Consider the following 144,179-nt stretch of genomic DNA (forward strand, 5'->3'; position numbering starts at 1 on the left):
CCCACAACACCCACGAGCTTGGGTGCAGCAGGCCCACTGCCATTGCGAGCGACATTTACATGAAGGCTACGCGGCCAGCCAGCTGGGGGCTAGCAAGTGGGCGGGTGTGTGGGTGGCCAAGCCTGGCCCTAAGGCGCCGTTGTGTTTCCACAGTGAAGGAAGAGGGTGACCGTGAGATCTCCAGCTCTCGGGACAGCCCTCCTGTGCGCCTGAAAAAACCGCGCAAGGCGCGCACGGCCTTCACCGACCACCAACTGGCGCAGCTGGAGCGCAGCTTCGAGCGGCAGAAGTACCTGAGCGTGCAGGACCGCATGGAGCTCGCCGCCTCGCTAAACCTTACAGACACGCAGGTTAAGACCTGGTACCAGAACCGCAGGTGAGGACCCGCTGCCGGGCACAAAGGGTCTCTTTTCTCCTTACTGCCTTGCCAGGAGTTCACGGCCTGGAGGCTCCTTGGGCCTTCTCCATTGTGTAAAAGTGGGGAGAAGGCCATACCCAAAGTCCTATGCTGATGGCCAGACATGGGACTAAACTAGTGTCCAGAACCCAGTTTTCCGTGTTCAGGACAGGCCACAAGACAGATCCCTCGATGACCAGCACCCCTACAGTCTCTACCCCTCCCCCCTCTTCCTGCCTCTCTCCAGAGCGAACCTTAACCCCAACCTGTGGCCGCTGACCCCTGTCAGTGGAAGTCCCAGGCCAGGAGAGCGTCTTAAGGGGAGAGGACAGGTCGGCAAACTGCCCTGTGGCACTGTGGTGTAGGTCCCATTCCCAGCTACTTCAGCCTGCACTTGGGGAGTTTGCACTCCTTGGGTTCCTGCTGAGTCGAAGTTCAGAAACCCTGTGGGGACACTCGGCCAGGCCCCAGGTCCTTGGGGACTGGGTGACCGTGACCGGAAATCGGTATTCAAAAGGGGAGGAGGAACCGTCATTGGTCTCGAACCTAGAATTTCTTTATCTCCCTTCCGACACATTTACAAGAGCAGATAGAGCTTAGATCCCCACACTGGCACACGTATCCACCCACTTAATTCCCACACTTAAGTCACACACACAGAACCCACAGACACTCACATGCACATGAAGCGTAAGCCCGAATGGTGCTTTCCATAAACAAGCCTCAGAACACATCACCCCATTAATAATAAATACGATTACTGCTCCAGGCATCAATAATTAAGGCCTGTTACAGTAATTACACAATTATGATGATGATGAATAATTCAGGGAATGAAAAGGGGCTATTGTGGCTGAGCTCGTTGGGGTGGGACCCCGGCCCACTGGATAAACCGTCGGGGCGGGTGGGGGGGGGGGCGGGCAAGACACAGTGTCAAGCGACTAAGGGAGTCTTGACTTCCCTTAGTCAGGTTAGTGGCAGCCGGCTGGTAGGCGCACTGAAAGGATCTCTCCGGTTGCCTTCTCTAGCCCGTGCCTTCTTCGGTAGAGACACAGCCACGGGTTATATATACCACATCGTGCTACCCTCAGCTCGGTCACGCAGGGAGAATTATCCTCTCCTCTTTCCAGGACTAGTATAGTGTCCCAGTTCCCTGGTCCTGGCGCTCTTTCCAGTGCGAACCAGTCTTCCTAAGGCCTCTCCAGGAATGCACACGTAGCGGAGCCCCATCACGGGTTGTAGAATCAGAAAGCCTGGCTTAGAACCCAAGTTCTACTGATTTCGAGACCACCTCGGAAACTGGTTCAGGCTTCAGTTTTCTTATCTGTAAAGTGGGAATAATAGCTATGGAAGATTAAATGAGACCATGCATACAACCCATGGGAACCTTCGTTGGACATTCGACTATTAACAAAATAGTATGATCCCTTCTGAACTCTTTTCTCTGGGACAGGCAGCGTCTCCTGGCGCTTTAGCTCTGACCCCGACATGCATGTTTATTTCTGACCCCAGGACTAAATGGAAGAGACAGACAGCCGTCGGTTTGGAGCTACTGGCAGAGGCGGGCAATTACTCTGCGCTCCAGCGGATGTTCCCGTCGCCTTATTTCTACCCACAGAGTCTAGTTTCCAACCTGGACCCCGGCGCCGCGCTCTACTTGTACCGCGGCCCCAGCGCGCCGCCGCCCACCCTCCAGAGACCTCTGGTGCCCCGCATTCTCATCCATGGACTCCAGGGCTCCAGCGAACCGCCCCCGCCGCTGCCCCCGCTGGCTGGCGTCCTACCCCGCGCCGCACAGCCTCGGTGAGGCGTCTGCCTGAGGTGTGGCCCGACTAGCCCCGGCACTCCAGGTCCCCTTCCCGGGTTCTCCGCGCCGGCGCCTTGGCCCGCTCCTAGGATGGCGCGGGGTTTCAACTATTTTCCTGGGAAGGTGGGAGACCTCCTGTCCGGCGCTCTGCAGTGTTCTAGCCCAGTGTCTCCCGAAGGGCCAAATGCCAAGTCCACTGAGACCCAGATCCCGGACTTAGTTTCCCCTCCTCAGCATCGTGGCCATTCCATTGAGGAGTCACTTTCACCCGCCGAATGTACATATGCGTCTCTGCCACCCTTCCGGGCAGGTTCCCCAGGCGCCTCCTTTCTACCTGGGCAGGTGGGGATACTCCCCACTCCTAGATTTGCCCCACTCTCCTTCTGCGCCCCAGCTATACACCAACCCCCTCACCACAACCCTGCCAGAGGGAGAAGGGAAGCGCAGAACCATCCCCTTCCTCCCGGTCTGACGGCTGAGCTGTATGTACATACCGTGTGCAAAGTGTATATGAAGTTATTTATTCGTGACCCATGAGCCCGTGACCGTGTCTGTGAATCAGTGAGTCTGTGGCCTGTACCCTCCCCTCCCAGGTGGGGCGGGAAGGTTTGCGGGGGACCCTGACCACCCACCCCAACCCCACCTCCAGCCCTGGCCACCCAGGCCCCTCGGGTTCTTTCTCTTTTTTTAAGTGTCGAAATAAACTTCTTACAAATGACCAGGCGCCTGTTGGCACTCGCGTCTGTTGGTCTGCGCTCAGCCCTCGCTTTCTCCACCCTCTTTAAGCCATCTTCCTCTCCCGGGACTTTCTCTTTCGAGCTTCAATAATGAAATATTTTTGTCCCTTCTCTCGCTTGGTGCTGTGGTCGTGTGGAGGGGCCCCGATTGGACACGCTGGACCTTGGGCAGGGTATTCCCTTCCCGGCCTCAGTCTTCCGGTCTCTACAATGAGCCGAGCCCGATGTTCGGCTTCCATGCTTCCTCTTCATCTGGACCTCTTCCCGCTCACAGTCGGTTCGGGAGCCGGCGGCTGGGGAGGGGTGGGAGTCCATGCTCAGGCCTCACTCTGCTGAGGTCCATACTATGGTGCCCATGAGGACCCGATTCATCTGGCTGCGACAAGGGCGCCGGCAGCTGGTGACCGGTCCTCCGGGCGCGGGGCCGACAGATGGGCTCCGAGGCTGCTTGCTCCCCCCGCCCCAGTCGGGCTTGGGCTCCGGACGCTCCCGGGAACCGAGGCGCCTTCGCTGCGATACGGCCGCCACCACTTCGGGTAACCCCCAACTCCTGTTCCCTAGGAATAAGTTGGGAATGACACCCAGCGAGCAGCCAAATCCCAAGGTCTCTCTTTCCCCACCTTTTCCCTCCCTGTAGCTTTAGGGTCTCTGGGGAGGGGATTTTAGTCTCGAGCCAGATTCTAGGCCTCCAGTTCACATTCAAAGGGCCAAGGTCGCCTCCTGGGGCCGTTCCCTCTTTGAGAAGGGCGCAGGTGCTCCCCTCCTACACACCACCTGCAGCCCACTGACCCCCCCAAGACGGGAGAACGCCTAGGGCTGCAAATTTGGGGCCACAGTCGAGCTCCCTTGGTTTGTAGTAGAGCTGTTCTAGGAAGGGGCAGTTTTTTGGAAGTTGGGTGGGACACTTTCAGACTAACCCCCTTGGTGAAAACCAGCTCATTGCCAGCTATGCTACTGTTTCTTCCCTGCCCCCCAACACATTCACACATTGCTTTCCTGGGATGGTGAGGGTATTATTCTAATTTTGCAAAATGCACAGCAGCTAATGAAGTCAAGGAGCCCCTCGGCTTTTGAGTTCTTTTGCATGTGAATGGGCGTTGGTAAATCCCCAACTCGGGCTGCGGTGGGGGGTGAAGGGGGATTGTCCCCAACTCAGGGTTAATGAAGTGGGAAAGGAGTCTCTCATAGTCTCCTGCAAACAAAACCCCCTAGGCAACAAACCCTGCCCAAATCCTACATGGATTGACTTAAACCCAGGGGATAAGTGCTTTAAATTAATCTCATTGAATAAGAATGAGACCAAACAAAACTCTTTAAAATCATATTAAAAATCTATCAAAGGACAACTTGCACTGGTGTGCTTTTCATTTTGTGAAAGTGAAGGAGGTAGACGCGAGCAACCATCCTTACATTTACACAGCAGCAGTGTAAATCACAGGCACATTCTCAACTATGTAATTGTCCTTGTACCTCAGAGGCGATTTCATATCTTACATTAATGAAGAACAAGGCTCGCCTACAAGTTTATAATTACAATATTTTAAATTGTCCTGCAGTTCCCCATCTGTAATAATAACTTTACAACCTTTGCAGTAAGGTGGGCTTTTACTTTTATCCAGTTAGGAGGCTAAATTGGTTTCTTTCTTTTCCAACCGTGGGGCTGGTTGACACTCATCTTAAAAAAAAAAAAAAAGTGATCCCCCAAACAAGTAGGAGAGGTGTGTGGAGTTGGACTTGCTCTCTCCCTTACAAATTTCAACTCACCAGGGTGTGGACAACAAAGTTTAAAAGAAGTTTAGCTTCCCTCCCTTCTCAGCAGTTGCAAGGGAATTTCTGAGAAGTTGTACTGACTTTCAGGGTGCCTCACTTTCTCCATATTGGCAGACCTTGTTCTGTTTTTTTGTTTTTTTTTCTGGTGGTGTAGCCAGATTGAAAGATAAGGGGTTAGTTAGTGCTCATAGAGACAATTTAACAAGACCAGTTAGTTTAGTATCCTTTTCAAGCAGGCAACTTCTATGAAATGGTGTATAGTTCTGGCTAGGATGCAAATGTTGGATTTTAATGGTGGCTACTGATTTTAAGTGGCTAAAGCATAGTGGTTACGAATCGGGCTGTGAACCGCAAGGTCAGCAGTTTGAAACTACCAGCGGTTCTGCGGGAGAAAGATGAGGCATTCTGCTCCCGTAAAGATTTACAGCCTTGGAAACCCTGTGCTGGGTGGCTGAGTTGGAACCGACTCCACGGCATTTAACAACAAAGTGCTAAACAGTGAGTCCATTAGCAGTCTGGAATACACCTGCCTTAAGAGGCTCTTGTTTACTCCCTTTTGTCCCTCACCTCCTTTCACTGTGGGGCAGGGGACAGGATCAAAGAAATCCACTGAGCTTTGTCAAAAATAGGTCCTTTGCTGAGCTTTGGTGGCTCTGCTGCTTCTATAGGAGCTGGAGATACCCTGTGCATTGCATCAGCCCTGACTTAATTGGATCACACACAGGCTCTTTGGCCTTTCACACATGAGAATGAGGAGCCCCTTTAGACCAAGTACAACCATTGAGGGTTGCAAACATGGAAGATGTTTTGGACTTTAAAAAAAAAGGCATTAAAACCCATCTTGGGGTGGAGGGTGCAAATGTCTATTAAACGCCCAAATTCTATGATTTTAGGTATGAGGATCAAGTGTATGGCACAGAGAAATGGCTAAGTTTGAGAAATTAGAGAAAGAGGCACACAAAATTAGAATATGTACAGTGGAATTAGGCTAAAGCTTTGCCTAATTGATCCCTGAAATGTACAATCTGTCAAGAGCTAAGGCTAAGGCAGATTTATTTTAAGGTTACTTAAATATAGATAATATTAACCCTAAATCTGGTAAAATCCATGTTTCTTTATTAGCTGGGTTAATATATTGATTCTACTTAGAAACAGGCCCACATAGCATCTACGGTAAGAAACCTTCACCTGAGCATTATTACCAAATTAAAGGTAAATTCTGATCTTGGAATTATAGTCACTTATACTTTGCCAGATTCCAGCATTTCTACCTCCAGAAATGCAGAATTTTGTCTTTAATGGAATGAGCACTCTGGGGGAAAAAAATGGAGGTTTTTCTTTGATCATTCCAAATCACTGGCATTAATCCTGTTTCCCACACAGCTGGGTTTTGTCTATAAGTTTGATCCGTCCTTTCAGTACACATCAAAATAAAGTAAGGTGGCAGATTTGCCCAATGTCAGTTTGACATATGCTGTAGGGCTGTTTTATTTTCATTGTTATAAATTTCACCAACTGTCCCTATTAATTCATATGTGACATCCAACTCTAAGGAGGTCATATTTTCCTCATGCAGAAAATTCTTACTGGGTGTATACAGCTGCCCTTATCCCTCAAATGTGCATTTTAGTGGACAATTGCCTCAAGTCGTCCAGGCTGTGTCTGTGACCAGGGAGGGAATGGAGGCAAGGATACACATTCCTCTTGTCTCATCACAGGAAGGCCTGCCAAGTCAATCGCCCCTTCTTCTCCTGGTCATCTGGTTCAGCTGGAGCTGAAGTTTCTACTGAAGTGCTGCCTCACCATGCTGTCACAGGAATGCAAGGGTGACAGAGGAAGAGGAAGAAGAACAAGAGCAGAGGGGCTGAGGCTTTTTACCCTGTCTCTTTTGGATGCCTTGGGGTTGCCCGTGTCCAAATCTTACATTTATTGGAAAATCAATACACCCCAGGGGTCCTCTTTCAAACCTCCTAGGAAACACAATAGGGAGGGGGGCAGTTGTGACCCTGGGCACAATACAAAAAAACCCCAGACCTTTCTAGATGAGATTTGATGGGAAAAACAAAAACCAACAAAAACTCAGGACATTGGTGCCTTTTAACTTCAAAGGCAAATAATAAAAAGGCAACAGTAAATCAATTAGCCCCGAGAGAATACATTTTCAGTGGGCATGAAAGGAGCAATGCATGGAAACGAGACATGATGTTTATAGCAAGGCACTTAAGGAAAATAAAAACACTTTAGGAGTTGACATGTCTCAAAAATTCTTTTAGTCCTTTTCTTAAGAAAGCATTTCTATGTAAAGAAAATGATTATTTGAGAAATAAGCTTTTTCTCTTTTCATAAGAACTCAATTGCATTTTTTAAAAACCTTACTTTACAAAATTCATGTCAATTATATGCACTGATGGCTCTATCACAAAACCATGAAGCTTCTTTGGGATACTGTTACAGGGTAGGAATAAAAGTCATTACAGGACACTGCAGAGCACGTTAGACTTTTACACAAGTTGTGAAGGCACACGTTCAGGGACGGCACCCAGTGAAGAAAAGGCCTGGCACTGATGGACTAAGTATAAGTTACGGTGTAGGAGATCTGGTGTAAGATAGAACTTCACTGGCTAATTCATACTGTGCTGATCCCCCACCTGCACTCGTCTCTATCAGGATCACGCCTTCCCAACCAAGGGCTGTGGCTTCCACAACAGTCTGAGGGACACAGTGTTCAGTGAGAGTTGTGTTTCACTGACACGAGCAGGACACAAATCCAATGCCACACAGGTCTCCAGGAGACAATCTGATGCCCAGTCCCATAGTGACAGAGTGTAAAAAACGTTCTGGTAAGTCTTGCTCTCCCCTCAGTGAACTCCTTTTGAGTTATTCCAATGTTCTGTGGGAAAAAGTTATTTTATTTTTTTCCCACAACAACAGCTGGGTGCAGGCTGCAGTTCAGCTCTGCCGAGGCTAGCTGCCGGGCTCTCCATGTTTGTTTTGCTTTTTGACCTTGGCGACGCCAGCCTCTACCCCACTTGAGTATTCCGAACGCAAGATTTCAGCAAGGCGGTGTTTCCTCTGGGTCTTCCTACGAAGGTCAGGCCTGAAGAACAGTAACAGCAGAGGGGAAAAGAAACTTTATTATTTTTCTGCTTTTCCATTTGGAAAGCGGCTGATAGCGGCTGGTTCCAAGACTGTTGAAACTGACATTTTTGTATTAACAGAAGTACAATTCCTTCAGTAGTGCCTATTTTGATATTCTATGCTCCAGAAGATTAGATACAGTACTGACAGATTTTCAGAACACTGGAAAAATAGCATGGCATTTTAAAAAGTGATGCTTTGTTCTATGTTGTTTCATGGGGGGGTGGGGGGGAAGAACTATACACACTCATACTCTGATGGCAAATGAGGTATATGATACATATTTGCCAAAGGATGAGGAAAAACAGAACAAAACAACAAACAGCTCTAAAACGCCACGACATTCAACAATGAAAACATGTAGGCAATTGCTGGTCCCAGGCCTCAGTCCCCAGGAACAGAGAGGATGCCTGGTTGGGTTCAAACGGCCAAATAGCCACTGGTAGGCGCATTCACCAGAGAGATTTCTTCATCATCTAAAGAGGCTCTAAAAAACAATTCTGACCCTGCAAAACCCAAACCCAGAATTTTCTATGTCCACACTCAGACTAGAACTGAAACTTTACTCAACACGCACAGACCTGTGTGTGTGAGGGGGGTCTCTTCCGACAGTAATCACACGGAGAATGCCAAAGGATGGAAATAAATTTCAGCTGCTGAATCACAGTAACTATTTTAAAAAAGACAGTAGCCTTACCATTTGATCAGAAGATCAGAGGAAGAAATCTGTAGAAGTTCAGTCATCCAAAGGAAAAATGATTATGAAAATTGAAGAGTAAAATACAGCTGCTCAAGACAAGATTTTACGCCAAACAACACTAAAACAACTACCACCAAATCCATTCAACACTAAAAATAGCAATGGCTTATAGTTTGTACATAGGCAAATGTCAGCCTCTACTACTTATTCACTACATTTTTTTTTTTCTGTAACATTCTGGAAAACAAATGGGGCCAGGCTTGTAAGTACACATAAATACAACGGAACTCCTTTAAAACCCAAGAATTAGAAATCAGACTAATAAGAACTATGCTAATAAACTGAAAATGAAAGGTTGCATCATCCTGTTACAGCATCATGACGATGTTAAAGTAAAATTATCTATTTATAATTACACTCCGGAGGATAGGGTTCAGGTAATAGTGCAGCTAAGTCCATGCTACACACAGTTTTCTATAGTAACATGTAGAAAGAAGCACAAAGTCAACCTTTGTTGTAGACACATACACACAAAAAGACAATTTGAGGCAAAGGGATAAAAAGGATATACTACTTAAGGACTGGGAGTTTATAAGGTACACGGGAGTCCTGGTGTGGTGCTGTGGGTTAATGTGTCAGACTGCAAAGCCACTGAACTGCAGGGTTGGTGGCTCAAGCTCACCATGTGCTCCTCGGAAACCCTTACAGGGTCCCGATGGGTAGGAATCAATTCGATGGCACTTTACAACAACAACAACAACAAGAAGTCAGGGCCAGGGTTTAGTGAGAAGATGCAGAAAAGGGAGTACTTTTGTAATCCTGTGCAAAATGATTATATATATTATCTCATAGACTTTGTATTTAATGAGGTATTATTATTCTCATTTTACAGGCAAGGAAACTAGGTCTCAGGGAGCGTAAGTAACTTGTCCAAGACCTGGAGCTAATAAGTCAAGATGCAAACCTGGGTCAGGCTGACTCCCAAGCCTATACTCTTCCCACCAGGGTTCCTGTCAAGGGAGAGAGAATGATTCACAGTATCAGGTGCATCAAGAAGTTCCAGCAGGATATCAAGTGATCAGAAATGGAGGAGGCCTTTGTGGTTTCATAAGGATTCAATTAGGGAGGGAAGAGTAAAGCTAAAGGGTGAAGAAGAACCCAGCTGTCACTCATGACAGTGGACAAGAAACACAGGCTCTCTCTCTGTGCCTCACTTTCTATATCTGAAAAATGAGATCCTTACAGTAAAGCTTGTAAGGTTTTACAAAATTACATGGAATAGGACATATAAAGTGCTTGCCAGCATGCAGGTTGCATCAATCAGTCAAAAATGAGGAAACTGAGGTCCAAAAATGCCAAGCAACTTCCATAAGGCCACACAAAAACCAAGGCTGACTCTGGGGCCCCTGACAGCTAGCTAGGATGGCATTCAGCATCCCCTAAAAGCATGATGCTCCTTGTTCCTGGGAGCTGCCCTGCATGACCTGTAGGAAGTGGCCAGAACACAGAGGGTTGATGTGTGTGGTTTGGAAGCAGCAGGAGGTGGGCCCTGCAGTTGAGAGCACTAAACTTGTTCCATATTGATGGCTGCCAGTTCTCTGTGCTTGTAGTTTATTTTTAGTTGGGTTTCATGACAGAGTGAAAAGGTTCTGACAGGAAGAAATGCTTTCTTTTCCCTCTTGTTAGAAGCCAGATATTCACAATGTGTATAATTTTAAATGTAACAACCCAAGTTTCAAAATATGCAAAATTTTATTCAAAATATTCTCCCTAGCATAAGCTCTAGCACTTCAATGATTGCTCCTGCCACTGCTAAAACAAAATAAATAACTAGAATCTTATCTTGGTGATTGATACACTAAATGCCGACAGATAGCATAAGCTGCGGAGCCATCGTTCTTCCATCCAAAGGTTCTATTCTTGAGAACACAGCGTTTCTGTGTTCTCAAGACTAGAGGCCACCATACAGAGGGTGAAGAGATGGGCAAGAAAGATGACATTCATGTACCCGATATATGGGCACAGAAACAACCCATGAGTCTTCTCCTAATTACCCAAGATGCGTCCCTTCACAGAGAAATATGGCTAGATCTGGGGTTGCAGAAGGTAATCCACAGTGGGTTTCATTGTGCAGCTAAATAGGACTACATACTTACTACGGTTCTTTGGAGTCCACAGTGCCATAGGGGATACCACTAGAGAGCAGGTCTTGCCTTAAGGTTATGATGTCAACGTTTCCTAGGCATTCTACCATTTCATTCTAGTCAGTGTATTTTCAACTCTGGACTCATATTCCAGTAACTAGTCCACTGACTGAGAGGATCTCTATTCTTACATTTTTCAGACCTATTCCTCAAAGAGCTCTGGTAGTGTAGTGGTTACGAGTTGAACTATCAGCTGCTCTGTGGGAGAATGATGAGGCTTTCTGCTCCCATAAAGATTTACAGCCTCGAAAACCCTATACAGGGCCACTATGAGTGGAACCAATGCTACAGCACATAACCACCACCACCATTCCTTAGGAGAGAGAGAGAACCTCAGGGCCAACTTATGTGGGAGTTGTCATAGCAGCCACCCTACTTTTCCCTTGGTCAGCTCAGTGTCTCTTTTTTCTTTGTTCTGAGGCCCAGGCAGAGTACAGCTGTGAGATGAAATGTTCTAAACCTAAACTTGTGATCCCTACCTTCAGTTTTCCTAGAAACTTGCCAACTTTCTTGCCCTCCAAATACCCAAACCCATCTCACACTGACTTCCTGAGCATTCACAGCAATAATCCTGTAGTTACCCAGCAACAGATCAGTTTATCTAACCATAGGGAGCTCCCTTGTGGTGAAGGGTGAATAAGTCCACCCTCAGTTATCAGGCTGGATTACTCAGCAGGATAGGCAGATGCCACTTTTACTGTAAATAAGGTGAAATCACAACCTAATTAGTAAATCGATATACCTACTATGATGACCACTAGAAAAGAGCTCTCAGGACCCACTCCTACTTTACCAACAAGTTCATAGGAGTATCCTAGAGGTAAAAGCCATTCCAACATAGATTTTTGTCAATGGTTTTTGTTTTTCTTAAAAAAATAGGACAGAATTTTACATTTTATTACATGTATGTATTGTGAGGCAATGGTTAACTGCTCAACTGCTAACTAAAACACTGCTGGGTCAAACTGACCCAGAGGTTCCATGAGATTTTGAAAAACCTGGCCATTTGTTCCTGTCAAGATGCTTGTTGTTTGCCATCGAATTGGTTCTGATTCATAGTGACACTGTATAGGGTTTTCTGAGATCAGCTGGTGGGTTTGAACTACCTACCTCTAGAAAATCCTATGAGGCATTCTACTTTGCCACATGGAATCACTATGAATTGAAATCGACTTGACACCTAACAATAACAAACTGCTAAGTCTACCAATATTACTGTTTATATTTTATGGCTTAAAGACCATGCTTAGAAAACTCTGCCTAATATAAGAGTATATTTTTGGTAGTGTGTTATTGCTTTAATGCTTAATTCCATCTAAATCTTATTGTGGTTTATGGTATGGTGTGGGGCATCTATTTCTGCCCAAGAATTATCCAGTTATCCATGACAATCACTGAACCAGAAATCTTTTCCCTTGAAATACCTCTTTAAAACACTTACTACAGGCTTTTGGATGATCTCTTGTAGGTTATATTAAAGAGTAGGTAATACCCACCCCCTCCATACACAGAGTACATAGGGATGGGCAACTTGGACACTGGCTACCCAAAATGGGGTGGGGTGGGGGGGACCTACAAAAGCAAGAAGTGACTGGCTTCAAGCTTTCAAGAGGGAGTCTAGATCCAGAGGGAGCAAAGAAGGTTGAATCTCCACTGAGCAGTATCCAATCTGTCTATGTGGGGCTGATGAACGGAGATACGGATAGGTCTCTTGTGATACAACAGTGAATAATTGTTACCAGGACTGACTGTGAGGGTTGGAAATGTAAATGTAGACGTTTTGTAGAAAAAGGAGGGGAGTGACTGACTTGCAGTCTAGGAGCTGAGGTTCCTAGGACCATCAAGGGAGAAGAGCAGAGAGTGGGACCCTACCCAGAGAAGCAGTGACACCAGAGATGGAGGCAGAGATGATGACGTGGAGAGATGGAGTGGCTGGGGACTCTAGACCCAGAGAGGGAGAAGGGCTGTGTATTGATGACTGGGAGGGTGGGGGGAGGAGGGCAGGCTTGCAGGGTATACCCTTTGGTTGGTTGATGATGCATGGAGGGGACTGTAACCATGGCAATGAAATATGATAGGCTGGATGTAAAGCTAATGTTATCTCATGTAAACTATCACATAATTCACAATAAAACATTAAAAAAAAAAAAAAAAAGAGTAGGTAATAATGATGATAAAATGAGGAGGTATGGTACTGCAGGGTAATGCGCTGGACTGAAAGGTTGGTTTGAACTGAAAAGTCAGCTGTTCAAACCCACCAGCTGCTCCTTGGATACCCCAAATAGGATCATTATGAGTCAGAAATGACTAGACAGTACTTAAAAACCATTGCCACCAAATATATTAAAAACATTTAAGTGATACCAATTACATGGGTCATTAATGGATTTGAATATAAAGCAGGTCAAATCAAAGTCATGCAAACTAGCTATCATACCTTAATAATCATCATATGTTAGGCACTGTTTCAAGTACGTCATAGGCATTTAACTTACTTCTCTAAAAAAGCAGTCGTCTATGAAACAAGTACTATTAGTATCTCCATTTTACTAGTAAAAAGACTGGGACACAGAGAAGTGAACTAATTTGTCCAGTGACAGAAGAGCCAGGGTCTGAATCTGAGGTTTGATTCCATAGTCTGTGTGATTAACAACCGTGTTCTAAGTTTTCTACACAAAGAACATGTTCTCTGCATGGAATACTTTTAATATAAAAACAAAATTTATATTGTCTCAAATTTCAAAGACTTTCCAAACCCCTGGATAAAGGTGTGTCTTTAACAATCTGATACCTTAAAATTAAAAAACAGTTAAAAAAAATGTTTGTTCAATCTCATTTTTGTGGGAAAAAATAGAAACAGGCTGATTAAAATGTAAACCAAGGTTAACTTAGATTGTAGGTCTGTCATTGTTATGTTGTTAAGTGCTACTGATTCAGTTCTGACTCATAGTGGCCCTGAACAGGGTTTCTGAGACTATAAATCTTTATGGGAGCAGAAAGCTTCATCTTTTTCCTGTGAAGTGACTTGTGGTTAATAGTCCAGTGCTTAACTTACAGGTTTTAGGAGTACTTTTAAAGCTTTTCATGAAAAAATCCCCAGAGTTTTTACAATGGGCATATGTTATTTGTATAACCAGAAAATAGCCAATATTTTCATTTTAAGGAGTCCTGGTATAGCACTGCAAGATTGGAAACCTGATGATACACGGTCACTATTAGTAGGAACCGATTTGCTAGCATTTAACAACAGCATTCACTGGGGTTGGGTGCAGGGAGGGAGCAAATGGTAGACTTTTGCCCTGTACTGAAGTATTTTAATTTCTACTTAGCAAATTGTTTTGTTTTTAAATCAAAACAAAACAAAAACCTCTTTGCCTTTCAGTATGATTTTGTGAGTTTTCTCCTTGTGGTAAACATAATTAATCCAAGCAAGCAAGCAAGCAGACTGAAGAGGACTCTAATTGGAAAGATCACTGCAAATGATCCTAGGCCAAAGCTGTGCCTGCAAAGGACTCTGAGAGGGCAGGCACATTCCAAACTGGAAGAAAAGCCTGGGTTCTAAATGATCGTGGAAGGAGACAGATGACTTCAGATGGCTTGATGCTGCGTGAAAGTTTCTATACTCTTGCTTTGCTCTCATGAAGAAAAAGCAACAATATCTGAACAGGATTTTGGTGGCTCTTGGACGACAGTAAGAGTAACAAATAACTCCAGGGAGAATTTAACAAGCAGTCCCTCTGGTGCAGCAGAGTAGCTCCAGCAAAGAATCAGCTAGCATGGGATGATAATTTAGCCTATTGAAGGGAAACATGCTAGCAAACCTTTCATGGTCATTGAAGGAAAAGGGACTGCAACAAGATGCGTTTAACCTTTGAGCTCTGTTTTGGCAAAGATGTGCATATGCTGTTGGGCCTACCATTTTAAGGATGCCTTCTTTGTGATTTCTTAGGATCAAACTAAGTCTAGCTTCTTTAAGACTGCCAGGGCCCCAGAAGACACCTATCCCAGATGCGCCCTGCTACACCTATCCTACAGCAGTGGATATTTCAGTGAAACTTCTGAGAATGGTTTTGTGGGCATAGACAAAGATGAAAAGTGGATTTCACTCTTACAAAAAATAGCAATACCTAGTAAAGAGCAGAAAAGAATTTCTAGCCTTAGGCTAAAGGTGGGCAACACAAATCATAGGCAATCAATACATGCCAATTGATGCTGTCGTTGATTTGCTGCCTAGAAGGTCATATACAATGGGAGAGAAAAAGTTACAACATTTGGAGACGGCTGATGTAAAAAAAAAAAGGAATTTTGAGATATTTAGTCCCCATCACCAACACTTAAAAAAAAAATTTATTGTAAATATATATATAACACATTTACCAATTCAACATTTTTCAGGTATCCAAAGAAGTGATACCAATTACATTCATATTTTACAACCACCACCCACAATTGTTACCTAGTATTCCAAAACCATAAACAGAAACTATTTTTGAAATAATGACTCCTTCATTTTCCCCTCCCTTTCACCCCTGTTAATCACTAATAAACTTCTGTTTCTCTAAGTGAGATCTTATAATATCTGCCCTTTTGTGATCGATTTATTTCATCCAGCATAATGTTTTCAAGGTTTACCCATGTCATAACATATCAGGACTTAAAGAGTCCTTTGTATGTACGAGTACCACATTTTGTTTATTCATTCATCTGTTTCACTGGCACTTGGGTTGACTGGCTATTTTGATGCTGCAGCCAACACCCGTGTACATGTCTGTTTGTGTCACTGTTTTCAGGAATCTTGAATATATCCTAGGAGTGGAACCACAGTTGCTATACAATTCTGTATGAATTGTATGAATCAGGACCCTCACCAGCAATGGGTGAAGGTTCTAATTTCTCTACATCCTCACCAACGTATGTTGTTTTTTTGATCTTAGTCATCCTAGTGGAAGCGAGGTGGTATCTTACTGTGGTTTGATTCACATTCTGTTCCTGCAATCTTTTAAAGATTTACAGCCTCAGAATGCTACAAAGGACTGCTATGAATTGGTACCAACTCAAAGGTACTTAATAATGATGTTGTTAAATGATCAGCATTTTCTCATGTGCTCATTGGCCATTTGTATATCTTCTTTAGAGAAATGTCTGTTCGAGTCTTTTGCCTACTTTTTTGACAAATCACCAAAACGTTTGAAGAAGTTCTGTCAGAACCTAAGCACAGACATCACATAGCATTGGTAACGAATTTAGGAAAGGGCAGATTATTGGAATTTTTATGACTTTTGTTAGACTCCTAGCTCTGCCATCTAACAAAAATTATGACCTTGAAAAGTTAAAACAATATTCTCTAAGCTTACTTTCCAATGTCAAATAGGGTCTACGTAAGGGTTATGAGATAATAAGAAAGCTAAATCAATTAGCATGCTAGGGTGCTATATAAATCTTAACTCTCTGTAAAACTATCAAATTATAATAACTATGTAATTTGTATTATATATAAATTTTTATATATTATAATTTACATTATAAATATATATTTATATATAATTTATATTATATATAAATAATAATAGATCTAAAACCACAGTGTGGTTATGGAAACAGTTAATTGTATTTGTAGCTAGTATGATTATGTATCCTGAAAATATTGGGGCAGAATTCCAGTACACAGTACATACACTATAAGGCATATTTATCACTTTTGCAGATGAAAAAAGGCCTGCAGGGACAGCTAATACACCAGCTGAGAGTCCCCACAATATACTATAAGCCAAAAGGATGGGCTTAAGTGGCACTGTGGGTTCATGTGCTGGACTGCATCGGTTTGAACCACAAGGTTGGCGACTTAAGATTACAAGCTGCTCCTTGGAAAACCTATACAGGGTTGCTATGGGTTGGAAACCAACTTGATGGCACTTAACAACAACAAGCCAAAAAAGTAAACTTGGACGAGGGCAGATGTATTTGCTCTTGGTTCAAAAAAAGGAGGTGTGGGGTGGGAGGGAAGGTCAAGTGCACAAGAATATGGGTGACCTGAACTATCATGAGATTTTGTTGTCAAGTTTCAACCTGAGCCACAGTATATCCCAGATGCCAAGAAAGCAAGAAGTGCTATGGTTAGAACCTCACCATCAGGCCAGGCTGGTGCTGAGCACTTCATCAGTGATGTCACTATTAGCAGCACTAGTACAAGTGTAGGCTCTAAAAGTGACTACACTACTCACTTCTTTTCTGGCCAGTCTCTATTGTAAGTTTGGGTAGTTCTGAGAACTAGATTTTGAAAAGAATGTGGGCAAACTAGAATGGACTGGAAGAAAAGCCAAGTAGACTAGAGTATGGGTTCAAACTCACACAAGCTGTTCCTCAGAAACACTATACATGGTCTCTGAGTTGGAACTGATTCGAAGGCACTTAACAACAATTATTTTTAATGGTATAGAAAAGAGCTGAGGTTTGAGAAGGTAAGAAGCTGTCATCAGATATCTGACACAATGTCATGTGGACCATGTGAAGAAATGATAACAACATTTTATATTGTTTGTAGCTCATGCATATGTAACATTTGAATCTCGCAAAGACCAAACAGTGAAAATAAGATCAAAGGGTAAAAAATGAAAAGTAGTGGGTTTTGGCTCACTTTGAGGTGTTCTAACAGTGGGCAGGGTCCAGAATGGCACGGACACCTTGGGAAGTGGCAAGTCCCCACTGTTGGAAGGCTGAGCAGAGGCCACATAGAGTTGGGGGGAAGCAACATGAGAATGGGATGTACTAATACACCAGCTGACAGAGTTCCCACAATATACTAATAGGCCAAAAGGATGGGCAGATTGAGGGAACTCTAAGGCTCTTCCACTCTTCTCAAGGTTCTATGAAGTTAGAGAGGAAGGTAGGAAAGGGTAGAGGAAACAGCACTTCCTGAACAAGCTTGGCAGTGCTCTGTGCTGCGCATTCATCCTTTCATAGTATGCTACAACAATCCCACAGTACTCCCATCTTAGAGATAACTGTCATTGAGCTAGAGCTGGGATTCAGATGAAGAATGTTGACAATAAAGTCTGTGCTTTTTCCATTGAAATATTCCATTTCTACACCTAGAAGGAAACGAAGGGGAAAACTGGGTCTAGATTTTGTCTAAATCTGTCTCTTTGAGATCTTTTGAAGATGACTGACTCCATTTATTCTACTCTAGAACTTGTTTCTCTAATGGTTTGAAATCAAATTCTTCCATCTGTGCCAACAAAATATCTCCTGTTAAGTCCATTTATTTGGCTGTTTGGATGGTAAATTAACTGCTCAAGTAAAAAATGTCCTTAATAGGGTTCATAAATTTGTCATTTTGTCCAGCACTGACTCTAGAAATTGACAGCTTCCAAAAGGGGTTGTGTAAGGAAGCAGAGAAGTGAAGTGGTTACGACTGTGAGCTGTGCAGTCAGTCACTCAAGACCATCAGCAGCATGACTGGGTGCATCTATCTCCTCATTGGTAACTAGTGCATTGCCTTGATCAGTGAGATAATGTACATGAAGCACAGTGGAGGGCACACAGAGCTGTCAAGAGAGACGATGATGACACTAAAGAACTTAAAAACCAGCATGAAAACGAATCATACTCCACGGTTCTAGGAGGTCTACTCCCAAACTGCATTCCTCTTTTTAGCTATAAAGTAGCTAAGGCATTACTCTATATTGCAGACTGTTGCTATAATATCAAGACCAGAATGCAGATAACATTTGAAAAAGAACCACAGTCAATCTGTAGGTTACAGCAAGATGGAGAGACCCTGGCATCATTAAAGGGAGGAGAATGTGGAGGTGCTGGGGATATAAACTTATCTATTGCAAGAAGGAACTACATGAAAGTAGAATAGATTAGAGAAGAAACAAAGTAATTCATAGGCTCTAACAAAGGAGGGGATTGAGGCTGACAAAAACTACACTGTGCATAGTAAGGTCTCTCCATGGAGTAGTGAAAGAGGGAATGTTGGAGGAGTGTCATATTCTTTCTTGATTTCTCAAGTGAACTGAAATGAGACAGAAGAACTCTGAGCAAGGACAAGCTAATGATGAGCTGGATAATCTCCTGTTGCATGCAGCCTCATCTGGTATCTGGTAGACCAGCCACATCTTCTAATTCCAGTGCTTGGAAGACTACAACAGTGAACAGACTGTCTCCAGTAGCCTCCCTGGAGAGGCTGGGTGGGTTCCTGTGCTTTGTTGTCAGCCCCGACTGCTTGACTGAAAGCACACCCTGTGGCTCCTGCTGTTTGCAGGTGACCCAGGTGTGGAGGAAGCTCAGGGTCACTGAGAAATCTCTCTAATCGCCTCATTAGCTGGGTGGAGACGAGGGTGGGTTTGTTTTGCGAGGAGGTAGAAAGCTAGTAATTGCATAGTGTCAGATAGAAAAAAATGGTGGTAGAAGCAAAAGGCCAAATGTAAAAAGCTGCATGCGCACAGCTGTAATTAAGCCAGAGTCCTGAAAAGTAGAGCCTCCAGTACCTGAGGCACATAGAGAAAGGATGGGAATTAAAACTGGATTTGCATGGGGCCCAAACCGGGATAGGAACAAATCCTCCAGAGGAACCACACAGAAGCATATACCCACACAATGCAACCTATTTGGAACAATTCAATAGTCAACAAATTAATTCATTTGACAAATCATTCCTGAGCAACTACTATCTGCCTGATGTTTTCTACTCAGTCACTGCACAGAGTAATTTTCCTGTCCCTTGTTCCAGTCTGAAGAAGAGTTTATTCTTTTCGAAACAAATATTCCAAAGAGATTATTCAGCACAGACTTCAAGGTCACACATAATGTTTCCCTTGACAGGGAGGCCACTGGAATATGCTCTTGTCTCTAATCTGCGTAGTTCACCCAGGTTCTACATTAAAATACTATTAACTAATCCTAACTCATTTTTGCAAGAGTGTCATATGCTTTCATGTTCCCAAAGGTTGCCCCTGGGTCTAGATTTTTGAGATGTGGTGGTGGTTATGTGCCGTGAAGTCGGTTCCGACTCATATCGACCCTGCATAGGGTTTCCGAGGCTGTATATCTTTATGGGAGCAGAAAGCCTCATCTTTCTCCCGCTTAACAGCTGGTAGTTTCGAACTGATGACCTTGAGGTTTGCAGCCCGATTCGTAACCACAATTTGGTAGCCAAGTTTACAATCAACTCTTCAAGATTTTAGACTTTAATAATAAATAATCATTCTACTTAGCCTTCTGTGAGTTTCACTGTGTTGGGGTGCTGATCAAAACAAAACAAAATTGATTTCTGAGTCCCACCTAAAATCTACTAAATCAAGGTCTCCTAATGTTGGGGCTTGGGCATCTTTGTTTTTATACAACTTCCCAGCATATTCTGAGAGTAGAGTCTGTTTCCCCATAGCACAAGCAACATCTGTCCGCACAGCTACAGCCACTGGTCCGAACTGCTTCTCTCTCTCTGGTCTTCAGGCTGAAGCCAAATATCTGACCTTTTCTCTCTTTGTCTGCTCTAGCTTTATCAAGATGGAGTGGAGACCTTGATTCTGAAGTCACTTATTCTAGGTTCTGCGGGATAATCCTAGTCAAGAAATGGAACCAAAGACTCAAGTCATGCTAGACAATCTGCAGGGGGTACTGCTGGCCTTAGGGACTGCGTTTATGCCAAGCAGATGAAATCCCAACCTCATGGTTGTTCTCTTAAGAGAAACCATGACTGTAAGTGAAAAGCAGGACTATGAAAAACAACTTCCCACCAGGCAGGGAATAGTATTCTTTGTAGAATTGATCAAACAATAAAGAGGCACTGACTTCTTTTTGATGTTAGAATGATTCTTCTTCTCTTTCCCTTTCTGTGATTCCTCTCAGAATGCTTTGACATTCCATTCACTCAAACATATTTACTGAGCACCTATTGTGTACTAGGTACCATGGTAGACGATGAGGATTTAAGAAGCAATAGCCAGACAGGTTTCTATTCACAAACTACATTCCAGAGCAGGAGACAGTCACTAAACACACATTCAAATAACACAAATGTAAACTAGCTACTATTACAAGTGTTGTTGGAGAGAGAGGTTAGGCCAGTCAGAGTAGACTTCGCTGAAGAAGGGAGGAGCTCCAAAGATGATGAGGTAGTGAGGGCAGCAGGGTATCAATCAGATGAGGCTGAAATGTCAGCAGAGGCTGGGCCACACAGGCCTTATAAGGAAGGGATTTATGGTGGTGGGTTTGTTTTAAATGATTAGAGAAATGGGATGTCCCTGGGAGGCTCTACGCAGGGCATGATGAGGTGAGGAGTGTGGAGGTTCTGGCTACTGTGGGAGCACAGGCTGCAGGGAAATCCGGCAGGAGATTATTTCAGAAGATCTGAGGAAGCTGAGGGGCTGAGAGCTGTCATTCATGAAAACAGTGTTTGAGAAGCAAGGATGCCAGGCTGATCCGTAGTGTTGAATGCTGCTGAGAGACTGAGTAAGAAGAGAACTGATTCACGTGCAATGCACTTACACAGACAGGTCCCCACATTTCCTAGTATGGCTGTGTCCAGCCACTGAGCTCACGTTTGGCCCAATCTGTCTTTTTATAGAATGATAACTGGCTCAATGAAATCGACAACATTTTCACAGTGGGCAAGGTTCCAATTTTGCCTTCAGCTAATTAAGTGATATTAGGGAGGTTGTAAATGCCACATAAAAATTGGCAGGCAAGCTGCTCCTAATGATGAGAATATTGCTTTACAGGGAGATGCAGCTGCAGCTTCTTAATACTAGTCTTTGTGGGAACTGGTCCGTGTTTTCAAGGTTGTTCCTAAGAAGAAAAGTTCAAGGGTGCTTAGAGACTTCCAGTTAACTATACTTTTAGGTGTCTCTTAAGGAGCTCTGGTAGCGTATTGGTTACGAATCGGGCTGCGAACCTTAAGGTTAGCAGTTTGAAACTACCAGCTGTTCCGCAGGAGAAAGATGAGGCTTTCTGCTCCCGTAAAGATTTACAGTCTCGGAAACTCTGTACAGGATTGCTATGGGTCGGAACCAACTCAACGGCACTTCACAACAAAAACATTCTAGGGATGGACATCTGGTGCGGTGCTGTAGGAGCAGCACTAGACTGTGAATCGTGGGGTCAGTTCAAACCGACCGGTTGCTCCTCAGAAACCCTATGCAGGGTCGCTCTGAGTCGAAACTGACTCGACGACACTTAACAACAATAAATTCTACAGATACTTGAAGGTATGATGACGTCAGGAGAAAGAATCAACACAGTCATACTGTCATTATAATCATGATCGTGTTAAGTAATGTCTAATAGAGCAAACTGTATAGGGTTTCTGAGGAGTGGCTGGTGAGTTTGAACCACCAGCCTTGTGGTTCAAACTGACCTTGTGGTTTAGTGCTTATCCTGTAGTGCCACACCAGGGCTCCAAGTGCTCCCATTTATTTATGGGCCAGACCCTGTCTCTGTGCTTTAGTCTCATTATCTAGTTTAGTCCCCCTGATAACACTGTGAGGTTTGATTACCTCCATTAGAGAGACAAGGGAACTGAAGCCCAGAGAAGCCAAGCAACTTTCCCAAAGTGGCCCAGCCAGTATTTAAGTAAGATGTCTGTGTGATTCCAAACCCCAATCCTAGGCTCTTCAACCCTGAGCAATACTTTCTCAGTTAGCATTTAAAATAACGATGGAAAAAATAAAATACAAGTAGCAAGAGAGAGGGCTAATGAAAGTATAAGTTTCTCAAGCTGTGGGATAAAGCACTGGACCACAAGAAACGTCGGTCGAACCACAAGATCTGCAGCCACTCCTTGGAAACCCTATCCAGGGTCACTATAAATCTGAACTGACCTGACGACACCACATAGTAGTATTACTAACCAACACAGTAAGCTCTTATAAGTTATTTAACAATGACTGAATGAATAAGGGTGAGAAACATCGAGAAAATCTTAGCAAAGGCTTTCAAAGATGAAAAATGGTAAAAAAACAAAAGAGCTTTGCAAAATCTTGAATTTGAACTTCAGTGCTAAAGAAAGCGTTTATGGTCATTCAGAGGGAAAAAAGACCAACAAACTTGTGTCTGAGATGGGTTGACTAACAAGTATGATTTCCATGAGAATGTGAGCTCATTTTAGAAAATTAACTTATGTCTAGCACTTTAGAAGGAACAGGTTAAGGAAATGTGGCGTGGCACATGGCAAACATGCCTCCAGGAACATGGGTGTGCAGATGTGAGGGTATAACCAAGCACGCCCAGTTCCAGTGAATCTTTTCGTTAGTGACGACAGCCTGCTGAGTACCGACCTAGCACATATTCAGACCTATTCAGTGCTAAAGGACTGAGGTGTCCCAGCTAATTTTAGATTCTTTACCTGTTGGATAAAATCACGACCCACCCTAGTAGCACATTAACTAGGCTGGTTTAAGTTAATGCATGCTAAGAAAATAAAACTGTATTTTCTTTAAGATCAGTCAACAATTCAGACTGTTGTTTCTATAGTCATTTTAAAAGAAAGGAAATGAGAACAGGGAAAGGAAAATGATGGAATTACTGATATTGATTTTGTCCCAGATGTTTTTGGACAATAAGAACAGTGTCAGATACAGACACAGAAAATCCAGGGGTCGACACAGATACAGAAAAGCCAGGGGTAAGCCCAGTTTTGGGTAGCTATAAACAACATCATTTGGGGAAAGTACCTACAAACAACATCATGTGGGGAAAAGCAGTACCCAAATATAGCGTATCATCTACACAAGCAAGGATGATGTTGTTAGGTGCCGTTGAGTCAATTCCGACCCATAGCGACCCTGTATAGGGTTTCCAAGGAGCAGCTGGTGAGCTTGAACCACTGACCTTGCAGTCCAAATGGCTTTGCAGTCTGACACATTAACCCAGAGCACCACACCACGACTCCTGCTTTAATTTCATCACAACACAAGAGATCTTCGGGCACATTCATTTCTCTAGTCTCGAACCACTTTTCATGACAGACAGGTAAGAGAAAAGTGTGGCCTCCATGGTATGCCTCTCACTGTTACGTCCCATCCATGTGTGGCACTACCCAGACAGACACCAGACAAACCACACAACTCTGCCCTTGCATAGCTGACAATATGGGGTCTCCATATCTCTTGAAAAGGTGCAGGAACTTGGAAGGTATGTTACCTTTGCTTCTCAGGAACTGCTGGATCTACACAGCTTCAAAATAAGAACTGCATTTCACGAAAGAAAACTGCTGTTTTTGTGATGGATGTTGCTAAGGGGCCATTCAATATTTTACCAATATCACCAACTATCTGTGTACAATGTATATGTAGGCACTTGGAGGGAGGGGCTTGTTTTGACAGATTTTGTGTGTAGGTGTCAGGAAAGGTTTTGTGACTATGACTGTATTTTCTCTGTGTAGGGGGAAGACATTTAGTGTTTCCTTTCAGAAGCAAGAACTGAAAAGGTAGACAGAGACCTGGTTATTAAGATCTCATTTGTGGACATTATTTACTTTCTTTTCCTGAAAAGAGGACAAGTAAAGAAAGGGAGGCATAGGAGACCATGATTCCCTCTGTCATTGCATGGAAATGTCCAAGAGTCTCCTAACCTAACCTGCCCTTGATTCATATTTTTAACACTTCATTTGAACTCCTTGTTTGGTGTATGACAGGTGATTAAAGCAAAGATTTTTTACAGTCTGGTAGATTTGCTTTACAGATATCAGAGCCTTGTACATAATATATAATTATTCTTGGCAGTAAACATCATAAAATGGAATGCTGAACAGTTTAGAGAATTTGGTGTTATTATTTTATTCACCCATCTAAAACATACGGGGACCATTCTCCTTCTTAGCAGATGGATTTCAGAGGAGACGTTTCAGCTCAGAACAATAATTGTGGCCACAGCATAACTCTCCATACTTTGTGGGGTTTAATGGACTTTCTTTCCAGTTCTCAAAAAGCAACAACTGACATTTGCTTGAGCCCTGACGGAGGTGTGGAAAATCTGTCAAGTTTTCCCTGCCGCTAACCTTGACCACAATTATACGGTCCATGTGCAGATTAGCTGCAAAGTCATTCTTCCTTCAGGAGTGACAAGATTTCCCCAAATTAAAAAAAAGGTACCTACTGTATCCTTGAGTGCCCGTCTGCGTTATATAGGCAGGGGTGAGGTGGGAGGGTATAAGGAGTTATGAGTGAAATGCCTTCAAAAGAAGGGCACAACAACGGAAAAAGTAGCTTTAACAGAGTGGTGACATGGCAAGAACAGAGAGTGGCATTGTCACGAGCGGAGTAATCCTGTGACACACTGCTGTCACTCACCACCCGGCTCCCTGCCGCGCCAGCCAGACATCAAAGGCTGCCCCATACCATCTTACATGCTCTTTATCGGCTAATCAGCCCATTCTTCCCTAAATAAAGCCCTGTTAAATCCCCTGCTCACAGGGGTATAGTAGTCCTGGTGCCCATCTGCTAGTGAGGGTCAGCTGAAACAGGAGGCGGTGGCTTGCTCTTTCCCTAGTGGTTTCTCAAGGTAAGGACAATGCTGTCTCCAATTCCCCCTCCCAACTGCCTCCCTGCCTCCTCGCTTTGCTTTCCAGGATCTGGGTAAGAGCTGAAGACATCCCAAACTGAAGAGCTGCTATCTGGATTAACACTTGCTAATGAAATTCCCAGTCATGGAGGCTGATCATCTGCTAACACTAAAATACTGGGACTGCATTTATTTGAGGGAAGAGGCATAAAAGATTTATGTTTTCTTAAGAATCTTTTGGCAGATCTATTCTTCTCAGAGTATCAACATGTTAAGAGACAATGAAATGATGGTCAGGCTTCCAGATTATAAGAAGAGCACCCTCAGAAGTAGACTGAGACACCTTATAGCTTGCTACACACTCAAAATCAAAGTTAATACGTGCAGACACCAGCTACACTAACTCCCCCAACAGGGAACCAACTCTGGTCACTACTGCCCGAATTCTGGCATGTCTGTGTGCATATGGGAGTACATCTGAGGAATCTTTTCCTTCTGGGAAGGAGTCTAGATCCAAAGGAGGGCAGGTAGTGCTCGGCCCTGTGCCCTCAGGACTGCTGGGGACATACCAGTTCTATGTCCCAGTCTCATTGATACTGTAGTAAAGCAGCATATGGAAAGTTGTTTTTACCTGCCCCATAAATTTATAGGAGAGGTTAACTATACAAGAAAAAAAAAAAAAATCCAAACCCAACCATTAAAAAAAATTCCAGTACTGGAATTACAATTAGGTAGAATTTTAGCCATTATAAAGAGCGGTCTAGATGCCAAGTTCCAAGACAGACCAAGCTGGGATGTTCCTGAATCACAGGAGAAAGATGAGGCTTTCTGCTCCTGTAAAGATTTACAGCCTCAGAAACTCTATTCAGGGTTGCTATGGGTCGGAACCGACTCGACGAAACTTAACAACAATCCTAAGACACTTCTATCTGTACAATTGTTTGTGCTTCAAGAGGCATAGTCACATGTGTGCCACCTAATTTTGATCCTTAAAACAATCTTGCAAAGTAGCTAAAACATGTTCTTCTTCCTTCTGTAGGAAACACTATGGTCCAAAACCTACACTAGAATGAATCTGAAGCTTAAGTTTTCCAACTCAAGATGAAGAGTCATTTCCCTACAACCAGCGATCCCTTTCCGTTTGCTACTTCACACTGGAGATGCTGGGTCCTAACTTGCCACTACTCAGCAAACACTTCTTGCTGAACAAGTAACAGACATTTTGCTGGAACATGGAGAAAAGTGTGGTATTGCCAACAGATTCTCAGAGTCAGGGCAAATACATTGTGGTATTTGCAATTTATGTACAGAAAGAAGAATACAGAATAAAGAGTGCAGAATAAAGAATAATACATATTGTGAAATAATTGTGCAGAATATCCACAAGTTCCTATAAACTAAGGCTAGTGAAAGAAAAGCCTTTGTACCCCATTTACTGCATATATCCTTCCTACACGAGGGTTGCATAAATGAAAATGGCAATCTATCCCAAAGTTCCTCCACAAAACAGCAACTTGTGGTATCTATAAAATATTCTAGTTCCTAGCTTGGCTTATCTAGTGCTGCTGTAACAGCAAGCTTGTGGCTTTAACAAAGAGAAATTTATTTTCTGAAAGTTTGCTACTGCTGTGAAGTGTTGTTGAATAGGCTCCCACTCAAAGCAACCCTATATAGTGTTTCCAAAGGAACAGCTGGTGGGTTTGAACTGCCAACTTTGTGGTTCACAGTCCAGTGCTGATCCTAGTCCCACACCAGGACTTAAAGTTTAGGAGGCTAAAAATCCAAATTAAGATCACCAGTTCTAAGGTAAGGTTTTCTCTCTGTTGGCTCTGGAGAAAGATCCTTGTCTCTTTTCAATATGTAATGAAGACTTGACTCTTCAAACCTAGGAAACTATAGCCTCACACTTTGAAAACCAGCAGGCCATGGTTCTACCGTTTTGAGACCCCGGAGATCATGGCCCTACCATTTGAGACCAAGGCAGTTCTGCTTCCCATGTTTCTTGTCTCTTCAGCTTCTGCTTTCTGGTTCACTGTTTCTTTTTAGCCCCTTGGGGCCAGCCCAGACTCTGTCCTGATGATATGAGTATTATAAAGTTCTTTAGTTTTACCAGTAAGTGCCAGGAGGCATCCCATATGCTAGTAGGTCTTGGCCTGAAGGTGCTCAGCTCTCTTGCTCCATGGGTCCACACGCCTAGCTCTGTGAACTAATGCACTCAACTCTCTTGCTCCATCAGTTCCTATGCCATCTCACACTGGTCTCCCGGTTTTGCTGCTGCTTTATACCCTCTGCGTCATCTTCAGTGTGATAGCTTGCCTCACTTTTTGAGTATTCATCTGAATTGCCTTTGTTGTTGTTGTTGTTAATGCCTATTAATTCCACCAACAATCTTTTCAAGGCAATTTAGGGTTTTACTATTAGATATCTTAAAACTCGTCTAGCCTCTACTCATTACCCAATTCCAAAATGCTCTCACATTTTAGGTATCTTCCAGTTTTAAAATTCTAAATTCTTAGTTTATCTAGTGTGGCTGCAACAAATACCACAAGCAGATGTCTTTAATAAATGGAATTAATTCTCTCACAGTTTAGGAGGATAGAAGTCTGAATTCAGAGAGCCAGTTCTGAGGTAAGGTGTTCTCCCACTAAAGGAGATGCTTATCTCCTTTCAACATCTGTGGGCTCAGTATTCCTTGGAGATCTCCACATGTTTTAGCATCAATCTTCCCCTGGGTCTAGGTGGTTCTGAGCACAGGGACCCCAGATCCAAAGGATGTGCTCCATTCCCACTTCTTCTTTCTTGGGGATAGAAGATACTCCTACTCTTTGCCTAATCCCACTCAAATCCCTTTATAACTGATTGGCTAATAACATTATGGTATATAATTACATCATTAAATAACTAACAAATTACATCATTATATATGTGCCAACCTACTAAGAATCATGGGCCAGCCAAGTTAACATATATTTCTGGGGGACAAAATTCAATCTATGACATAGCTCCTAGGAGATTCTGGATCCCAATAGTAAAGGAACATCTTGTCTTTGAAACAAAAAAGACCTTTTGCAAATGTAGTTTGTTGAAGGAAATCATCTCAAAGCCTCATGAAACTGTATGATGGATTTAGACCCCTACCTTCCAACTCACAGGGCAATGTTTCTCAGACTTTCCCCTACTAGAGCCTCGGATCAAGGAATCAGTGGTGGTTCTGGGGTAGAATTCTTAACTTCCAATGGAAGACCTAGGTTTGATTCCCAGCCAATGCACCTCAAGTGCAGCCACCAACTACCTGTCATTGAAAGCTTTTAGTTGTTATTGTTAAGTGCTGTCGAGTCAATTCCGACCCATAGCGACCCTGTATAGGGTTTCTGAGGAGCAGCTGGTGCACTTAAACCACGGACCTTGCAGTTTAAAAGACTTTGCAGTCTGGCACATTAACCCACAGCGCCACACCAAGACTTCCTTAATAAATTTCAGAGGTGCTTCCAGACAAAGGCAAAGGAGGAAGAAAAGCCTGGCAATCTACTTCCAACAATCAGTCAATGAACACCCTGTTGTGCATGGAGCTAACACAGTTGAGGACAACTCAATGGTAGCTAACAACAACAGAACCACTAATCAGTTCTAAGCACACTTTCTATGGGAGGGAAAGAGTCCTCAGCTCTTGCTTGCAAGAGTGATCAACGTGGAGACTTGGGTCAGTACCATGAAGAGCGACATCCTGTGTAGGGTGCAGAGTCCAGCACTGTTGTGTACGGTGGAGTCAATTCCAACTCATAGCAACCCTATTAGAGTAGAACTGTCTCATAGGGTTTTCAAAGCTGTAATCTCAATGAACTCCCTGGAACCATCCAGGTATGGCTCTCCACCTTCACCACCTCCTGCCAATCTGCAGAGCTCAGCGAGTACTCACGCCCTCACATCTCACTACATGGTATGCCGTGGGGACTGGTTTCATAAAACACACTGCAAGCCTTTGTACAAGTCTCAGATGCTTTCCACAGTGACCTCAGCAAATATGAAGCTCTGACTCTGCAACACCTCTGTCTTGCTGCTCCAGTACTCCTACTACATTTGTGCCAGACAGAACACAATGCTGAATTTCTGCAGATGCCTTAAAACCACTAAGATTAGGTATTTCTTTCTCATGTTTCAAGCATTTATATTGAGGGAGGGGCAGATACTGGTGACAATTCCTCACAAAACAAAAGATGGATGTGTGTCCACTGAGTATAGCAGGCCACCTTCTCTTCTCCCTGTTGTGAATCTGAACAAAGCTGTCTACACTCTTGGGGACTTTCAGTCACGTGTTACAGGACATGTCTGCTCATCTTACCTTTTCAGCTTTCCTTTCTTCTTCTTTAAAGCTGAGACATTAAGATTAGTGGGGGCATCTCTTAGCCCAAAGCTCTTAGCCACATGCCCAAGATGAAGGGATCGGACATGGAAGATGTGCTTCAGCTCCCTGGGGTATGTTGCATAGGCTCGGATGAAGGACTGCAGAGCTGAAAGAAAAAGGGGAGAAGGTGCTGTTAGGCCTGGGAGCTTGAAGTTCACAACTGCCCCAGCCTAATGGTTTACCTCTGCACTTCATTTTGCCAGGCAACGATGGGAGCCTAACCAGGACACTGACTCCCAATCTTTTAATTCCATTTGTTCACAAACTTTCTTAAGTTCCCTTGTATATGGACAACCTAAAATCTATATTTCTGGGTCATTTTTCAAATTCTTCAAGATAATAGCAAAAAAAAACTTAACTCTTCAAGCCAAGATTATCAATTAAATCAAGCAAAATTTCAGATTTACTACATCGCTACTAATGATGCAAAAGGGTCGAGGAGCCCCATTGTTTTCATTACTGTCTTAGGGTCTCACACAGTATCTGGCACAAAGCAAGCACCTGATCGATGTTTGCTGTACAAGTGAATGAAAGGGGAAATGAGTGAAGGCACTTACAAATGAGCGCCATAACACATTATTTTCTTATGAAAGCGAGTAAACTATCAGACTTTTATGTTAGAAACATTTTTTTCCCTAATTAAATTTAAAAATGTAATCCATGTCAATATTAAAAATACAAAAAAAATTCAAAGGGACTTATTATGAATTTCAGTATGTTTACTATGAATGAGAAAGACATTACTATATAGTTTCTGGCTACACCACAAGCACTGCCTCTACCTTTCCCTAATCAGAGGCATCTGTGGGATTTTAAAAGCAAATTCATTCCAGAAGTATCCAGGATTGACCGATCCAGTGCTTCTTACCCATTTAAAGGTGTAAAAAAGGAAATGAACACACAATTCACAATAAAACTTAAAAAAAAAATAAATAAAGGAAATGAAGTAAGAATCTTCAAAAGGAAAAAGAAAATTATTAAATATCCATGAATCGGCTCATCCTGAGATTCTTTATACATGCTCATTAAATATTCTATTAGGGTAACTTAGGCTCCATTTGAAAACTAGGAAAAGGGTAGCCTTGTTCTTGATCCTCCCACAGGTCAGAGAAATGCCAGTTCCCAGGAAGTTGGGGTTTTATCCAAGCCTCAACTTGGCAATTCTTTAAGAAAAGATTATCTTATACCCAGTCCCCCCCTTGAATGCCTCATAAGAATAGTGAAAATTAAATGTCTGTCTTTTCTTACTGTAGCAGGGAAGGAGGGAGTCGCTCCCCATGCCCATCATTCCTCCCTTTACTTTCAAGCTTTGCTCTTCCTGCCAGCCAAGCCACTCTCTCTGATGGAAAGAGGCACTGAATCCTAGCCACTCTCACCCTTGCTTGTTGAGCCACTGGACTGGCAAGTTTGCCCACAGCTTAAACATAATATCCCAACAGCACCTGGAGATTGGCGTTTATGAACAGTAATAAAAAGTGTCATTTTAGCAGATCAGCTTCTGGAAGGATCCTGAGAATCCATCAAAGCTCTGTTTACTGAGCAAAGTGAACTCCTTTTCCCAATCGATGAGAAATAATAACCAAGGCAACTCCTCTGTACCCCTCTTTTAAATCTGTGCTTACTCCCTTTGTTAATAACTAGGGACTGGGTATTTCAATGAAAACCTGTAATACTTCAAATGGTCTGGACTATCTGGAGGGTGCTGACACCAGGCTCTTAGACACAAGTGCTATAATGATAGGGACCCAGATTTGTCTGTCCCCTCCCCCACCATAACACCTCTAACATTTACCCTGATTCTAAAAGATCCAGAATGAAAACACATCAGGCCAAACCAGGCCTAAGAGTTTTTGCTTTTAAAATCTCCGTAACCCAAATCCTGGCCCAGGTCTCCTTGGTTCATAGCACTCTTCTGCTTCAGCACATGAGCCCCTGGGCTTTCCACCTGTGTTGGCCCTCTCTTCCCAAGGAGGGAGAGCCTCTATCCCAAGAGACTGAAGTGCCCAGATCACAGCTTTACAGGAATAATGAGTGTGCCAAGAAAAGGCACGAAGGGTTTTCTCCCAGGACAACTGGTCAGGCAGCATTTCACACTGCATATTTTTACTAAAGCTCCATGTCCTCAAGGAGCCTGTCTCACTGGGGACAGCGACAGTTGGTTGTCCTCACATACTTGCATGGACTCCCGTGTTTAGATAATTCAAAGAAGGAATTTCAGAGGCAGTAGCAGCTGTCTGTAGGACTTTCCAAGGGGCAGCAAGTGGCTCATGTTGGCAGTGTCAAGAATATGCAGAAGGAGCAGGGGCTACACAGCCAATAGAAGCAGAAAGTAGAGGAGTAATGGGAGTAGACATTTATTTGGGATGACAGATTAAACTATAGCTAATCAGAATGAGCACGTCGTACTCTCCAATTCCTATTTCTAGCCAACTATTTAAGGTACATCAATTAGGGGAAATCTACTTAAAATACCCCATGTGGGCATTTTGTCCTTCAGAAAATCAGGATTATTTCTGGACTTACTGGATTAGGAATAAAAGCATTTTATGGGTGGATAATGCTTACAATCAAAAAGTAAGACTCCATGTTGGCAGGTGAGGATAATACTCACTCTTCCCAACCTGCCCCTGGCTCTCAGAAAAACACAGGTCTGGGCAGAGTCAAGGTACAAGCATCTTCCATCTGACACATTAATAGCAAGAAAGGTGTGGGAAAGGAGGAGGCTTGTTACACTTCTCACAGAGACAAAGCATTTGACAAAGGACCCTGCTGACCGCTCATCACACTGAGAGGATTACTGACATCACTGCAAAGGGTTTCCATGATTGGAGAAGTACAAGCATACATCTATCTACACAGGTAGCTCTTGTTCTTCAGGGAGACCAGAAGATGGAGATGATCAAACCACAGAAGTGGCAATTTGTAAGAAAAGGACTCCGTTTTCTCAAAATTTTTATTCAGGGGTATGGAAGTCAAACTTACGTAACCACTATTTTTAATGCTTGAATTTCTAGTTAAGGAATTGCAAGATATGAGAGAAAAAAAGGTTGGTAACTGCTCCTGCAAAGAAACAACAATTAAATGCTGCTATTAACAATGACTGGGTCAGAATACGCAAAAGGAAAACAAACGCATACTTGGCCCAGTTTCTAACTAGCTTTTCTGCCATAAAGGCAAAAGCCAGCTGCTTTGTTAATTATTCATAAGGTGGGTTCTGAAATGACATAAAAGGAAAGCAAGTCAGTGGTGAAGAATTTGCATATGCAGACTGAAATGCAAAAGGTAGTATCAACTTATGGGCACAGTGGCTGATCCTATCTTGTGAACTCAATACCTTTAGGGTGATGAACATGTGTCTATTCCCCCAAACCTCCAAAGTAACAGGAGAAAAAAAGAACAGTGGAGAGCTTTATATTTATAGTGGGTGAGAGACTGATAATGTTACACTCATTATCAATCAAGTGTGACAATCAGTTAGCAGATCAGAGAAATAATATATTTATTTCCTTCATGGAACTTTAACACTGGGGAGTAGCTCCATGCCAATATTCCTGTAAACAAAAGGTAAACAGCTTGGCTTGTTTCTTGGTATTAACAAGTTCAACAGTGACAAGGATGAAAGAAATCGCAAAACCATCTTCTCTAAGAATCACTTATTATAGCATCTACTCTGATGACCCAGGTCAGGCTGAAATAGTTGCAACCCCACCAGAATATTCAAAATACCTCTGACTGAAACCAAAAGCAAAGTAAAAGATTAAAGTGTGGGTTATTTATTTCCCGGTGCTTTTATCACGACCCCTGAAATTCAGCCGCGTAACAACTAATCATGTATCACACAAGCTGAATCTGTCTAACTTTCAGCAAATGACTATACTCTGCACAGCTGCACTGTGCCAAAAAGTCAATTCCTCTTGAGATACCACACTCCAGTACTTGTCTAAAAGCAGATTCTTATGAAAACCCTTATAGAATGCCAAATTTACTTTTGGAAAATGCTGGGGACAATATTGTTAGGAAAAAAACCTAGAAGGATACACAGTAATTAAATCTCAGCAGTTTATGGAGCAATTACTGCAGACTTCACCTTTTGATCCAGTGCTGTTCTAATTTGGTCAAGTGTTATGACCATAAAAAAAGACTGCTTTCATAAAGTGCCAACATACATAATGTTGTTGTTGTTACATGCTGCCAAGTCAGTTCTGACTCATAGCGACCCTGTAATAGGGTTTCCAAGGAGCGGCTGGTAAGTTTGAATCTGGTGGTTCAAAACAACTTTGCTGTCCAGAGCATTAAACCACAGCACCACGCCAGGACTCCAACATAACATACATTATACATGCTCAAAAAAATATCTGCTGACTAAGCAGTTTTGTCCTGTTAAGGTCTCCCAGCTTTTGCCCTTGTCCCCCTAAAGTCTAATCCCACACTGCTGCCAGATGACCTTTTCAAAGTCAAGTCAGATCAGGTCACATCTCTGTTCCATGGCCTTCAGTGGCTTCTATTTCACCTACAGTAAAATGTAATCTCTATGACAGTCTCCCCACCTGGCATGCTCTGTACCCTTCAACTCCTCCCCTTGTGTTGCTTACACTGCTTTGAGTGCCTCTGCTCTGGCTGTTCTCACTGACTGGAATACCTTTTCTTCAAAGAGCTGCATGGCTCATCCTTTTTCACAACTATCACAGCGCTTCACTCTGACCACTATTTAAAATGAACTCTGCCCTACCACCCTTTGATCGCCCTTCTCTGCTCTATTTCTTTTCAGAGCTCTTAGCACCATCTACTAGACTACCTAGCTTATTTGCTTATGTATGTATGCATATGTGTGTATGTGTGTGTGTGTGTGTGTGTGTGTGTGTGTGTGTATGTTTAGGGTGCTCATTGTCCACTAGAATGTTGGCCTCACAAAGGCTAACTTTTTATCTGTTCTGATCCCTGAGGTATCCTAAGCACTTGGAACAGTGTCCAATTCAATACATATTTATTGAACAACTGGTTTCCAAAAATATATTTCTATTCATAAAAAGAAGAAAGGATACAGTATTAGTAAATTAGCATGGCATTTTTCTCAAAACCGCAGGCAACTATTGAAAAGAACTGTGGATCCACTAATATGGAGCAAGTCTCACTGGCACATGAGTTAGTCACTAGCCAAGGCACAGTTCCACTATAAAAAATGATCAGTTAATATAAGCCCCTAGTCCTCATCCTTGCTCATTTCTCAAAGTGAACTGTTAAGTCCACACTTAATGCTTGGTGATCCCAGAAGCCAACTTATCATATAAAAAGTATGAATATTAAATTAATAGTTAACTCTTTTGCAAATTTCCTAGGAATTGGGACCATGGTCTATGGCTCTAACTCAGCATGTTCTTTGTCATTTTTCTTTGTGCTTTTAAATAGGAACAGTTTAGGTATAATATTTCCAGCCCTTACTTTCATCTCTAATTTCTATCTCTACAACTATTTCTACCGACTTGTTATATCTACTTTTCAAAGACACAGAAAAATGGATCCGTAAGATCCATGTTGTTGGGTCAAAGCTCCAGTCCTGCTGTAAGCCAAGATAAAGTCTCATTTGTATAAAATGGGAGGAAGGATGAAATTAACATTTAATATCATTTTAAAGCCTTCCGTGCCTGATTCCAAATGCTGCAGAGATTGAAGGCTTTTGCTGGTGAGTAGAGATTCCTGGTTGGCCTCTCAAGTCATTCGGGGGTATATGCGTAGAGATGGGGGCGGTATCTGCTGGGCTATCTACTCTCTAATCACCTAAGAAATCTACTGACCTTTTTTTGCCCAGGAGACCCTCCTTTCACTGGAGTGCACATAATCTTCAAATACTGTCTGTAAGACTGTGGCTCGCTCACGGATTTCCTGGGGGCCAACAGCACAGGATTTCTGGGAGGGTGACGGAAGGATTAAAGAAAAGACAGAATTGGAGTCAGGAATAATGAAGCAGTTTATAATAGATTTAATAACAGTAAAATCACACAGTAACCACCTAGGGGCCAACAAGGGTAATCCTCTCAATATTACTAGGGAAAAAAAAGAGGAGCTATAAAGATGTTAAAGTCAAGAAAAGGATGGCATTGTGAGGAAGCAGATCTATTCTATTTATTTATTTACTTATTGATTTACTTTCCTTCCTGGCCTCTTATCACTCATGCAAAATGAGAGATGATTTGAAATTTTCCAATACCAATTCAAGCACTTAAACCATCGTTGAACATAAGCGATTTTCGAATGAATCTTGTGTCTCCTACTTAGGCCTTAATCTTTTCACTCCCTTACATTTATCAATGACACACTGATTAGAGCATCCAACAGTAATCTGCCTAAAATTTAGCCTTAAAAAAGTTATTCCTCCTGGTGTGGCTCTGTGTGTTAATACACCAGACTGCAAAGTCATTTGAATTACAAGGTCGGCGGTTCAAGCTCACCAGCTGCTCCTCGGAAACCCTATGCAGGGTCGCTATGGGTCAAAATCGACTCCACGGTACTTAACAACAACCACCCTAGAATGAGAGCACACTTCCTTAATTCTAAGAGAGGTTCAGATTTCTCCATGTTTCAGATTCTTTTAACTTCACTTAATCCATAACCATGGAGGCCCTATATTATGCTGAGATTCCAGAAGCTAAGTAAGGAATGGGCTGTTCCAACAAACCACATTCAAAGAAGACTGCCTGGATCTTTGCAGTAGATGGTCCCTCTGAAAGATACAACATCTATATTATCTACACGAACCCTAAAACCAAAAAAAAAAAAAAATCCACTGCTCAATTCTGACTCAGTGACTGTAGGACAAAGTAGACAGAATTGCCCATAGTGTTTCCTAGGCCATACAATTCACAGAGTAGACTGCCACCTCTTCTTCCAAGAGAGTGGCTGGTGGGTTCCAACCACCAAGCAAGTGCTTAACCACTGCACCACCAGGGCTCTACAGATGGCAAATGGTAACATAAATTTTCTTTTCATTCTTTAACAGTCCTAAAAAAAAAAAAGACTTCTTTACATCCCTACTAAAAACTAGTGGTTTTTGTTTCCTGTATCTCAAACATGGATCCTTTCAATTTAAGGTGAAATCTAAGCGAACAGTTTCTCTAATTCCATTTGGCTCCAGTGCCTCCCCAACAATATTGATCTAATTTAAGTAGTGTTACTAGGCCTGGATACCTCATGTCCCTCACCCACTTGTGGGGCACAGTGTGCAACCCAGCCCCTGCTTCTTTCAACTTTTGTAGAGAACAGGGTGCAAGTGCCTGTGTTTGACTACCTGGGCCAAACCTACCCTCACAAGACTGTCTCTCACTTTTAAAGCTGCCAGAGGAAGAACAAAGGGGAGAGAAGAAAAAGCCTCATTTTTTGGATCGATGTTCATCTCTGGATTAATAGAGACTTAACAACCTGAAAATGTTTTTGGTTTAGTCAAATCACTCCTGCTACCTGTTTGGTTGATGACAGCCTAGCTGATTTCACAGTACATGGTCCCCCTAAGGGTTTCATCCAGGAAAATGTCAAGAGAAAAGTCATTCAGGAGCTGTGTTACGAAAGTGGACATTTGCTGTTGTCATTAACAAGGATTTTTTTACCCTCTTAACTGATGTGAAATGCAAACTTTTTTTTTTTTTTGGGTGCCCTCCTTTCGTTAAGCCACCTCAGCAGAGCAACTGTCACCTTCCTGGTGGGTTTTTTTTTTTTTTTTTTTTTATGAATGTGAAATTAGCGAGGATGCCCTTTCCCCTGGCGGACAGAATCCTCTGTTATTAAAAAGTAAAGCACTTTAATAATGAAAACTTTTTCCTCTTTTTCCTGTGTTTTAACTGTTTAAAATTAATGAGAAGGGCAGAATGGTTGTCAAAGCGATATTGAAAGCCGGGCATCCAGGACCGAATAAGCACAAAAATCCCTCTAGAGTGTTAAATAAACAGAGCTCCAGCCCTCTCCGAATCCCTCTGTTGGTTATTGTATACATTCTGTAACAGCTCTCAGAATAGATCTGAGAGCCAGGGAGGCAGAGAGGTTTCAGAATTCCAATAAAGGCCTCAAATTAAAGACAGCCTGGTGCGAATTCCAGGAGAAAATTAAAGAGACCTCAAGCTTAAGTGACAGGTGACTTGCCTGTGTGTCACAACTGTCAGGGGATTTAGTGATAATATGGCAATATATTACAAAGGGCTTTTCTTATTCCCCCCTTTAGGTTTCAAAATGAGGCATCTTTTCTTCCCAACCTGAAAAAAAAACCAAAAAACATATACACACATATATAATGTGAGTATGTATACTAGTGAAATATGTAGGGGGAGAAAAACGATAAAATAAGGTTCACATGTTTAAAATGATGAGGTCAGTTTCTGTAAAATATAAGAAAAAGTTAATGGCAGAAAACATAATATATTTAGGAAAAAGCATTTCTTACTCTTCCCTTCTTTCCCGCCCTCACTTCCAGAAATACTTTATTTTAAAATTGCCCCTCTTGAGAATGAATGAGGTATTTTTTTTTCAGTTGTCTTCTGGGGAGGACAGTCTAAATTTAAACTGAAGACAGAGGGGGGCAGAGTTATGCACCACCATCTCCAGGCCCAGACAAGTAAAATCCTCCCGTAATGAGAACGGGTCAAACCCCTGCAGGCACATGAATACTCTGCAGGACTGACTGGCTTTCCCACCCTCAAAGACACACTGATGCAGTACTGGTAATGAAGCTAACTTGCAACCAATGGACCACGGACAGTTTAGAAAATTACAGTTTTAGCTTTCTTAGTCCTTTATCAGTAAGAGCCTACTGATCTTGGAGCGAACAATCAAAGAGGACTAAGCAAGAGGCTACTGGTCTTCTTTGATATCTCACAATGCCAGTGACTTTTTTTTTTTTTTGGGGGGGGTTAGGATAAGTTTACAGGCATATTTCATAGGACAAAATAAGACTTGTAGAAAAAACATGGTTTGGTGTGTGTGCTTGAATATGAGCCTATACTTATTATACTTGCAAGATGAAAATCTCTTAACTAATCAAGGAGCCACAGATGAATCTAAGACAACTAGGCCAAACTGTTTATGTCGTAAAAAGTTTTAGGTGGTAGCAGTGGTGGGTGATGGTGTTGTAAAGTAAAGCAACAAGACAACAACAAAAAAGCATATGTCTTGGTATTACCAACTTTCAAGATATTTTTAAAACGAAGTGAAAGGATTTTGTTTTAATCACTTTATTGCGAAGGTGAGTTTTACTCCCATGGTCCCTAGAACCTTCTGCGTGCTTCTCAGTAAAGTTGAAAGATCAAATTTATTCTCTTTGTAGGTAGGTGAACATTCACACACCCAGACGCAGCTATATATATTTTATATACCTAAATATGAAATATACATTTTACAGATGCTTCACTCGTTTTCTGTTCACAGAAGCCTAAAAATTTGTGTGCCAAAAGGGCATTTACAGTGGACTTCATTTGAGCTGGGTGAAGACTAGGGGCATTATAATGAGGTGTCTGGCTATATGTGTAAATGGCTTAACTATTGAACCCACATTTGTTTTCCTAGCATTAGTGCATATGCTAGTGGAAACTGTCTAAATTGAGCAGAGCAATTAACCTACTGTAGTTCTTACACAAGATGGAACTTGAAACTGTGTCTAGGAGCTACTTTATTCTTTTTACTATTCACATGGATCACACACATAAAATACTCTGAAGGCTGTAAAACCATGTGATAATTAGTGATATAGTAAATTTTAGTATTTCTTTTTCCTCTGAATTAAAGTTTTATTTTGTCAAACCAACCAAATCTTTATCTATGACATCTAGAGTCTGATATGTAACTAATTTCACTTTCTAAGTTAACCAGCTATTTTAGTGTCAGTGAAACTCCAATTTTACTTCTTCTTGTTGTTAAGCACCATTGAGCAGGTTCTGACTCAATAGCAACCCTATATGTAACAGGATGTCCAAGGAGTGGCAGGTGGATCTGAACGACCAACCTTGCGATTTAACCCGAGCTTGCAGTCGAGTGCTTATCCTACAGTGCCATACCAGGACTCCACCAATTTACTTAGCTTTTTAAAAACAACAACAAAGATCCACAAACTTCAAAAATGTTGGAAGCAGTCAATTCATTCCTGTACTTCAGGTCAGGAGCTTGGGGCTGAAATACGATGGAGAGAACTTACTTTGGTAAATCTTAAAAAAGATTCCTGAACTATGCTGAGCACTTTACGCCTTGGTTTATTTACTTATATTTATGTGATTTGCCCAAGGTCAAAGAGCTACTAGTAGCGAAGGAAGGATTCAAACCCATGTCTGTCTGACTCTGGGATGTGCCTCTTACCAATGAGCTTATAAAACACACCTCAAAAGTCTCAGGGAGTCTTTCAGGCTGGGTTCAAGTCAGGTTAAAGCTTAGGGAGAAATGATGCTGCAAAGTCACAGAGGGCAGATGTTTAAAACAAAAAAACAACTGTGCCTTGTTCCTGACAGAGCAGAGGGAAATGCAGCTGCTCTGTTCCTTCTTTGGGGAAATGTCCTTCATGAGTAGGTGAATGCCCTTCCCCAGCTTCCCAGGGGATGTGCAGATGCACACAGTGATCAACTCCCTGGAGAGAAACGATCTGTTCTCATGGGATAAATACTGACACCAAAGTTGGTCCCTGATACAATAATAGGAAAGACTAAATTGGTCAAATTTAACATCTCATGTTACAATTTTACTGCTTGCTCTCATTGCTCTCATTTCTGGAGAGAAGGCAGAGGCTTATGTTCCAATGTTTATGATGCAGCAAACTAGGCACCACACTTCTTGTCACTGAGCATGGGCCATGCTGCCATATCTGCTACCAAATGATACGACCAAATAATAAAAACATTCAGTACTATGCATGGTACTTGAGACTTTAGGGCTATTGCTCACCCAGTCCATCCATCTTATGAGAAGAATACTATTAGCTTTGTTTTATACATGAAGTAAAAATGTGCTTAGAAAGATCAGTGCTTGCCCAAAATCCTATGGCTCATAAGTGGCAGATCAGGAATTTGACCTTAAGGTCCAATCACTCTGCTATGTTGTCTCCACAAGCAGTTCTCCTGTGGCTCCACATGGCTATTCTGTCTGTGCAGACATTATTATGAAAAAAATAATCTTATCTAAGAAGAGGTCCTTTTCTACATTATTAATGAACCTCAGTGAGGATAGACCTGGCCTGTTCCTAGTTAGCAGTATCTGAGGTACTGTTAGATAAGACTTAGTATGCCTTCTAGAATCCTGACTAAAGTTCACAATAGTTCCAAAAGAACAGCAGTGTGTCAAGACCAATGAGTTTGGTTACTGGTCAATTCTCTTGGTAACAAACTGCTATTAAAAGGTGATTCAAATTCTAGTGTGGCTGCAACTGAATGTTAAATAGCTTTGTTCACAGAGATTTCTGTTGTGGTACCAGTTATTGCCTAATTTTTACCTCTAATTTGAGTGATTACCCAATTTGAAATCACTTAATTAAAAAAAAAAATTGAATCCCATTTTCTTGGTTTAGCTAATACTAATGGAAACAGGGGGTCCTGATGTGGTGCTGTAGGATAAGCACTAGACTGCGAATCACAGGGTCGACAATTCAAACCCACCAGCCAGTTAATCCTGGAGTCCCTACACAGGATCCTTATGAGTTAGAACCAACTCAATGGCACTTTACAACAACATTGGAAACACACCGATAATAGAGTTAAGAAAATGTATTTTGATGTTAAGACTGCCTGATTTCAAATTCCAAGGAGATAATGATTATCAGTATGACCTCGTGTTATTTCCTTAACCTAACTTGTTTCCTCATCTATAAACTGGGACAATACTGTCTACTTTAAAGGGTTGCTATGATGATTAAGGAGTCCTGGTGTGGCACTATAGGATAAGCGCTCGATCACAAGGTCGGTTTGAACCGCAAGGCCAGCAGTTCAAATCTACCAGAGGTTCCTTGAAAACCCTACACAGGGTGGCTATGAGTGGGAACTTACCAACATGAGGATTACACGAAATTATACATGAAAAGAACTAAGCTAAAGACCAAGTCTGTGACAGAAACTAAGTTAACAATAATTGTGGCACTGTGGGTTAATGCACTGGACAGCAAAGTCACTTTGAAATGCAAGGTCAGTGGTTCAAGCTCATCAGCTGCTCCTTGGAAACCCTATACAGGGTCACTATGGTCAAAATCTACTTAACAGCACTTAACAACAAGAGCATGTATGGCTATTTCCTCTTCTTTTATTATGTAATTTCCTTAGGCACTGCTTGGAACAAGAGAATTTAAGTGAAGGACAATCAAATCTAGTACCTGCCTCATGGAGAATATTGATCCAAATAAAGATATATGTTGTTGTTGTTAAGAGCCCTGATAGGGGCCCTGTATAGGGTTTCCGAGGAGCCGCTGGTTAGCTTGAACACCTGACCTTGCGGTTCAAACCAACCGTGCATTCCAGCGCATGAACTCACAGCACCATACCAGAACTAAGTAGCTTGACTACTTGGCTTTGATTTTTGGCACAGTAGGATTAGCACAGGATTGCGAACCAAAAGGTTCAAACCCAGCAGCTGCTCCTTGGAAACCCTATACAGGGTAGCTACAACAACAGTAATCCTTAGTCATAAGCAAATGAATACAATATATTCAAATAATTACTATTTCATGAACAAAATTATATATAGCAACACTATACACACATACAAAGACACAAGAATATATGTAATATACGCTGAGGTGTGGAAATGATTGCCTAGCAGGGGTAAAGTTAGGATGTTCAGGGCTGCCAACAACTGTTCAAGAACTCCATATGGAATTGCATGGATAATAAAATTATTCTTCTTAATAATTTCAACTTTACTCTTCCTCTGTGTATATAGCACACCCACATTAAAAAACAGATGAACTCAATTTGCTTGAAAGGAGACACAGAGATATTTATTTTATTCAAGCTATCTTGGATGAATGAATCTAGCCAGTGGTCCTTGTTGGTAATATGGCGAGGGACCACTGGGGTTGAACATGTAATGCTGCCTCCAAACTCATTCTGGCCTACATCTCCTTTCTGGGAAGCCTGCTGCTCCGTGGCTGGCTTCCAGAATGGACTACAGCCCATTAGCTGGATGATACCAATAAGCACATCCAGAAGCCTCAAAGAGAAAAAACATAATCAAGATCTGTCCTTATCTAATTTTCAGGGTTAAAACATAGGTTTTGCTTGACAAAAGAAAAAACGAACCCATATACAAAATCTACGTTCCTCCAAATCAAGAAATGGATCACGTAGTTAGCAGCAAGTACAATAAATAATAAAATTCACCTGGTTTCCCCATCGCCGTCTTTTAAAATAATCATCTCTTGTCAAAACAGACAAAATATCTTCCATCTTAATCTCGGAAATACTGTAAAAGGAAGGGTATATCAAGGTAAATTTTTTATTCTTTCAAAAACAGCCCAAATTTTGATACACAGAAGTGGCTTATCCTCAAGCTAGTTAGGCACAAAGTAGAGCTTACAGCTTCACAAGAAAGGGAATTTCTTCCTAAACCTTTAGGAACTTAAAAGGAAATAGAGTATTTTTTTGCAGGAACAGGTAAGTCAATATTCTTGAAAATTTCTTTCCTTTGGATTAATTTAAAATATGCTATGTTTAGAATTTCCTTTATAGGGAAGATATTATTTCTTAATAAATCCTGCATAGTAAATATGTAGGCCTGCTTGTTGGTATACTATCTTGATTCTAGCAGAAGCAGATGAAATTTTTAAATATATCAGATTTTCCCTTTCCCTTTATACTTAGATAGTAATTTCTAAAGGGTGGATAAAGATCCTTTCATAACTACTAGAGTAAATAGCACAGTGAAAGCTAACAAGTGGCCAAAGCTTCTTTTCCACAGGACCAGAACAATCTATTCCACCCTGGGTACCTTGACTATTCTTGTCCTTTTAACTATTAAAGGGTAAAGAACAAATGATGTCTGATGAATCTACAGCTATGTGCAAACTGCTGAAATCAGACATTAGATTTCCACATATGAGCAGAAGCCACTGGAAGCAAGAACACAACAGTCCATTCCACCCTGTCGGCAGGTGGGACATCTGGAGAGTCTATACTTCATCCAACTGCCTGGGAGGTCACAGTGCTCAAATATGGAACACAGATCTGGAATCATGTCTCAGAGACTGAAGAGGAAATATGAGCTCTTGAAAACATACTTCCCAGGGAGAAAGAAAAATGGAAGGAGGAGCTCTGGGGGTGGGGAAACAGATCATAAAAAGATAAATGATTTTTTTTGTATGTTGTTTTTTTTTGAAAATGTAACAGCAAATTAAAACAAGAATGGCAACCTCTTATGTGGGAGACGACACTTCTCCCCCTTTCCCCTAAAGGTTACTCTGACAAAGCTATGAATGAAAATGTCAAGTCTTTGACAGCGATTTACCTGAAATGTGTCATCTCTTCCCTAAACACCCCCAGCCCCCACTCCTCAACGTTCTCTCTTGCTGCTGCCAGCTCACAGCCCTATGGGTATGTGGAATCTTTCTACAGCAGTTAAGAGTCACTTGAAGAAGGTAGAGCATGCATCGAAAGCGTGGCAGTCAGAGGAAAATGCTCATGGTTTTATGGAAAATTTATTTTTCATATGAGAGAGAACTGTTAATGGCTATTAAATTTGCCTCTTATTTATGCCTGGAAAGCTGACGGAAGGTGGAAACCTAGCTCAGACCTAGCTTCTTTCTTTCTCTATATCACTTGCCTCTATTTGTGACATTTTCTTCTTTACGAGGGGGGGAAAAAAAAGGAGGGAAAGAAACATAAGAACTTGAAGTCAAATCTTAAAGGGGGAAAGGAAAACAAGAATAATGCCATTCAGTCAGGGGTACAAAACCTCTATATGTCCCAGAAAGGTAGTTTCCTAAACACACAGAAGTGCTGACATTTCAGCAAAGGTATAGCTCTTACGCTAGGAGACCACTCCCGGAAGTGGACAGGAGCTGAGAGTGAACTGTAGCGTTTTATAGTTTTAACAAGTCTTCTTAAGTCTAAGAACTCTTTTCCTCTGAGGAACAAAACAAATCCACTCTGATTATTTATGGTTCTAGACTCCACGGCACATAACAACAACAACATCATCCCACCTTACTATAAAAATAGATAAATGAATACATTCAAGGAACTGTCTTAGTTTGATCTAAGAAATAAATGTTTTGATGAAGCATTTACATTTTAATAAACCAACGATGATTTTCATTGGAAACATATTTAAAGGGGAGGTAGAAAAAAAAGTAAAAAGTTGGTAAACACAAAGTCAAAAGGATACAGAAATAAGGTTCTAAGCCTTTTGACAGAGGCAGCAACGGCCCAGGGCACCTGTCTCTTGGCCTGGCTGCTAAATTAAATTGTCAGGGTTTGTTCCAGTGCTCAGGATATGAAGGCACGCGGCAATGTGTTGTGATGGCCCTTGCTGCCGGGAGCCTCGGCCTGCCTTTCTGAATCTCCTCTGTAATTCACCAGCCATGCCAGCATCCCGCTGCCTGGCTCTCATGTTCTTATATACAAAACATATACATTCTTCTTCCTCTGTTTAATGAAAGTACTAGGAATGCACCTTTTTGATTCCCAAAACATTCAGGTCTGCTTCTTTCCACTGTACACTTTGTAACTAGTTCTTAAATTCATTTTTTCATCTTTTGGTTTTAAGTCAAAGAAACAGTCTATTGTAGATATCGTATGCATAGTCCTTCCTCTAACAGAGATTAGAAAGTATAAGTCATGACTATACTTTCTTAATAGAAGATTTTGACTTTTCTAGGTTGATTATATCTGCCCAGTGAAGCAGTCCATGGGGTAGGGCACTGCAATAGTTGAGTTTTCAAGCTAGAAATAAACCACAACCAAGGACACAGCATTTTACCCCTTAAAACGAATGCTCTTTAACTACCCTCTATGTCCTCCTCTCTAGAGATCAAAATCTTTTCCTGTCAGTAGTTCCCTAATCTGTATCTGATCCTTTTCAACTTTCTCCTTTGCAATGTGACAGGTATGCTGAATTTGGTAGCATACCAGTTTTTCCGATGACATCACAGAGGACAATTGGCTTGCTAATAGTGTTCATGCCAATTATCATTTTCCCTTTGCAATTTTCGGATTATATACTGGAGCCATTCATAGGAATCAAGCTAAATAGGTTTACTAAAGCTAAGTTAAGAAAGCATAGAAAGATAGAGGAACTTATGGTGCTAACTCTGGTATTAGAAAATTCTTGTTTGTCTTCGTAACTGCTATTGCTCTCATTTTTTTCTGAGATCATGTTGATGTGAGTAAGCACAGGAGGCATCCAGAGAGTTGCTGGCCGAATGAAAGGATATGAATTTGTCGGTCTAGGGCAGGAGGAGAAAAAGGAGCTGTAGAATGACAGACCGCCAAGACGCAATGACAGAAGTTTTTATTGTGGGAAGACAAAATTCTGAAAATATTTTCTATATATACACAAGTTCTTCTGTGACAGAGAATAAAGATACTGAACTTAAAGTCAATGGGAACAGAATAAAGGATGAAAAAAGAAAGGGTTATGCCAATGAGCTTTCATTTTTATTCCAGTAGGTTTCTGGAGCTCATCTTCCTAATAGGGTGCCAACCTAGACACGGAAAAGGTGTCAAGGAGAAATCCCAGTTGCCTCCAGCCTCTGGAAATGCAGAACATAACTGGAAAGAAAGTTCTTGGAGAGCAGTGAATAACTGGCTGGTCTGAAACTTCTCTCACAAATAAGATAAAACATGCACAACCTCCTAAAGCAAAAAGGACTCTTTCAACTGACAAAGTAGATGAAATAAAAGGAAAACCCAAACCATCTTTATTTTAGCCACTTGAAATTTTTATCTGATCCACCAGGAGTATATACCTACCTCCCTGACACCCAAAGATGTAAAGCATATTTTCTGACTAAGACTCGGTCCCTAAGTGTTAATACTAACAACCTAGCAAAGAGTTTTGAGAAGCCTTATTAGGATAATAGTGAGAGTTCTATTGTTGGAAACATGGCAGGCAGTGGTCAGGACTGCCACACAATAGCTAGTCCAAGTGGTGACGTCTCCTTAGGCCCTCCCAGACCAGGTTTCCATACCATTTCTCTGGACCTTTCAGTTCAGACATGTTATGCAATGATTTTCCCAGGTCTGTATTTTAGGGAAACTGCAGCATACCTTTGTTGTTATTGTTAGGTGCCACTGAGTTGGCTGCAACGCATAGTGACCCTGTATAGGGTTTCTGAGGCTTGAAAATCTTTGTGGGAGCAGAAAGTCACATCTTTCTTCCACAGAGCAGCTGGGGGTCTTGAACCGCCAAAATTGTGGTTAGCAGATGGAAAACATGACAATGCAAATTTATTTCTGTGATCCAGGTAAGTTATTTCTGGCTTCACTATAATTTTCCTGGCCAGGAAAAGATGTTGCTCTGTATGTGTGCTTTGTTTTGTGTTTCCTAGATGAAATGCAGTTTGATAGGAAAGGCCTGACTAAGCTTCTGTGCACTCTCACAGAACTCTGTTAAGTCCACTGGTCCAGGATGGGCTTTGGGACTTTATTCAGGAGAATGTGAGGTGCTGCCATCTGGTTGTGTGCATACAAAATGGCGGCTAGAAAGCACTGGTTGTGAAAGTATAGTACGTATTTCATCCGCCTAAATTATCTGTTTCCTGAACTTATTTTCCTGGTGAGGGAAGTTATGTGACGAGTAAAGAGTATTATTGCTGTAAAAGATAAATCAACTTTAAGGATGCAAAATGTTAACTGTGAGAATTATTCATTGTAAATATAAAAAGGTCTTGAAGAAGCTGGACATGAAGGTTGTGCACACTTATGTTACAGTGAGAGAAATGAAACACAGACCTCTCTCTCAAAGAAAAAAGAAATGCAACAGATCATTCTATTACTTAGTCTGGCAATGCAATGAAAACTGTCATGTGCTGATGGTATTAAGGGTTTTAGTTTTTGCCACTGGCTATTCTGGAACTCATTTAGGGATCACAAGGGTTAATGGTTCTTCGTCAGCTTACAAGGCCCATCCACTGTAAAAGCGACAGAAAGTTAATTAGGTGACATCAGCCGAAACCTGTTCAGGTTTCTGACTCACTTGATTTTGTGAGAAGCCAACGAGTTGACATATTCTGCCTCCGAAGGAGCCAAAATGAGCAGGCTGCTCCCATGGCAGCCAATCCGGGCAGTTCTTCCAATCCGGTGGATGTATTCTGCAGGTGAAGATGGAGCGTTGTACTAAAAAGGGTAACAAAAATGAAGGCATTCATAAATCAAGGGATTGTCATTAATTGGAAGTGCAATACCCCTCACCTGCCTCCAGGTATCCCAAGAATTAAATCCTGGTGCTATGGTTACCCTAAGACAATCACAAGAAGTCACTCAACCCTGAAACTCCTGACTTCATTGGAAATAACAAGGCTCTGACATGCAAACATGAACAGTGGCCAATTCTCAGGTAAACGAGACATCTTCTTGTCCCACTAACTACTGTTTAATTTCATTTCTCCACAGGTCTCTTCACTTTCCTATTTGCATTCTTTCACTGCAATGACTGGACAAGGAAGGAAAGGTAGGCAGGTGGGGGTAAATTTCTCCAGGATGACCACATGACCTTGGCCTACTTCCTTGGTAGACAAAGCGGTAGGAACAAGGTAACAGAGAACACTGGACAGTGCAGGATGAAGGGGGCCTATTACTGAGTTCTGGTCTGCTGCTGGGCCACAAGAGTAGGCTAGTCCCCACCACCAACCTGCTGTAGAACTCAGTTCCCAGTAAGTTACATTGCAATGCAGTTGAGAGGTGGAGGCATGCCTGCTCCCAAGGTGGCATTCTAGAAAAGGGTATATACGCTATAGCTCAGTAGAATTAATTATATGTAATGTTGTATGGTATTTCTGGAGTCCTGGTGTGGCGCTGTAGGATAAGCACTGGACTGCAAGATTGGTTTGAACCACTAGGTAGGCAGTTCAAACTCACCAGCCACTCCTCAGAAACCATATACAGCGTTGCTATGAGCCAGAACCGATGGACAAATTCGATGGCACTTAACAGTAACATGTAGTCCTGGTGTAGCGCTGTAGGACATACACTGGACCATCAAGTTGGTTTGAACAGCAAGGTCAGTAGTAGTTCAAATCCATCAGTCACTCCTTGGAAACTCTATACAGGCTCGCTATGAGTCTGAACCAACTCAATGGCACTTAACAACAACAATGGGAACAACATGATCAGCATTAGAGCTAATTAACCATAAACGAGTGAGGTTCTTTTAATTCCATTTTTTCACAAACTTTTTGAAGCCTCCTCAGATTTTTTCCTTTTTTCTTTGCTGTTACATCAATGAAAGATCAGAGGACCAATATAAATGTACTCTACGGGGAACATTAAGATCATAAATGGTCACAATACAAGAAGGCTCTAAATGATTGATTTTATGTTTGGCCTATCATATTAAAATGATCCTGTTCTCCTCTTTAATTTGTTCTTTTACCAGCAGGAAAGCTGTAGCAATGCTTCTAGTCCCAAAGTAACAGTCTGTGATGAGCAGAACACATTTTTTGGGGGTAAGCCTTGTGACAGGCATGCAGCTCCATTAAAATGTGAATAAACCACGGCTCACATAAACAGGGCATGGGTCCCCTGGCCCCCATGCAGAAGGGGCCTAAAAACACCATTCAGCAGACTAATGAAAATGAAAAACAAAACTAAAACCACTAAACTCTAGTGCTAACACCTGTACCCTCTGGCAAAGCATCTAGAGGCTGAAGGTATGTGTAAGATGCTGTCAGGAACTTAATTGCTCCCTGCAGGTCAATGTACATGGACACGGCTCTCAGGACAGCTGAGCCATCTCCTTCTGGACACAATGAAGCTTCCCAGGGGCCAGGGTAATTCCCGTTATTTTCAGATTGTTAAATCTTTCGTTTGTGACATGCATTCATCTGGGAGCAAGACAGCCTGCCACCTCCCCTATGCAACTGCATATTCTGGCTGTTCTGCTGCAGCAGTTAGGTGGGCTATGTAAAGGTAGGTTGTCAGTAAAATTGTGCGGATAAGGCTAGGTACTGCGTAGTTACTAGGGCAACACCCAAGAGGGTGATAGTAATGATTCTACTCAGAGCCAAAGCATCTACTCCTGATCATATATATTGCTGCCTCAGGCTCACACTTTAACAGCTGAAAAATTACCTGAACAATCCACGTGACTTGAGGAAGATCTAAGCCGCGAGCTGCAACATCCTTCAAAACAAAAGAGTACAGTTAGGATTGTGTTTTTAAACCTTTTTTAGATCATGGATTCTTTGATAATCTAATGAAAACTATGGGATTCACACTCTTCTCCCCAACAAAATACACACATATACATACAATTTTGTATATAATTACAGGGGTTTCATGGACCAACTAAAGTCCATTTGTGATGAAAACTGATTTAGGGGAAAGCAGTATAGAACCCACTGATGAAGCAGTCGTACATAACCTCTTTCAATCTGCAGGTTAGAAAAGCCCATATCTGACAGGGTCTTTGAAGAATTACTAGTTGTGTCAATTAAGAATTCTGAAAACTTCTGGCATATTTTACTACTTTTGTATTTTAGCCGGGGGTGGGGGTGGGGGTGGGGAACGGGGACAAAAAGCCCTGATGAATATATTCATGGGTTATTATTTCCAGCCCATGTCTATCAATAATGCCTAAAAATCCTATGATCCCTCATGCTAGTCAGTGGTAAAGGTGAGTTGCAAAGTGTTTACTGAGTTGCAAAGTGTTTACAAAGAGTTGCAAAGTGTTACTAGCTCAGAGAGCAGTAAGTATCTATCAAGTAATGCCCTGTCCCTTCTGACAGTTAAATGAGTGCGTGGACCAAACCCGTCAACCACTCCAAAAACTTGGAGAAGTAAACCACTATAATACAGCAGTGGAGATTTAGTGTTTCTTTTCAGCTGGTTGCCGCTCAAAAAGAGCAAAAACTCCCTTGCTAGCTCTAGTTTCTGACCATTTTAACTGAGAGATTAGAAATTTGGAATCCCCTAGGGTTTTTAATCAATAAATTAGACTCAGCTTTCATTTTTAAATTTAATAGTCACAATAAGAATATCCACAGTCAGCATTTAATAAGCACGTACTACATAGCAGACACTGTGCTAAGTATTTTCTTAACTAATCCTCAAAACAACTCTTTGTAGTAGGTACTATTTTTACTATCCCACTCCTCTGCCTTTTGACAAATGAGGAAACCAAGTTTCAGAGAGATTAAGTAACTTGTCCAAAAACACAATTCAGAGATGGAAAAAACTCTCAAATTCAGGCCCACTTTACTTTTCAAAGGTCTCATTACATAATACTGCATTCTACCATATAAAAATGTTGCTGTGTCTCTAATACACTACTGGTAGGAATGCAAAACAGTACAAACCCTTATAGAGGGGAATACAGTAATTATCTAACAAAATTATCTATGAACTTCCCCTCTGAACCAGAGCAATCTCACTTCTAGAAATCCATTCCACAGATACACTGGCAAAAATACAAAACGAAATATGCAAAATGCAACTTATCTCAGCATTATTTGCTATTTGTTGTTGTTGTTAAGTTCCAATGAGTCCATTCCTCATAGCGACCCTGTATAGGATTTCCAAGGAGTGGTGGTGGGTTTGAATTGTTAAACTAGTGGTTTGCAGTTCAGTGCTTATGCTACAGTGCCACACCAGGACTCTTTACAATTACAAGTCTGGAAATAACCCCAATATCCATCAGCAAGAGAAAACTGGATAAAATAAGACAATACTCCATATATAAAGGAATGCTATAGAGAGTCTCTGGAATCCTGGTGTGATGCTGTAGGATAAGCACTGGACCGCGAAGTCAGTTTGAACTACAAGGCTGGTGGTTCAAACTCACCAACTAGTCCTTGGAAGCTCTATACAGGGTCACTATGAATCAGAACCAACTCTATGACACTTAACAGCAATAGAGAATCTCTAAGATTAAAGAAAGGGGTTTCAGAAAGTTTGTAGAAAAATGGAATGAAAAAATAGTAGAATTTTTCCACAAATTTTTTAAAGTCCCCTCATGTTTTGGATGTAGATAGCATGCTTTTATGTAAAAAATGGGGGAAATGCAAAAATTTTGCTCGTTTCAAAATTAAATGATAAAACTCTAAAACTTAAAAATAGTTTAGTTACCTATAAAGGGAGGGAGAGAAGAGAGGGAAGGAGAGAAGTTAAATTTCTCTTAACGTACCTTTATAATTTTGACTGAGACCATGTACAAGTTTTGACATAATTAAAAATACAATTAAAATTTAAAAGCACAATTAAGTTCCAAAAGCTAAAAACAAATGACCCAAAATAAATGTATTCATGTTGGTGACATCACATGGAAGAATTATTTCAAGTGATTTTAAGAGAGTCCCCCTGTTTTAAGGACACAAAGAACCAGGAAGAAATCTTCTGTATTCAATGAATTTATCCTTGATGATAATAACTACATATATTTTAAGACAGAATAATTAGATATCATAAAACTAATTGTATTCTGGTATGGTTCTGTGGGAGGTTCAAGCCCACCAGCCGCTCCTCGGAAACCCTAGACAGGGTCGCTATGGGTTGTAACCAACTCGACAGCACTTAACAACAACAATTATGTTAAGGCTTTCAACATGAGAAAAGAGATTCAGATATTAAAAACTTAAAAACACTAATTTTAAACTTGAATTGGAAATGACACAAACTCATACTTTTTTTCTCTTTCAAAGTGAAAAAAAAAAAAAAAACAACCCTATTTCCTAGCTCTCTCCATGGAAAAAGTCTATGAACAATGTCAATTCAGTAGCAATGGGTACCCCGACACTCAGATTATGGTTTTTAAATTCCATTTCTCTCTCAGTGGAATCAGGGCTTAGAACAAATATACAGGATATCTTGTTATGTCTGAAAGCAAGAAGGCCAACAAAGATCAATAGGCATTATAAGCCAAGAATCAACTTGAGGGGCTCCCTCTGGGCCAAAGATGTAACAAATCTGAACAAAAAGAATAATGAATGCAATAAATTATACACATTATACACACACAGGATCCCTGGTGGTGCAGTGGCTAAAGCACTCAGACACGAGGTGGTTCAAACACCTACCATCCAGTTGCTCTTCAGGAGAAAGATATGGCAGTGTGTTCCCCTAAAGATTTACAGCCTTGGAAATCCTATGCGGCAGTTCTACTCTATTCTATAGGATTGGCATGAGTCAGAATTAACTCAATCACAATGGGTTTATACATACACAAGGGTGCTTCAAAATGTTCATGGAAAAATTTAATCATCTTTCAATTACATTTTTCCCAAAACTTTTTCAAGCCCCTCATATGTGTGACTGCATATAGTTAGTCACTTCATTACAACTCCTCACCCCTCAAAGTTGAAAAACAAAAAACAAAAAAACTCTTTGTTCAGTTTGGAGGATGTATTCCAGAACACCAGCTTAATTCTAAAATGATTTTAAAACAATGGAAAGGAATCAAGCATTTCATTCACTTTCCCTATCTTTCAGGACAGGGAAATAGTAATAGGTTTTATTTGTAGAAGAATCATAGGTAATATACACAGAAGAAATGGTAGCATTTTTTTTAATAGATGCAGACTATTGTCAATGGCTGCTAAAACTATTAGAAGAAGGTGAATGAAAACCATGTAAGGGCTGATCAGATTGATGCCACTCCAATTCATCTTAACATCACCCAAAGGGAGACAATCAGCTGGCAGGCAATAGGAAGCACACAGCATCACTTGTCGTGCTGCTGCCAAAAAATGAAAAACTAGAACCTGAAACAAGTGCATAGATCTAACTATTAATTTACAGAAACTGTACAAAGAGGCTTCAAAAAGTTTGTGGAAAAGTTCCACTATCTTTCAACCCCCTTGTCAAGTCATTATGAGTCTAAATCGACTCAACAGCAATGGACTTTTTTATCTTTTGTTTACGAGAAAGAGGCACATGTTAAACACCACCATGGGGAAATTAGACAAATCCAGAATGTGGGATATTCTATAGGGCAAATGATACCGTTTCTTATATTAAAAAAAAAAAATTCAAGGCAAAATAATAATATCTGGAAAAAGGTTCCCCAGAAATGTTAATTACAGTTATATGGGTGGACGAATCTGGGTTTAATTTTTACTTTTCTCAGCATTTTCCTGTAGTTTGCTTTGTTTTACTCTTAACAAGGAAGGAATGCTTATCATTTCCCCCACAACCCAGCTTTTTGTTTCTTTGCTGTAAGTAAAATAGTTTATTCTGATAACTATTTGATATATTGTTGTATGTCCTGTCCATTACTTAGTTGTTTTTTGTAAACTAGAACTAAAGAATTAGCATGCATGTGTAGGGAGATCAGTAATGAACAGAAGCGTGTTAATTGTTGCTTTTAGGTGCTGTCCAGCTCATTAAGACTCATAGCAACATTATGCACAACAGACAAAACACTGTCCAGTCCTGCAACATTCTCACAATTGTTATGTTTGAGTCCACTGTTACTGCCACTGTGTCACTTCATCTCTTTGGGAGTCTTCCTCTTTTTTATTGTTCCTACACATTTTCAAGCATGATGTGCTTCTTCTCTAGACACTGGTCCCTCCTGACATGTTCAAAGTATGAGTAATACAGTCTCACCATCCTCACTTCTAAGACATAGTTTACTATTTCAAAGACAGGTTAAATTGTTCTTCTGGCAGTCCCTGGTACTTTTAGTATGTTTCTCCAGCACCATCATTCAAATGCATCGGTTCTACAGCCTTCCTTATTCAATATCCAACTTTCACATGCATATGAGGCGACTGAAAATACCATGACTTGGGTCAGCTGCATCTTAGTCCTCAAAGTGACCTTTTTGCTTTTGAATACTTTTTAAAGAAGTCTTTCACCCCAGCTTTTTATTCAGAAAAATTTAATGCCACAGAAAAGTTGGAAAACAGTACAATGAACACCTGTATATACTTCATCTAGATTCATCAACTGCTAATCTCTGGCATATCTACTTGCTCTTTTCTCTATACATACACATATATATTTTGCCCAATGGTTTTAGCATCTACTGATGCTCTTTATATCAGTATCTATCTTGATGGCTACAAAATGACTTTCTAGTCCATTATTTCTTCCATCCACTTACAGCTAGCATTCTTCTGTAAAGAAGAGACCCAGTACCACCAGGTTTTGTTTTGTTTTTGTAAAGTGTCACTAAGGGTTCACAGTGAATAGAGACTTTTTCAAGGAGCAAAAAACAAAACACTAAAAGCTTCTGTAAGAAGCACAGACAAAATGTGAAGTTAATGTCCTCCCATGTAAGCCATCACATAATTCACAATAAAGCATTAAAAACAAAAAGCAGCACAGACAGTAATCACCAGTTGAAATCCCTCGTGTCAGGACTATGGGAAGACGCTGTTCTAACAACCCTCTAATTCACTCACGAAGACCACTGAGGGTAAGTCAGAAAGTGTCTGCTTTTATTGACTTACCCCTGAGATTTGCTGGTTTCTTTTGAATGGTGACAAAACGGCATTTATTAAGTGTGTAGTAGAAGTTTAATGTATTAAAAGTGTGTCAACCACCCACAATGTGTTTCCAGACAGCTCCCACATGCCCTGAAAAGCTGAAGGCTGATGTTCCAGAGCTGATGCCTTTGAGAACACAACTTAAGAGTTTGGCACTATCTAAAGGGGAGCAGGAACTGCTTTCTATACTAACCATAGCTGATGTCTTTAGAAAAACTGATGGGTTCTTAAATCTGCTAAGCTCTTGTTAAGAAATCATTTATTTTATTTAAGTCTTCTGCAGAGTAGGAGATACATGTAGACAATGGGCTGCCTGAGCTTTACAGACAGGCTTTGTAAAAAATTTAATGCCCGTCAGTTTAGTAAATTCAACCAAGAAACACAGATAAAACTCTTAAAATAGCAAATGATGTTCATGAATTTCACCCTGCGCACAAACATGTGGAGCTATGAGTTTCATCGTTCAAGGTTCTGGTCCCACTTGGTGATCTATATCAGGGCAGGTGGGTAAGAGACAACCTCTGGTCCTGCGCTTCCCACTACTTCTTGTGTTGGCCAGTGTTAACCAACAGTCAACCACTCATACGCCTCTTGTTTTCTCCATCCCAGTTTAAGCCAATTTTTCATATACTTCTTTCTACTCTCTAGGTTAATGAAGAAGAGGGAGAGAATTGGACTACTCACTCAGTGCCACTTTATTGGTCATACTATTTGGACAAATCACCTCAGCTCTCTTGAGTTTACCTTCCTATAAACTGACCATTTATTGTATGGGACTGTTGTAAAGATCAAATGAGACAGTGTATATGAAAAGTGTTTTAAGAGTTATAAATCTAAGTAGAGGTAGTCCTCAACTTACGATGGGGTTCCATTCAGATGAATATTTTAAAACGGTTCTGATGTAAATAGAATACCTTTTCATAAAAAAAGTTTCATTACTATTGCCTTTTATTATCAGTATCTTAGTAACTTTATAAATCTGATCTTTGAACATCAGCAAGTAATCTGAGAATAACACTAACAAATTATGTGTTGCAATATTACTAGCAATAAGATATATATAAAAGATGGCTGTAATTGTAGTTTGTTGTAACTCAAATATGTCGTAAACTGGGACTACCTATGTTATATTTCATGATGGTACAAGAATTGGTATGGGAGTAATTAGGCAGGGATTTAAATGCCTCTTCAATCTCTTCCCCCATCACACTCCATTCACTTGCACCTGGGCAGAGTACCACAGAGAAGCAAGAGATAGCTCTATCTTCCTACACAAAGATGAACAGGAAATGGTGACCTTCCTGAAGATTCAGCAAAGGCTTCAATTCTCTACCTGATCCAACATAGCCCAATTTTATTCCTTTAACCTAATTATGACAAAAGAATGACTGAGATCAGCTCTGAAAGACACTCAACGGTGAGGTCTTCAAGGCCTTAAGCTTGACAATTGGCTGCCTCCATGAGACCTAGGAGTACAGATGGAAGGCAGCTTGCTCAGGTGCCAGCCTGTCAGTTGGATTAAAATGACTCATTTATTTACCCAAGAACCTCACAAAGTGCTTTTACTAACAGGGAGTGGGGGCCTGCGGGCTCTCTGAGCAAGGGACGCAGCAAACTCGCCTCTGACGCCTTCCCGGCCTGCCAAAAGTCATTATTGCCGTGTGTGGAAAGCCATCAGCAGGGTCCAGGCCCCCGTTGTCCGGGTGACAGATTGGGCTGCGTAATCAGAGGAGGAAGGAGAGAGTACAGAAGCTGTCAGAGGCTAGCGATCTTGGCTGGAGCCGCCAAAAAACTGGCAACATGAGTTAGCATAACTGAGTAAACAGCAAACAATCTTTCCATTAGCACAAATGAAAAAGATAAACTTTACCTAAAAAGCATACCCCAGAGAAATGCAAGAAAGTCTACATTTATTTGGGGCGGTGAACTGACATTCTTCTAACTCTGACAGGCCTCATCTCCTTTGTCTCCTCTCTTCTGGCACAGTGGAAATTCCCCAGGAGGAAAGGAAATTAAGGACTGCACAGACTGAACAGTGTGCTTCAAGCAGAAAGAGAGAGAAATGAAAGGTGAAGAAAGGCTGCACAAGTAAGTGATTTTGGTATCTTCTAAAAGAAGTATGTGCTGGACAGTCAAGAAGGTCTATTCCAATGAATAATTAATCAGCAAGACCTAGGTGGAACTGGAAATGTCTCTACTATCCTGAGGGAAAGGTTACTGTATCTCATTTATCCAGTGACAACCAGAGAGAGCCACATGGACCAATACACAGTCTCTTGTCAGCCAGCAGCAGCTTGGAAATACCATTTTCCAGTCACTTAGTGTTATTTCTCCTTACCATGTCAGAGATACAAAAAATTATTAAAAAACCATGCTTCCTTCCTTTGATTTAGGGTGAGTTCCTCAAAGTTGGAAATATTATTATGTAAATCAGGAATGGAGACCATCCAGCCCATGGGCATTACAGGGCCGAGAAATCACTTGGTATGGCCCTGCCAAGGCAACAGCAGGCGGGACTCAAAATTTTAAAAATCTAGGAGTTTTTTTCCATAACAACATAAATTCATATTAAGTAATGTTATAAAGGAATCCTGGTGTGGTGCTGTGGGCTAATGCGTCAGACTGCAAAGTCGCTTGAACTGCAAAGTCAGTGGTTCAAGCTCACCAGCTGCTCCTTGAAACACTATACAGGGTTACTATGGGTTGGAATCGACTCAACGGTACTTAACAACAACAACGTTATAAATATCCAAATGGCCCTTGGCAGAAAAAAGGTTCCCCACCCCGGAGTCCTGGTGTGGTGTTGTGAGCTAATGTGTCAGACTGCAAAGTCATTTGAACTGCAAGGTCGGTGGTTCAAGCTCACCAGCTGCTCCTCGGAAACCCTATACAGGGTTGCTATGGGTCAGAATCAACTCGAAGGCACTTAACAACAACAAAAACCCCTGATATGGTACTGCAGTTTAATGCGCTGAACGGCAATGTCACTTTGAACTGAAAGGTTGGCAGTTCAAGCTCACCAGCCACTCCTCAGAAATCCTATACAGGGTCGTTATGGGTTGGAACTGAGTCAACGGCACTTAGTAGCAACAACAACAGGCCTGGTGTAGATAACCAATTGTTTTCTATCTCATTTTTCTGATTTCCTAATTTCATTTGAGGAAAGAGGGCTTTGAATTTGCAGACAATTCTTACCTGGTATTCCTACTCCGTATTTATTGCAGTTTTTCCCCAAGATCTAATTTTCCAGCATACCCAAATTTATACTTCAGAGGTGCAAAGACTTCTCACCCACAGTATACAAATCCATGCATTGCATCCTGAGAGTTGCGTAAAATTTTTAAAGTCCTTCCTTTTAAGATGTTTATAAAATGAAAGAAAATGTATATACGTCCTGAACTATAACTAATGACGGAAAAGATAAAGCTGGGAGGAAAATGGGGTGGAGGAGGACCTGTTTAACAATAAAGAAAACAAATGACTATGGGCTTTTGAGTGCTTACTCCACAATTCCCAAATTTTAATATAAACATTCAGTTTTCGGGCCTGATAAGCGGACGTTAGGATGAAAAGTCAAAATGGCAAATGTACAGAATAAAGGGAGAAAAATCCTCACATAACAATTAACAACGTGACTCCTCTTTATCAAAAGAAGCCAGTTCTCCATCTGCCTTGTCCTGACGTGGCCCTCGTCCCTCATTAACACTAAGGAAGCTCCTGGAGAGCATTCAGATAGCCTGGAAAGCAACAGGCTGCTTGAAAGGCTGCTTGAAAGGCTGAAGAGTGACAATAATTTCCCTAACCCAGGCATGATCTATTATAGCATGTCTGATGTGCCCTGCAGCTCTCAGACACCAAAGTGTCACACTGAAGCAAACAAATATGGCAGAAGTAGCAGGAACGCTGAGACGGAATGGATAATGTCACATCACTGGGATCCTGGGCTCGTGTCTTTGTTTGGGAATAGAGAGAAGTGAGACCTATCAGTTCTTAGCCAGGGCTTTTCATCAGAGTAAACAAACGATGAGAGTGTAGCGAAGAACCAATGTACTGAAAAAGGTCTAGACAAGCAAACAGACCAAGAAGTTTTAGAGAACTCAGATTATGGCAAGTTGAGAGTCTGCTTTAGCTATAGCACCCAGGAATGGAGGAGGATGTGTTTATGTTATTCTTCTGCCAAGTCAATGGCAACCTGTGTTTCGTTGACATCACTTGCATACAGGAACTAGCAACTAGAATAAGGAAAGTAATTGTGCTTTTGATTCCACTGAGAATTACACTTTAAAAGAATGATCTTTTGTTCATTCTTAACAGAATTACCAAAAAAATCTGAACTTAGGATACAGCACATTTTCATTGAGACTTGACAATTTCCTAAAGATAAATCTCCAACATCTAAAGGTCTAAGATTAAAAAAATTAATTTTCTTTAAATCTTAACCCAAACACCAAAGCTAAGATTTCTGCTGCTTTCTCTGTCAATATAGTCTATTACACTGATTCTTTAGACACTGCCATATGTGTGTGTGTGTGTGTGAAAAAAATGAAATTACTCCCCATGAGCAAGCATATGAATCCCAGTCCTCCTCTGGCTTTAGGGAAAAAAATAGACATTGGTCATTCTCAACAACGAATTTCTTGGGCCCCTTCTCTCCACCAATTTAACCCACAAATACTGAGTGGCTGCTATGAGCCTGCTCTGGGCCAGAGCATAGACTTTGTCCTCTAAGGGCCTGGGGTCTGGTGGAAACATATCCAACATTGAGTGTAATGAGCACTACAAAGTAAAAATCCAAGGTGAACTGCAAGTGTCTAACAGGAAAGAACCAACCCTCTAAATTGGTGCTCTAGAGGTTCAGTGTCTGGAAAAGGAAAATGTAAGCTGAGATCGAAAGCAGGGGTCAGTTTTATATATATATAAAGGCTGGGGTGTTCCAGGTAGAATGAATACCTTGTACCAAGACTCTAGTGTCAGAAAAATCAAGAATGGCATCTCAAGGAACTAACAGAGGAACCAGTTTGGCTGAAGAGTAAAGGGGTGAGGAGGAAAGTGGCATGAAGGTCAGATTGCAGAAAGTACTGTTGGATGTGATACGGACCTTCTCTTTAGCCAGACATTTAAAGAAAGTTTTAGAAAAAAGCATCTGACTTGTGACATGGCATCATAAGTGAAGAGTTACTTGGTCAGACACAAATGCTCCAGTAGTAACTAGCCTCAGATGTGACTGCAGTTCCTCAGAGAGTCAGAAAGGCCTGTTTGCCACACATGTGAGAATCAGTGCTAGAGTAAGGTCACTCAGCAGGCCTTCTTGTGTATAGTCATACATACACACTCACACAACAAACAAAGCAGCCCTCACTCACAGATAATTTAGATAGACATCAGTCTCTGTTCCCTTTCAAACAGAACATAGTAGAATTTCCATAAAAAGTAGTTACATTAAGTAAGGCCTAGACAGGTGTTCAAATATCTAAATGTCTCTATTCAAGTTCACTGAATTTACTAAATTTATAGGACAATTTCATTACTGTCTATAGAGGGACTTCTCAGATAATTGATTGGGGATTAAGTTACATCTTCCAAGATGGCAAAGAGAAGGTATTTGAATCTTGGGAGAAAACAACTATAGAAAAGTGAATCCCCAGGGAGGGGGTACTGTAGAAGGTTTGAGTTTTCAATCTCAAAAGAACACAGACATGTGTATTAAAAAGGTCAGCTGCTATGCTGGAGGAGGCAGCTAGCCAAGATCGCAAAGATTGAGGCCAAATGAACTGGCCCTGAAAATTGTAGGGCAAATGGCGGTTTTAGACAATAGCAAATAAAATCTGTCCAAGTGCATCTATTTTCCTTTACGAAAAGGTGAGCAGAGGCAACTAGAGTCATTTCTTTGTGGAAAGAGTTTCTCAGCTCTAATTACTCCCGATAGCTGTAATTTACAAGTTTTGGATGAGTAGAAATCACCAAGATTCACACGTTTTCAGACCAACAGCTGTCACTATTAGTGAGCAAATTGCTAAGTCTTCTGCACGGTGGCAGTCAACTGGCTATCTGTGGCACAGTCAGGTGACAAAGGAGAAGTGCAAGGAGACTAGCCACACCAAGAGGCCTCTGGTAGCTCTGCTCCCTGTGGGGAGGGCCATGAGGCAAATTGTTGAGATGAAAATTATAACCACCATCACAGAAATAATTTCACCTGCCTCTCTTCCCCTTCACATGAAGTACAGATTGGTACATACCGTGCAAAGAAGGACGCCTGTTTTGGAATGTGAAAATTCTTGAAACACAGTTGTTCTCTCCTATGAAAAAAAAAAAAAAGAAAGAAAAATAGGACCTTATTCTAGTGGCCATGTGGTATTCAGCTGAGTGGATGTACCATCATTTATGTGTTCAACGACAACTGAGGTTGTCTCCAATTTTTTACTATTAGAAACACTGCTATGATTAACACTTTTGTAGATAAACTGTTGCACCCATTCTTAATTACTCCCTTGGGTAAAATTCCTAAAAGCGGACTTACTTGATCAAAGGGTATGTAGAATATTTTCTGCATGAACTTGCAAAGATAAAATTCTGATTGGGTCTAAGTCACTGCATTCCAAGTAGTTGAGGCTTGGTCACAAAATTGGGAAGAAGAAAAAAAAATGAAGTCTCTCCTGCTCTGGCCCAGTCACTATGCTGTTTTGGTGTACTTTATTCTGGTCTCCATGCTTATACAAGGAGGCTTCAAAGAGTTTGTGGAAACATCCCATTATCTTTTAATTCCATCTTTACAAAATGAACTTTTTGAAGCCCCCTTGCACTTCGTCACATACCAGGAGCCCCAAGGTATGCCTTACTTAAAACATTAAATGTGAATGTCAAAATAATGATCACCATTCAGAACATCTACCATGTATTTATCTAATTCTGTACTTACCTAATTCTAGTACCCTATGAGTAAGTGCTACCTTCATCGCTGTTTCCCAAATGAAGAAACTGAGAGACTAAAAAGTGAAAATAGCCGGTTTAAGGGACACACAACTAGTAAAGTCCTGCCATTGAAGCCGGGGAGTTGAATTTCAGAGTCAGTGCTCAGATCCTCGACAGAAATCTTGCCACACAGTTTTTACAAGGATCACTTTTAATGGTTGTATTGTGGAAACTACAAACTATGAATACACTGTAAACTATGAACTATGAACAAGCAAACCATTCCTGAAATACAGATTAATAGTAACAATGGTGCCAAACATCTGTTGAGCACTTCCTTTGTGCCAGGTCCTGTGCCAAGTGCTTTATCTAAATGAACTCAATGAATCTTCACAATAGCCTATAAAGTAAGTGCTATTATTATCTTCATTTTAGAGATATGAAAACTGGGGTCACAAGGCCAGGAAATAGCAGAGCCATGATGAAAACACAGCAGTTTCCTCCCAAAGTTGTACAGCTGAAAACTCTGTACTAGACTACTGCCTGGCTATACTGTGAGACAGCGTGGTATCTTAAGACAAAGAAGAAATAATTTAACCTCAGAATCTTTCATATGATCCATTCAAATTCCTACAATTCATATCCAGCTCCTTATCTTTGGACCTATCTTTTCAAAATGCCTCTGGTAAAACAGACCCACAGGACAAGCAAATAAGAAAATAACAAAACGAATCCAAAGGTAATAAAGAATGAAATGAATGGGAAATTCTGTATAATCTTGTGGTAGAGAAGTCATGTCCTTGAGTGACCTTGAGCATGTTCGGCTTTCTGGGCCTCCATCTCCTTAATTATTCAAATATAACAGCCAAGAAGGGGCTGGACTGGATGCCCTTTAATGTCCCGTAACTTAGCTCTAAAAACCGTTCGGGTTTTTAAGCTGGTTTTAATCAGCACATGCCTAGGTGGCTCTTCCTCTCGTTTCCGATTTTCCAAGCTGCCTGGTAACTTCTCCTTCAGGACAAGATGGGTCCTCTTTCCAAGCCCTTCTCATCCTTTCTGTCACGATTCCTATGAGCACACCTAGCCTCCATATTCCACCCAAGTCTACATGGATGGGCCACTTAATAATAGTAGAACAAGAGCCATGCAGCTAAGTAGCTAAAATAAGAAAAATGATACAATCTTCTTCCCGAACACAATCGTACTTTGTGCCAAAAGAGAACTCAAACTCTCAAGCCCCTTTGGTACACAGTACGTTCTCCCACACCGAAGTGTTAGGAGCGAAAGCTCTGTATCTTGTTGACAATGACAGCAGTCACGCTCAGCAGTACCATATGGGATCCACAATTTAGCTCCATTAATGCTCTTAATTTGAAGACATCAAGCCCTAATTACACACTGGGTACTAAAAAGGCAAAACCCTTCCCTGGTGCCAGCTACTTAGTGGTACTCTGTTGCCTTAACAGCTGGTTGAGGTAGAGTCAGGCCAAGCTGGGGCCTGTGAGCGCTCTCAGGTGGAAGAGGCCAGTAAGCAGGGACAATATGGCCCAGCCCCTGAAGCAAAAGCAAACAGGAGACAATAGATTTCTCTTGCTCACCTTAATGCAGTAGTGTGATCCCCTTCTAGTTCCTGGAGGTTGCCCATTTTAGGTGAAGCCTCCCCCAGCCCAGTGGAGTCTGTGAGGGACACAACTCCATGTTGCCCTAGAGGATGACTTCAGATAGGACTGGGTTTTCATTCCCTTTTCCAGTCTGAAGGTGGTAAGAGACGAAGTGCTCACCTCCTGTTCCATGTTGCCATGCAGCCGCAGGAATTTTAATCGCATGGAGGCAGATGGTAACTGCCCTGATGCTGGGGCCCCTGAGCTGCTCAGCAGGGTCTGGAGGAAGAGGTTGTAGTGGAACTCCACCAGCTCACAACTTGAAAAAAAAACAATCATCTTCTGGTCCTTTTCAAACTATATCAATACACAGGAGGAAACAAACAAACAAAATCCCACAAGTTTTGAAGATCAGGTGATACTGAGATGAATATTTCACTAAAATACAAAGTCACAATGGCCTTGGAGACAGAGGTGACAAATGACTTTGAATTATTAAAAAATAACACTGATATGTAACTCTTTATGCGTATAGCAGAAAAAAAAAATGATACAGCTATCCTCGAAAACATTTCCTTATCTTTGGTTTTCCTTCCCATTCAACATGACGGCACCTAACAACGATTCTTTGAAAACACGAACACAGGCCCCTATATATACCTGACACCCGCATTTCTGCCACCTATAATGTTCTCAGTATTAGTCCCAGGGAAGTACTTAGACCAGATTTCAAGATGAACATACTGGCTATCATTGGCCTCTAACTTTTCACTAGAATCCTAGAACCACTGAAAGGATATCTTAATACTGAGTTAGGTTACAAATTTTTTCTTTTTTGATGTCCGAATGAACTACTGAAATCCAAAATAAATTAAACAGGTCTTCTGGGTCTCAAGCCAGGTCTAGTTTACAGTCCTACCTTGCATTTCTGAAGGATGAAGGCTGCTAGGCAGACAAGCCTCAGTTTGCTGGGAACTAAAGTCACGTGCTGATCGAGCCTCTCTGGTATTGCAAAGCTGTCTAGCTTGTTACTACTCTGTGGACGAGACACTTCATGGGCTGCTTTGTCCTTTGCATTAGACCGGTCATCGTTTTCATCCAGAACTGAAATACTGACTGGATTGTGCAAACTGATACCAGCTAGCCATGTCACACCTTTAATAAAAAGTGAAAAAGGCAAAGCAGTGACAAGCAGACACTATGAAACTGGTTACACAGGCACACCCAAACACACCACATATTGAGGTATATTAAAAAACTCCCAGTTGGTATCATTCAGGTTCTAGCACCGATAAATCCTATTATCAATCTGGTATGGCAGACCATTGATTTCATCTATACCAGTGTTGCCTGAACTCTGCTCCATAGAAGACCAGTTCAAAAGGATAACACGTTTGCTCACCACACCCTAAAAAAGAGGTCTAGATAAAGTAATTTATAAAAATCTTGGATTAAAAACACAAGCTTTCTCAGAACCTTTGTTGAATCCCCAGAGATTTCTCCAAACTAATGTTACTTAGAACACACTTTAAGAATTGCTGGTAAGTAATACGCTGGCAACTGCCTATAATAAAGCGGCTTCTATATCAAGATGGGAGTCCTGGTGTGGCACTGTGGGCTAATGCATCAGACTGCAAACTCATTTGAACGGCAAGGTCAGTGGTTCAAGTTTACCAGTCGCTCCTTGGAAACCCTATACGGGGTTGCTATGGGTTGGAATCCACTTGGCACGTAACAACAACAACTTATCAAGATGAGCACCATTAGCATGCTCCATTCTTGAAAGGATCTGTTTCTGGGACCCACCCTTTCTCTCCATGCCCTAGGGAAAGTATCAGAGGATGTAAAAGAGGGAGTTAGGAGTGAGGATGTAGAGTTTCAAAGAGTAGTTATCTAAGGACACTTGGCTCCCTCCCTATCCTCAACCCTTTAGGTTGATAATTAATGCCTGTAAGTCCTACTTCTTCGTGAAAAATCAGAAAATCCCTATCACTTTTTTCAACCCACCTTCTGTGAGTGTTGCCGATAGCAAGACATTCTGTCGATTCTGGCATTCTGCATTTACAGCATTAAGTATCACTGTGAGGTCCTTTTCAAAACCCAAATCCAAGAGTCTATGGTTTCAAGAGAAGGAATTTTAATCTATGAGAAGAATAAATGTGATACTAAGGGGCAACAAAAGTTGAAATGGCAGTAGAAACAATTATTTTCAATCTTTCAAGCTTCCCGGACAAAACTTACCTGTCTGCTTCATCCAAAATCAGCCACTGTAACCGACTAAAATGTATGTTCTTTGTGGATTGTATATGATCCACGAGACGTCCAGGAGTTGAGATAAGGATATTTATTCCTTTACGGAGTCTGTTTAAAATTATCACAAGATATCAAAAGAAAGTAAATCAAATAGGACTGTAACAATAAAACAAGGTAGAGGAGATAGATTCACGTATATCACAAATGTGTCATAGCTTGAAATAATGACAAAAAATAAAACAAATGTATATTAAAAAAAAAGTACATTTGTTTTAAATTTCTCCTCAATAGTTTCTCTTCCATCAAATTTTATTCAGATCTGAAATAATATAACATTCTTAAAACTTTGAAAGGAATCATAATTATATAATCCAATGCTCTATTAGATCCATATATCCTTTCTAAAACATTACAGATAGGTAGTCATCTAGTCTACTCTTTGAATGCTTCTGTCCAGTATTCCATATCAAGGTACTCTGATAGAACATTTATTCTTTAACTAAATCCTTCTTGTAACTTCTCTAACATTTAGAGGTGATAGCTCCCCACTGACTTGGTATGTCCTTTTACATGGGAATAAGCAGGACGCAGTTGAGACATTTAGTTGAGAATTATTTAGTGAACATCATACATGAAGAAAGCAAAAAGTCATTATGAAAACAAGAAAGAAGAAAAAGTTCAAAATGGATGCCAGAAGAGACACTGAAACTTGCTCTCCAGCGTAGAGATGTTAAAGCAAATGGAAGAAATGAGGAGGTCCAAGAGCTGAACAGAAAATTTCAAAGATCAGCTTGAGAAGATAAAGCCAAATATTACAACAAAATATGCAAAGATCTAGAATCAGAAAACCAAAAAGAACATGCTCAGCATTTCTCAAGCTGGGGGAACTGAAGAAAAAATTCAAGCCTCAACTTTCGTTACTGAAAGATTCTCTGAGCAAATTATTGAATGATGCAGAAAGCATCAATAGAAGATGGCAGGAATACACAGTCACTGTACCAAAAGGAAATGGTTAATGTTCAACCATTTCAAGAAGTAGCATATGATCAAGAGCCAATGATACTGAAGGAGGAAGTCCAAGGTGCATTGAAGGAATTGGCAAAGAAAAAGGCACAAGGAATTGATGGAATAAAAATTGAAATCTTTCAAGAAAGAGAGGCAGCACAGGAGGCACTCACTCATCTCTGCCAAGAAATTTGGAAGACAACTATCTGGCCGATTGATTGGAAGAGATCCATATTTGTGCCCATTCCAAAGAGAGGTGACCCAACGGAATGTGGAAATCATTGGACAATCTCTTTGATATCCCATGCGGGGAAAGTTTTACTAAAGGTAATACAGAAATGGCTGCAAGCATACAGTGATAGAGAACTTTCAGAGATTCAAGCCAGATTCAGAAGAGGCCGTGGAACGAGGGATATCATTGCTGATGTCCGATGGATCTTGGTGAAAGCAGAGAATATCAGAAAGATGTTTACCTGTGCTTTATTGACTACGCAAAGGCTTTCGATTGTGTGGATCATGACAAGCTATGGACAACATTGCAAAGTATGAGTATTCCGGAACACTTAATTGTGCTTATGAGGAATCTGTACCTGGACCAAGAGGCAGTTGTTTGAACAGAACATGGGAACACTGAATGGTTTAAAATTAAGAAATGTATGTGACAAGGTTGTATTCTTTCACCATACTTATTCAACCTGTATGCTGAGCAAATAATCCTAGAAGCTGGGTTCTATGAAGAAAAACGTGGCATCAGGATTGGAGGACGACTCATTAACAACCTGCGATATGCAGATGATACAACCTTACTTGCTGAAAAGTGAAGAGGACTTAAAACATTTACTGATGAAGATCAAAGACCACAGCCTTCGGTATGGATTACATCTCAATGTAAAGAAAACAAAATCCTCACCACTGGACCAATAAACAACATTCTTATCATCGGAGAAAAGATCGAAGTTGTCTAGGACTTCATTCTTCTTGGATCAACTATCAACACTCACGGAAGCAGCAATTAAGAAATCAAACAATGTATTGCATTAGGCAAATCTGCTGCACAAGACCTTTTTAAAGTATTGAAGAGCAAAGATGTCAGCTTGAGGACTAACGTGTGCCTGACCCAAGCCATGGTATTTTCAATAACTTCATATGCATGTGAATGCTGGACAATGAGTAAGGAAGACTGCAGAATTGATGCTTTTGAGTTATGGTGTTGGAGAAGAATATTGAAAGTGCCATGGGCTGTCAAAAGAACCAATAGATCCGTTTTGGAAGAAGTGCAGCCAGAGTACTCCTTCGAGGCCAAGATGGCCAAACTTGGTCTCTCATACTTCGGGCACATTGTCAGGAGGGACCAGTCGCTGGAGACGGATATCATGGTTGGTAAGGTGGAGGGTCAGAGAAAAAGAGGAAGACCCCTAAAGAGATGGACTGGCCAAGTGGCAGCATCAGTGGACTCAAGCGTGGCAACAGTAGTGAGGTTGGCCCAGGATCAAGCAGTGTTTCATTCTGCTGTGCATAAGGGTGCTATGAGTCGGTACCGACTCGATGCATCTAACAACATTATTTAGTAGGAAGGCAGGTCCAACACACTTGAAAGGAAAAAACAAAAAACTCCTCTTACCTGGCCTTTTCTGATTTTCTCTTCTCCCCGCCCATTAACACTCCAGGCACAATCCAGGTAAATGGCTACATAAAGACAACAGACCCAAATCAAAGAAAGCGAAGCTGAAAACCCACTGACTGATTCTGAATTATTTTTCCTTAAACAAATAGGGACAGTGGATCTAGGCTTCTCAATACATTAAGTGTTATTGTACAGACACAATTCCTAGGCACAGACACAATTCCTAGGCATTGACACACCCACGGTTACTATCAACAGAAACTTGTATGGCACTGTGGGTTAATGCGCCAGACTGCATAGAAGTGAACTGCTAGGTCGGAGGTTTAAGCTCACCAGCTGCTTCTCGGAAACCTTACACAGGGTCGCTATAGGTCAGAATTGACTCAACAGCATTTAACAAGAATAACAACTTGATTCCATTGCAAGATATATGTAAGCATTTTGTTTTGTTTTTAAAGATACAAGTAGACACTATAAACCTTTTGCCTTTTACCATGAAGCCTGCATTAAAAACACATTTTGGTTAAGTCTATTTTTCTTTCTTTTTTTGCTTGTTTAAGATAAAACCCCAGCACAATGCTTCTCTAATCTCCCAACTTCTTGTTAAAAGAAAGTATGGATTGATTTTTTCTCATTTGGTGAGTTGGCAGGTTTCGATTTTCAAGCCTTCCTTCTTAAATGCTACTTTTATCATTTTATGTTGCTTTCTGCTGAATCACTTTATGGCGGTCCCTAGGAATATCTGTATGTTGTTTATGACTGCTTAACCACAAGGTCAACAGTTCAAATCGACCAGCTTCTCTGTGGAAAAAGATAAAAGCTTACTGCTCTTGTAAAGATGCCTTGGAAACCCTATATAGGGTTGCTAGGAGTATAAACCAACTCCATGGTACACCAGCACCAGGAATCTTTTATAGTTATTTGAATTTAAAGACTGTGGTATATTTCCTTTCCCTCAAAAAATCAGAATAAAAGATCTAACAACTTACAGCTTACCTTACCTTAAGCAGTTTCTGGACAGTGTCAAAGCTTTGTAAAGCCAACTGTAAAGAATATGACAAAGTTAGAGATGATGAGTAGGGCCCTTTCTCATTTGTTCTTTTTTTTAAGATAATATAAAGCCACTAGGATACAAATTTAGACTTCAAGTGAAGATTTAAGGGGGGGAAATTGGTTATACATAATTTATTCTGAAATATATTCTGTTCTTAGACTGATCCTGAAACTTGGAAAAATGTAAAGACATCACATCCTTCCTTAGACAAAAACAGTGTTTTGTGCTCCCTCTGCTGGTTCAAATTCCCAGAGTACCACCACAAAAGTGCAAGTCTATGGTGCACAAAGGGAGGAAATTAAACAAAACCAACCAGACTCTGATGCTCTTTATAAAGAAAAATAATATAAGTACGTGTAAAAGGATAAACTAGGGCATTCTGGTAGAGTGGTTACGAATTGGGCTGCGAACCTTAAGGTCAGCAGTTCGAAACTCCCAGCTGTTTCGGAGAAGAAAGATGAGGCTTTTTGCTCCCGTAAAGATTTCCAGCCTCAGAAACCCTGTACAGGGTCGCTATGAGTCGAAACCAACTTCACAGCATATAACCAACCACCACCAAAAGGATACATTAGAATAGTAATGCAACCACCTGGCTTTAGGAACTTTGCTTTATCCTAAGAATATGGCAGGCTAAAGGAATAGCTAAAGACTGAGAAACAGTCACTCTGCCAAGTTTATAAAAACTAAAATGAAGCAAACAAGCCCAGTGGAAACCAGCTAAAGTACAAATTAATGTAAAGTATAACTATTAACTAACATCAAAAGTCTTTGCAGAATTCCTTTATCCAGAAATATATACAATCCCCACACATTTAGTATTCATGACGCATCCTAGAGAAGTAGCAAGTTTCCTGCTGTAAAAATTTAAATAGCTTCTGTGCCTGCTTTTTCATTGGACCGAGCAGATATAGGGCACTGCAGGCTGTATAAAAGGCTGAGCTGAAACCTCCATCTCCATGATCAGTTCTCTTCAAGGAAGTGCTTAGCATTTGATACAGAAACCAGACACCCTAATCTGAATTTGCCTCTGCAGGCAAATAAAATAGATCATATAGAAGAGACTGCCAGCAAGAAAAGAGGAAAACAATTTTCTGAGAAGCTTAACTTTTAGGAACAAGTAAAATGGTAAAATTCTTGGTAGCAGCAGTAGTTCCTTTAAAAAAATAAAAAAACATTCCATTTCAGAGCCAATTCTTTTGCTTTTTAATTGAGCTATTAAAACCGCCCCCCCCCAAAAAAAAACAAAACCCCATCAAAATGTGATTATTTTAATCCATTTTAAAGGAATAGAAATTTGTGGTATCATTAGTTTTTAGACAACAGGGAAATGTTTTTTCATTTTTCAGAGTACTTGAATTCTTCTTGATAGGAACCAAAGGATTCCTATGGGAAGAAACAGAGTGTACAGAGGTTTGTGAAGTAGAGAGAAAAAAACAGATTTAAGGTTATCACTAAAAGTACTTACTTAAAACTTGCCTTGAAGTGAGATAGCTTACCTCTCTCGTTGGCACTAGTACCAGAGCATAGGGGCCATCACTGCGCTGTTGACAGAAGGAAAGAAATGCCATGAGCAAGAACAACTACCATAGGACTCCTGATGGACAGAACTTAGAGTGGCCAGTTGTAAAACATTAGACACACTCTCATTTAAGAAAGGAACAAGGCAAAAACGCCAACTATCTCCATTTATTATGTAACATTGTTTTAGGGGTTCTGGCCCATACAGTCACATGAGAAAGAAACATGAAGCATAAAATTTGAAAGAGGAGGATAGGCAATCATTTTTAGCAGATGACATTATTTTATTCTAAAAGAAAACTTTAATAGATTCAACCAAAAACTATCACAAAATAATTCCGGCAGGTAAATAGAATGCAAAATAAATGTGAAAAAAATCAACAGCCTTCCTACTCAGAAAGAAAACACAATATAAAGGGGAGGGGGAGTATCACATAATAGCAATTAAAAAAAAAAAAAAAACATATGGGAAAACTCCATATGGGAAAAAAATTTTTTTAAACATCTGATTATCCTTGGATAAGAAGATTTAATATTAGCCTGTTCTTTCTAATGCATGGAGTATAGGTGGCTCTGTAGGATAAGCACTGGACTGAAAACCAGAAAGTTGGTGTTTCTATTCCACCAGTTGCTCTGCAATATAAAGACACAGCTTTCTACTCTTGCAAAGATTTACAGTCTCAGAAAATTTATACAGGGTTGCTATGAGTCAAAACTAACTTGACAGCACTTAACAACTTTAATCCATAACATTAATGCAATTTTAATAAAAAAGCCTCTAATATATACATACACCATACACACACATATATAAAATGATACATACACCATACACACAAATGTATAAAATGTTACTCATCACCAAATTTTAAAGTTCTCATGGAAAAATTAATGTGCAAATAAAACCAAGATATATCTGGGAAAAGAGAGATTAATATAATATTAACCCTTTCAGATGTTAAGACAATTTAAAAATTTGATAATAAACCATCCCCAAAACAAAAGGGAACAAAAGCTAGACAGGGAACAGCATGCATTACATGCAGCCATATATCAAATCAAATCAAACAAAACAGAACAGCAAATTAAAAAACCCTTCAACAGAAAACATAGTCTAGAATTGATCCAAATACACACAGAAACGCAAGAAATAATGTTATTGTTGTTGTTCAATGATGTCAAGTTGGTTCCGACTCATAGTGGACCCGGTATAGGCTTTTCAAGGAATGGCTGGTGAGTTTGAACTGCCGACCTTGCAGTGAGCAGTCCAGTGCTTATATAGCGCCACACCAGGAGTCCACAAATAACATAATGGACATTTTACATAGGTTAGAAAAGAGAATTCAGAAGTCCTTTGATAAAATTCAGTTGTTCATTTTACAGATGACACAAAATTCAAAAAGTGTAAGGAAAATATTGATACATTTTATTATATAAAAATAGCAAAATACCTAAACAAAATCAAGAGTCAAATAACAATCTAGGGGGAAAAGATGCCCATAGAAGAGAAAGGGCTAATTTCTTTAACTTACAAGGAATCAAACAAACAAAAAAGGTTCAACAACTCAAGTAGAAAAATGGAGTAAGCATATAAATAGCTAATAATTGAAATATGAATTCCAAATATAGCTTTTACACATATGAAAACATATACAATGTTACTTATTAGAGAAATTTAAAATTAAAACTATAAACTGGTATTCCACCTGCCAAGTTAGCAAAAACAAAATAATTGGCTGTGCTGATGAGGGTAGTGGCAAATAGGAACTCATACACTGCTAGTAGAAATGCAAACTGGAATAAGGCTTTGGTGGTCAACTTGGCGCTACTAGCTAACAAATAAATATGCAAACTCCATTTACAGGAATTTCTCCTACAGATATACCCTTCTATGTGCAAAAAGATATCATAGACTATTTTACAGACTGTCAACTATTTATAATAGCTTTTGTTTATAGAAAAATATTGAACATAATGTAAATCCCACCAATAAAGCTCTGATTCAATAATTTGTAGTACATACACAAAATGAGGGAGTCCTGGTGTGGTGCTGTGGGTTAATGTACTGGACTGCAAGGTTGGTTTGAACCACAAGGTCGGCAGTTCAAGCTCATCAGCTGCTCCTCAGAAACCCTATGAAAACCTTCCTTATAATTAAATTTGCTATTAAATCTAAGTTTCACTTCTATGGTAGTGTAGTGGTTACAAATCGGGCTGCTAGCTTCAAGGTCAGCAGTTCGAAAATACCAGCTGTTCTGCATGAGAAAGATAAGGCGTTCTACTCCCATAAAGACTTAAATCCTCGGAAACCCGATGCAGGGTCTCTATGAGTCGGAACCGACTCCACGGCACATAACAACAACGTAACAACATTGGTTACTATTACTTGGAACTGACTCGACAGGCATTTAACAACAATTACACACAATGAAAAATTAAGACACCATTAAAGAAAACTAAGGTAGCTCTATATGGTACTGATAAGAAACCATCCCCAAAACATAAGGGAACAAAAGTAAGACACAGAACAGCATGCATGACAAGCAGCTATTTATATATGAAATCAAGTCAAACAAATCTGTAAAGCAAATTTCAAAAACCCTTCAAGTAGAAGGAGGAAGGGAGCTATGCATACTCATATTTGCTTGCTATGCAGAGCCTACCCCAGGAGAATATACCAAATCAAAAAATCAAACTCACTGCCACTGAGTCAATTCCAACTCACGGGCAACCAAATAGGACAGAACAGAACTGCTCCTTAGGATTTCCTCATCTTTTTCCAGAGGAGTGGCTGGTGGGTTTCACCACCAATCTTGTAGTTAGCAGCCCAATGCTCAACCCAATTATGTCCACTATATTTAAAAATAACAATAGTAATAAAAGAAAACAAGGTGGTCTAATAAAGGCTCTTATGTCAGTGGTGCCTTGCACATTGAAAAGGCTTACACATGTACTGAATGAATCTAAACAATGTCAGTATAAAGAAAAAAAAATGTTACTATAGAGAAGTGAAACTCAGATTTAACAGCAAATTCAATTACAAGAAAGGTTTTCATGTTTTGTTTTAGGAAACATTTATCCACAGAGAGGAAAGGATTTGAAATTCAAACTAGAGTTCTCTGTACTCAACATCAACTTTGTGAGACTACACTGAAGCTTAGACGAGGAACAGTAAACACGTTAGTACAACAATATCAACGTGCCACTGTGTGACGTTAGGAGATTCTGACATTTCAAAAGGTGTTACTACACAGAGAAGAAGAAAGAAAAATCAATTCCTCGCAGGGCAGAAGTGAGCAAGGAAGGATGAATGTGATGTTAGAAAAATCAGAGCCAAAATAACTGAAAGAGTGAAAACAGAAAAACAGTCCATTCTTATTCTATCACCAAAGTAATTTAAGAATCGGTTGGGTGCCTAGAATTTGCTGCTCTCTCCAGATATGGTCTTTACAGGTCAGATCATTATATGAGGAACTCCAAGGGATTCTACTGAAATAAGTAAATGAAATTGGAGCTTGGAAAACTATGTTTATAAAGAATACATTTCCTTTCATAGAATCGGCTGTTATCATTCTATGAAAGACAATGTTTGAAAAAAAAAATGAAATCAGAGCAAATATACTAAAAAAATACTACATGATGTGCTAATGGTTCTGATTATAAGCAAATGAAAGCACTGCCCTTCAAACTCATTTGACCTTGTTGATGATGATAACTAATACACAGGCATTGGGTACCAGGTTAAGGAGCTCTGGTGACACAGTGATTAAGCACTCAGCTGTTAACCAAAAAGTTGGTGGTTCAAACCTATTAGCTGCTCCCATAAAGATTACAATCCTCAGAAACCCTGTGAGTCGGAATTCATTCAGCAGCAACAGGTCTAGGGTTTTGTTTTGGTTGGTTTGAATGCCAGTTCTCAATACTTAACATGCATTAACTCACTTAATCTAGAAGACAGGTACAGCTACTAGCCCCTTAACACAGCTGAAGACACTGAGGGATGAAATGATTTGCCTAAAGTCACACGTGGAACCAGGATTTATGCAGAACCATCCATCACACTGTCCACTTTCGGTAAGTTATCGGATCGCTCCACTTCACAGATTTATGGACTCAAGGTTGAGTAGACCTCTAGGACTCATTCCAGTGGAAAATTCACCAAACTCTCCAACCTTGTAGGAGGAAGAACTTCTACTAGCGAGAGAGTCTCTTGGAGTACGTAAGTGGATGCAATTGTTTTATTAGTATTACTGCAATAATTTACGTTTGTTTCTTACTATGTACCATATACAATGCTGAAGCACTTGACATGAATTATCTTGGTTAAAAGCGCTTAATGGAAAAAAATCATTGTCAGGAAACAAAATGTCTCACACCTCAGAGAAAATGAATATTAATAGTTTGAAAAGTATTTGTCTAGTCTTTTTTTTTTTAATGTTTTATTGTGAATTATGTGATAGTTTACATGGGAGAACATTAGTTTTACATTCATCCTATCGTATGTCGTTTCATTGCCATGGTTACAATCCCCTCCATGCATCATCAACCAACCAAAGTGTCTACCCTGCAAGCCTACCCCCCAGTCATCAACACACAGCCCCTCTCCCTCTCTGGGTCTAAAGTCCCCAGCCACTCCATCTCTCCACATCATCGTCTCTGCCTCCATCTCTGGTGTCACTGCTTCTCTGAGTAGTGTCCTGCTCTGCGCTCTTCTCCCTTGATGGTCCCAGGGACCTCCACTCCTAGACTGAAAAAGTTAATCACTCCCCTCCTTGTTACAAAAAGTCTACATTTCCAACCCTCACAATCAATCCTGATAACAATTATTCACTATTGTATCACAAGAGACCTATCCACATTTCATCAGCCGCGCCTAGACAGATTGGTTACTACTCAGTGGAGATTCTACCTTCCTTCACACCCTCTAGATCTAGGTTCCCTCTTGAAAGCTTGTAAGCCAGTCACTTCTTGCCTTTGAAGCTCCCCCATTTAGGGTAGTCATTGTCCAAGTTTCCCATCCCTGTGTATGGAGGGGGTGGGAATGATTCTTGCTGTAAAGATTTGTTCCCTCTTTCGAACTACTGCATCCATAGGTGTAGGTCAGGTTCATCAAACAGTATCAGATTACATTTTTTTCCCCTCTTCTTTCTTCCGCTAGCTGAGTTCTGATCATCCAGTCATTGAAGCCAGGTCAAGTGGGTATTATCTGCAAATGTGGGTGTTCTTGTGCATATGCCTTCTCTTCTTATCAGCTGGATACTTCACTCTCCACTCTAGTTCTCTGTGGCTATGTCACTGACTCTGGACCCAGGAGTCCCAAGGTCTTGCCACACTGCTAGGCCAACCAGATCTCCACCTGGGTTCACAGGAGTCTATTGAACATTGTAGGGCTTAGCTCGTAGCTTCATTGCTGTTTTTCCCTCACTTCCCCTTGTCAGTGACTGTCTATAGTTTTTTTGTGCATATACACACATAGGTTATTACTATTTATGAAACTGGGGTCACTGTTATACATACTGTTCATGGAGTCAGTATTATAAATACTGTTTTGTTGCCTAGCTTTTTTCACTTGACATCTGCTCAAGTTAACAAACAGTAAATTGAAAAAAAGTACTACTTCTAAAGGCTATATAGGTGCTTTCCTTTTATTGACTAAAAAATGTTTTTAATCTATTAATTTTGAAATAATTTGGCATACAAGAAATTTACAAATCTAGTATTAAGAATTCCCACATACCAGTTTCCCAGTTTTCTCAAATGCTAACATTTTTTATTAACCACAGTACAAATCTGAAAACAAGAAAATTAACATTGATCAATGCTATTCATTAATCTACAGATCTCATTCAAATTTCATTAACTAAACTATTAGTGTCCTTTTTCTGGACTAGGATCCGATCCAGGACTACATGTTGCATTTATCTGGCATGTTTCCTTAGTCTCTTTTAATATGGGACAAGGTTTCAGTTAATCTTTGTCTTTCATGACCTTGATCCTTTCAACACGTACTGGCCAAGGTGTAGAATGCCCCTTGATTTGAATTCCTCACAGTTAAATTCAGGTTATGCATTTTTTTTGTTAAAATACCACAGAGGCAACAGAAGCCAGGATTCTCCATGGTAAAGTTACTGTCTTTCCCTTTGCAATTAAGCAGTAGCTAGCTTTAGGGAGATACTTTGAGACTATGTATACTACCCTGCTTTCCATCATACTTTCCCACTATTTTTAACATCCATGAAGAGTCTTCTCTGAAACAATATTATTGTGGCATTTGCCAAACGGTGATGTTTAATTTCCATCACTCCTGCATTCATTCACCGGCATACAAAGGCACTCTGGTGGTGCTGTAAGCTCTGGGTTGCTCCACTCGACAGGAGTCAGGAATTCAAATCAAGGGGCATTCTATAACTTGACCAGTACTTGTGAGAAAGTATGACAGAAAGCAGAGTAGTATACATAGTCTCAAAGTATCTCCCTAGAAGCTAGCTACTTCTTAAACTTTACCATGAGGAATCCTGGCTTTTGTTGCCTTAACTTAGTGATGCAAGTTGGTGTCATCACCAGTACTGAGCTATGTTGGTCTCATGTGCCTCCTGGTAAGAGGAGGCTTTATGCTCCCAGAAAGATTTACAGCCTCGGAAGCACTGTACGGTGTGGTTATGAGTTGGAATGGACTGAATAGCAGTGAGTTTTGGTTTATTCTACTATAAGGAAGGGAGGGCCTTTCCTCCTCCATTTATTCAATTATTTATTTCTATCAGTTTGGATTCACTCCTGGGATATTTATTTTATTCTAAGAGTTACATAAGTCTACAGGTTATAATCCATATAATGGCCGAACGAGCACTTGACTATTAACCAAGGGTGGGATTTTTAATCTACCCAGCAGCACCTTGGGAAAAAAGGCCTGGTGACCTACTTCTAAAAGACCACAACTAGTGAAAAACCTATGGAGCTCAGATTTACTCTGAACACGTGTTGCCATGAATCGACTTGATGGCAACTGGTTTCCAAGCTGGAAACTACGTAGGACAAAGAGACCTGATCCTTACATAGCAAGATGTCCATAATGAACCCTCGTCATAAAAACACAGCATGCTTAAACAATCAATAAATAAGGAGGATTCAGATGCAGACAGTGCAGACCCGGTCAGGAGGCCAAGCCCCTGTGGGCCCAAGCGTTGTTGACCGTCCAAACCATAGGCTCTGAGGATCAGACTCTAGCCACCTAGTAGACATAGCAAACTGTCCCTAATCTGATTATTCAGTAATGCTTGTTAGTAATCTCATACATGAGCCCTGGATATCCACAGACAAATGTAAAAACCTTCCCTAAAAGCCGAGACTGTAAATTCCAAAAAGGCAAGTCCCCCCCCAATCCAAAAAAAAAAAAAAAGCTAAAGAGCATAGAGAGAAACACTGTAAACCGATGATATATGGAGGGGATAATAATCAATGTAATGAAACAAGCTATATGAATGGTTGACTGTGAAGCTGATGATGTGCCCTGTAAACTTTCACTCAATGCAAAATAAAAACATTTAATTTAAAAAAAAAACAAAACAAAAAAACACAGCATGGAGTGAGGAGTTTAGCCTCTGAACACAGGAGAACTGAAGTGGAAATCCACTTCCATCATTACACGATGCATGACAGTAACAAGTTATTTACATTAACTTTCCAATTGGTAAACAACTTTGGGGAAGGGGAGAGAGATGGTGTTTAAATATTCAAATAATGTATGCAAAGAAGCATTCAGCACAGCACTTGACACACGGGGCACATTTTTCAATATTCCTTATCATATCAACTATGATGATTATGAAATATGTTTATTCTACTCTGGCCACAGTCTTTAGCAATAGTTTGTTTACATAATAAATGAATTAAAAGGCAACAAGAACACAAAGCTAAGTGAAAACAGTCTTTCTATTCCAATATTATTACTATGGTTCAGTCTGATGGTTATGTGTGCATTATGTAATAGAAAAAAACCACATCTTATACGCACCTGTATTTTTGATTTCATTGCTTGAAGGGATTGGACAACAGGGACGCAGTAGGCAAGAGTTTTACCTTTTCAAAAAAGTATAAAAGCAATTAAAATCACAGTCCCTACAAATGTAAGAGCAATGGCCGGCCATAAACGAGATGAGCTGTTATCTTTGGGTCATACCCAATTCTAGGACAAGAAAGAACGCACATCGTACAGTCATGAGGGGTGAGTAGGTAGTTCACCTGTCTTCTACAACTCCTAATTTGCTTTGTAATTTAGTAATGCTAGGAAGCCTGAAGCTTCAGCTCCTTTACCCATCTAACAAGGGAGAGAATGACACATTTACTAAATTACACAAAAGCCCAACTTGATAGTTGCATTTAGAAATTAGAGGACTCCTTCTCTGAAGTCTTCCCTAATCTCTTAGATGCGCTTAAGTGCTCAATTAAAAGTTCTCTGCAGGGGCAGTTGGAATCCAACTAAAGCAGTTTTCTGTGTTCAGCAGACTGATTGGAGTTCAATAGTGTATGTTCATGGCAGAGCTCTATATTTTAACGTCAGAGAAAATATTCAACCACCAGTAGAGTCAGGATGGGCAGCTCTGGCATAGACAGGGAGATCTGGCAAAGGCCTAAAACAGGCTCCAAGGAATGACAGCAGAGCACGACAACTTCCTGATATGACACCATCAACCATCCCCTTTCCTGCATTGTGGGAACATGTTCAGTGTTCTAATTAAAAGCAAGCATGGCTTCCCCTCCCCAAAATAAAACACAGCAGCCCCACCACACAGAAACTGGCATTTTCCTCTAGAATCATACGCCTGTATACTATGGACACAAAAAATTAAACAACAACTAACCTGAACCCGTCTGGGATCTCACAAGAGCATCTCTGCCTTCCAGCAGTGCAGGAATACTTTGCTTCTGAACACTTGGGCACCCAAAAGAAAGAACACTTATTCATCTATGCCACTCAGTTATGTTTACAAAGAGAAACAAGGACAGACAAAATGCAACGACCCCTGGTTTGATTTGTCCATCAAATGACACCATAAAAGTTACCTAATATTCAAGTAAAGGTGCTAAAAATTTTTCATAATTTGAAGTTTACAGCCAATTAAATTTCTGGTACTTAGCTTAAAATGTTGAGGGAAGACTATGAGTGGTCATTCCACTAGTTTTTTTTAAATTTGGTGGATGAGAGAGGACTCCTTATTTTCTTCAATATTCTTATTTATTTTTTACTTAGAGAAGTAAAAGTTAGTCATTATTTCTAACAAAGAGAAGCATACATACTCAAAAAGAAAAAGTTGATCTCTTCCCCATAGCTTTCACTACTCTAATTTTATTTTCTAGGAGTCTATAATGCCAACAAAGATTCTTAAAAATATTTTAGCTTCCCACTATTTATAACCAAATAGTGTTGTTGGTTGACTCTAATTTTTACTACTAAGAAATCACATGCTAAAGTCTACATTTTGGCCAACTTATCTTCAGGGAAGGAAGGACAACAGTGGTATCTTACACAGATCATCCTGTGTGTCAAAGATCTCTTACAGTTTAGAGCTGAGAATAAAACGGAATGAAGACTCAACCTCTGGCATTTAGCAGGGGAAATGGGCAAACTGAGTGTTTGATATGTTGAGCCCTTCCTTTTTAATGCCAAGACTCAAATTTGCTCTGTTCTCCAAAGACAATTCAAATTTCATCAGTTATCTGCATTTTAGTCCTAACAAAATTAAGATGAGTCTGGAATTCTTACCTGGTCATACTAGATATTTTTAAGACTGTATTTATCGTAGAAATCTAAAAGAGAAGACAAAGCAAATAAATATTTTCTTTAACATTTCTTGGTAGAAACACATTATGTTTAATGGAAATAACAAAAAGGATAAAATATTGGGATGAAACTGATAACCATGATCATAGTAAGTTAAAAAGAGAGTGCTCGGTTCTCCATCCAGGGGTAATTTTGCCTTCTCTCCTGGGAACATATAACAATGTCTGGAAACGTTTATGACTATGACAAATGAGAGGAGGTGCTACTAAAATCTAGTGGGTAAAGGCCATGGGTATTGCTAAATATCCTACAATGTGCAGGAAAGAGTAACCCACAACAAAGAGTTACGCAGCCTACAATGTCCTAAAAATCCTTCTCTCAGCTGTAGGTGAGGGGGAAAGGCAATGTAAAAAAGGGAAAGGTAAGCTTTACCTGAAGAAGCTAAGGAAATCATCACTACTAAAAATGGATGTATTTTTTTCTCTCCATACACCTAAGAAGTCTGGAAACTCATTCAAATTAGGGGTGGGGGGAGGAAAGGAAGGGCATTTATTTGTAGGAAATGCAGCTTAAAAAAAAGCCTTTTCTTCCCTTAACAGCAAGATGCCAGTTCAATTCCCTCATCTATGATCTCTATGATGTCTGCTAGCACAATGGTCTTCATGTCATTATCCAGTAATTAGGAAGCTATCTTAAGTACCATATGTGAAGTCCCAGTGCAAAAGAAAGTCTTGAATTCTTAAGGTAAAACAAAACAGAACAAAAAAAGTCTTGGAAGAGACAGTATACGATAACCTACACACACTAAACTGCCCTAGACAAGTATTCTTTCAATCTGAGTTCATTCAGGTAACTTGGAGTAGAAATAATCACTCTTCAGTTTCTCTTCCTAGAACTGTTATTTCACAGACATTCTGAATAAATATACTCACAAAACCCACATCAAATCCTGAGAGATACTTACTAAATGTGGATGGAGGTCCAGTTCATGAAAAGCATCTGAAGTAAACACTTTCTCTTGCACCTGCTTTACTGCAGGTCTGCAAATAATTAACAGAAACCTAGGCATCAGTTCCCACAGACAAAGAAAACAGCAGAATACACTTTTTTCCCTTTATCCCTAAAGTGCATCTGCACCGGGACATACCTGTGGAGTTCTGGAATTTCAGGGTTGTTTTTAAACAATGATGAAGTCTTTATGGCTGGTTTCTCCTTCTGGTATACATTACTGGTCTCAGTTGAGTGCTTCTTTGGAGAAAATATTTTTGGTGCCTTCCCCTTAGAAGTCCTGAGAGTCTCTGTAACACCAGTTTTCTTAGCTAGGGAAAATGGTGTCTCATGTCTCTGTTTCACTGGAGGAGCCTCACTGGGTAGGAGGCATTTCCTTTTAGTGGCCTTTTCTTGCTGCATTGTTCCCAAAAGGAAAGATCAACAAGAGAGGCATTAGTCCATGAAGACAGACCTCAGAGTGAAGGCTGACTGCCCACAGAATTGCATCTCTTCCTGCAGGGATCATTATGCCCCATATGTCAAGCAACAGTTTAAGGTTTGCAGTCAGATTTTTCAACTCAGCAACCCCCTCCCCCACCCTAAAGAAAAAAAAATCTCAACTCATTTATCACTTAATCAGGATGCAGGTGAATATCAAGGAGGGAGATGAGTATTAATAAATAAGCCTGTTTAACAGGGAAGAGATAATTCATCTTTTAAAGTATGCATGTAAAGTCAATCCATATTCCTAGGATGGGGAGAAAAGGAATCTTTTCTCTCTACCTACCAACAAAGCAAGTCAGCGACTGCACACATGGTAGAAAATTGGGATGGCCATGTCTTAGCTTATGCCCAGGAAGTGGAAACCTTCATTACTGCTCTATCCAAAAGTGCTTGGATCTCTGTCATCCTCTACCCTCAAGCTGCTCCTCCAGATTTAGATGGTTTGGAGATAATTCCTACTCACGGTTCCAATTCCAAATGAGAATTCTGCTCCATCCATCACTTCTATTACAATTATTTCCAACTCTCCTTGCCTTTCCATTTCCCACCTGATCACCGATTACAAGCTACCAAACCCAATCCACTGCTGTCAAGTCACTTCTGACTCACAGCCACCCTGTAGGACACAGAACTGCCCCCATAGGGTTCCCAAGGCTGTAACCTAGTGTGGTGCTGTAGGATAAGCATTGGACTGCTAACCTCAAGGCTGGTGATTCAAACCCATCGTGGAAATCTTATACAGGGTTGCTATGAGTTGGAACCAACTCAACATCAATTCACAAGAACAATCCTGACAGTAGCAAACTGCCACATCTTTCTCCATGGAGTGGCTGTGTGTACAAACCACCGATCTTTCTGTCTGTAGCCAAGTATTTTAACCACTGTGCCACCAGGACTCCTTTATAAACTACAATACTAAACATTTTATCTGTTGCTTATTTCTAGTACATGAATATGGTTAAACACCATAATGTCCACACTTCCCCTATAAGAAACATCTGATTCTTACATATTTTTTGGCTTTCTCTTCCTAATTACATATAAATATATCCCTTACGTAGCCAGTGCTTGACATTCTGTAGTTTTGGTTCTCTTGGAACCTCTTTGCTTATAATGATGACTTCTGGTTACATCATGGTTGGGGAACGCCTAGGCCCGGAGGCCATATGTTGTTTGTTGTTAAGTGCCATTGAGTTGATTCCGACCCATAGCGACTCTGTATAGGGTTTCCAAGAAGCAGCTGGTGAGCTTGAACTACTAATGTTGCAGTTCAAACAACTTTGTAATCTGATGCATTAGCACACCAGGATTCCAGTGGGCCATATAAATCCTGCAAAATCATTTGGTCTGGCTCTGCCAAAGCAACCGCAGTTACAGCCATCAAATTGTTGTCGTTAAGTGCTGGAGAGTCAGTTCCAACACACAGTGACCCTGCATAAGGTTTCCAAGGAGCAGCTGGTGAGCTTGAACTGCCGACTTTGTGGTTCAAATGAACTTTGCTTTCCAGCACAATAACTCATAGCACTGCAAGTTAATTAAATGTTTGACCAAATATAGCAGACTAATTTTTAAGTTGATAATTTTTTATGGCCCTTGGCAGAAAAAAGGTTCCCCACCTCTGGCCTGGCGCTATGGAATAAACACAAGATCACAAAGTCAGTTTGAGTCATGAGGTCAGCGGTTCAAACTCACCAGCCACTTCTAAGAAACCCTATACAGTGTAGCTGTGACGGGGAACCAACTCAATGGCACTTAGCAACCACTACTACCCTTAGCTTACACACTAGCTTATTTTAGCTGTGACTGTCAACTTCAGAAAAACCTACTAGTAATGCAAGTTCTTTGCTTCTGGCAACCATAAGGATTCTTTTAAGTAATTCAATAAATACAACTTCATAAATTTCATATTAATTAAGTCCAACGCACTTTTATAAAATCCTGAGTTAGGGAATCTTAAGATTAAAGGAAGATAAAGAAGTCAAGTTTCAGGTCTGTTGATTCACTTGCAAGACAGTATGGAAAGGGCAGATTTCTGTCTATAGTACGTGGCTCAAGAGACCCATAGAATCCTGGAGCACAAAGAGCCAATAATACCACTCCCACCATGTGCAGAAATTCTGACTGCAGGTTCCCTGCCAGGTGGCCTCAAAACCCCTGTCTACACATGTCAGGAGGCAGTCCGCTCTGTTCCTGACCAATTCTAAGGAGGAAGCTGTTTCTGATATTCAGGCAAAATCTACTTCCTTGTACACCTCCTACTAGCCTTCCTTCGCGTACTAATTCTTTTTCCACGCCCCCCCCCCCATCTTTGGACTACATATTCCATATAAGATATTAACTATATGTCTTACCATCTGGTCACTCTTTAGTACTATGTCAATGTCTCTCTAAAAGCAAGTACCCAACAGTTAAATGCAATATTCAGGAGCTTTCCACTGCTCTTAGGCTAAAATCCAAAATCTGCAATATTATCTATGAAGCCTTCCAGAATCTGTCCTTTGCCACCCTGATCTTCCTTAAGTCCCTAGAGTGAACCCTGCTCCTTTCCTCCTCAGGACCTTTGCACCCGCTATTCCCACACCTGTGTCCCCTGCCTTTCCTCAGGCTGATGAACTCACATTCAATCTTCAGATTAGGCTTCCCTGGAGCATTCCAAGGAGTCTTTCTTGACCTGTTTTCTCCAGTCAGTCAAGCCAAGGTTCTCAGTTCTTGGCTCTCTTGGCACCTTTTTTTCTTTTGCAGCACTCACCATGATAAGCACAGAATGTATTTCATTGATCCCAATAATTCCCCCACACATCTACAACACATTCATTTTTTAAAACTCTACAGCTGTCAAGTAGCTTGGTTCTGAAGATCAGCCAACCCCTTGAGGAAGTCACACATTGGCTTGTGAAAGTGACAAAGGTGTAAAAACAAATCTTTATTTGTTTAACTGTTGGGTCCTTGCTTTTAGAGACATTGACATAGTACTAAAGAGTGACCAGACGGTAAGCGATCCAGTTTATATATTATTTGGAATATGCAGTCCAAAGATGGGGGGTGGAAAAAGAATTATTACCTCTGTATTTGTAATAAAGACGTACACACAAAGGATTAAGTGAAGACAGAAAAACAAAGACTAACATGGCTACAGTAGGGAAAAAGAGAGGCAAGGAGTTAAGGAATGCTTGCAAAGGTGACATTTGATCAGAGAGGAAGAAAGGACATAGCTGGATTTATTATAAAATTTTAAATTAAAATTTCAAAATTTGCAAAGGATCAGTGAAAAAGAGGTACACTAAACTGGATGGTGTTTTTCACTGACCATCATCATTAGCATGAGTTAACAGATAAATCAACTATACCAGAAACCAGTTTTCAGCTCGTTTGGGTTTAGTTCAAGGCACCATTTTACAGTCCCACCAGTAGCGTAGTGGTTACGAATCGGGCTGCGAACCTTAAGGTCAGCGGTTCGAAACTACCAGCCGCTCCGCGGGAGAAAGATGAGGCTTTCTACTCCCGTAAGGATTTACACCCTCGGAAACCCTGTACAGGGTCGCTATGGGTCGGAACCGACTCGACGGCACAACAACAACAACATTCCACGCGGAATGAAAATCTATACAATTTTTGAAAGCTACTCAAAGAAATTTCTAGTCCCCAAATCCTTATTCCTGAGACAAACGAACATTGAGAGCGTTGACTGTGAAACTGACAGAGCTGGGACTCGAGCCTGGGTGGCAGTTCTAACTTTACGGAAAACAGCATCCAATTCCACACACCACCTGGCCAGGTTTCCGAGCAGCAGCAAGGGCCAGCACCCCGCCCTCTTCACTCGCTCCACTCCCTTCAAGGTGGTGTTCCGGTTTTATACACGTGCTCCTGAGCAACTCCTCCTGAAATGCCTGGCAACTGGTTTCCCCTGCATTACTCTGTAGACGATTCGGAAATGGTCGCAGACGCAGGCTGTGGGGAATGAACTGAAGCCAGGTCAGAACTCACCCGTTTTGCCTGAGCTCGGAGGGGTCTGAAGGAGGTTTTGGAGACAGCGGCCCGGGCCTCGAAAACGTTGAGAAGCAAATCGTCATCTGCTTCCATGGCTGGCCGGAGAAGAGCGACAGCCGCGAGACGCGAGAGGACCTAACTACTCAGGGTTTGGGTTCGCGGCTCCAGCTCCGACTCTAGCCCACGTGGGACGCTTGTGAGGACCCCAGGTAGCTGCCCTGTGGAGTCCTGTAGCTGTTCCCCCTTCCGGGGCCAAGAAAGACTCAAAACCAAACACATACACAACTACGAGGATTAGAGCTGCAGTGCCGGGATGAAAGGGCGTTTGCTGTGGGTCATGGACTGGGAAGTGCAAAAGCGAACGCCCTGAGGGCGAGGGGTATCTACTAATAGGAAGTGACAACTCCACCCCCTATGGCTTGGTTTATTGCAGAAATGAAAAATTACACTCAATGGGGGAATGAATGTTAAGTCCTTTGCATTCCTCTAAGAGTCTACCGCATGATTACTCAGGAGAAGCCCCCAAAAGGACCTGGGGCACGGTCTCGAGGAGAAAGAGCCTTCTGCCTGCCACGAAGGAGGTAAATTTAAGGCCAAGTTACGCCGAGGCTTCCAGTCTTTTACCCATTCGCACAAACTGAGGCATAACCAGCCATGGACGTGTGGATTGGGGCCGCAAAAGAGGCGCATTTTCTAGACAGGCAGTTTCTTGGACACCTGGCAGGGCTGGGTCGCCTGGCAACGGCGGGGTCCTTCCTGGCTCAGCGGCGCTCGGGGCCTGAGGGGAGAAAACTGCCGCGGAGGGGGCTGGCGGCTGCTGTGCTGGAGGCGGTAAAGGGGCCGCAACGTGGAGTTTACGCTTCCGGGGATTCGGCCTCTGGATCTAAGGGAAGATGTCCACGGCCAGCAAGGCCCAGGAGGGGCCAGAGACGGACGGGCCTGCTCCACCCGGGGAGGAAGAGGGCGAGGGGGGCGGCGAAGCGATAGCGAAGGAGCCAGCGACGGACGCGGCTCCTGGGCCCAGTACTGCTTTCCGCCTAATGGTGACTCGGCGGGAACCGGCCGTGAAGCTGCAGTACGAAGTGGGCGGCCTGGAGCCGCTAGCGTGGTCTGAGGACCACCGCGTGTCCGTGCCCACCGCCCGCAGCATCGCTGTGCTGGAGCTCATCTGCGACGTGCACAACCCAGGCCAGGACCTGGTCATCCACCGCACCTCGGTGCCCGCTCCTCTCAACAGCTGCTTTCTCAAAGTAAGTTATCCCCGGGGGCCCAACCCTGGGCTCTCCTTCTCCCACTCCCGCGGCCGCGTCATCCGTCCCCGGGGAATTCCGGCCAGCACCTAGCGCGGGGATTCCCCATCTCACATCCATCGCTAGGAGTTTTTTAAGTGGCTAGGGTCATTAAGGATTTTTTTTTTTAATTTTAAAGATAGCCCTGCAGCTTTCTGCGCCCAGTTTCTCAGATTCTCCCCGGGAGACGCGTCCCGCCAATCCTGCCGTTGCCCCTGCGTCTGAGCGACTCCGGGCGTGCTTCCCGAAACTCCACCCCCTGTTGACCCAACCCCAGTCCTGCCTCAGCCGTGGCTTCTATTGTCTGGGGCCTACTACCCGAGGCCCTAGGTTGGCTTTGTTTACTGTTTTGTGCCCTCCTCTTGTCTCTTTTGCTTTAGAGAATTAAAACTGGCCGTTTCCGTTGACTTAACTACTCCAGCGACTTTATTATGAATGATTCTTGCTTCTCACTCTGGGGAGATGTATAAAATACTGGATCTCGGTGTGTGTACTCTAGTTTCTCTTTAGAAAAATTATGGAGCTGTAGAATGAAAACCAAGGAAACAAACTATTCTAAACCTTCAAGTCAAGGTTTCTGTGTAGATTTAGTGCTTTAGATCTAACTTAGCTTTAGAATTTTAGAGTTCCAAAAGTTGTGTTGTACTGTCACCATTTTCAAATTCAGTTGTTTTTCTAAAGTGGTAAGCCATATGGGTCATTTTCACAGTTTAGAAGTATGAAGGATTTCCCTGTTTCCTTTATAGATTTGTATTCTCCTGGTGTGGCGCAGTAGGATCAATACTGGACTGCAAACCACAAGGTCAGCAGTTCAAACCCACCAGCTGCTGCTTGGAAGCCCTATACAGGGTTGTTATGTGTTGGAAACGGCACTTAACAACAATGTGATTTTAGGAGTCCTGGTGTGGTACTGTAGAATAAGCACTGGACTACTAGCCACAAGGTCAGTTGTTCAAACCCATCAGCCAGTCTTTGGAAACCTTATACAGGGTCAGTGTGAGAACCAACTCAAGGGCACTAAACAACAACCTTTACAGAAGCAGACTATCTTTCTCCATGGAGTGGGTGTAGGTCAAACCATTGACCTCTCTATTTGTTAGCAAAGCATTTTAACCACTGTGTCATAAAGTTAGAACAAGATGTGATGGTAAAGGTGTCCTGGTGTGACACAAGGTTGGCAGTTCAGTCCCACCAACCACTCCTTTGAAACCCCGTACCGGGTCCCTTTGAGTTGGAACCTACTGGACAACATTTAACAACAACATGTTATTGTAGAAGTACATATTCATGTATTAAGCAGATGTTTGTATGCCACTATGTGCTAGGCTCTCACCTAGGTTCTGGAAACCAAAATAGCTACAAAACAAAGCTCTTGCCCTCATGGAGCATACATTCTTCGATATGTCAAACAAATAATGTAATAAAGTGATAAGTACTTTGAAGATCCGTGTCTTTTTATAAAGAATGTGCTTATGTGAAAATAAACGGTTTTTGTTTTGTTTGAATCTCGTCAGACATTTATTTTAAATATGAGTTCTTAGCTGCAATGGAGTCCCTAGGTTAATGCACTCACCCACTAAAAGAAATTGAAAGGTTCCAGTTTATTCAGAGGCACTTCTAAAAAAAGGCCTGGTCATCTATTTCCAAAAAAAGCAGCCACGAAAACCCTGTGGAGGGGACTTCTGGCAGGATGACAGGCTAGGCAGATGCACTATATAGACCCTCTACAACAAAGATGGAAGAGACTAAATGAAACAAACTACAGATGAAAATCCTGGAACCCTCAATTTCAGAGGAAAAGTTGAGTGCGTGCTGAGAAGAAAAGTTGAGCCGGGACAGCAAGGGAGGAAGACAGACTGGTGAACGGCCGGCCACACACAGCATGGCTATCTTGAGAGCAGCTTTAGCAACAGAAGGTAGCCTGGCAGAGCATATTCACATACAAGACTGGGAAGGTACTATTCCATCTTTTCCCCACACCCCTAGTATTCAGAAGTGTGGCCAGTTCCCACCATCATCCATTCCCAGCACAGACCCTGCTCATCAGGAGTTTGGGGCCATGCCAGTGTGAGGAGGAGGCTGACTGTGTCGCTTCAGTGCCTAGATTCAGGTGTGCTTGGCTCCTCTAGACCTTCAGAACCTTCCAAGCCACCAGACCAGATTTAACCAGTCACCCTGACCCCAGGTGCCATGTGGTATTAGCAGATACTGAAACCAGCTCCATCAAGGGCCTCCACAAAATATTTCTGGATTGAGTACCCTAAACATAGGTAACAGCAAGGCCAGTAGGAACTCTGATGTCACATCCCTCCCATACCACATGAACTCTTTGACTTGCTGGAGCACCTCTCCTGATCCAGTAGCTGCTGCACTTTTTGTTTTGGGGTTTTTTTCCTTTCCTCGTTTTATTGTTTTTGTTGGTTTATTCTTTCTCCTTCTCTTTCCATTCCCTTGAATTTTATCCTTTCTATCTCTGCTGTTTTTCCTTCTTTTATTCTGATTCTTATTACCTCTTTTTTTTTCTCCTTTTGATCATTGTTTATTACTAGCTCTACTTTCCTGTCCCTCTTCTATTTTTTATTCTTAAGTGGTTTCTTTTTTTAATTATTTCACTTTTTTTCTATATTTCCTTCTGTAGCTCCATTTCCCTGTTCCTCTTTTGTCTTTATTATTGGTCCCTTGTTTATTTATTCTTGCTTTCTGTTTTCTTGTGTGTGTAGGGTGAGGGGTTTTGTCTTTCCCATCCAGTAAGAGACTTATACAGCCCAGCCACAACCATTCTGTCTGCAGCTCTACTAACTAGGCAAGAGCTAGTACCAGCTCCTTTGCTGTTATTAAGTGACATCAAATAGGTTCCAATTTATAGCAGCTCTGGATAGGGTTTCCAAGGAGTGGCTGGTGAGTTCGACTTTGCAGTTCAAACTTACCTTGAGGTCAAGTGCTTATCCTGTGGTGACGTACCAGGACTCCCACCATTGTTGTTGTTAAGTGCTGTTGAGTCAGTTCCAACCCTTGGTGACCCTGTATAAGGTTTTCAAGGAGCGGCTGGTAAGCTTGCAACTGACCTTGCAGTTCAACTGGCTTTGCAGTCTGTTGCATTAACCCACAGCGCCATATCAGGGCTCCACCAGCTTCTCTGTTGTTATTGTTAAGTGCCATCGAGTCAGTTCTAACCCATAGCAACCCTGGTGAGCTTGAACCACCAACCTTGCAGTTCAAACGACTTTGCAGTCCAGCACATTAACCCACAGCGCCACACCAGGACTCCACCAACTTCTATACCACCTGATAAATGATAAGACAACAGCCAACATCAGTCAAACCCACACCTTCCATCAAGTGCATGAATGACAAACGATAATCATGCACATGCTTCCATTCTCATAGTACACACCCACAGGAGTCAGTTGGTGGGAGCCTGAGAAACACATCATCAATTAAATACACATGCAACAACCCCACAATGCCCTGGGAGACAGCAGACAATTTTAGCTCACATGAAGAAACGAGAGAATGGCTCATACAAATGACAAAGATGCAGAGCCAGGAAATGTTTCTGAGGAAGAAAAGATAATGGAACTAACTGAAAAAGAACTCAAAAGAATGATATTAGATACCTTCAAAGCATCGATAGATCAGGGAAAGCAAGGAAAACAGAGAAAACTTTAGAAGAATTCAGGGAAACACTACAAGGACAAACAAACAAAATATGATACAAAACCTGCAATTAGTAATCCAGAAGATTAATACTGAGATCTCAGCAATGGACAATACATTAAGAAGGCAAAGGAGAACATTCAAATCAATGGAAACCAAATTAATGAGCTTAAAGATAAATCTCTCAGCACTACTGTTAAGTTGGCCGCTGAGTTGGTTCCAAACCCTGTATAGGGTTTCCAAGGAGCAGCTGGTGGGTTTGAACTGCCAAACTTGTAGTTTGCAGTCCAGTGCTGATCCTACACTGCCATACCAAGAGTCCTACAATCAGAAAAAAAGAACGAAAAAATCCAACGAAAGCTTAAGAGTTATGTGGGACACTGAAAAGAACAATTTACAGGTGATTGGAATTCCAGAACAGGAAGAGACAAGTAAAAGCACAGGAAATTGTCAATGCCTTGTTGGAAGAAAACTTCCCCACTGTCATGAAAGACATGAAGATAAGCATTCAAGAAGATGAACCCCAAACAGGATAGATCTCAAAAGAAAATCACCAAGACATAATCAGACATTCCAAAACTGAAGACAAGGAAAGACTCCTTAGAACAACTTGGGGAAAACAAAAAGTTGCCTACAAAGGAGAACCATTAACACTAGGCTCCGATTTCTCAGCAGAAATCATGCAGGCAAGAAGGCAATGGGATGGCATATACAAAATCTGAAAGAAAAAAACTTCCAACCAAGAATCATATACCCAGCAAAACTGTCCTTCAAATGTTATTGTTAAGTGCTATCAATCAGTTCAGTTCCAACTTATAGCGACCCTGTTTAGGGTTTCTGAGGAGTGGCTGGTGAGTTTGAACTGCTAACCTTGCAATTCAAACTGACCTTATGGTCAGGTGCTTATCCTACAGTGCCCCACCAGGACATCTGGTAAAACAAATGAAAGGAATTTGTAATGTAATGGCCAGACCAACTAAAATGTTAAAATGTATTCTTTGGACTGAGAATCAGCAACAGCAGACAATCTAAGATTACCATACATGACAACACCACTCATTCAATCCAGACATAAAGGAATTTAAAGTAAAACAAACCTACAAGACTGGAAAGAGGAAACCAAAGATCAATGTATAATGAAGTCAACTACAAAGCAAAAAGAGGGAATAGTGCAGATCTAGAACTTCCAAATAGTGAGGAAATCAAGTAGATTTTGAGATAAACTTTTAAGCAGAGAAAAAAAGCTAATTAAATTACAGGGTAACCTCAAAGAAAAATAATGTGCACCTGTACATCAAAATTTAAAAAGGAAAATCAGATTTAGTCAACATTAGCACAACAGAAATGAAAATGACCAGAAAACCCACCTACAAAATGAATTCACTGCAAAAAATTATGTGAAACAAACCAACAGCACCACACATACAAAAAAAAACAAAAACCCAACAACCATAAAGCAGTTTATAACTCAATAATTACATGAATATAGATGGATTAAATGCACCAGTCAAGAGACAGAACAGAATGGATAAGAAAACAGTATCCTTTTAATATGCTGTCTACAAGACACGCATCAAAAAGATGGAGACAACCTAAATGCTTATCAATTAAAGAGTGGTTAAACAAACTTTGGTACATACACAATGGAATAATACTATGCAATGCTGAAGAATAACAGTGAAACTACTAAACATAGATGAACCTGGAGGACATTATGTTGAGTGAAAATCGGTGAATCACAAATATTGTGTAAGACTAATGTAAAAAAGATACAGTTTTTGATGGCTGTGGGGGGTGGGGAGAAGGGAAATTATTCATGGACTAGAGGGTAGACACATCTTAACATGAGTGATAAGGCAGGCAGTATACAAGAGGAGATTAGAGGAACGGTGAAGGTAGCAGAAGACATGGAGGAATGCAATATTAAAGTGAAGAGAAGTAAAATATTACTAACTGTTGGTTTATGGAAGGAATGAAGCAAAGTATGTGGTTAGTTGAATGTAAAACTAATTATTTGCTTTGTAAACCTTTACTCGATTCACACACAAAAAAAGTTTCAAACAAAAAAACCCTATAGAGCGCAGTTCTAGTCTGACACACAAGTCACTGAGTTGGAATTGACTTCCATGGCAATTGGTTGGGTTTTTTTAGTTAGATGCAGGAAACCCATACAACTTAATGTTAGCTCATTGGTGGTGGTGGTGGTGGTGGTGGTTATGTGCCATGGAGTTGTTGGTTCCGACTCATAGTGACTCTGCACAGAGTTTCCGAGGCTGTAAATCTTTACGAGAGCAGAAAGCCTCATCTTTCTCCTGCAGAACAGCTGGTAATTTCAAACTTCTGACTCTGAGGTTAGCAGCTTTTCGTGTAGATTTGTATAACTCGGAGATTTTGGCGAGGATAAGGAGCTCTGGTGGTAGCATAGTAGTTACGAATCGGGCTGCTAATCTCCTGATTACAGGTCATGTTTAATCAGCAGACAACTTCTCAGTAATTACACTTGTCTTAGTGTTAATGTGCCTTCAAAAAACAGGCTGTTCTTTGTGCTGTGGGGAAAAATGATTTTGAAGTCAGGGCTTACAAGATCAAATTTTTAGTGAAACTTGAGTTGGAATCTAAAAAATCATTGAAGCTTTACGACAAGTTTTGTAGATAGATCGAGTGTTTTAAAAGCGATTGGAAAGACCTCAAAGATGAGCCAAGAGAGGTCAAGCCGTCAGCCTCAATGAATGAAGTCCAGAAATTGGTGGAAGATAACCATAGAATTACAATTACCATTGATGCAATAGCTCCTCAAGTTGGAATCTCACTTGGTTTGACATTTTCAGCATTAAGTGAGCATCTTGACTTCAGCAGCTTTCAGCTTGATTAAGTGCCAAAAGCACTGTTTTAAAAGCAGCTAGCTCAAAGAGCTGATTTCCATCAGTCTTAAACAAGGTTGAAGATGATGTGGGACGAATCTTAACTGAGACTGTGTGATGGATTTACCAGTAGGCTCCAGAGAGCAAAGTCCAGTTGAAACAGTGGCTTCCCAGGGCATCTGCTGGGCCAGTTACGTTAAATTCAAGGTAGAAATCTCAAAGTTATGGCAAGTGATTTTGGGAATTTCAAAATTTTTGGATTTTAATTTTCTCCAAGGAAATAGGATCATGACAGGGACTTATTAGGATAGGGATTTTTTTAGTAAAATAGATACCTGCTATTGGTGAGAGACAGGCTGGGAAAGTTGCACTGAGGAATATTTTCCATCATAATAATGTACCTGTTCATTATGTCACTGTAGCAAGGACTGTCCTATGTGACTTTTGTTGGGAAACCTTACTCCATGAACTCTGCAACCTTGATCTTGCTCCTTTAGACTTCGTTTTGTTCCCGAAACTTTTTTAAAGAGTATTTTAAAGGAACACAATTTTAATCCCTCAGTGATGCCAAGACTGCCATTTTGACATGGTGTAAATTGAAGAATATAGAATTTACCAGGGAAGGGTTAGAGAAATGAAACCCCTTTCAGAAGTGTATAGACCTAGAGGAAGGGTATGTTGAGAAATAATATTTCCACATTTTGATATATATATATATATTTTTTAAATAACGCTTTCTATGATTTTGTAGCAATACTTTTGGAGTTACCCTCGTTATTTCATGATCATGAGAAGCCTAGTATGGTTTAGTGTATGAATCTGGGGGCTTCTGGTGTGGCACTGTAGAATCAGCACTGAACTGCAACCCAGAAGGTTGGCAGTTCATACCCATCAGCTGCTCCTCAGAAATCCTATACAGGGTCACTACATGTTGGAACTGACTTGAAGGCACTTAACAACAGCAAAGACAAGAGGATAATTGTTGAAGTCAGTGTAAATTAGGGATTAAAAGCTTGGGCTTTGACATGAGGTAGCAGCCAAACCCATTGCCGTGGAGTTGACTCCAACTGATAGCAACCCTATAAGACAGAGTAGAACTGCCTCATAAAGTTTCCATGGATGTCAAGTTTTCCCCCCCAGAGTAGTCTGATGAGTTGAACCACTGATCTGTTAGTGGCTGAGTGCTTAGCCATTGTGCTACCAGGGTTCCTTACTGACTAAAAAGATAAGCCTATAGATAAATAAGGGATAATAAAACCTACCTTGTTAGTTAGGGCTTTTGAAAGAATAATTTCAAAATATATGCATATAATCACCTAGCACAGTTCCTTGCACACTGTTAATGTTCAAGATTAACAAAAAAATGCAATCTTACTGGCATGGAGGAATAAGATTTGGATTAATATTGAACCTGTGGTTATGATAAAAATTTGACTCCCATTACAGGTTTTCACCTAACTAGTAATAGACAAGACTTAAACATTAACAGTTGATTTTTTTTTTTTTTTTTTAATGCATGAAACAGTGGCATCTTCTCATTCTATACTGTTTTTTGGTATGCACAGCACACAAACCATCACTCAGTTATCGGTCTTACTAGACTAGAACTGCCTAGTGAATGAATACTGAATTGTCCTTGCAATTTTACGAGCTTCTATGGAATAACACTATGGTATAATGGTAGGACTGTAAAGAAGTTTGTATCATTACAGACTTTGATGGCGCTTTCCACTGACAATTCCTGAGAATTTAAATCTGCCTAGCTTAATTTTTCTCTAACGTAAGAAAAGGAAGTTTGCAATCTAGATCATAATTTTAGTGTGTAGCACCGCTAGAAGGCTAGGTGTGTCTTGAGGCTTTTTGCTGTATGATTGTTTAGATTTGAACTTTTCTTAGAAAAATCCTTAGTTATATAACAGCTCAAACATTATTTAATCATTATCAGCTATATGCACATTAAGGAGTCCTGGTAGCATTTTGGGTTAGGTGTTGGACTACTAACTGCTAGGTCAATGGTTCACACACACCAGCTGTTCCATAGGCAAAAGACGAAACTGTTCCTATAAAGATTCAAAGTCTCAGAAACCCTACCTGGGTCACTATGAGTCAGAATCCACTTCTGTGGCAGTGGGTGGAATGAGTATATGCAAATTACTGTCCTGAGTACTGATGGCATATAACTTAAAGGTGAGGGATATAAATGTGAAACACAATAGAATAGGGATTTAAGAGTAAGTCTCAATATTTCTTACCCTTGGACTACTATTTAGTAAATCATCTAGTTGTTACAATTCCATATTCTGAAAATGTATGGATGACTTATTTTGTTGTTATGTGCCATCAGGTCAGTTGTGACTCATAGCGACCTTGTATACGGTTTCCGAAGAGCAGCTAGTGGGTTTGAACTACCAACTTTCTGGTTCACAGTCCAGTGCTGATCCTGCAGCACCACACCAGGAGTCCATAACTTAGGTTGTTGTTGTTGTTAAGTTCTGTTGAGTCGATTCCGAACCATAGGGATCCTGTATAGGTTTTCAAGGAGCAGCTGGTAAGCTTGAACTGCTGACCTTGCAGTTCAAACGGCTTTGCAGTCTAGCGCATTACCCCACAGCGCCACACCAGTTGTTGTTGTTAAGTGCTGTTGAGTCGGTTCCTACCCATAGCGACCCTGTATAGGGTTTCCAAGGAGTAGCTGGTGAGCATGGACCACCGATCTTGTAGTTCAAATGGCTTTGCAGTCTGGCGCATTAACCCACAGCGCCACACCAGTTACTATGTATTAATTCTTAAACAGCCTTAAAAAAACTAGTATCTTTTTACTTTTGCTGCATTAATAGATAAATCTTGCCTATCCTGGCCCTTAAGGAGCTTACAATCCAGTAGCTTTAAAGGAATTTTCATCTCTCAGGCGCTTATAAAGTACCAACTGATTCCACTAATCCACTGCCATCAAGTGAATTCCACCTCATAGCACCCCTATAGTATTGTACAGAGTTAACTGCTCCATGGGGTTTCCAAGACTATAAGTCTTTATGGGAATAAGCAGCCTTATTTTTCTCCCTTGTAGATAGTATCCCAATGCTCAGCCTACAGTGCTACCAAGCCTCCTTGCTTAGAGTTATTTTTTTTTGTTTGTTGTTTGCCATTGAGTTGGTTCTGACTCCTAGTGACCCTGTATGGGGTTTCTGAGAGCAGCTGCTACTGGGTTCGAACTGCTGACCTTGCAGTTACCAGTCCAGTGCTTATCCTACATTTTTTCTTAGCAGTTGTAGTGCTGGTGTGCCATGGAGTCGGTTCCAACCCTGCGCAGGGTTTCCTAGGTTATAAATCTTTACGGGAGCAGAAAGCCTCATCTTTCTCCTGTGGAACTGCTCGTAGTTTTGAGCTGCTGACCTTGAGGTTAGCAGCCCAACTCATAACCATTACTCTACCAGAGCTCCTTTTTTCGCAATCAGTACTGGTAAAACAATAAATTAAACCAAACCCACTGCCATCAAGTGGATTCTGACTCATAGTAAACCTATAGTACAGAATCAAATTGCCCCTAGTGTTTCCCAAGTTCATAAATCTTTATGAAGCAGATTGCCTCTCCCACAGAGCAACTGGTGAGTTCGGACTACCACCTTTTCTGTTAGCAGCCCAGTGTTTAACCCACTGTGCTGTTATGGTTAATTAAATGAATGAACAGGGGCAGGACCCTGGAACCTGGGCTATAAGTGACAGACTCCTTGGCATCTGAATGTTTGCTTTGATTGTTAACTAGTTTTGTGATATGGGAGGGTGGGGAGACACTTTAGTAGTCTAATTCAAACTGTTGTATTAGAAACTACTATCACAAAGTTACAAGGATTTTACCTACTGCTCAAGATTTGTGCTGCTCTCCATCCTGCCAAGAAGTTTCCTACAGTGAGTGGTACAAAGAGTTTCTTGAACTTACATTGTTTCATTGTATGCTACTACTTGAGTTACATGTTATGTGTTTACCTTTGGTTCTACCTTTTGTTTGTTGTCAATTTGCCTATCCTAAGGATTACCTCATTTTTATAGCATTGTAGAATTTGGTGCACAATTTTATATCTATCATGTATTTTACATACTTTTCTCTGTCTTGTTGGCGTTTAATATTTAGAGAGAATTCATAATCATAGCTAACATTTATAGAGCAGTTAATATATGTTTTGCATGTATTGACTTATTCAGTCTTCCCACTGTATGAGATAAGTAATAGTATCCTCTTTTTGTAAAGGAAGAAATTCAGACCAGAAGATTCAATTTGATCACAGTCACAGAACTAGTACATAAGTAATAGAGCCAGGGTCTGGTGTGGTGCTGAATGAGGGCTAATATGCTAGACTGCAAGGTCGGTTAGAACTGCAAGGTTGGTGGTTCAAGCTCACCAGCTGCTCTTCAGAAACCATATATAGGGTCACTGTGAGTCGGAACCGGCTTGCAGGCACTTAACAACAACATTCTGGTATCAGAGTCTTGGTGTGGCACTGTAGGATAAGCGCTCAACCATAAGGTTGATGTGAACCGTGAGGTCGGCAGATCAAGCTCAACGATCTCTGCTCCTTGAAAACTCTATACAGGATCACTATGAGTCAGAACTGACTTGACTGCACCCGCCAACAGCATTCTGGTATCAGAAGTCCTGGCACAGCACTCTAGAATAAGCACAGGACTTGCAAGATAGGTTTAAACTGCAAGGTCGGCAGTTCAAACCCACCAGCTGCTCCTTGGAAACTCTATACAGGGTCACTGAGTCAGAACCGACTTGAAGGCACTTAAAACAATATTCTGACAGCATAGCATGGATTTTAAAATCATAATCCTATGTTATGTCATATTTCAAAGTTTTATCTGTCCATACAAAGCTCTAGACTTTGATTAACATTATTTTATTACCAGAGGAGTCCTGTCATGGCAGCGGAGGATAAGCACTGGATTGTGAAGTCATTTGAATCATGAGCTTGGTGGTTCAAGGAAACAGTATACAAGGTTGGAACAGACTCCAGACTCAACAGCACTTAACAGTTATACAGTTGTCAAATTGGAAGTTTCCATTCCTATTTCTCCATCTTGTCCATAGCATATCTAAGAGACTGTTTTCAATGCCTTGTAGCCAGTGTCTAAGTTGCCCATCCCTATCGACCCCTGTATACATACAGAGGGTGTAGAATTGATCCTTGATGTAAAGACTCATTCGCTCTCATTGGTATTTTGAGTTACTGCATACTGAATTATAGGTCAAGTTCATCAAATTATAGCAATTTACACTTATTTCCTTTATGAACAACAACAAAATAATTGATGTGGTTTTTTTTGTTTGTTTTTTTTATCTTCCTCTAGTCGAGTTCTGATCTTCAAGCCATCGAGGCTAGGTTGAATGGGTACTATCAGCAAGTTTGGGTGTTCTTGTGTGTCTCCCATCACTTCATATCATCTGGACGCTTCGCTCTCAGCTCTAGCGTTTCCATGACTATGTCTTTGTCCATGGACTCAGGAGTCCCCAGGTCTCACCACACTTTGAACCAACCAGCCCTTCCTCTTCTCTCATCTCCAGGTCGACAGTAGTCTATGGAACATGTCAGACTCGACCCATATCTTCATTTCTGCCTTTCCACCTCTTCCACTCACCAGGAGACCAATGTCATCAGAAAGCTTACATGCCTGTTCATGTATTCCCTTTGAGTTTCAGTCTTGGAGGGGTGTTTGTCCTGAAGGGACTTGCTTGCTTGCCTTGATGGCTCCCCTGTAAACAACTTGCTTGTTCGTGTAATAGTGACATTTTTGTTGCAGATTTTTCCTGCTGGTCTTTATTTCAAGAAGTATCTTCTGTTCCTCTAGTCTGCTTGTCCTTTAAAGTGGGAATGTCTAAACTACTTTTTTAAAATGTTTTATTGTGAATTATATGATCGTTTACATGAGAGAACTTTAGTTTTACATTCATTCCATCATATATCATCTCATTGCCATGGTTCCAATCCCCTCCCTGCATCATCATCCGACCAAAGGGGATATCCTAGAAACCCGTCTTCTACGCTTCCCCACCCCCCAGTCTTTGGCCCACAGTCCCTCTCGCTCTCTGGATCCAAAGTCCCCAGCCGCTTCATCCCTCATGTCATATCTCTGTCTCCATTTCAGGTGTCCCTGCTTCTCTGGGTAGGGTCCCGCTCTCGGCTCTTCTCCTTTGGTGGTCCCAGAGACTGCTCCTAGACTGGAGAGATAATCACTCCCTTCCTTGCTACACAACGTCTACCTTTGTGCTTCCAACCCTCATAATCAGTCCTGATAGCCATTATTCACTACAGTATCGCAAGTAACCTATCTGTATTTCATTTTTTCAGCTCCACCTAGACAGATTGGATAGTACTCACTGGTGATTTTGCCTTCCTCCATGCCCCCTAGCGCTAGGTTCCCTCTTGAAAGCTTGTAAGCCAGTCAGTTCTTGCCTTTGTAGTCCCCCCCTCCCCATTTGGGTATCCAGTGTCCAAGTGGTCCCTCTCTGTCTGCTCTGTGTGTGGAGGGGGTGGGAATGTTTCTTGAGTCATTGCATTATAGGTCAAGTTCATCAGATTGAATCGGCTTGATCTTCTTTCCCCACCCCCCACCCCCTTCTTTCTTCTCCTGGTTGAGCTCTGATCATCCAGTCGTCCGGTCCTGGTCACGTGGGTACCATCTGCAAGTGTGGGTGTTCTTGTGCACATGCCCTCTCTTCCCATCAGCCGGCAGCTCCATTCTGCACTTGAGTCCTCCTTGGCCACGTCACTGACTCTGGGCCTAAGAGTCCTCAGGTCTCCTCACACTGCTTGCCACCCAGGTCCCCAACCGGGTCCACAGAAGCCCACTGAATATTGTAAGGCTTAGCTCGCCACTTCATTGCTGCCTTTACCCCACTTCTCCCCATCAGTGATGCGTGTGGTCACCAATCCGAGTGTGCATTTCCTCCGAGTCTCAGTCTTGGAAGGGGGCCTGCGTTGGTAGGACCCGACCGACTGCCCCAATGTCTCCTAGGGAAGCGACCCATTTGTTCCTGTAGTAACAGTCCGTCTGCCTCCATTGTATCATATTTTTCCTGTAGGTCTTTCATTCGAGATGTATCTTTTGTTCTTCTCATCGCTCTAGGCTGGTCAGCTCGTCCTTTCAAGTGGAGATTTCTCATCTCTGGTGATCTGGATGTGGTTCTGGTTTCTACCTATAGTTTTATGTATTGCAAAGGCTCCGCAGGAAGCCTCGTTCACTGGGTACGCTGTAGCCCCATTTTAGGTATTCCACTCAGTTAAAGGCAGAAGATGGACTTACAAGCTTTCTAGTGTGATGTTTTTGACTATTGCTTTCTCCCCCCCTCCAGTGTCTACTCTATATTATAATGCAAAGAAAACCAAGATTCAAAAGAGTCAAGCATCCTAATACGATTCTCCGTCCATTCCAACCATGACTCAATCCCTGTATCTCAGAGCCCTGGAGTTCCAAGGCTTTGCATATATATCCGTCCTTTATCTCTGTCCCATTTGGCCCGTTCAAACTTGCCCAATTGTTCTCCCATCTGCCCCGTTTCTCCACTTCCCTCTCCCTCCCTGTATATTGCCCCCCTCCCCAGCACCCAAGCTCTCCTAAGTCCAATCCCTGCCCTGTGCCCCACCCTCCCCCTTTTCCCCCAAACATCACCAATTTCCCAGCAACCAACAAAAACTTCCCCCTACCTCCCTTTAGTATAATTTCTTTTTCTTAGTCTTTTACAGTAGTGGTCCCATGCAGTATTTCTCTTTTTGTGACTGACTTCACTCAGCATAATGTCGTCAAGGTTCATCCATGTTATGCGGTGGCTTACCGCTTCCTTGTTATTCTTCAGTGTAGCATAATTTTCCATTGTGTGTATGTACCACAATTTGTTTATCCATTCTTCAGTTGATGGGCACTTTGGCTGTCTCCATCTTTTTGCTATTGTAAATAATGCTGCTATAAACATTGGTGTGCATATATCTTTTCGTGTTGTGGCTTGTTTTTCTTGCGGGTAAATATCAAGTAGAGGAATTGCTGGATCATAAGGTATTTCTATTTTCAACCTTCTGAGGAAACGCCATATTGCTTTCCAGAGAGGTTGGACCATTTTGCAGTCCCACCAGCAATGTAGGAGTGTCCCAGTCTCTCTACATCCCCGCCAGCATTTATTGTCTTCTACATTTTTCATCTTGGCTGTTATTGTTGGTGTGAGATGATATCTCATTGCTGTTTTGATTTGCATCTCTCTAATGGTTAGTGATCGTGAGCATATCTTCATATGTTTGTTGGCTGCCCTGATCTCTTCCTTAGTGAAGTGTCTGTTCATGTCCTGTGCCCACTTTTTAATTGGGTTATTTGTCTTTTTATTGTAGAGGTGTTGCAGTTTCCTGTATATTCTGGAAATGAGTCCCTTGTCTGATATGTCATTGCAAAAGATTTTTTCCCATTCTGTGGGTTCCCTTTTTACTCTTCTGGTGAAGTCTTTTGATATACATAAGTTTTTAATTTTTAGTATTCCCCACTCATCTATTTTATCTATTTTTATTTGTGTGGTTTTCAATGTTTTGTCGTCCATGTATTCCCATCATTAGTGCCTTCACATTTGTCCTGAATTTTTCATTGATGAGCTTCATAATTCTGGGATTCACATTTAGGTCCTTAATCCATGTTGAGTTGGTTTTTATATAAGGCATGAGGTGAAGGTCTTGTTTCAGACTTTTGCATATCATTTTCTAGTTCTGCCAGCACCATCTGTTGAAGAGACTAGCTCCTCCCCATGCGATATATTTTGGTGTTTTGTCGAAGATCAGTTGGCTGTATGTAGATGCGTTGATTTCTGGATTCTCGATTCTGTTCCATTGATCTATGTACCTTTCGTTGTACCAGTACCAGGCTTAAACTATTTTTGATCATTGATCTCTCACGCTATATTTATGCCTATGTGTCCATTTAAAATCTTTTTAAAAGAAAGAATTTGTCTTCAAAAGACTAGGTGACATATATTATGAGAGAGAAAGAGATGATGAAAACTTGAATGACCTCAGGATACCTCATAGAGTTCTGATGGATAGGAATTTGACAGAGGAAAGAGCCTTCTAATACTAAGCAACAGAGCCAGGGAAAGCAGTTGTGGATTAGCATATATAGTAGTCTGATTGGAGCAGAAGTTAGTCTGTATAAACAGTAGACAAAATATTGTGCATAGAAATTCACCATAGTTTACAAATGACATTTCAGATAGCAAATAAAAAACTTGACATTTGTGTTGCAAAGATACTATAAAAATAAAAATACCTGGGTGCTGTAAGATTAAACATTGTATTATAACTGCAAGGTCAGCAATTAAAACCCACCAGCAGCTCTCAGAAACCATAGTCAGGGTTTCTATGAGTCAGAACCCACCTCCATGGCATACAACAATAGCAGTTGTATCAAAGATGGATGTATACAAACATTTTCTTAATTTTTAACACCTGGTTCAGATAAATGCTCTGTTGATTATTTAGAGCCAACAAGTACTTATTGCTTATGTCAAGTCTAAGAATATGGAAACCAGGCAATTAATAATGACAAATTTTATTATGACCCTTTAAAAAATTACCATTTCTTCTAATAAATGTTAATTTAGTGTTTAGACATATACTTGGTCTTTTAAATGGGTACCATGGGAGTCCTTGTGTGGCATTGTAGGATAAGCACTGGATTGCTAACCCTTGGTGGTTCAAACCAATCAGCTGCTGCTGGAAAATCTTATACAGGATCACTATGGGCTGGAACAGATTCTACAGCCCTTAACAACAATATGCCAAAATTGACAGAATGGATACAAAATCGATATCTATTAATACGATTCTCTTAATACCACTTAGGTAATATAAGTGTATTCCTCTTAAGTTGAAATATTTGTCTGATACTTTTTATATCTTACTTTCAGGTTGGATCAAAAAAAGAAGTTGCTGAGTGTAAGGAGAAATTTGCCGCCTCTAAAGATCCCATAGTCAGTCAAACTTTCATGTTGGATAGGGTGTTCAATCCTGAAGGGAAGGCTTTGCCACCACTGAGAGGATTTAAATATACCAGCTGGTCCCCCATGGGTTGCGATGCTAATGGCAGGTGCCTGTTGGCAGCACTGACTATGGACAACCGCCTGACCGTTCAAGCTAACCTCAGCAGACTACAGTGGGTACAGCTGGTCGATCTGACTGAGATTTACGGAGAACGCCTTTATGAGACCAGTTACAGGCCCTCTAAAAGTGAAGGCCCAGAAGGAAATCTTGCAGACTTTGCTGAGTTTCAGAGGAGACATAGCATGCAGGCACCAGTCAGAATGGAGTGGTCTGGCATCTGCACCACACAGCAGGTCACACCTAACAACGAATGCCATGATGTTGGTAGCGTGCTCCTGGCCGTCCTCTTTGAAAATGGTAATATTGCTGTATGGCAATTCCAGCTGCCATTTGTAGGAAAGGAGTCCATCTCTTCATGTAACACAATTGAGTCAGGAATCAACTCTCCTAGTGTTTTGTTTTGGTGGGAATATGAGCACAATAATCGCAAAATGAGCGGCCTTATTGTGGGTAGTGCTTTTGGACCTGTGAAGATCCTTCCTGTCAATCTCAAAGCAGTTAAAGGTTACTTCACTTTAAGGCAACCTGTTGTATTATGGAAAGAGATGGACCAGTTGCCTGTGCACAGCATTAAGTGTATACCACTTTACCATCCTTACCAGAAGTGTAGTTGTAGCTTAGTGGTGGCTGCAAGAGGATCCTATGTGTTTTGGTGTCTTCTTCTGATCTCCAAAGCAGGTCTGAATGTTCACAATTCCCACGTCACAGGCCTTCACACGCTGCCAATTGTCTCCATGACTGCAGATAAACAGAATGGGACAGTGTATACCTGTTCCAGTGATGGGAAGGTGAGGCAGCTGATTCCCATTTTCACAGATGTTGCATTAAAGTTTGAACACCAGTTGATTAAGCTCTCTGATGTGTTTGGCTCAGTGAGGACTCACGGTATAGCAGTGAGTCCGTGTGGGGCCTATCTGGCCGTCATTACAACTGAGGGCATGATCAATGGTTTCCATCCCGTTAACAAAAACTTCCAGGTCCAGTTTGTTACTCTTAAAACTTTTGAAGAAGCAGCTGCTCAGCTTTTGGAATCTTCAGTTCAAAATCTCTTTAAGCAGGTAGATTTAATAGACCTAGTACGCTGGAAAATTTTAAAAGAGAAACATATCCCTCAGTTTTTGCATGAAGCTTTGGAAAAAAAGATTGAAAGCAGTGGGGCCACCTATTTTTGGCGTTTTAAACTTTTCCTCCTGAGGATCTTGTATCAGTCAATGCAGAAAATTCCCTCCGAAGCTTTATGGAAACCTTCCAATGAGGACTCAAAAACCTTACTCCTTGACTCGCCTGGTACTGGCAATGCTGAGGATGAACAAGAAGAAGGCACTTCAAAACAGGTGAATAAACAAAGCCTTCAAGAAAAGAGCAAAGAAGGTGATTCAGAAGAGCCTGCCGATGACTCCCTTGCCCAGTCTGGCGATGTTGGAAGCCGGGAGCCAATGGAAGAGAAGCTCCTTGAAATTCAAGGGAAAATTGAAGCTGTGGAAATGCATTTGACTAGGGAACACATGAAGCGAGTGTTGGGAGAAGTTTACCTGCACACCTGGATCACAGAGAACACGAGCATTCCTACCAGAGGACTCTGCAACTTTTTAATGTCAGATGAAGAATACGATGACAGAACAGCACAGGTAAGTGTGTATTAGCAAAAACACAAAACTATGGAAGATCTGCTTTCTTCCTGAGAAAAAATTACCTAAATTGAATTCCTACAGCTCAGCTTTTTTTTTTTTTTTTTTTAAGGTAGTTGATTGGCATGAGGCATAGGAGAATAAGTGGGAAACATGAATGAATGTAGAGGACACATATCACACAAAGAATGTTTCACTTCTTACCCACATGGTGGACTTGGTTAATAATGTAAGGTTTTACAATATGGGATTTCCAGGCAGTGGGTGGGCTCGAGGTAGATGTACTTAGCAAGGTAGTATGTGATGAGGTACCTGTGACTGTGGGAGTGTCATAAGTACCCTGTCTCCTTTTTGTTTGCAAAGGTTTCTATTTGAGGTTATATTTTCTATTTGAAAGGTTTTCTGATAGCTTCAGGAAGGATATATGTAAACAATTTGTAACTCATCTTCTTTTTATAAAATATAGATGTAATATTTATTTAGGCATTAGAAAAATCCCTTAGTGTTAATCAAAAAGTATTCCACAGAATTCCTACAGAACACTTGGGTTCCCTGTCTAAGGATATATTGCATATTCTATACTCCTCTTAGAGGTCCCCAGTGCCTTTTTTCATTCTGTATGTTCTGAGAATCTCTACAGAGAAGAAACTTTTGCTTTGTTTAGCTGCTATTATCCACTTATGGGCCATGAAAACTTTTTTCAGCTAACAGCTGTTAAAGTCCTAAAGAGCCTTGTTCTAAGGAGTGCACTATGTGTTAAACTATTCAAATTACTGGCATACCTTAGCTATTACAGGTCACTTCCAGCTCACCACAATAAAGTAAATAATTACAATAAAGCAAGTACATGAATTTTTGGGTTTCCTAGTGCATATAAAAGTTATTTTTATGTTGCTCTGTAGTCTATTAAGTGAGCAATAGTATTATGAAAAAGTTGGAAAAATTACGAGAATTACGAAACTGTGACACAAAATGAGCATATGCTGTTGGAAAAATGGCACTGATAAAGATGATTAATGCAGAGTGGCCACAAACTTTCAGTTTAAAAGGAAAAATAAATACAAGGTATGCCTGTCTTAATTGAAGACAGTAAATTTCATTATCTTTATTCATAATGTTACACCAGTCACAAATCATTTGATGCATTTTCTTGTTGGAGTGTGTGTGTGTGTTGTAAAATTAATTCTAATGTGATTTATTCACAGTAATCTTAATGGTACTTAAGTGGCTTGTCTTCCTTAAAAGTCAGCTTTTAAACTTGGCTTCATTGTGGTCTAAATTGTCTGCAAATGCACGGGGCTTCTAAAAGAGAAATGGAATTAAAATGTAATGGAATTTTTCCACAAACTTTTTGAAGCCCCTTGGATTCTCGTTATCATTGTTATATAGGACCTAGCTAGGGTATTGTAAGGACCTCTTGGTAGCGTAGTGGTTACGAATCGGGCCATGAACCATAATGTCAGCAGTTTGAAACTACCAGCTGTTCCGCAGGAGAAAAATGAGGCTTTCTGCTCCCATAAAGATTTATAGCCTAGGAAACCCTGTACAGGGTGGCTATGAGTCGGGCATATAACCACCAGCCAGGGATATTGTAAGGATTAATGTGGTATTAACAAAAACATTTTGGAAAATATGCATTGGAAGTTGGTTGGTTGCGGTATAATATGCTTGTCAGAATGCCTCATGAGCTTGGGACAGCTACATTTCTCATGAGGTTCCAACAGAGCCAGTTTACAGAAGGGAAGGTTATACCCCTTACCCATCTATAACAACCAAGTTTTTATTGAAGACATTAAGTGACATGTTTTAAAAATCCATCTATACACATAAAAACACTTAGAAAACTGATTCACATAAATTGTTTCTGAGATCCTCAGCTTAGTATGTTGATAATTAGACAGGCATGTTTCAACATTTATTGCTTTGCTCTGCCCCCACCCTCACCCTCAGTGGCCTTATTCATAAAATGTCAATGCCACAGATAGTGCTGTGTGTCTGTTTATGTATGTCTGTACATTAAAAAAAGGGTTCTTTTCACTCCCCAAGAAGCAATTTTTGCTCCCTAGGAAGTATATTACCCTCATTGAAAAAGCCTGAGTTGAACTAACAAAGTTGGACTTCCATGATCAAGAAGCTTATTAATAGCAACAAGAGGCAACCTTCCATTTTGTAATATTTGGGTCTATCAGAACTGAAGGAATTCTGGGAAGATTTTGTCCTATCACTATGTATGATCTGTCTAGAAAAGATGGTGGGCATGGTCATCCCTGCTATGTTGTAAAGTGCTGCCAAGTCAGTTCCAACCCATAGTGATCCTGTCTAGGGTTCTGAGGAGCAGCTGGTGAGCTTGAACCGCTGATCTTGCAGTTCAAAGTGGCTTTGTAGCCCAGCACATTAACCCACAGCGCCATACCAGGAGGATTCTTAAACCTAAATAACGAAAGACTGAAAGTTAATGGAATTTAAATTTGTAAATTATCTACAAGGTTCACCAACTTTTGAGATTATTAAGATACCCTTTGAAATTAACTGAATTAATTTTAGTGAACGAGGCAGACTTGGAAGATTCCACCACAAGAAATGACACATAGATGAAGTCAATATTTTGGAGAACATTATCTAGTATTAAGGAGTCCTAGTGTGGCGCTATGGGTTAAAGTGGTGGACTGCAAAGTTAGTTTGAACGACAAGATCCGCGGTTCAAGCTCACTAGCTGCTCAGAAACCTTATACAGGGTTGCTATGAGTCGGAACTGACTGAATAGCACTTTTAGCAATGACATCTGGTATTAAAGGAGCTCTGGTTGTATTGTTGTAAAGTGCTTTCCAGTCACTTGCAACCCTGTATAGGGTTTCCAAGGAACAGCTGGTGAGCTTGAAACTCTGATCTTGTGGTTGAAACGGCTTTGTAGTCTGGCGCATTAACCCACAGCGCCCCACCACACCAGGACTCCCCCTGGTTGTGTAGTGGGTTACAAATTGGGCAGCTGACTGAAAGGTCAGCAGTTTGAATCTTCCAGACATTTCACACAAGAAAGATAAGGCTTTCTGCTCCTGTAAAGATTTAACTCTATACATGATTGCTGTGAGTCCCCATGACACACAACCACCACACCACTACCTGGTATTAAGAGAAGATTACGCATTGGGCTGGCTAACCAAAAAGAGGCAGCTTTCTATTCCCATAAAGATTTACTGCCTTGGAAACCGTACATAAGGGTTGCAATGAGTTGGAATCAACTCGATGGTAGTGGGTTAAGAGGAGATAGGTCTTAAAGGGAAGTAGAGACAAGACTGAGGGCCCTATCAAGTCTATCTGTGTCACCACCCCACCGCACCCCACCCCCACAAAATGGGTGCTGACCCTCTATCCTGACGATAGTAGGCTACTCGGCTAGATCAGTCCATGGGTTTTGGGCCATTGGTGATAAAAATTTAAATGACTTTTAAAATCCTGAATTTCTTTTTACTTTGTAAACATTCTTTATGGGGTAAGACATTTGAAAAGTTCCTCCTGTGGCACTGGACCGCTAACCACAAGGTCAACGGTTCAAGCTCCCCAGTCGCTCCTCAGAAACCCTCTGCAGGGTTTGGGTTGCTATGGATTGGCACTAACTTAAAGGTACTTGACAGTACCAATAAGGGGACAGTGGTGGAATCTCACCTTCATGTGGGAGATCCCTGGTTAGTGTCTGACCCTTGTCCTTTGTACCCCATGTTGTAGTTAACCACCAGTCTGTCAGTGAGGGCTTTCAGCTTGCTCTAATACTGTACAAACTTCACACTTAGATGGACTGGAAAGAAAAGTCCTGGTGATCTACTTAAAAAATCAGCTAATTTTTGAACAGCCCATGGAGCACAACAGTCGGATCGGTAACTAGCATAGGGCAGCACAGAACCAAGCAGCATTTTGTTCCATTGTTCAGGGGCTGACTCAGTGGCAGTTAACAACATTTCTACAAAGATGACAATGTTGCACATGATACTCTGCACGTAGAGATTATGTTTTTCCTTTTTAAAATCAAAACACTATAAGTAATAGCTAAATACTTTGTCTTCTAACAGAACTCTGAAGTCCTTGTTTCAGAAGAAACTAAAATGAGGCAAGTAATAAGATTTTGATTTTCAGAATCTTCTTTTAGTGGTTATGGATTACACCATTGTTACATGATCCCTTAATGGATTTACATTTTATTCAGCCAGTCAGATCAGCCTATGTGGAAACACAAATCTCTTTCTTAGCTTTTCTACAATACTGCATTTTATTTAATTTTTCCTTTGTGTTAGTAGACACTTCAAGAAATGCTGCACTCACCTCTAAGAATTCTTGACTGTTTTGTCTTCTTAGGTGCTGATTGGACACATCTCAAAGAAGATGAACAAACAGACTTTCCCTGAGCATTGTAGTTTGTGTAAAGAGGTCCTGCCATTCACAGACCGGAAGCAGGCAGTCTGCTCCAATGGCCACATTTGGCTCCGGTAAGTCATTTTAAGCACGTGCCTGCTGTTGTTCACTTTTCAGTTTCGTAGACTACAAATCAGCACTGTGAAAGTATTTATCTATCCAAAATAATGTGTTGGAGGAAAACTGCTAGTATAAACTGGCCTGGACTTTTATCAGCAGAATGATGAAAGCCGGATCCCTTTTTAAGACAGTTTTACTGCTTGATGTGGAGGGCTTTGCTTATTATTTTGGTAATGCTGTTGTTTTTTGAAATAACATTTAAATTGTTTTAAGCTATTATTTTTAAGTAGTGCGTGTTAAAGTTGATGAACTATTGCAAGAGATCTTGCCATTCATGGACTGAAAACTAGCAGTCTGTTCTCATGATCACATTTGACTCCAATAAGCCATTTTAAGAAAACTCCTGCTGCTGTACACTTTTCAGTTTTGTAGACCACAAACCACCACTGTGTTTATCTATCCAAAGTATATGTTGGAGAAAAACTGCTATTACAAACTGGCCTGGGATTTTATCAGCAGAATGGCTAAAGCAGGATGCCTTTGAAAGATAGTTTTACTGCTTGATATACAGAGGTGTGGTTATTTATTTTGATAATATTGTTCTTTGAAACATTAAGCTTTTTTAAAGTATTGAAAGATAATACACGTTAAAATTAAAGGTATGTTTAAAAAAAAAAAAAAAGCTGTGACACCAACCATCCCTCCCACAGCACTCAACCCAGCTGGGTTTGATCATTGATTGCAGCGACCACACAGAACTCAGACCCTGAAGTTAATTCAGGGTCAGAAATGCTCAGGGCACAGTTGTTCTACCCAGGACAGCCTCTCCTCAGCTGTGCCCACAGGCAGGTCTCTCACTACCAGGCCAGTGCTACTGACATGCCCATGGATCATACCACTGCACCGTAAGCCTCAGCCTGAAGGCACTTGAGTTGCCTTCTTGGTTCAGCAAACCTAGCTGTCCCATATAAGTGCCTGGAGGCACCCCACTCTGCTAGCAACCCTCCTGCCCAAAGTCACTTAGCTTTACTTGCTCTGTGGGCTGTAAGTCTCATGCTCTATTTTTTAGTTCTGTTGTTGCTGCTTTGCCACTCCTTGATGTCACAGCTTTCTGTCCCTGGTTCAAGGAGGTTCAATACACAGAGACCTCGGGGTCTGAAGGATGCACTCCACTCGTGGCTTTTCTTCCTGGTAGTAAGATCCCCTCTCCTGCTTGAGATGGCTCATTTTATACCCATGCTAGAGTTTCAGGTTTTTACTGTTAAGATTTACTCGGTTACATCTTCCACTTTCTCTTACCTTACCCAGAAGAGACAGTAGATAATTCACTATACTATAAATAAAAGTTCATAAGATAAAAGCTAAAAGTTCTGTCTCCTCAGTCTCATTCTCCAAGGTAACCGTGTTTTGTCTGCATTTTACTTCTGTGAGCTATATTTGGCCCCCTCCTCCTTGAGGCACTTTCATCATTTGCATTCCCAGACACAGAACTTCCCTGATTGCTCTTCTCCCTCTGACTTCGTTCCCAGTCATCTTTGCTTGTTCTTCCTCATCTCCTTGAAGTCAGTCCTAGGACCATATTTTCTCCCTTGGTGTTCACATACCACCTACAAACTGGTGACTTAAAAATGCTGCTTTAGCTTGAACATCTCCCCAAACCCAAACTTGTATATCAAATTGTCTAGTCAGAATTTTTATTTATATGTCTAATAGGCATTCCAAATTTAAACTCGATGTTTTCTCACTACTTTCACATCTGTAACCCTGGTCCAAGACACATTCTCTCTTGTTAAATGATTGTAGTTATCTCCCACTTGTTGTTCTTGCTTCCATCCCTCCTTCAGTCTGTTGTCAACGTAGCTGTGTTCATGTCATGATCATGATCTTACTAAGGCTTGATCAGCTGATGTCACCCCTCTACTCAGAACTCTGCAGCTATCCATTTTTGGTGAGTAAAAAAGCAAAAAACCTTTTCAGTGACTTACAAGTCCTTTCTCTCGCCCTGGCCACTCCTACTTCAGGCGGCTGTACGAGCTTAGAATGCCCTTTCTGTATGTGCCCACGTGGTTCCTCAAGTGTTACTTTATCAGTCAGGCTGTCCCTGACCATGCCAACTAAGATTGTAACTTAGTGCTGGCCTCGCCCTACTCTCCTAATACTACCCATATGTCTTCCCTGCTTTCTTTTCCTCCTAAGTCATTATCACTATTTAATACACTGTTGTTCTTACATTTTGCTTTTTCTTCTAGAATAGAAACCTCCACAAGAACAAGGAATGTTGTTGCTTTGTTCACAGGTCTTTCTAAAACAGTGCCTGATACATTGTTAATACTCACCTTTTTTCTTTTTTTGAGGGGAGTAATTTTATTTTTGGATTGGTGTGGCACTGTAGGATCAGCATTGGACTGTGAACCATAAGGTTGGCAGTTCATACACACCAGCTGCTCCTCGGAAACCCTATACAGGATCGATATGAGTCAGAACCGACTCAATGGCACTTAACAACAACAAATTAATTTTTATTCTTTTCAACAGAAACGGAATTGTGCTACACATACTATACTTTAACAGCTTGTCAATTCTGTTATCAAAGTATTGTAGGCATTTTTCCTTTTCTTAATAACTATAGTTTTCCATTTGTAGATATCCATAATTTACTCCCTTAGTGATGGAGATTTGGATTTTCCTCAGTGTTGTTTTGGGGTTTTTTTGGGGGGCATTCCTATACAAACGCAATCAACCTAGCATTCATTGAGCACTGTCAGTGTATGCCAGGCACTATTATAAGCAAACTGACAGGAAGAGATCTACATTTGTGCCCATTCCAAAGACAGGTAACCCACAGAATGCAGAAATCATTGGACAATATCTTTGATATACCATGCGAGTAAAGATTTACTAAAAGTAATACAGAAGAAGCTGCAACCATACATTGGCAGAGAACTTCCAGAGGTTCAAGCCAGATTCAGAAGAGGACATGGAATGAGGGATTATTATTGCTGATGTCCGATGGATCTTGGCTGAAAGCTGAGAATACCAGAAAGATATTTACCTGTGCTTCAGTGACTACACAGAAGCTTTCGATTGTGTGGATCACGACTGACTATGGACACCATTGTGAAGTATGAGTATTCCAGAATACTTTTTAATTGTGCTCATGAGGAGCCTGTACATAGTTCAAGAAGCCGTTGTTCAAATAGAACAAGGGAACACCAAATGGTTTAAAATTAGGAAAGGTGTGCTCCAGGGTTGAATTCTTTCACCATACTTAGTCTGTATGCTGAGCACATAATCCAAGAAGCTGGATTTTATGAAGAAAACATGGCATCAGGATTAGAGAAAGATTTATTAACAACTTGCAATATGCAGATGATACAGCCTTGCTTGCAGAAAGTGAAGAGGACTTAAAATACTGATGAAGATCAAAGAACACAGCCTTCAGTATGGATTGCACCTCAATGTAAAGAAAACAAAAATCCTCACCACTAGACCAATAAACAACATTCTTAACAACGGAGAAAAGACTGAAGTTATCAAGGACTTTATTATTCTTGATTCAACTATCAACACTCAAGGAAGCAACAGTCAAGAAATCAAACGACAAATTGCATTCGGCGTGTCTGCTGCACAAAACCTCTTTAAAGTGTTGAAGAGCAAAGATGTCAGTTTGAGGACTAAGGTGTGCCTGATCCAAGCCATGGTATTTTCAATAATCTTATATACATGCAAAAGTTGGACAGTGAATAATGGAAGACCATAGAAGAATAATGCAGTTGAGTAATGGTATTGGAGGAGAATATTGAAAGTAACATGGACTGCCAAAAGAACAAACAGATCTGTGTTGGAAGACGTACAGCCAGAGTGCTCCATGGAAGCCAGGATGGCCAGACTTTTAGTCTCTGATACTTTGGACATATTATCAGGAGTCCCTGGAGAACGATATGTTTGGTAAAATAGAGGGTTGGAAAGCAGGAGGAAGACTCCCAACAAGATGCATTGGCACAGTGGCGGCAGCAATGAGCTCAAGTGTAGCATCGATTGTGAGGTTGGCCCAGAACCACACAGTGTTTATTTCTGTAGTGCATACGGTCACTATGAGTCAGTACTGACTCGATGGCACCTAACACCACCAAGAATTATAAGCAATACACGTGTGTTGAGTTATTGCATCCTCACAGCAATAGATTAGACTGGGGGCACTATGACTTTCTTTTTTTAGAGGAAACTGGGGCAAAAGGACATCAAAAACTTAACTCAAAATCACATAGGAAGTTGGTGGTAGAGCTAAGAACCTAACCTTCTGGTGCTGTAGTCTGCATTTGTAACCACTACACATTACACAAGCACTACAAGACTGAGGTCATCTATGCGTGGGAGCCAACTCAGTGGTACCTAACATGACAAATACATTAATGCCTCTCAAATGGTTTCTTTCATAAAAATTTTTATTTTTGCTGATTAAAGTTGTCTCCTAATGCTTCAGTATACCTTTTGTATGGGAGAATGTGTGCTTGATGACACTCAGATATAATGTCTTCCTGCATACCCAAGTCTTGACTCATGGATGGTAATCCAACTTGAAATCCTTTCCCCCAGCCTTCCTTCCTCTTTTTATTTTTCTCTTCTTTAGTTGCTCAACTTAGAAGTTACTTTTTTGGAAAATCCTCCCTAAATAATCCAAATGCACCCTTTGCCATCTGTGTCTATTTTGTCTACCTTTATTTGTCTGGCCTTGATAGGTGTTCAATGGATAGTTGTTGGATAGAATTGAGTATTCCTGTTTATGAATATGTATTTATTAAGGTCCTACCTTTTCTCCCATCATTTTTGTCTCTTGTATCCATCAGATTTGTCTCATATCCAATGTACTGTCCGTGTTTTAAAATCATTACCAAGAATTTTGTTTTTCCTTTAAAATAGTACATGATCAGTTTCTTAACCTATGAAGAATTTCAAAGTACAATCAACTGTGGACAGACTTGGCTCTTCCCCTGGGCAGTGAACAGGGACAACCAGGAAGCTGCAGTGAATAGATTAGAAGCCTTATATCCTGTCCCCTCAGGCTCTGACATAACCACTTTTTCTCTATTTCCCCACTCATTTTTCCATGAATTTATGGCATATTTCTGCTTGCTTTTCTTTATGCGTGTGTTTGGAATGATTAACTGTGGTAAAGTTACCTTCCAATATCTTGCTACTTTCTCAGTTTTGGTAGAACTTGCACAAGCTCTCTGTCTTGACAATACAATCTTGTCTTCTTTCAGGTGCTTTTTAACCTACCAGTCCTGCCAGAGTTTGATATACAGAAGGTGTTTGCTCCATGACAGCATCGCTCGACATCCATCTCCAGAAGGTGAATATACTCCCAGCTTTGGGAGGATGAGATTGAGCATGCTGGCCCAGTACCAGCACCTCCAAATAACAACTTGGGTCAGGCTCACACTGTTTAGTTTGTGCAGTTGTTCTGCTCTTCAATGCTTATCTGAAGCCATAATACTAATTAAAAATTGGTCATTGGAATACATTGTGTTGAAGTCTGTCCATAGTGCATGTTTAGTAGAGTTCAGTGCATCTGCAGTTTGCTATTCTGTCACTGCAAACATAATATTTATTAAATGTCAGAGATGGTTTTAGATGGCATATATGGATTGTATTTGAATGAAAAGGCTACAAATAAATAAGATTGTATACAAAGACAGCATTGCTGGAGCAGTAATAGAATATATAGTTAGGATTTCTCTTCCTGTAGCCATGATGGCCATTTTTTCTAGTTTAATCTGGATTCTGTTTTCTAAGAGTCCTGGAAACAAAGCACATGTTTTTGAAATAATCTGGTGAAAGTAAGATTGCATATATTAGTAACAAAGTGATTTAAATAACCATTGTTGTTGAATGCTGAGTCAACCCATAGCCACCCTGTAGAGCGTTTCCAAGGAGGAGCTGGTGAGCTTGAACCACTGACCTTGCAGTTCAGACGACTTTGCAGTCTGATGCATTAGCCCACAGCACCACACCAGGACTCCTTAAATAGCCATGGTGGTGGCTATGTGCCGTGGAGTTGGTTCCAACTCATAGCGACCCTGTACTGGGTTTCTGAGGCTGTAAATCTTTATGGGAGCAGAAAGCCTCATCTTTCTCCCATGGAACAGCTGGTAGTTTCGAACTGCTGAACTTGCAGCTCACAGCCCAATGCATAACCACCACACTACTAGAACACTGAATGTTTTAAAACTAAGAAAGGTGTGCGACAAGGTTGTATTCTTTCACCATACTTATTCAGCTTGTATGCTGAGCAAATAATCCGAGAAACTGAGTTCTATGAAGAAAAACGTGGCATTAGGATTGGAGGAAGACTCATTAACAACCTGCGATATGCAGATGATACAACCTTACTTGCTGAAAGTGAAGAGGACTTAAAACATTTACTGATGAAGATCAAAGAGCACAGCCTTTGGTATGGGCTACATCTCAATGTAAAGAAAACAAAAATCCTCACCACTAGACCAATAAACAACATTCTTATCAACGGAGAAAAGATTGAAATTGTCAAGGACTTCATTTTTCTTGTAACAACTATCAACACTCACGGAAGCAGCAGTCAAGAAATCAAACAACGTATTGCATTAGGCAAATCTGCTGCACAAGACCTTTTTAAAGTGTTGAAGAACAAAGATGTCAGCTTGAAGACCAAGGTGCGCCTGACCCAAGCCATGGTATTTTCAATAACCTCATATGCATGCGAAAGCTGGACAGTGAATAAGGAAGACTGTAGAAGAATTGATGCTTTGGAGTTATGGTGTTGGAGGAGAATATTGAAAGTGCCATGGGCTGCCAAAAGAGCCAACAGATATGTTTTGGAAGAAGTACAGCCAGAGTGCTCCTTGGAGGCCAAGATGGCCAGACTTTGTCACTTCAGACATATTGTCAGGAGGGAGCAGTCGCTGGAGAAGGATCTCATGTTTGATAGGGTGGAGGGTCAGAGAAAAAGAGGAAGACTCCCAACGAGATGGATTGGCAAAATGGCAGCATCGATGGACTCAAACGTGGCAACAGTAGTGAGGTTGGCCCAGTTTCGGGCAGTGTTTTGTTCTGCTGTGCATAAGGTCGGTACCGACTTGATGGCACCTAACAACACGCTACCAGAGCTCCTTTTAAATAGCCATTGTTGCTGTTGTTGTTAAGTGCCGTTGAGTCGGTTCCGACCCATAGCGACCCTGTACAGGGTTTCCGAGGGTGTAAATCTTTACGGGAGTAGAAAGCCTCATCTTTCTCCCGCGGAGCAACTGGTAGTTTCGAACTGCTGACCTTGCGGTTCTCAGCACAATTCGTAATAGCCATAGAAATGCCAAATTACTGTCTTAAACTCATTAACATTGCATACCAAATGAGCTAACTAGACATGAGCATATACAATCATATACATGTTTGGGGGAAATTTTTAGTTTCAACCCAAACAAAAGACACTATATAAAACTGCATCTGTATTCTTGCTCTAAACTGACTGAAGCTTTCTGATTCTAAGAAGTTGGTCTTTGGCAGCATGTCTGGGCAATTGTAGTCATGTTCTAAAGTAGTACAAACAGTGTAATGAACCATTTGTTATGTCCTCATCCATCAGCTTCAAAACTTACTAACTCATGGCTGTTTTTGTTTCATCTGTACTTCCCCCACCCACTTTGTTGTTGTTGTTAAGTGCCGTCGCGTGGATTCCGACCCATAGCAACCCTGTACAGGGTGTCCGAGGAGCAGCTGGTGAGCTTGAACCTCCGACCTTGCAGTTCAAACAGCTTTGCAGTCTGGCGCATTACCCCACAGCACCACACCAGGACTCCACTTTAGAAGCAGATTATTGGGCACTTTTACCACTCAACTGCATTTGAAAATTGATAGACTATCTAGGCAGGAAATCTGAGAGTGATTGATATTTTAAAATGACAAAAGCCAACTACAATTGACTTGAGCCGCTTTTGGGAAGAATGGAGATGCACTGGATCTAGAGAGTGGTTCTCAGTCTTCATCTCAGATCAGTAAAGTTTTTCTTTCTTTTTTTTTTTTTAAGAAAAAAAGGTGGGGCAGGAACTGTATTAACCAGTGTTGCTACATTTTTATTTCTCCATATAATGGCATTTTATAAAACTACTATTACTGTAATTTTCATTAAAGAATATTTTAACAGTAACAGTATTTGAAAAGTACAATCTCAAAGCACAATCCTTTCCTTAAATTGACTGAATTTTCGCTTCATGACACAACATTGCATGTTTATTTTCCTATTTCATCACAGATAGATGAAAATTTCACCACAAACTTAGCTTTGGGAATCACAGATTTTGTCCATTTTCTTCTTTTAGAATGGTAGAAACTGAAACTCAAAATAATTCATACTTTTTTTAGGGAGTTGGGGCTACACTAGTTGTAGAGCTGAGACTACATGCAGGATCTTCTTGCTGCAGACGAATGCTCATTCCATTTCATGTTCTGCTTTCACTCAAGCTAATCCTTGATATCTCTTGTCTTCTTTTGCAGATCCTGACTGGATTAAGAGGTTACTGCAAAGCCCTTGCCCTTTCTGTGATTCTCCTGTCTTCTAAATGTCAGTGATGGGAAGATGGGAGGGCTTCTATGCTATAGAAAACATCCTCTGGTCTGAAGAGAAGGATGCCCTGGAATAAGCCTGGCCTTCACAAATGGAAGGCCCTCCTCATACTTGTAAATAGGACACTGGGAACTCATCTCCCGAAGTACATTCTGTTTCCAGGAGCAACAGGATATCACAGAATGACTGAACGCAGAGATTTTAAGTAGTCTTGAGATGAGCATAGCCTCCCAACTCCTTACCATAGGAGGAACACTTATTTTTTTTTTGATGTGTCATCACTAAAGCAGTTTGAACAAAAAGGATATCCTGTCATTTCTAGGAATAGAATGGTCTCCTCTAGAGTTTGGATAAGGACCTTTACTGGACTGAGTTGGGCTTTAATCCTTGTTTTGGTGTGGAACTGCCTTATTGCTCCAGAGAGTTTAACATCTCTGGTATGTGGCATTTCAGTGTACCAACAGATATTAAAAGTGTCTAAAACAACGTATGGGTCGGATATTTTGTTCTCAGTTAAAAGCCACAGGTCTTTATCCTATCAATTGTTGTTTTTCATACATATTGAAAATATTTTCCTAAATCTCTTCTGTTTTTAAGAAGTTGAAGCAAAGACTAAACTTGGTTTTAATGTGTCAAATGATCAGATAACTATTTTAAGTTAATAGTTGTGACTTGTTTTTAATGAACTCCCATGTCATACAATTTCCTGACCCAGCTCTTTCACCTGTGTGTCAAGTATTCTTATTCTACCATGTCATTTCCCTACTTAAAATTTAAGATGAGATGTTTGTACATAGGCTTTTGAAAAGGAGAATCATTCTTGTATTAAAAACTTTTTAGTATTTTGTAATGTTGACTTATCCAGATAGGTTTCATTTAGTATCTAGTGTAGGGGAGTATACAGAGACTCTGCCTAGAGACTTCTGGAGAGATGGACGGCTCAGATATGGAAAGAAACCCTTGAGCTTTGTTGCTACAAATGTATGCAACACATTTCTTCTGTAAAGGTCCTTGATATTTGTAGTACAGGTGTTTTTCTATAGGCAATGAAATGAGATGTTGGAAGGTAATTGCTCTTTTCAAACCTGAAGTGTAGGCATCTTGTACTCCAGTGTTCTCAGATTTTTTTGTTTTTTGTTTTTTTAAGTTAGTGTCCTAGGGATTGGTGCTAATTAACACATGCACACATTTTGAAATGGTGCATACTTCTGGAAAGCTGGATGGGAAATAATGTGAGTTTCTTAAATCATATTTCATACTGTTCCCCTTTACTGTTCTTCAAACATAATTTACTGCTTTTATCTTCTAACCCCAGTGAAAGAAATCGTACCCTCCCTTTAGAAATTACATTTTGATAGTAACCAATTTCTGTTTCTATTACATTTGTATTTGTATTCTTCCCATCTCCATTAATAAACAAGAGCCCTTAAGTACTAGACCCTTCCAAACAACCTGCTTTGAAATGTGTTTTGTTTTCTCTTTAAATTTTTGTTTAGATTCCTATGTTTAATTGTTAATTGTTAATTGTGTACTTGTGAGAGTCTTCTGATCATCTTTCTCATTTTGTGGTAATTTCAAGAATAGTGTTTATCCAGACTTTCGGGTCCCTTGTATTAAATTGATTTTCAAGAGAGCGAGCTAAGCAACATTATAATCATGAATAACACAATACAGGTTATATGGTTGGAGTTTGTGCCTGTAGCTGTTTCACTTTATAATAAATATGACAGTAAAAATTGAGATCAAGTCAAGAACTATTGCTGTTGTAATAATCATGTATGCTTTGTTTAGTTTATTTTTGTTATTCTTAATTGGGAACTTTGTGCTGCCGCCATTTAAAACATGAGTTTTTATTTAAAGCAGTTGTGCATTTTTGTGACTGTTTAACTATTCAGGGTTAACTAAAAAAAGATCTCTGAATTACTTTATATTTCAAGAAATAAACATGACAACTATTATACTGGTATTTTAGAACATTGATTCTCTTTGGCCCAACCGCGTTCTTAAAACACTCTGAAATCCAGTCAACACCTTCCTCAGTCCAAATTTCTACAACCCAGTTGGGAGACCTTCTTCATCCTTTCCCTATTCCTCCAGTCCATTGAGGTTCATTCATTCACCTGTGAGATGAGAGGAGATTGTGACTTTGTCATAGCATTCCCAAACACTGTGTGATGCAGAATTTCTCTACGCATACTTAATGATAGAGTACTGATTCTTCCAAGGGACAACTTAGCCAGTGAAATCTCACAGAAGTAGGAGTGATGCCAGAAACCTTGAGCCCAAATTGCATCTAGTTTATTCACACTTACCATACTCTCTGTACTTTTATAAAATTTGCCTGATTTATTTAGTGGAATTCATGTTGATTTGTACTTTAACTGTCATAAATGTTTCAGGAATGGAAGAAATAGAAGTGTTATATGTTGCCGCCTGGCATTTAAAGTGAAGAATCTAAGATTATAAAAGTAGACCTTTTAAACTACAACACTGCTGGATCTGGGGAGTCTGATATCCACATATGTATCACATTTTCTCTGCCTGGGGTTAATTTGTTCCTATTATTCTAGATAAGCAATTGATAGCTTGTTATGCTTGATATTCATTCTGAAATTCTCATGTGTCCACCACCCAGACTTCAAGCAATCTCTACCTACTATTATATGTGTCAAAACCACCAATTATTTTCAGTGTCAAAAATTATTAGAACCACTGGTGAAGCTTGTGGTTGAGGGTGACGTTTTCTGCTTCCTCCCTCTGAGAAGTTACTGAGAAAGTTAATGTTTTAGCATGTGGGTTGGTCCTATTCTCAAGTTTAACAGGTTAATTAGGTAAAAACAGTTAAAAGGTAATGATTCAAATCTGTTGTAATTATCATAGTATTTTTATGAAAAATTGATCCTTACTGTAAGGAAGAATGTAACACTGGTTTGAGAACGTGTTCCCAATGCAGCACCTCTCTCTAAGGGTCACTACTGAGCACTCTCAATCTAGAGATGTGCTGGAATTTCTGGAGCAGAACTAGGAATTAGCACCCCTGACTAATTTCTACAGGGCTGATTCTGCTCCTGATCCCTCACTGACTTTTTTGCTTCCCAAAAAGGCACTTGATTTCCATTCCTTTGACCTCTCAGCTTCAAGACACATTTAAATCTAAAATTTCCCATGGGAAAAGCAAAACAGTGATAAAATTGCTAAAGCCTAAGTCATGTAATGAGTCTGCCATTCTAGAAGAAGTCATTTAAGATATTTCTCAATGTAATAGTGTCCATTTTTAACAACTTGGTAAGTTGTATTTGGCAGTTTTCTTCAAAGCTAATTTCATTGTCAGAGTGCTAAATAACCAACTAGATAGAATGCAGACTAGGAAACTCGATTATAATCCCTTGCTACCATCTACCTCCCTACCACCCCCATTCCCTAAGCCAGTTAAATATTCTTGACAACAAAAATGAAAGCTAAACTGAATGGGTTATAGTCAGTGTCAGTGGACATGCTTTTTTTTTCTTAAGGATAAAAAGTATGCCATACCTTTTTTCTTTTTAGAAATTAAGCAGCACAAACAGCAAGTGGCCTGACAATCTGATTCCAGGTAGCCCTACCCTGCACTGTTTTGAGACCCTACATGACTTCCTAAAGTCTTTGTGCGCTCCCATTGCTCTTTGGTGTGTTGGTGGAGTTTAGCAATTTAGTGAGACTAGAGAGTATCTCAGGAACCTAACCTTTCCCCTCAATGTCAGAATCAAAACTCATCCTGTAAGGACTCAGCTGAATTGGTTTTGTTGTGCATAATTATTAATGAAAGCATCAATTGGCAGCCTCAAGCAGATGTAAAGACACTCAGGGCACTTGTCATTAAGCCTGGAATTTTCTTTGCAGTTAAAAGAAATTTTTGTGTTGTTTAAATCTAGAGCATGTGAAATTTCCCCTTAGACCAACCTCACAGAAAAAATTGCTGCTCATGTATGAGTTCTGGTGCACAGTGATTAAGTGCTCAGCTGCTAACTAAAAGGTCGACGGAACCTGCCGGCGACTCTATAGGGCAAAATATGGTAGTGTGCTTCTGTAAAGACTGACAACCTTGGGAACTCGGGAAATTCTACCCTTTCCTATAAGGGTCACTATTAGTCAGGAGTCAACTCAGCAAAGGGTTGGGTGTCCTTCCTGTAAAGTACCATGTATCACCATCCCATGGTGAGGCAGGGTTTTTCCAGAACATTATGAGCTCATTTTCATGGTACAGATAAGAAAGTTATCAGGAATTGCTAAGTACTGTGTGCTACAGTTGGGACACTGCCTTCCATTTGCAAATATTGTTTAACACAAGACTGTTCAGAACATTTGCTGTGGAAACAAATAGCTGAATTTAATAGGGAAATGGCTAAAGAGATCTCGTAAAAGAGGTTAACCTTTTGGTGTATGAGTATCCCTCTTCCGATCCCTTTATGTGATTAGGTTGTGTAGGCCTTCTTATCTTGTACTTTCTTCCAGTCATGGCTGCCCTCTAGGGCAGAGGCCTAATATAAAATAGGCATCCCTAGTCAGTGAATTGATTTAGAGCAATGGTAAATGTTTACCAACATGTCCAAGAGTTCAGCAACTTTATTCAGTCCAGGCTTGAGAAGAGTTGAAAAAAGGGAACAAGAATATTCTCACAGTGAACTAATTAAGTCTATCTAATTGAAATACCATAAATAGATTGAATAGAATCCACATTCAGGAGTCTATTAATCTTACATTTATTTTTTAAGCTAAGAAGTTGTTTACTTCACCATCAGGAAATCCTATTACTTTAGTGATCTTTTCAAACAGTTATTAGAAAATGTTAAAACTTGTCTTATTTGATGAACTATGACCTACACCTATGGATGCAGTAGCTCAAAAGAGGGAACAAATCTTTACAGCAAGGATCATTCCCACCCCCTCCACACATGGAGAGGACAGGGATGGGCAACTTGGACATTGGCTACCCAAAATGGGAGGGGGGGGGAGGGCGTACAAAGGCAAGAAGTGACTGGCTTACAAGCTTTCAAGGGGGAACCTAGATCCATATTTTGTGGAGGTAGGTAGAATCTCCACTGAGTAGTATCCAATCTGTCTGGGTGGGGCTGATGAAATGCAGATGGGTCTCTTGTGATACAATAGTGAATAATTGTTATCAGGACTGATTGTGAGGGTTGGAAATGTAAAGGTAGACGTTTTGTAGCAAGGAGGGGAGTGATTAACTTTGCCGTCTAGGAAAAGAGGTCTCTGGGACCATCAAGGGAGAGACCTGGACACTACCCAGCGAAGCAGTGATGTCTGAGATGGAGACAGAGATGACGTGGAGAGATGGAGCAGCTGGGGACTTTAGATACCGAGAGGGAGAGGGGCTGTGTGCTGATGACCAGGGGGGAGTGGGACAGGCTTGTAGGGTATACCCTTTGGTTGGGTGATGATTCATAGAGGGGATTGTAACCATGGCAATGACACAATATACGATAGGATGAATGTAAAACCAATGTTCTCCCATGTAAACTATCACATAATTCACAATAAAAAAAATTTTTTTTTAAAGTTGTACTGTCTTTAAGGCATTTCATCAGATGCATTATTAATGATCAGTTCTTCATTTGGCTAGCAAAATGGTAGGATTTAAGGGGGTCCTTTTTTATATGCTTATGTGAAATTAAATGCAACATCTCTTCAGTATGTCTTTTTTTTTTTTTTCTTAAAGTTTTTATTGTGAATTGAGTGAAAATTTACAGGGCAGATCATTACTTTTATATTCAACAAATCATATACTTTGTTCCATTACAATGATTATAATCCCCTCCATGTACCATCAGTTAACAGTATATCTATTCATTTTAGCTCTTTTTTTTTTAAACACTCAGGCCTATATAATAATTTATACCATCAAAGGGCACATTCTGCAAGTCTGCCTCCTAGCTGCCAGCTCTCAGTCCCTCTCTTTCCAAGAATCCTCAACTGCTCTCTCCATGACCCCATCTCTGCCTCCATCTCTGGTGTCGCTGCTTCTCTGGAAAAGGTCCCACATTCTGCTTGTGCTCTTCTTCCTTGATGGTCCTAAGGTCCTTTTCAGTATGCCTTTTTAAGGCAGTGACTGAGATTTGTTCATTGACGTATTGAAAAGAGAGTCTCAAACTAGTTTATATAGAAAATATAAGACTGTAGGAAAATAAGTCTGTTGTGTATGTTGTGTTCTGACTCATAGCAACCTTGTATAGGGTTTCTAAGGAGGGACTGTTGGTTTTGAACCACCAAACTTGCAATTAGCAGTTCAGTGTTTGCTACAGGGCCTAATCTCTGTGCTTGACTGAGTTCTGTTTGAATATAACATTTAAAAAATAAATGGAGGAGAATAAACAAGATGGTAGATTGGATAGAAGTGCAGTGAGGAGCTCCACCAGCAACAACACAGAATAATGAACCAAGCAGGCTCAGGGGATGACCCCAGAACTCTGGACCTCTTATAAAGGAATATATAGAAAGTTGGAAGGCTTACAGCCAGTGGAATTTGTAGCAGAAGCAAGAAATCCAGTGCTTTCTAATCCAAGGTGCTCAGCTGTTCCCTGAGTGGCCATCTTGGGCAAGACCGAACCAGGGAAGGATCAGAGCAGCCACAGACGCCTGACAGAACCACTGAGATAAAGGTGTGGAAATTATTTTTTCGTATCTGTTTATTGGCCTCTCGCTTTCTGCGCACATCCATTTTCTGGTGACTAGAGAGGGTGCCTGAGCGAGTGGACTCCCCACCCCCTCCCCTGTAGGGTTCTATTATGCATATGCACAGATCTCCTTGAAATTTAAAGAGACAGTTTCCACTTAAAACCAAACAGCAGCATAAAACAGCAAGGCTTGAATGGGGATTGTGGAGCAGAACAGGCACACTAGAAAGGAAACAGGCTGCAGATTAAATCCTGAGATACGTCATAATGACCAACAATGGCATCTTGAAATTTTTCAGGAAGAGGAGTGAAAAGGGAAGCCCATCTCCTGATCATATCTACCTGGAGGCAATCAGAAAACATAAAAAATACCAAAGCTAACCAATGAATATGCCCAAAAAACAGAAACAGATGACCATATATATCAACACATGTCCAGAAATGAGATGAAGTGACTGAGACAAATTAGCTGGAAGTAGACCTACATGCCATACTGGAAGGAGGGCAGACTTTGGAAATGCCTGAGAAGGAATTCAGAAAAAATATTATAAAATGTATCAAAACACTATACAATGGAGTTGAGAAAAATAAGGAAGAAGTCAGGAAAGCGCTATAGGAATAATCAAATAAAATAGATACAGCATTGGAAACAATTCAAAACCTAACAGAAAAAAAAAATCCAAATGATTAATAATACAATATCAGAAATGGACAATACACTGAAAGGGCAAAGGAGAAGAATTGAAGAGATGGAAGCCAGAACTAGTGAGCTAGAAGATAAATCTCTCAATACCACTAAGATAGAAGAATAAACAACAAAAAAAAAAAGGATAAAAAAATTCTGAAGAGGGTCTAAGATTCACGTTGGACAACATGATGAGGAATAACTTAAGAATTATCGGCATTCCAGAACAGGAAGAATCACACAAGTCCACAGAAGAGATACTTGAAGAACTTCTTGAGGAAAATTTCCCTATCATCCTGAAAAACAAAAAGACAAGCATCCAAGAAGCTCAACAAACCCCAGGAAGGATAGACCCTAAAAGAAAAACACCAAGACATATAATAATCAAGCTCTCCAAAATCAAAGATAAGGACAGAATGAATCCTGAAGGCAGCTAGGGAAAAGAGAAGTGTAACATACAAAGGCAAGCAAATCAGACTAAGCTCAGATTTCTCAATAGAAACCATGCAGGCAAGAAGGCAATGGGGAGACACATAAAACCCTGAAAGAAAAAAACTGCTGACCAAGAATCCTCTAACCAGCAAAGCTGTCAATCAAATACAATGATATAATCAAAACATTCCAGGATAAACAGGTGCTAAGGGATTTTACCAAAGCCAACTCTGCGATGAAAAACATCCAAAGGGAGTTCTGTGGATGGAGAACCAACAAGAACAGACAACAACCAGAGATTGACATACGTGGCAGCATCACCCGGAAGTCAATCGGCAAATGGAAGACTCAACAACAGAATAAAACTGTAAGAACAAATTCAGAGGATCTGGAAGGTCAGTCTATGATCAAAACAATTACAATGTAAAAGAAGGTAAACACAGAGTAACAGAGATGTAGGTGGTGGGAAAGTCAGATAAATTATAGGATAAAATAGACTGTCTTAAATGGAGGAAAAAGTTAAAGGACTATAAGGTAACCACAATGGTGGGGTTGTGGTGGGAGGTTTCAGTAAAGATGGTAGGAGGAAACGGTAGAGCACAGGGTAAGGGCAAACACATCATAGTTCAGGTGTCGGGGAGGCAATACAAGGAGGGTGAGGAGGTGGAAGAACAAGGTAGATACGAACGCTCCGACAGGTTTGCATGGACTAAGTGGGACAGAGGTAAATAGTGATGCATGTTCAACCTTGGAACAACAGGGCTCTGTGATACAAGGATCTAGTCATACTTTGAAGAGGGAAAATAATACTAAGATGCTTGACTGTCTTATGAATATTGGTTTCCCTTGCCTACTATTGTAAAATAGACACTTGAGTGGCATAAAAAGGAATGTCGGGAAACATGGTTACAGAAAACTTGTAAGCCCATCTTCAGCCTATAACTGATTGGAATACCTAAAAGCGTTCTAGAATTTGCCAAGTAAAACAGGCTTCTTGCGGAGCCTTTGCAGAGTATAGGACCTTAGGTGGAATCCTGAGTTCCTTCCAGAAGCTTCTGAGGTGGGACATTCCCATTAGAAAGACAAGCCGACCAACCTGGAACAGCTAGAGTGACAGAAAATGCATCTTCAAAGACAGATCATCAGGAAAAACCCAAAACAAAAATGGCAGCATGACTGGCTACTGCAAGAATAAGCAAGCTAAAAAAGAAAAAAGAATAAGCAAGCTGTTTGCCAAGAAGCCATCAAGGCAAACAATCAAGTTTCTTCAGTACAAACCCTGAAAGGGTTTTGCATGTCAAAGGCTACACATGCACAGGCATGTAAGATTGCTGGCGAGCATGTTGGTCTACTGGTGAGTGGAAGAGGGAGAAAGGCAGCAATGAAGAAATGGTCTGAGTTCAACCATGGTCCATTGACCCCCATTGACCCGGAGATAAGAAAGAAGAGGAAGGGCTGCTGGTCCAATGTGGGGTGAGATCTGGGGATATCTGAGCCCATAGACAAGGACATAACCACAGAGGGCTAGAGCTGAGAGTGAAGCATCCAGCTGATATGAAGTGAGGGGAGATGCACAAGAATTCTCAAATTTGCAGATAGTACCCATTTGACCTAAGCAGCTCCGGTAGTGTCGTGGTTACATGTCAAGCTGCAAATCGTAAGGTCAGCAGTTTGAAACTACCAGCTGTTCTGTGGGAGAAAGATGAGGCTTTCTGCTCCCATAAAGATTTACAGCCCCAGAAACCCTGTACAGGGTCGCTGTGAGTTGGAACTGACTCCATGGCACATAACCACCACCACCCATTTGACCTAGTCTCAATGGCTTGATAATCAGAACTCAACTACAAGAAAATTTAAAAAAAAAATTTTTTTTTGATAATGGAAACAAGGGTAAATTGCTACAATTTGATGCTCATGGAGATAGTAACTCTAAATTCCAACAGAGAGGGAAGGTGTCTTCACATCAAGTATCAATGCTATCCCCTCTGTACACAGGATAGATAGGGATGGGCAACTTAGACATTGGCTACCTAAAATGAGGGGGCAATAAAGGCCAAAGTGACTGGCTTACACGGTTTCAAAAGGGAGTTTAGTTTAAGAGTTTGGGTGAAAGAAAGAGTCCCCACTGAAGAGATTCCATCTTGTCTAGATGGGTCTGGTGAAAAGAGATGGGGATAAGATTCCTATGATACAATAGTGAATTATTGTTATCATGACTAATTATGACTGTCACAATTGTAAAGGAAGAAGTTTTGTAACAAAAACAGGGGAGTGGTTAATCTTACAGTCCAGAAACAGAGGACCCTAGGACCATCAAGGGAGAAGAGCACAAGCAGACTGTGGGACCCTATCCAGAGAAGCAGCAACGCCAGAGATGGGGGTCATAGAGAAGGGAAGTGGCTGAGGACTCTAGATTCATGGGAAGTGAGAGACTAAGAGCTGGTGGCCATGAGGCCGACTTGCAGAATGTGCCCTTTGGTGGTATAAAATTATTATGTATGCTTAAGTGTTTGTTGTTGTTGTTGTTTTAAAGCGCTAAAATGAATAGAGAGAAATGCTATCAACTGATGGTACATGGAGCGGAATGTAAACATTGTGATGAAACAAGTTGTATGATTTGTTGAATGTAAAACTGATGTTCTGCCCTGTAAACTTTCACTCAATCCACATTAATAAATAAATAAATAAATAAATAAATAAATAAATAAATAAATAAATAAATAAATAAATAAATAAATAAATGGAGCAAACATTTCAATTCTCAAGATTATAGAAAGGAAGTGGTTTCTAAATATCCATTTGACTAGGGCATGTATTTTAGACTGATTATTCTTTAAAGAAGTAGTAACACATTTAGTTGGGAATATCCTCTCCCCAGAAAAACTGTCTGCTTCTCTCCATTGTATAGATATACAGTTTTTTCATTATTAGATTGTTAGCTCCTCAAGGGCAGGAACTGTGTTTCATCTTCGTGGTTTCTGTAGCACCTAATAAAAAGTACCTTGCACAAAGGTACTGTTATGTGCTGACAATGTACAGAATGAGTTAGTAATTTCCTGCTGCCTTTAGAATGAATCATGATTCACTTTTTCCAATGAGTTCAACACAATGATTAGAAGAGGGCCAAATTCTCTCTTGGTTTTGAACTGGTTGAATCAGACCATTCTCCATCTTTAGTACTCTTCACCCTTTTCTTGAAGTTAGCACAGCAGTGTCCTGAGCTGTTATCTAATATTTGAGAAGAGGTTCTGGGAAAAGTTTGAAAAGATCACAGAAAAAAATGAAATGAAAATTTTAGAGAGTTCTTTCGTTGTTGGGTTTTTTTGTTTTGTTTTTGTCACATAGAACACTGTGGGGCAGTTTTTCTTATTTGAGTCATGGCTACTCAAAAAACAGCTATGTTTCATTACCAGTCAACTGGTTAGCCCCTTACTTGATTAATGAGAGACCAATACGTTTTAGGTCTCTCCTACTTTGAATTCTCCTCAATTGCTGGTATATTTTAGTGCTTAGAGTCTTTATAAAATGGCTGGGGGTATCTAGTGCTGTACATAATGGCAGTTTTGTAAATGTGAAATAACCTCGAATATGCTGTGTTTTGTATTCAGAGTCACTAGTAATGTTATCTTGGCCATTTTTTTTTATTCCAAATAAATAAATGACAATTATTTGCATCTTGTGTGTATGTTTTATGGGGCTCATATGGTTTGCGGCAAAGCTCAGAAACCACTTTAGGCTTGAGCACTACCAGCAAGTTTAATATATATATATATATACAGAAATGGCCACTAGAAACTACCTCAGGACCAGTTCAGTATGTTTTTATGTGGTATGTGGTTTATTCCAAATAAGTAGGGAGAGTCTGTTTCTGTTCACAAACAAGTATTATTTGTGACAGGACTGAATGGGTCCACATTTTGTGCTGATAATCTGTACTTAAGATGGAGCCAGCGTCCATATAAGTGGTTCTCAAGTGACATCATGCATCAGACTCACTTGGATGATGTGTTGGAACACAGGTTGCTTGGCCCTACCCCGGCATTTCTGATTTAATAGATTTGTGGGGAGGAACCTGAGATTTTCTATTTCTGACACATTCCTAAGTGTGTATCATATATCCTGTATGATACCTCTATTACAGGATCTATATTTTTGAAAATTGTTGGTCTACGAATAAACTCAAACACTGCTCCTTCCCTCAGCTTCTGGGTTTTGTATGGATTATTGGTCTGTGTAAATTCTCTCACATGCATATGAGGCTATTGAAAATGCCATGGCTTGGGTCAGGTGCACCTTAGTCCTCAAACTGACATCTCTGCTCTTGAACACTTTAAAGAGATTTGCCTAATGCAGTATGTCATCTGATTTTTTGATTGCTGCTCCCATGAGTGTTGATAAGATCATAGAAGAATTGATGCATTTGAGTTATGGCATTGGATAAGAATATTGAAAGTACCATGGGCTGCCAGAAGAACAAACAAATCTGTTGGAAGAAGTATAGCCAGAATGCTCCTTAGAAGTCAAGATGGTGAGACTTAGTCTCTCAAACTTCAGACATGTTATCAGTAGGACCAGTTCCTGGAGATGGACAACATGCTGGTAAAGTGGAGGGTTAACCAAGAAGAGGAAGCTCCCCAACAAGATGGATTGACTCAGCAGCATTAGCAATGGGCTCAAGTGTAACAACACTTGTGAGGATTGTGTAGGACCACGCAGTGTTTTGTTCTGTTGGTCATAGGGTTGCTCTGAGTCAGTATCTGCTTGATAGCACCTAACAACAGCATAAATGCTTTGCTTGTCTACCAGTTTTACCTGAGAGCCAACTTGTTTACATAGACGATTTTGAATTTTATCAGGGCAGGATTTTTAACTTCTAATGTATCATTTACAAAGGAAGGTAAGTAGGGTGGATTATTGTCATGAATCTTTTCTTTAATCTGTTGTTTTCACTCATGAAAGAACTCCATTAGTATCTGCACTACCCTAAAGAAATCCAAACACGATTTTCACTTTTGTAAAAAGCCAAACTAGCATCAGAGTTTGTTTTGCTGCAAGCCATTAAAGAGGCAGCACATACCCCAAAGAGCAAGAATGGCATCACCAAGCTCCTTATCAAGAGCTACACTCAGAATCATGACACCATGGCTTTGGATTGTGTCTGTGAACACTATGCCTTAGTGTTATTTTAGGTTTTATATGCTGTTTGGTAGGTTATTTGTGGGTTTAGGAACGCTCAAATAAATTCCCCTTTGACTTTCAAAGGATTTCATAGGAACACTATGCTTTTGGATAATGGAGGATGGGGCTTGTACTATTACTGAGAACAACTGGAAAAGCTAAACAAATTAAGAAATGCATATTTGAAAGTATTGAAGATTTAATAAAGCAGTGAAGAATTTGTGTCAAGATATAGGGGAAGGAATTATCTTAGGTGAACCCAGTACTGGAGACTGATTTCCCATTAGGGACATCAGTCAATTTCAGAAGCGGTGGTAGGTGAGAGGCTAAAAACTGAGCAGAGCTAATGGCATTGTTACTCCGCTGTAACAAAAATTAAACGCAATGACCCATCAAGAAAAAGCATGCCCTGGTATAAACTTCCACATTTTCAACTGGGACTGAAAGGACTACATCCTAAGAATAAAGGTGAAGGAAAAATAGAAGAAGTTCCCCAGGGATAAAAGCCCAGCTGCAAATCATTCCAATCGTTGACAGTGGGTTAAGGAGATCCTTGTTGATTGGTTGATACTTCTCTCTGCCTCCCTTTGAAGGAAGAAGCTATCCTAGATTTCAAATTACAACGTTAGGCACTCAGTCAAAAATAGCCTGACTCCAACATACATGTGTGGAGCCCCAGTACTGCACTGTAAGATAAGCACTAGACTGCTAACTGCAAGATTGGAACTGACTCAAGGGCACTTAAGAACCACAACAGATAGTGGACATTATGTGCATTGCAGCATTACTCACAATAGCTACAAAGTAGAAACAACCCAAATGTCTCTCAATAAATAACTGGACAAACAAAGTGGAACTCATATACATACAATAGAATGTTGCTAAATACCATTGAGTCTGTTCTGGCTCGTAGCTACCTGTATAGGGTTTCCAAGGAGTTGCCGGTGGGTTTGAACTGCTGACCTTGTGGTTCACAGTTCAATGCTGATTATATTATCCACCCATAAAGAAATTAAATTCTGATACACGTTATGAATGAAATAAGTCAGACAGTATGTGACAAGGGGTCACATACTGTATGATCTCACATGGAATACCTAGAATGGCAAATCTGTAGAGACAAGAGGGAAAGAGGAAGTGAGTGGGAGTTATAACTGAAGAGGTTATAACTGAAGAGTTATAACTGACTTTCTATTTGGGGTGATGGGAAGTTTTACTCATTACTGCTACTCAAGATGGTAGTGTAGTGGTTGCAAGTTAGGCTGCTCACCGCAAGGTCTGCAGTTCAAATCTACCAGTCGCTCCACAGGAGAAAGATAAGGCATTCCTGCATGCTTAAAGGTTTACAGCCTCGGGAACCCCCTACAGGGTCGCTATGGGTCGGAACTGACTGCATAGCATTTAACAATAACTACTACTCAGGAAGGGTTAGCTGATCTTGTGTTTATTTACCAGTTAGCTAGTTGGCCATTCAGAGTCCTAGTATGGTGCTGTGGGCTAATGCATCAGACTACAAAGCCGCTTGAACTGCAAGGTCGGCAGTTCAAGCTCACCAGCTGCTCCTTGGAAACCCTATACAGGGTTGCTATGGGTCGGAATCAACTTCACGGCACTTATTGACAGTTGGCCATTCATCTGATAAATGAGAGAACATTGGCTTCTAGCTTTTCCCCACCTTGGAGTCTCTTCAATTGCTAGGGAAAGACAGATACCTGAAGGTCTCACTGGCAAGGATGGGGAGGAGGTCAATGTCCTTGCTGGCATTGCAGCCCAGACCAGGACTAAGACTAAGGACACAGCTGTTTGTACTTCCATTCTCAGGTTTTGTTTCCTTTTCCTATTTTTTCCCCCTAAAACAAAACAAAAATGGAAGTTGAGGGTAAGACAGTGACTTTTAACAATGTTAGGGAAATTGTCAAGGAGCCATGATAGCACAGTGGTTACAAGTTGGACTGCTAACCTTAAGGTCAGCGGTTCAAATCCATCATTTGCTCTTCAGGAGAAAGATGAGGCTTTCCACTCCCATGAGATTTACAGCTTTAGAAACCCGGTACAGGGTTGCTGTGAATTGGAACCAACTTGACAAGCACACAACTAACACCACCAGGGGAATTGTCTTTCCACAACAGTTCTAAGAAACCACAGTATCTACCACTCAGGATCCCTTGCTTGGATGCTCCTGCTCTTTCAATACAGGCATCTCCAAAGGTCACTGAGGAGTCCAGAAGATGCACAAGAGTCAAGATGACTCCTGCTCTGACTTGCTGTGATTCTCTTGCCTCTGCCCTCCTTTGACTTTCAAAGTCATTTTGAAGCTGATAGCAAGATGCATATTCTTGATAATACTAAATGTTTCTCAAAATGGTGTTCAACCCTGCCTGTGTATAAGAAGGCAAGATCTCTGGGATGGGGACCTCAGAACCTACAAGTTTAATAAGCTCCTCAAGTGACTAATGCACTTGTATTAACATACCTGTGACCTTCTCTTTGGAAACTCTATTAAGGATTGCTATGAATCTGAACTGGATAGATGGCACTTAACAAAAACATCTGTCTCCTATTGCTGGCAAGGCAGGTGTCGCTTCACACTACTACATGACACCAGCTATTCTCCATAGTGGTGGCACTTTAAATATCCTTGCAGGCAATCTTTATGGATTCCTATTGCTCAGTGGTCTCTTAATGTTAGGAAATGCCAAAATTTTCCAAAATGTCACCAGCCTGGAAAGTGTAATAGTGGTCCCATTACAGTCTGCATTTCCCTGATGATGAAGTGGAGTTTTCTCATGTACTGTTGACCCTTAAACATGGGATTGAACTGTGTGGTCCACTTATACTTGAACTTAAAATTAACAAACCCTGTCACTCTAATCATCTCTGCATGAGCAGTTGTTCATCTCCTCAGTAAATTGTAGTAAAAAAGTGATCTCTTGCAGTTCTTGCGTATTTTGCTCATATTTAGGGCAATGCCATAAACCTTGGACCATATAAAGTGCCACTAGTGATGCTGGAGGTGCTTCCAAGAAGCAGAGAGAAGTCATGACATTACAAGTAAAGCTGAATTGTTTGGTCTGTACCATAGACAGCTGCAGCTGCAGTTGCAGTTGCCAGCCACTGTTAAGTTGACGAATGCAGCGTAAGGACTGTTGTAAAAAACAAAAAGGAAATTCATGAAACTGTAGCTGCTAAACTGTTGTTGTTGTTGTTGTTGTCAGGTACCATCGAGTTGGAACCAACTCATAGTGACCCCATGCACAGCAGAACGAAACAATGTCCGATCGTAGGCCAACCTCACTACCGCTGCCGTACTTGACACCATCAGTGATGCCACCTGGCCAATACATCTCATTAGGGGTCTTCCTCTTTTTCTCTGACCCTCCACCTTACCCAGCATGACATCCTTCTCCAGCGACTGTTCCCTCCTGACAATATGTCCAAAGGATGAGAGACAAAGCTTAGCCATCCTGGCCTCCAAGGAGCACTCTGGCTGCACCTCTTCCAAAACAGATCTATTGGTTCTTTTGGCAGTCCATTGCACTTTTAGTATTCTTATCCAACACCACAACTCAAAGGCATCAATTCTTCTATGATATTCCTTATTCACTGTCCAGCTTTCGCATCCACATGAGGTTATTGAAAATACCATAGCTTGGGTCAGGCATACCTTAGTCCTCAAGCTGACATCTCTGCTCTTCAACACTTAAAAAAAACTAGCAGGTGAAAATATTTGCACCTTTTTTTGTGTGTGAAGTATCTCTTTGTTTCTTATTGGAAATGCAGATTTTATGTGGGTGCAGTTTATAATACATACAACATACAAAATGTGTGTTAATTGACTGCTTATGTTATCAGTAAGACTTCTTCAGGTCAGCAGTAGGCTATTAGAAAAGTCTGGGGAAAGTCAGAAGTTATATGGGGGAGTGTATGTGTGTGTGTTTGCATCTTAAACCTGTCTCAATGACATTCTTTAAGTTGACATAAAATTTATATACAACAAAGGTTACAAATCTTAAGTGTACAGTGGCACTATAGGATAAGCACTGGACTACTAACCACAAAAGTAGCTCTCTGGTATCATAGTGGTTACGAATCAGTATGCTAACCACAAGGTCAGCAGTTCGAAACTACCAGCTGTTCCGCAGGAGAAAGATGAGGCTTTCTGCTTCCAAAAAGATTTACAGCCTCAGAAACCCTGTGCAAAGTCACTATGAGTCGGAACCAACTCCATAGTATTTAACAACAACAACAACAACAACAACAACTAACCACAAAGTCAGTGGTTCAAATCCAACATCTGTTCTTTGGAAACAATATACAGGGTCGCTATGAATTGGAACTGACTCAACAACACATCACAACAACATCAACAATTAATGCAGATTGATATAAAACATCACCCCAGAAGGTTTCCTAGTGCCCCTTCACAGGCACAAAGCCCCCTCAAGAAATGGCTATTATTTCTGATTTCTAGTAGTAACGATCAGTTTTGTCTATTTGAACAGTGAACTGTGTACACATGGAATCATACAGTATGTCCTCTTGTGTCTGGCTGTGAGATCATCCATACTGAAGCATTTATTAAGAGTTTGTTGTTATTGTCTTGTATTTGTTACATTTCATTGGATGCATATACCACAATTGATGGATAGTTGAATTGTTTCCAATTTGGGGCTAATGAATAATAAAATTGCTACTACCATTCTCAAAAGGCGCCCTGGTAACCCAATAGCTAAGCACCCAATCGCTACCAAAATGTAGGCCATTGGGACCCACCTAGTGGCTCTGAGAGAGAAAGACCTGCCCATCTGCTTCTGTAAAGATAACAGCCAAGAAAACCCAACAGGGCAGTTCTTCTCTGTCACATATGGATGCTGTGAGTTGGAATTGGCTCAAAGGCACCTAACAACAACAACGCCTTCATCCTTTCTCTTTGTGTTTATATACACTTCTCTTGGTGTATGCAAAACATTTTCAAAATGGTGTCCATTTTGTGAGGGAATCCAGGTCAAAGCGTTATGTTATGGAAAATTGCCTAGCATATTTCCTAAGTGGTTAAACCAATTTACATCTTCACCAGCGGAACTCCAGTTGCTCCACATTCATTCTAACACTTGGTCTTGTCAGTTTTTTGCTGGATGTGAACAGCGACCTCATTGTGATTTTAATTTGCATTTCTCCAATTATTAATAATAAGACTAAGCATTTTTCATAGATTTGACTATTCTTGTTTTCTTCTGTTCAATATTTGTTCATGTCTGTTTTCATTTTCTATCAGACTGCTTGCAGTTTTGTAATATTTTAAAACAAGTAAACCAGTTGTCATCAAGTTGATTCTGATTTATGATGACTTCATGTACAGAGTAGAAGTGTGCATAGGTTTTTATGGGCTGTGACCTTCCAAAAGTAGATCGCCAGACTTTCTTTCTAGGGCCTCCTGGTGGATTCACATTACCAGCCTTTTGACTAGTAACCAAGTGCTTATCCATTTGTGCCACCCAGTTTCTCCTTTAGTAATAGTTGGTGACACTTGTGACTGTGGAGTCAGTTCCAACTTGTAGCGACCTTGCTGTATAGGGTTTCTGAGGCTGAAAATCTCTATGGGAGCAGAGAGCCTCATCTTTCTCCTGGGTTAATAATCGTTTGTTGTTGTTGTTGTTGAGTGCCATCAAGAACACTTCTGGTCTCTACCACATCCATCAGGAGACAGGTGGAAACTGCCTGAGACTATACCAATAATCAATCAATCATTAACTAAATATCAATATGACACCACAATGTTTCAAAGAAAACGTTTCAGCTTACACAAAGAAACAAGACAGCATCTCAAACAAATCACCAAAATAGAGTCTGAAAACAGAACACCAGAAATGGTATCAGAACTACCTGAAGAGGAATTCAAAATAATGCTAACTAGGCAACTTCCACGGAGTATGAGAAAAATCAAGAAAACTACAGATGGAATCAAGGAAAACATAGACAAAACTATTGAAACTTTCAGGAAACAAACTGACAGGATAATCAAAAAAATGAGAACCATAGAACAACAGCAATTAGAAAGCCAGATTAATACTGAGGCTTCAGAAATACTACACTGAAGGGCAAAGAAATAGAATAGAATTAATGGAAAATGAAATTACTGAGCTTGAAGAAAAATCTCTCAAGGTTCATCTGACTAGCGGAACAATCAGAAGAAATGTAAAGAAAGCCTATGATTTATGTGGAACACCATCAACAGGAATAACTTAGGTGTGATAGGAATTCCAGAACAGGAAGATACCCAAAAAAACAAAAAGACAATATACAATATTGTCTAAAAGTTATTGCAAGCAAACTTTCCTAACATCATAAAAAGCAAGAAAGAAAGCCATTCAAGAAGCTGAATGAACTTCAAACAGGATAGACCACAAAAGAAAACCCCCAGACATACTAAAACTTCAGAGAATGGTTCAGAGGATGGCTGAACTGGTAGCCCACTGGCTATTTATATGTAAATTAGATGTCAGTGTCCTCATTATGGAATCCTGGCATGGTGCTGTGGGTCAACTCACTGGATGCAAAGTAGTTTGAACTGCAAGGTCCGCGGACTTGAACCGGTTCAAGTCCACCAGCTGCTCTTCGGAAACGCAGTACAGGGCCACTATGGATCGGAACCGATTCGAAGGCACTTAACAACAACAATCCTCATTCTGACCTTTGGGCCCAGGATTCATTGGAAGAAATTTGTACAGGAAATACGAGTTTGATGGGAAGAACTGGATTTCTCCATTTGGGCATCACTAGAATCAGTTTACAGTTGAGTGATGGCTGGGAAGCTTGAGCTCAGTCGTCCTGTCTGGGGAAAGGAATGACTAGACTAGGGAGGACGGGGTCTGGGGAAAGGAATGACTAGACTAGGGAGGACGGGGTGGTAAGTAGCTTGTGTGATGTTTCTGGCCTGCTGGTAAACAAAATCAGGAAACTGTTTTACTAATAATGGGTGAGCTTTTTTTTTTTCTTTTTCTGGTTTTGTTGCTAGGTCTTACAGAAGGAATGGGAAACCTTTTTTTCTGCCATAATTTATAACATCATTTGCAGATCATAAAAATTATCAACTTGAAAATTAGCCTGTTATATTTGGTCAAACATTTAATTAACATATCCCTAATTGAGTTATGGTGTTGGAGGAGAATATTGAAAGTGCCATGGGCTGTCAAAAGAACCAACAGATCTGTGTTGGAAGAAGTGCAGCCTGAGTGCTCCTTGGAGGCCAGAATGGCCAAACTTCGTCTCTCATACTTTGGAAATATTGTCAGGAGGGACCAATTACCGGAGAAGGATATCATGTTTGATAAGGTGAAGGGTCAGAGAAAAAGAGGAATTGGATTGGCAAAGTGGCAGCATCAATGGACTCAAGCTTGGCAACAATTGTAAGGTTGGCCCAGTACCGGGCAGTGTTTCATTCTGTTGTGCATAGGGTCGCTATGAGTTGGTACCAACTTGATGGCACCTAACAACAACAACAGTGTCCCGGTGTGGAGACCTAGCCTGGTGCTGTGAGTTAATGCGCCAGACTGCAAAGCCATTTGAACTGCAAGATCCGCAGTTCAAGCTCACCAGCTTAGAACTGACCTGACAACACTTAACAACAACAATAACAATGTCCCAGTGTGGCATTGTGGGATGATGCATTGGACCGCAAGGTCAATTTGAACCACAAGGTTGGCAGTTCAAACTCACCTTGGAAACCCTATACAGCGTTGTTATGAGTGGATATATTAACAAGTATCAACTGACTTGATGGCATTTAACAACAACAACAACAATGTGACGGTTGGAATGGCGGTTGCCTTGGTAGGGCCAGGCCAAATGATTTCATGGGCCTTATGTGACCCACGGACTGAATGTTATCCACCCGTCTTAGCTCATGGGTGGGGATGCGGAGGGTCCTGATCCTTTTTCTTGGCATCTGGTTGGACCATGCAAACCTTTGAACTTAGAGATAAGTGTAAATGGAGTCAGCTGGAGTCCTGGTAACAGTACAGGACCCTGTCTCTCTTGTCACTGCTATCTCCCCAGACTTCATGCAGAATAGATGCTCAGTTAGTATTTGTGAAAGAAATGAACCTTCTGAGAAAAGGAATATTCATTAACTCACAGTTTTCATAATGACTTTGATTTCTTCTGATTAGTAGATTTTGGATCTTGTAAAATGCCTGAGGCTCTAAATTTTAAAATGCCTGAGGGTTTCACCAAATTGAGTGATGTAAGGTGGCAATCAGACCAAAGTGGCTCCCAGCCCAGGCTCATAGCCTGCAAGAGGTAAGATGAAAGGAAAGTAAGGCTGTACATAAGTTTTAATCTGTATGTTTTGAAATGGAACACTGACTACACTACATGGCTGATTAATAAAGTAGATGACATACATATTAGTTGCCATCAGCTATAGTCCAACTCATAGTGATCCTACGTGTGTTAGAATAGAACCACTCCATAGGGTTTTCAATGGCTGATTGTCAGAAGTGCCAGGCCTTTCTTCTTAGGTGCTTCTAGTGAGGCATGAATCTCCAACGTTTTGGTTAGCAGCTGAACTTGCTCACCATTTCTGCCACCCAGGGACTCCATAAAGCAGATTGCAGAGCAGTATATGCAGTATAATCCTATCTGTGTTCATATGTTCATACTCATCCAACCATCCATGCATTTATGCATCCATAGCAACCGACACAGCAAACTTCTAACTATGATTATCCCTGTTGTTGCTAAGCGCTGTCAAGTTGGTTCCAACTCATAGCGACCCTGTATAGGGTTTCCGAGGAGCAACTGTTGATTTTGAACTGCTTGCTGTCCTTTCCATTCAAACCAACCTTGTGGTCCAGTGCTTATCCTACAGTGCCACACAAGGACTCCTTTATTGCGGTAGAGATGGCATTTCACATCCTATTTGATGTAATTCTGTTGTACTATTTGAAATTTTTACAACAGTATATCTTGATAATGAAAGTATAATAAACCAAGAAAACCCCAAAACTCCTCTACAATCAAGTCTACTCTGACTCATAGTGACCCCATATATAGGGCTATAAATCCTTATAGAAGCAGAAAGTCTCATCTTCCCATGAAGCAGCTGGTGGGTTTGAACTTCTGACCTTGTAATTAGCAGTCTAGTGCTTATCCCACAGCACCACAAAGGCTCCTATTTATGATAAAAGATGTTTTTATTTTTAAAATTGGAAGTGTGCTTCCTGGTCATGGACTATGACATGTTCTTTGATGCTTCTGAACTCTCAGATGTGCTTTAAAACTCAGCTCATTTCATTCTCCCGGGAGGTCCCCCAGGAGACCTGGCCTCATTTAAATTCTCTCCAATGGCCCCTGGGTACACCTCTAGACTAGTCTAGCCATACTGTGCTCACAAAATACCGGTGTACACCCCTGGGCTAAAAAGGGAGCATGTTTGATAGAAGTAGGGATGTTTCAAGGAATTCTGGGTAGAGATTGGACCTGGGAACATCAAAATCAAGATTCTGCTGTTTCTCTCAATCTTTCTTTTAAATCATCTTTTTGTAAAATATAAGTTTCATGAGGGAAAGGATTTATGTCCCTTTTTCCCCCTCTCTGCTATATTCCTAGTGCCTTGCATGGTGCCAACACAGAGCTAACTAACTCAATTGATCCATTGTCTTTGAATTGATAGCCACACTGCAGTACACAGTAGAGCTCCCCATAGGCTTTCCAATGCTGTAAATCTTTATGGAATCGGACTGCTGGTGGGTTCGAACTGCTGACCTTTCAGTTAGCAGCTAAGTGCTTAACTACTGTACCACCAGAGTTCCTGTCACAGAATACGCGAAAAAAAAACAAAACCCACTGCTGAGTCAGTTCTTACTCATGACAACCATGTAACACAGATTACAGCCTCATAGGATTTCCTGGGACCCCTGGTGTGGCACTGTAGGATCAGCACTGGACTACTAACCACAAGGTCAGAAGTTCAAATCCACCAGCTACTCTTTGGAAATCCGATACAGGGTCGCTATGAGTAAGTTCCGGCTGCATGGCACTAAACGATAGCAACAACAATCTTTATAGAAGCAGACTGCCACATCTTTATTCCATGGAACGGTTGGTGGGTTCAGACTGCTGACCTTTTGGTTAGCAGTCAAGAATTTAACCACTACGCTACCAGGGGTCCTTTCAGCCCAAAGCAGGCACTCAATAAATACTTGCTAAATGGATGAAGAAGGCTTCACTTTTGGCTTTTGCCAGAATTCCACTGTTCTGCTGTGCTGCCCAGTCAGATAGGTCCTGAATGCCCTCCTGTTCCTGCAAGAGACTAATTAGCTGTCCTCTGTCCCCTACCATTTCCTTGGAGAGAGAAGCTGATTGGCCCAGCATAGGTCATGGGTTCCCGCTAATGTAACTGAAGGACCCTGTTCCTGATTCACAAAATGGCATTGCAGCTACACCAAGTGGCGCTGAATAAAGTCCTGCTTAGGATTCTGGTCTCCAGAAAGCTTAAGTTGTAACTGTATCAGGAGACCCTCCCCCCCCGGTAGTTTCAAGTTTCAGGAAAATCTCCATGGCCCCCGCCCATTGGAGGCTCCCAGAACTGTACCTAGGATCACATGGCCTTAAATACCGGGAATCTGTAAGAAACGGGTGGGTTTTTGGTCTCTTTTGACGACTTAGATTACCCTCTCCCAGGTTTACTCTCAATAAACCTGCTTATTGTTGAAGCCAAGACTCTCTCCTCATCTCTTCCTTTCTTATTTCTTATAGTAACCAACTGCAGCCAGGTGCTGGGCCCCACAGTATATTGTACTTTCTGGGTGGGGAGACAGCTCTGAAACCGTGCGGAGTACCCTTTGTGAACAGAGCAAGGAAGAGAAGGAATGCAGACCTAAGCAAGTGTGACCTGTTGGGAGCCCAGCCAAGGGGTTTGTGGTGACAGATTGTGTTAAAAGAGGTTGAAAATGAACCCTGGAGTGACTTTAATGTTGACAAGGTCAGAAACTTTTTGTTCTCTTGCAATTAACATGGATCAAACCTTAGGAGTGTAAATCAATCGGGAGATGAACAAGAGGTTTGTCCTCTGGGAACAGATGTGGGCATCTTTGGACAAAGCAGTCCCCAGCCCACCTTCACCTGGCTGGAAATGAAGGTTAATAAACTCCAAGCAAGCCAGCCAATTAGGCTGCAAGCAGAGGGCTCCAATTAAAAGAATAGAATTCGTCAAACCTCCTCAAAGCTGAGCACAGGGCAGCTTTGCAATGCAAAGCGAAGGGAGGGGCTGCGCGTTGGTGGTGATTAACTGAATGCCCCTTGCTCTTCTGTTTCCGAGGGAGCTATCTACATGAGCAGAAACGTGTTGGGCTAACCCTCTGGCTTGTGGCACATCCGAGGGGAACCGCTGTGATCTGAGTGGGCTGAGCGCATCTCAATGAAGCTTGCGGCCCTGCGTCTGTGAATCAGAGCTGACACCCTGGCTGCAAGGCGCGAGAGTAGGGCAGCGATTTGTCAGAGGGAGCGCTGGGCCACTATTTGATGCCAGGTGTCTGGGAAACAGGGAACACAGCAACCAAGGACAGCACCATCCTCATATGGAGTTCCGAGCTGCCTCCTGGACTTGGGTCCAGTTGTCCAACTCTAAGTACTTATATGCAGTCTTGGGCAATTTATTTAACTTCCCTAAACGTCTAGAAGGGGAACTTCTAGGAATGAAAACAACACTGACCTCCAGTGACAATTACATGAGAAGATTGATAACAGCATTATTAAGTACTTACTGTGTACCATGCTCGGTTTGCAGCCTTTATAGAGATTAACTATTTGTTTACATTGTTTTACAAAGACTCAGAGAGGTTAAGTAACTAGCCCAACACTACACTGTTGGTAAGTGTCAATGCCAGCATACCAACTGGCTGCACAGCCCATGTTCCCGGCATACCACACAAAAAGGCGAACACAGGGGTTGGCCACATTATCTGTCTACTGTCCCCTCTCATTTGGGGGTCCTGGAGAGCAAGTGGGCAGAGTTTCATCTACACAGTGTTGATGAACTCAGTGGAGTGTTTGCACCTGGACATGCTATCTCTAATTGAGGGCCCTCCTGGAGATGAGCGGAGGCTTAGTGGGTATGTA

The 144,179-nt window shown here is 41.0% G+C and overlaps 3 protein-coding genes across 3 annotated transcripts in view; 2 read left to right on the forward strand and 1 right to left on the reverse strand.

Annotated features, from left to right (window-relative positions):
- The window catches only part of BARHL1 (BarH-like homeobox 1), a 6,581-nt gene extending 4,373 nt beyond the window's left edge, over positions 1-2,208 (forward strand). Inside the window, exons 2-3 of the mRNA XM_006834897.1 lie at positions 154-376; positions 1,910-2,208. Of these exons, the coding sequence (XP_006834960.1) occupies positions 154-376; positions 1,910-2,204 (518 nt within the window). The 3' untranslated portion in view covers positions 2,205-2,208. The remainder of the gene's footprint in view (positions 1-153; positions 377-1,909) is intronic.
- Positions 2,209-7,675: 5,467 nt separating this feature from the next.
- On the reverse strand, positions 7,676-82,397 carry DDX31 (DEAD (Asp-Glu-Ala-Asp) box polypeptide 31). The gene is made up of 19 exons (XM_006834995.1): positions 82,135-82,397; positions 81,952-82,027; positions 80,970-81,013; positions 80,068-80,138; positions 79,221-79,285; positions 71,188-71,232; positions 69,639-69,680; positions 68,635-68,699; positions 65,997-66,116; positions 65,763-65,869; positions 64,675-64,910; positions 63,936-64,112; positions 61,482-61,541; positions 49,889-49,939; positions 47,796-47,935; positions 42,983-43,064; positions 35,450-35,561; positions 29,595-29,763; positions 7,676-7,808 (listed from the first exon to the last, which is right to left on the reverse strand). Exons 1-19 carry the CDS (start codon positions 82,395-82,397, stop codon positions 7,676-7,678), a joined length of 2,058 nt encoding a protein of 685 aa, XP_006835058.1.
- Positions 82,398-87,155: 4,758 nt separating this feature from the next.
- GTF3C4 (general transcription factor IIIC, polypeptide 4, 90kDa) lies at positions 87,156-119,570 on the forward strand. Its single transcript, XM_006834898.1, has 5 exons — positions 87,156-87,718; positions 104,213-106,033; positions 110,381-110,511; positions 115,762-115,850; positions 119,024-119,570. The coding sequence occupies exons 1-5, from the start codon at positions 87,362-87,364 to the stop codon at positions 119,086-119,088; spliced, it is 2,463 nt and encodes an 820-aa protein (XP_006834961.1). The 5' UTR covers positions 87,156-87,361; the 3' UTR covers positions 119,089-119,570.
- Positions 119,571-144,179: the final 24,609 nt, after the last annotated feature.

The sequence above is a fragment of the Chrysochloris asiatica genome, unplaced genomic scaffold, assembly GCF_000296735.1.
Source record: "Chrysochloris asiatica unplaced genomic scaffold, ChrAsi1.0 scaffold00014, whole genome shotgun sequence".
In the NCBI taxonomy this organism is placed as follows: Eukaryota; Metazoa; Chordata; class Mammalia; order Afrosoricida; family Chrysochloridae; genus Chrysochloris; species Chrysochloris asiatica.

Bases quoted from the DNA above. Each gene is read 5' to 3' on its own strand.
- GTF3C4 (XM_006834898.1), top strand. From the start codon at position 87,362: ATGTCCACGGCCAGCAAGGCCCAGGAGGGGCCAGAGACGGACGGGCCT. The intron at 87,719-104,212 runs GTAAGTTATCCC...TCTTACTTTCAG, and splicing joins TCAACAGCTGCTTTCTCAAA to GTTGGATCAAAAAAAGAAGT. The intron at 106,034-110,380 runs GTAAGTGTGTAT...TTGTCTTCTTAG, and splicing joins ACGATGACAGAACAGCACAG to GTGCTGATTGGACACATCTC.
- DDX31 (XM_006834995.1), bottom strand. From the start codon at position 82,397: ATGCAGCAAGAAAAGGCCACTAAAAGGAAATGCCTCCTACCCAGTGAG. The intron at 43,065-47,795 runs GTGAGTCAGAAA...TTCCTTTTACAG, and splicing joins TTGGCTTCTCACAAAATCAA to TATTTCCGAGATTAAGATGG. The intron at 29,764-35,449 runs GTCAGTAGATTT...TTTTTCTTTCAG, and splicing joins GGTCTCCTGGGCAAAAAAAG to CTCTGCAGTCCTTCATCCGA.